Genomic DNA, 144,179 nt, shown 5'->3' with positions numbered 1-144,179 from the left:
ATAGTAAGATGAGAAAATTCCAAAGATGACCATGAAAGGAAGCACATAACGCATCTCCGGGTGGGTAGGGAACTTGCAGCTGGTCAGGTCTGAGTTTGCACAAGAAAAGAACTTCTCCAACATAAGGAAGATACAGAATGCGGACATCTCAAAGGAAATTTCTTTCTTTTTTTTTTTTTGAGATAGAGTCTCACTCTGTCACCCAGGCTGGAGTGCAGTGGCGCAATCTCTGCTCACCACAACCTCCACCTCCTGGGTTCAAGTGATTCTCCCTCCTCAGCCTCCCTAGTAGCTGGGATTACAGGTGCCCGCCACCACACCCAGCTAATTTTTGTATTTTTAGTAGAGATGAGGTTTCACCATGTTGGCCAGGCTGGTCTCAAACTCCTGACCTCAGGTGATCTACCCGCCTCGGCCTCCCAAAGTGCTGGGATTACAGGTGTGAGCCACTATGCCCAGCCTCATCTTATTATTACTTTTTTTAACTTACATCTATTTTCCTTCTATTTGCAAAGATCAGTATGAAGCTGTAACATGTTTTTGTTTTGCAGTAGGGTCCTTTGTGTCCTACTTATCTGAAATATTGGTGCCATTTCCTGATACCTTTCTCCCTCTGAGCACCTACATCGGTCCCATTGACAGCATATCAACCTTAAGCCTATGACCTCTCAGGCTTTCCTCTGCACCTGGTCAAGTTTGTCAATGGTCCTCTTAACATACACAAGTCAAAGAAGAGCGCGTAACAACCTGGAAAGGCCAGGTACTTTCCTCTAGCTTTGTGTGTCTTTCTCTGCCCAACATCTGCCTGTCCCAAAACTCAGACTTGCTTCTTCCTTCTTCTACCCCAGCTCAAGCAGAAAAACACTTAAAGAGCCCTAGTTCATCACTTTCCAAATTCTAGGACCTCCAGGAAACATGTTTCATTTATAAAATAGGTAGATCCCTGGTCTCATAAGACCCCTTAATCCTTGGTCATTCATAGTATTCACTGGGCTCTGAAAAGCCTACAGTTAAAAAACAAAAACTATTTAGCATTGTCTCTACCAGTATTCACAAAACTTATTTGTGCACATAATATTCTTTTCACATATAGTAAGAATTTTTGTTGCATCCCAATTCCATGACTCTGCAAAAAGTCATGGTTTGTGGTTGATGCAACTCTGCCTGCAGCCTTCTGCTCCCACAGCTGCGCAAACCGAGCTCTCTCCGGGGGACCTTCGAAGAATATTTTCCAATGACTAGAAGCAGTTCCTCCTCTCGAAGGGTTGTCTTTTTCTTATCTGTTTTATCCCAAATGCACCACCTCTTAGAGAGGCCTTCCCTGTTCCATTTTAATCACTCCCTTTCTCAGATGTATCCTTCAAAGCTTCTATCACAAAGAAATTATGTTGTCTTCCTGTGTCCAAGTGTTCTCATTGTTTAATTCCCACCTATGAGTGAGAACATGAGGTGTTTGTGTTTTTGTCCTTGCGATAGTTTGCTGAGAATGATGGTTTACATGGCACATGTATACATATGTAACAAACCTGCACATTGTGCACATGTACCCTGGAACTTAAAGTATAATTATATATATATATATATATATATATATATAATATAGAAGATCACTTCGCTATATATGTTGCATTAAATAAAAACCTTAGTTAAAGAAAAAGAAATTATGTTATCAACTGACTGACATTTTCCATGTAAATGTAGCTCCACGAGGATGGGACCCCACTGAACTCATTTTCTGCTGTGGACTGGGTTGGTGGGGGCTGCACTTGGCTGAGTATTCCCCTGGGTGCCGCTGGGTTCTCATCCATATCACACACTCACAGGTGAGCTGACTGTGTGTGGGTGATAGGGTGGCCGGGCCACCTACCCTCCAGCAGGCCAGGCCAGTCATGCTCAGGTGAGAGCAGAGGCACAAGGAGGGCAAGGCAGAGACCTCCAGGACCCCCTGAAGCCTGAGCAAGGGGATCCCACCAGCTTTCCAGGTTTACAGACAGACCCTGAAGCACAGACACACAGATGATATTATTTTCGCATGAATTGCATTTTGTATCTTGTTATTTTGTTCTGTAGGAGCTAGAGTTTTTATAAAAATGGACCCAGTGGGATGTGAGAGAGAGACTTTTAAGCAACTGGCTCACATGATCACAGGGTTGGCAAGTAGGAAATTTACAAGGCAGACTGGCAGGCTGGACATTCTGGAAAGGTTTGATGCTGCAGGCTTGAGTCCAAAGGCTGTGGGAAGCAGAATTCCCTCCTCTCCGGGCAGGTCGGTTTCTTTCTTGACGCCTTCAACTGACTGAACGAGGCCCACCCACATTATGGAGCATGATCCATTTTACTCGAAGTCCACTGATTTTAAATGTTAATCACATCTAACAAATACCTTAACAGCAACATCTAGAAAGGTGTTTGAACAAAGGTGGAGCACTAGGATCTAGCCAAGTTGACACAAAATTCACCATGACAGTATCTGAAGATTTGATACTGCGTATTCTCATGTGTTTCTAGATTTAGCCAAATAACCTTCAAGGCCAGCCCAGATTTCACAGAGTGGAAGTAGACTTGGACTTTTTCATGAAATAAAACACAAAATCATATCACATAAGGTGTAAATAAAGAGAGGAATAAAGTTTGAGGCCACTAATAAATCAACACAGACTTCCATGCCATCAAAGCCCCACTATCCATATATACACTAATGTCTGTGTGCAATGCCTGCCGTAGCCCAGGGAGTGAACACCCCTCCAAGACCTCTCCCCTCCTGCCCACTGGGAGCACCTTCATTCCTGAGAGCATTACAGGGTATCAGAGGCAAAAAGTACAACAGGGATACCTTGGTAGAACTAATGTTCCAAATTGGTTGTTGAAAACCTGTTGGCAATAAAGAATTTTGCAAGCAGGTTTATAAATCTAAGTGAGAATGTGTTTGTTTCTACCTAAATATACATTTTGCATACATATTTATTATGATATATCAAATACATAGTGACAATTTTGTGATTAATAAAATATATATTTGTAAAAATATTAACAGTTTTGCTGTAGTTCTTCATAATTTTCACGTTTTTTCAACCAGTAGACATAAATACAACTACTACTTGTGAAATATTTTGTTTTTTAGTAATCCTTACATAAAAACAACTGAGTAAGACTGTACTGGGAAGTAGAAAGTGTAATTCCATTTCTTGAAATAATATTAAATCATTTACAAAGGGAAGAAGAAAATAAAAGCGGTGTAAATTTCAGCTCTGCTATGTGTTAATTTAATAGTTTGCAGCAGGATTTTTTTTCTGATCCTCATTTTCCTCATAGGTAAAACCAAAATTAAAATATATAGTGTAAATATTTTGAGCAACAACTAATTGATCAGAGATGCCAGTAAACATTTCCCATTTTTAGTATTTTATGTACAGTGTAACATTGCTCTTCTACACAAAATCGAGACACAATCCTGTCAGTCACTGATGCACTTACTGGAACAAAAGAAGTTGCCAGGATCTTAGGGGAGCTTTTTTCTTCTAACTCAAAAGCTTTAGAAGAATTTGTGCATTGGAGATTCTTCACCTGCCGCATCTCAGGTGTCAAGACCCCAGAGTTGTCCTTTGAGGAGGGAGCTAAAAAGGCTGCACGCTCCCTCCCTCTGCAGTCCCTTTGCTGTGCCTGCGGGAAGGTCCTGGCCCCCGTGTTCAGAATCGTCCTCTGCCCTTGCCGGAGCTGCCATTCTCCTTCAATATCTCTTGCTTGCTCAGAATGTCTGAGTGGGAATGGACTACTCTGAGCCTAACATTTCCACCTGCCAAGACATTCAAACGTATTACCAGTCAATTCATTCCTCAATCTTATCCTGCAGCTGTCAGTGACTCAGCCCATGCAAGAACCACCTGCTACCACATATCCAGACACCTTGTGTCCTGCTTGTACTTTATGCTGACTTAGAAATGGTCCTGCCACATCCTCAGAGAGGGCATCACCGCCTGCAACAGGTGCTCCATGGAATTGCCCAGCTCCACAACCCACCTCGGAGGTCTGCTGGCCAGGTTCACACATCGCTTTAGCCTGCGATTTGCAGAAACCAGAGGCAGACCAAAATCTCCGCAGCTGCTTCTTGTTTCAGGGGTGCAATCCTGGGACACATGAGTGAGAAGAAAGAGTTGTGAGGCAAGGGAGGAGGAACTCAATATGGGTGTGCATCCCCCATGCTGGCCTCTGCTGGGTCTGGTTACTGAGTGTTCAGTCTCGCTGGACCTGGTCCTGGTGAGGCTGATGAAAGTGCCTCCTCAGGGCAGTCTGTCTGCAGTAAGAAGAGAAAGGAATTTAACCACCAGCTCCCATTAAAGGTCTTTTGCCTGTACCATTGACTCTCTCACACTTCTGGCTGTGTGTGCATTGGAGTCTCAGGTGTCATGTCATGCCTGTGTCACTGTGAACCCCCACAGCAGGAGGTAAGAGGCTGATCCTGCTGTCTGTGTGCATGGGAAGGGGTCAGAGGCTGCTCCACCTCTCAGGCCGGCACAGGTGAGGCCGTGGGGCCAGGGCAGGTAGCGAGGACCTGAAGTTGCCCAGGTGAGGTGCTGGTGGAGCCTTTGGCAGGTGTGGGTCTCTCATCTCCCACAGCATAAAGCAGGGCTGGCCCTCGGCAGGTGCAGACCTTGTCTTCCTTAGTCAACTGATAAATGGGGGATTACATGAATGATGGAATGAATTGATGAACTCTTGGTTTTAGGATAATTCATCCCTCTTTTATTTTACTCTTATAGACAATCACTGAATGCAGTCACAAAACTTCATTAGGGTTGTCAGAAATGGTGAATGATGCTGGGAGGGCCAGGGAAATTCTTCCTGCCAATCCACTTTTCTCATCAATAGAGTGTATGTGTTGTTTGTTTGTTGGGCACAGGGGAGAAAGGCCACCCTTTGTATTGCAGTGGCTGCTAATCTAATTTTCCAGGCCAAAGGATAGTCCCTGTGATCTAATTCTCAATCTACTACAGGATTGAGATGAAGACCAAATCATCTTAGAGGATCTAATAATCTTATTTCAATCGATCAGTTTCTTAGGCAGTATCCTTCGGTTGAGACTTTTCAGATAAGTAAAGAAAATTAGGTTAAAAGCAAAATGCTTCTTTCTAAAATGTGTCTTGCGCGTTGCCCATTCAGCCCAGGGGCAGCTGTGTGGCCTCTCCTCCGGGCGTTTGGGGCCCACGGAGAGACATTTACTGTACTCGGGCAAAGCCACTGCTCCGTGGCTCAGTGAATAAAACGCTGCGGTTTCTCCCATTGACTGCCTGAAATAAAATAATCTATGATGCATGAACAAGTCTAAATGAAATAATAATATCCTTAGCAGTGAAAAACGGATTGGTAATACAGTAATTGAGCAGATTTATTGCCATCTCCTTGAGCTAGCCTGCTGAAACAGCCGGCTATTTTATTTAATCTCATATCAGAGGAATTACTGGCTGGTAATCCATTGTTAAACATCATTTAGAATGATGGATGAAAATGTCAGCTTTTCCAACATAATCAATTCATATCTCATTAGCACATATTATTTATGATTCTCATAATGGGACCTGCAGGGGTCTCCAGGGGGAGATGGAGACCTCAGCTGTTGTCGAAATGAGATGAGATATACTGTAGCTTATGAGTTAATCACTGCATATAAAAAATACTTCTCCTCGTATTGATTGTTCTCACCATTTTACGAATGAATTGAAGGACTGGGCCTCCCCATCTTGCTGTGTATTGGCTGTGTCTGGCAGCACTTTCTCGTGTGATTTTTAAGGTTAATCATTAGGATGAAAATATTTTAAAAACCAATAATAAGGATTCTGTTTCAGAAGAACGTTCCCATCCTAGGAAAGCGAGCCGTTGGATGCTAGGTGCCCGGGAACACTTGGCCGCCATGTGGCTGCCGGATGAGGACTGGGGAGACTCCTTTGCCTCTCGCTACCTATGAAGATAAATCGACATATTTCTTTAGCTCCAGCCCAGTTGCTTTCTAAGGATACTCTCTCCCGCGTGCTGCCTCCAAGACCAATGAAAAGCAAACCTTGATTCATGGGCTCCACGCTGCTGATGGCGCATCGGTAATCATGGTTACAGTGTCAACCGATGCCTCAATTAAACTACATTTGAGAATCATTTTATGCCTCAGCTCATAAACATCAATAAAGGAAAATGAGTAATAAATGACTGTCTAGAGTACAAAGGACCAGCTCATATTTCAGATGAAAATGAAGACAAAATGTAGCTTTTATTTGCCTGTGGAATTCCCATTAACTGCATCACTGACAAGAGAGAGCTGGATCAATAGCTGGCCGGCCGCAGAAAACCGTTTCTGGCTGTTCAGCAGCCAAGGCAAAAGGAAAACTGTCATATTGCGATCTTTATCAGGCAATCTTCATTACACCAGACCGATGATATACGCACATGCTGGTCAGCTAGGGGTACTTCTAATTCTTGGTTCTGTTTGTGGTTTGAGTGTACAGCGATCACAAATTATTTGTTTACGGTGACGAAAAATCTTCAATGTTCATCCCTTTTATTCTTTTTATAGGTAATCTATATCTGGAAACTTTCTCTCAAGACTACTTTATTCACTCAGGATTTTAAAGAAAGTATTATATCAAACCTTACCTTCCTCCCCACTCTGAGTAAAGAAGAACCTGTCAAGGCTGCTGCGGGGCTTGATGGAGCAATTTGTGAGCTCCTTCTCCAAGTTCTGGAAGGAAGTGCTGCCTTCTTTGTGAGTTGCTGTTCTCCCTTTAATTGAACAGAAAATGCTGCTAGCTGTGAGGAATAGAAATGAATGCTTCATGCGACACGGAAATACAGCAAAACTCGTTTCTTTTGCATTCCGTGTGCCTGCCAAAAACAGAGAAGAAAAAAAGAACATGCATTCTATCAAGTAGGAGATTGGGTCAGCCATTTCAGGAAGACCCTTTTTACATGAATTCCACGTTAAGGAAGGAGTTCCATGACGTTTATCAAAATCTCTGTTCAGTTAAATCGTATCACATGAAATCCTTCACAGAAAGATGAATAGAAGAGGCAGAAAGGTAGTGGGGAAAAGGCACGACATTCCATAGGAAAGACAAACTGGAAGGTGGGAATAGCATTAGTAATAGTTACAAGCATAGCAATTCTAACATTTCCTGTTATTCATTGAAAACTGTGACCCTGATGGATCTCAATGTACTTCAACAGTGTTATTGTGTCTTTCAGAATTTTTGCAAGGGAAATTGCGCTGGATGGTCAGCCATTTAGATTCTCGCTGGCTTAGATTTCAGGAATTGAACCAGGTGGAGGGTAAGTCCTGTAGACTCACCTGAAGAATGTTTGGATGTCTGATTCATGACTCCTTCTTGAGTTTTCAGTGTTAAAATGTGCTTTTTGTACACATATCTTCTTTCTTCTTTTTACTGTCCATGGCCAAATTTCTTCTTACTGAACTAATATGAATTCGACGCTGCTATGAAATTTCTCCTGTAATGTGAAACGTATCCACTTCTGTTGAAAGTGAAACTCTGACTCTTAGGAATATACAGAAGTTATTAGCTAAAAATATAATTTACATACAAAATACAGTAGAGGGTCTTACAACTCTCATATTTACTAGAATATTTGCCAACAAAGAATCTATCAAGGGACCCTAACGATGTTTTACCCTTTTTGTGCCCGGTAGTTATGGCTACCAGCTCTTCTTATTTTTTAGTCAGTGATATAAGAATAGTGGTAGATGTCGTACCTGAAAAAGTGTCACCTCCTGTGCATTCTCAGGGAAGCGTAATTCAAAAGGACCATTTAGTCAAGTTTTACATGTAATATCTGGAACCTCAAAAGACCCACGAAATGGACTTTGATGGCCTTTCTTGGGGTTTTTTTTTCCAGGAACAGTGACCACTAAATAAACGGAAAGCTGTTTCCTGTAATCAGACTCCCATGACCCACCTACAGTATTAAATATTTCAGAAGCTCAAGAACATTATGTGCAGAACCTCAAATAGTAGGCAGGTGCTGGATTTTAAAGGTTCTCTTGCTGTTTGCCATCCATGCATCCTGTAGTCCTAGGTGTGTAAATCTAACCATCACCATGAGGTTCAAATGGGATCTTGGAGAATTACATGGTCTATTTTCACCAGCATTGTTTTAGACAAGCGACTGCTAAATTAGTTAAATATTCAACCCACAGAACATTTGATTGTCAAAAGAAGTCAATGAAACAAAAGAAAAAAGTAACTTAGAACTTTTCATGCATTGCTGGTGGAAATGTAAAATGGTGCAGCTACTTTGAAAACGGTTTGGCATCTCTCTAAATATGAAACACTGTGTTCCCATGTCCCCAGCAATTCTACTTCTAGGCATGCACCTGAGAGAAATGAAAGCACACGTCCACACAAAAGCTTGTGCATGAAGGTTTACAACAGCATTACTGACAACAGTCCAAAGTGCAAACCTTCCAAGTGTCCATGACCTGATGGATGTAAACACAGGCTGGTGTATCCCACTGTGTAATCCCATCCATGGTGAAAGGGGATGAATGACCGATGTGTGCTGCAGTATGGATGATCCTTGAAAATGTGGAGTGAAAGAAACTAGACTCAAAAGCCACATGTTGTATGATTCCATTTACATGAAATGTCCAGAATACAGAAGCCATAACAAGAAAAAAGTAGATGAGCGATGACAAAGGGCAATGGGGAGGAGGAGACAGAGAGTGATGGCTAAAAAAATGGCTAACGTCGGCCAGGTATGGTGCCTCACGCCCGTAATCCCACTTTGGGAGGCCGAGGCTGGCAGATTACCCGATGTCAGGAGTTCAAGACCAGCCTCGCCAACATGATGAAACCCCATCTCTACTACAAAAAAAATACAAACAATTAGCTAGGCATGGTGGTGGGCACCTGTAATCCCAGCTACTCGGGAGGCTGACACAGGAGAATTGCTTGAACCCGGGAGGCAGAGGTTGCAGTGAGCCAAGATCATGACATTGCACTCCAGCCTAGGCAACAAGAATGAAACTCCATCTCAAAAAAAAAAAAAAAAGAAAGAAAGAAAAGAAAAGAAAAAAAGAAAGAAAGAAATGACTAATGTCATATCCTTAAGATGTGGTGATACATTCTGAAATCAGCAGCAATAGTTGCAAATTACTATAGGTGTGAACATACTAAAAACCACTAAACAGCACACTTCAAAAAGGTGAGAGTTACAGTATATTAACTACATCTCAATAAAGCTGGAAACAAAAGCAACCAAGGACAAATACATCATTTTAATGACACAAATAGGTAAAATATCAATGAGTACAGACATCATTCAGTGCTAACAGTGGTGTTTATCAGTTATTTTTCTATCATAGCCCAAATATTACAGGAAAAATGTCTCTGTAGCTCCCCAAATTCAGGTTTCACAGATATATAATCAGTCAGCTGGTCCATCTGTCAGCCAACAGGTAATATCTATTGAGCTCCCACTGGGTATGGACAATTCAGATGGAAAATTAATGACAACACATAATAGTGACTAGTTACAATTAATCTAAGTAGTTATTATAATATGGAAAGCAGGTAGACAAAACCCACCTACCCTTCAACCTCTTGCATTGTGGGTAATAATACCATTTCATGGAAATCCAGAGCAACTCTTCTTCAGGGAAAGTTGGGCATGCTCTGTCCGGAGGAAGAAAGCAGAGGTTCAGCCGGCAGGAGCATGAATGGAGGAGCCCACATTCAGCAGGGATGGTGAAAACATGCTGCTGAGTTGAGTTAATGTTCATTCATGTTATTTCAGCAAATGAGCACCTAATCAACATCTGCTCTGTGCAAAGCCCTATGCTGAATATTATGAGAAATAAATGTATTTAGACTGTGCCTTGTAGGAGTTTGTGATTCGCCTGGAGACAGTCCATAGTGTGTTGTGAGTACTCAGAACTTGGAATCTGAGTTCTGGATTCAGACTCTATCCATGTCCTTTACTGCTTGTCACAGTAAGATTTAGTCACTAAACTTCTCTGAGCACCAATTTTCACGTAATTTACCAAGTGCATCTAATGTTATCTATCCTGCTTATCCCATAGAATCAGTCTAATGGCCAAATAAGATAACGCATAAGCATAAATTTTATGGGAGAAACAAAATATGCAGTCAAATGCATTTTCTTTGGATTTTAGTGCTAAAATGGCTTTCAGGACAGTGATAAAGAGGTGATCTGTAACATGAAGAATGGGTAAGATTTTTCGAGCCAAAGAGGAATAAAGAAAATATCTCCTGTATGAGAGAAAGAAGCGGACATCATGAGCTGAAGTAGAAAGGAAAGAGGGCGATAAGGTATTCTCACTATTAGACAGCTTCTGCTTCAAAACAAACAAATTTTGGTAGCATGCATTTATTTTACACTCATGCATCAGATGGTTCAGTGGGGTGGTCGGGCTTCACAAGCCCCATCCTGGGGCCAGTGGTTGGGGGGTCAATGGCTACCCAAGTGTTTTCTGTTCATGGCAAAGGCAGAATTTCTAGAACTCAAGCCCCACCATGGAAACACATTTTAAGCTTCTGCTTGCACCGTATCTCCTAATATCGCAATAAACAAATCAAATCACACGACCAAGCATAAAATCCATTCTGTGTCTGTGATACCCACACCATCATGTAGACTCATAACGCTCTTATGGAGGAGTGAAGAATTAGAGGCAGGCATTCTACCTACACAACCAGCCGGGCTGGAGGTGAGCATGGAGAGCAGCAAGCACACTGCTGGTCTGAAAGCAAATATGGAGGAAGTGTGAGTGTCTAAATCAGGAATACAAACATGATTTGGTGAACCTTAAGAGTCAAGGACTATTTTAAAATAGGAATTGGCTTTAGGGAAATGGGCTATTGAAAGGAGGTGTTTAGATTTATGCTCTCGAGCTCACTGGAGCATGTCTTCAGCTCACTGAGATCTCTAGCTCTTGTTCTCCCCAGGCTATCATATCTCTTTTCCCTGCGTAACCTGGGCCACAGGTTGGTTGTCCTCATCACACTCAACTGCACCCCAAACCCACCTGCATCTATCAATTCCTCATCTCCACATAGAGAAACTCCAATACTAGATTAATGTAATAGTCACTCATCTTCACAAAAGGTATTGTGTTCATTCTCTGTTTCTGTTGTAAAAAATCACTGCAAATTTATCAACTCAACACAACACAGATGTCTTACCTTGCAGTGCTGTGGGTCAGAGTTCAGAAGGTCAGAGGTCCCGCATGGAGTGGCTGGATTCTTTCCTCAGGGTTTCAAAGTTAAAGTGGAAGTGTTGGCTGGCCTGAACTCTAATCTGGAGTTTGGTGGAGAATCCACTGCTGGGTTTATTCCAAACTCATTGGACTTGTTTATTCCAAATTCATGGAATTTTCTTCCATGCATTTGTGGGACTGTGGTCAGCTTGGTTCCTCTTGAGCTTCCAGATCCCACCTTCATTCCCTGGCTCATGGCCAGGTGCTTTTCACCTTTCAGCCAGTGTCACATGTACTGCACGCCTCAAATCTGACTTCTGCTGCTGCATCTCTCTTTGTTTTCTGTCCACCTTTTTGAGGGTGTGTGTGGTTACATTGGGCCCACCCAGATAACCAAGGATAATCCTTATTTTAAGGTCAACTGATAAGTAACCTTAATTACATCTGCAAAGTCTTCTTTTCCATGGAAGGCAACATATTCCAAGGTGCAGCATGGCAGCACAACACAGGTGGTGGGGCATCTTCCTGGAGCATGAGTTTCCTCCCATCACCGCAATCTGCTCTGGTGACAAATGGTACTGGAGAATGCCCTGAACCACGTAAAGTCTCCGCCCTGGACAAAGTCCACTGTGAATGAACTCACCCATGCCAGTGAGCTCTCCATTCCATCCTTAATTCTTTCCATGTCCTTGCTTGGTTAGCTCACCCATCACTCTCAAGCTAAATCCAAAGTCCCAAAGTCCCAAGATCCTCCATCAGCCCTGCACAGGAGCCCATCACTCTTTTTTTTTTTTTTTTTTTCTTGAGAAGGAGTCTAGCTCTGTGTTGCCCAGGCTGGAGTGCAGTGGCATAATCTCGGCTCACTGCAACCTCTGCCTCCCAGATTTACGCAATTCTCCTGCCTCAGCCTCCTGAGTAGTTGGGATTATAGGCATGCTCCACCATGCCCGGCTAATTTTTGTATTTTTAGTAGAGACAGTGTTTCACCATGTTGGTCAGGCTGGTCTCAAACTCCTGACCTCGTGATCCGCCCGCCTCGGCCTCCCAAAGTGCTGGGATTACAGACGTGAGCCACCACGCCTGGCCCCATCACTCATTTTTAAAATCAGTCTGTCTTTTATGTAATTGAGGGAAGTGAAGCCAGCAGGCAACTGTGCACTGACACTCCTGCCCACCTCACAGTCACAGCTGCCCCTGTGTCCAGGGTGCCCACCCCTTCCTGCAACTCCATCTGGGAAGTGTACTGCCTGCATTGCAGGGGCCCTTCTAAGTCCAGCTCCTTAGCTCTGAAGGTGACTTAGTGATAACCAGCACTGCATTCCCTGCTGACTCTCTGATTTTAGCCTGTTTGTTGAGTTCTCTCCCACCTATCTCCAAAGAAACCCCCCCCCCCGCCTGAACTGCACATGCCACCCTAGCTATCCATCTGTCTCTCCTCCCTTTCCCAGTGGAACTTCTCCAAGGCTGAGCTTCCACTGACTTTGTGGACTGCTCATTTTCTTCTCAAGCTTCATTGGTCATCTTTCATGGCACCTCCACTGCCTGCACTTCAGGCAAGAACGGGCCACTGGCCTTCCTCCCCTCTTCTTCTTTGTCCCTTGACCTCCTCCTGTGGAATCATCTCCTGAGAGGGTCTAGTCACTTACCCACTTTGCTGGGGTCTGTCTTCCTCCATTTGGCGATTGCTCACAAATGGGGCCTAGACCCCTCCTCCAAGCTTCAGGGTCCTCCACCATTCACTGTCTGTCACTGTCACCTCCATCTTCACAACTTCAAACTTGACACCTTCAGACCGGGTCACACGTCCTCTTGTTGATGAGCTCTTGACACCTTCAGACCTGGATGTGTGTCCTCCCATTAATGAGCTCTTGATACCTTAAGACGTGGATGTACATCCTCCCATTGATGAGCTCTTGACACCTTCAGACCTGTATCTATGTCCTCCCTTTGATGAGCTCTTGACATCCTCTGACCTGGATGTGCATCCTCCCATTGATGAGCACTTCCTCTCTGGGCATCCGCCTTGGCCCTTACACCTGCCCTGGCTTCTCGGCTTGCCTTTGGCTGCATATACTCAATGCCCTTCCATTTTTCCTCTTGAAATTTTTATCCAGTCTGTCTTTCTTTTTCTCTCTGGAAGACACCATCCCCGTTGAAGCTATTGCCAATTTGGCGATTCCTAAAACAAGCCTCCAAATGGCCAGGAGGACTTCAGCCTCTGCTGCTCAGATATGTTTTCTTCACAGCCACGGGAAAGCCCACCAGAGTGAAAATCCATCATCACATTCTCCAGCTCCGTGTGTCATTTCTTGACACCTCATGCTTTTAGTCAGGTCTATGCATTTGATTTGTATCATAGGTACAGTAGTTACTTCTCTGTCTCTATGATCCTTCCCCATTTTCCATGGGGTGCAGTCTACCTCCGTTTTTCATGAGGTGCATTCGTCATTTCTCTTTTGGATATAGTCCAATGGGCACTGCCTTCCTGCGGCCGTCTGGCTAGGAGAGCTGCCATCCCTTGGATTCTTACAGAGTGCAATGTATCCTTGCATTTGGCATGTTTTATCTTGTCATCTGCTCACTCCTCTAATAGAAGGTGAGTTATTTGAAAGTAGGGCTTGTATCACTCAGTGAGGTCATTAGTGAGGTAAGCGAAATGAACTAAGATGCAGAGCAAAGGAACAAGGATCTGAGACGGTGGTGAAATGATGTTGGTGGCGTGCAGCGTCCAGCACGTGATGAAAACTGTAGCCACGCCAGGAGGAAGACAGCCGGCACTCCACATGAAGCCCTGCGTGAGCCCAGACAGGTGACAACATGCTGGGCCCCTGGCGCAGGGCTGGTCGTAGCCAGCACATAGCCAACGCTGGCCTCTTTCTTCCCTTCCTTTTGCTATTGTTCACAAATTACCAACAACTGTGTTTCCTTGGGGAGGAGAACCATGTATCTCTTTCTGAAACAGGAGTCACAAAGGTACAAATGTTGGCCTTTTCTCCTGCTAGTCTTGGAGATAAAATTGTGGCTACCTGATATTGAGAAAAACAGATCCAAGTTGACCAAGTTTTAAACTCAAAGCAAGCAAAAATTCTAACTCCAAAATGAAGATTGAAATACTTTTATAAAAATATGTAGTAAAATGATATTGGCTCTTATATACTAATAAAGCAATATATTTTCATATGTCTGCATTTAGTAATAGTTTCAGAAAAACCTATTAAGTATGCTGCCACAAATTTACCCCGTTTACTAAAACCAGAATATATATGTTACATATGTATATAATTAAACGGCATGTTAAATGAAATCTGAATGAGAATAGATATTTTATCTAATTTGAGATTGTTAAAATACTAGGAAATGACAAGATATAGCGAGGAGATATAAGGGACCAGAACAATTATTTAACAAAGATACCATCAAGAAGAATTTTAAATGAATACAAATTCAAATTTTAGTTAAGGACAAAATGAATTTAGTTTCTGGGTCTTGCATCATTATTTAGTACATTGGTTATTATCTATGCCGATCACCGTTAAGTTTTTCTACCCTGAACGACCCAGTGAAGAGTTGAGGTCATCATGTTCTTCAATTCACATCTCTTCACAGAAGTAAGAAAGTCTTCATTCTCTAAGGGGGCGTTTTGTGTAGGTCCAGCTCTGAGGAAAAGCCTGGCGGGCTGACTGATGCGCCGTCTGGCGGCCTCCCTGCAGAGCTCGGGGACAGTGTCTTCCTGGTGGTGCAGAAGAGGAAGACGGCTTCACCTTGCTGATCTGGGTGCCGTAAACCCAACGACTCCCCACGCACAAGGGAAGTAAATGGGTATGTGTTATTTTAATTCTGGAGAGTACTTAGAATAGGTAGTGATATTCTTACTTTTTGCTTAAGGAGACCCCAGGTTCCTAATTCTTAGTCTCATTTCCTGAACAGATTTCCAACAGGGAACACCAAAATGGATGACATGGGGGCTGTTCCCCGATGGTGACCGCAGACAGTCATCAACACAGTGGAAACAGTTTCATGAAGTCTCCAGGGCTCATTCAAAGGGAAGAATACCCTGTTTAAGAAGCTAATTACAAGAATTGCACGCAAAGCTTGTCCTGGTTTTTCCACTATTTCAAATATGGAAGAAGAATACATCTTACAGGAACGTTTGGATTCAAATGTCCAGTGCAGACACACAAATGACCAATGCCAGTGTGCAGGCCCCAGTGTTTCCAAGGGTAGGGAGACCCAAGTCCAATCAAAGAGGTCCAGGCTAGCCCTAAAGACTGCAACAGCCCAACCACACCATTTCCACAGGGCTGAAAGATTAAGACAATATTCTTATCTCTTCCCAGTTAGAGAGTAATTGTCTATTTCTTTGTCTTTTAAGAACACAGCATAGTTTTCATAGCCATAACTAAAAAGTAACCTTATTAACTATCTGTAGATATACATGTTTCTGTCTTTCAAAATCACAAATACATTTATAAAGATCTTCTTTACATAAAAAGTTAAGGCATATCCTAATTTAGGAAACAAAATACGTACTCAATATGCATAGTTATTGAATGAATGATTGTTAAGAATAAGGATATGGCTACTTCTGAAGAAAATACACTAAAATTTTTTATATTCTCAGATTCAAATAATATGAGGCCCCAACATGATAGCAGTGGCATTTCATTCTGTGTGTGGTTACTCTGTGCTGGTTACATCAATGGAGCCACCCCAAGCATTTTGGGGGATTATGCCCTCTTGGAGAATACACTGAACTAAATAGATCTAAGTCACGTACAGAGTGTTAATTTGGGAGGTGGTGTTGGACACCAGGTAGTCCTGAACAGTGCTCATGTAGAACATTTCTGTCCTTGCAGAAAATTCCTGAGCGTGCTGATTTAGAGCTCCACTGTGGTGAACACAAGACAGACACAATGCACTTTAATGCTGATTCCCAAGGAAAGGTCAACAATGACAAGATGCAGGGTTTTTTCCTTTTATTTCTTTTGAGGCCGGGTCTCGCACTGTTGCCCATGCTGGGGTGCAATGGCAGATCTAGGCTCATGACAGCCTTGACTTTCCTGGGCTCAGGTGATCCTCTTGCCTCAGCCTGTCAAGTAACTGGAACTACAGACATGCACCACCACGCCTGGCTAATTTTTGCATTTTTTGTAGATGCAGGGTTAAGCTATGTTGCCCGGGCTGGTCTCAAATTCCTGGGTTCAACTGATCTGCCTGCTTCGGCCTCCCAAAGTGCTGGGATTACAAACATGAGCCATCACACCTGGCTGGATGATGAACATTTTTGCCGTGAAAATCCAAAAGTTACCTTTATCTAACAAGTGGGACTGGTTGATACTGTTATATGTGTGTGTGTGTGTGTGTGTGTATATACATATATATATGTGTATATACGTATATACACATATATATGTGTATATAGGTGTGTGTATATACATATATGTATATATACGTGTGTGTATATACATATATGTATATATACGTGTGTATATATATACACACACACAGACACACACACACACACAGGCTATCTGTGATGGGATTGTGTAGCCAGACCAGGCCAGGACGGGCAGGGGCAGTAGGTCCTGTGTCTATATACATATATATATACACACACATATACATATATATACACACATACATACACGTATACATGCACATATATATACATGTATATATGTGTACATATATAGGTATATAGATATGTACATATCTATATATATACATATGTATACATATGTATATATGTATATATAGATACATATATATGCATATATACATATAGATACATATAGATACATATATACATATGTATCTATATGTATATATGTATGTGTATATACGTATATACATATATACATAAACATATATACATATACGTATATACATAAACGTATATACATATACGTATATACATATACGTATATACATATACGTATACGTATATACATATATACATATACGTATATACATATATACATATACGTATATACATATATGTATATACATATACGTATATACATATATACATATACGTATATACATATATGTATATACGTATATACATATATGTACATATATACATGTACATATATACATATACATATGTACATATATGTATATACATACATATACATATGTACGTATATACATATGTACACATATATGTATATATGTATATATACATATATACACATATATGTATATATGTATATATACATATATACACATATATGTATATATGTATATATACATATATACACATATATGTATATATGTATATTAACATATATGTGTATATATGTATATGTATGTATATATGTGTATATATGTATATACGTATATGTATATATGTATATATACATATCTATATATTGATCTATATATCTATATGTACATATCTATATACCTATAGATGTATGTACATATCTATATACCTATATATGTATATAGATATGTAATATTCTATAACCCCCTAGCAATCACCACCAACCATAATCCAGCCTTAATCTCAAACACAGTGACCCAAAGTGCTGAAGATAGATCCTCTGTTCTCTTCTACATAGAAGAAGAGCTGACCCAATCAGGATGATGTCACAGGCAAATAATAAATACACGAAGGCCACTGGTAATAGAAGAACACACCAAACAGATAGAAGAAGACAAAATTAAATGTGGTATTTGTGGTGTTCAATGCAGTATTTCACTCTTGCCTCCTTTCTAGATCTTCAGCATAGCAGCCTAAGGATACTTGGGGTGAGCCAGGAGTGAAGAGTTGGAAACACCACCTACTGTGACGAGTGCTGTGGGCTTCTACCTGCAGGCGCCATGCTGGACAACAGGGACACAGGACCTACTGCCTCTGCCGGTCCTGGCCTGGTCTGGCTACACAATCCCATCACAGAAAGCCTGCCTGACCTGCCCAACTTTCAGTTCTCAGAAACCACCAACCCGTCCTTGACTCTGGCAGCTGTTCACGCTATTTCTGTGGCTTTTTCTCCCTCTCCATGCGTGCTTATATCCTATTGATTCTTCCAGTCCCAGCTTAAATGTCACTCTCATAGAAACCTTTCCTGTATCTCTGTGCTAATACCCCTCATTTCCCATAATCGACACTTCTCTACGAGGGTGGGGGGTTGCATGCTCGGCGTCTGTTGCCCTGTGCAGACCGTGAGCTGCAGCGGGCGTGAGCCTGGCTGCACATCTTTGTCCTGGGTGCAGGGCACGTAGTAAGGGCATGCTCCGTGTTTGTTACCAGAACACATAAATGCCGTTATGAGTAAAAGATTGCAGATGAAAAATGATAAGCATTTGCATTTAGTTTAGCACTGATGATGGGTTGATTGCGTCTCTGCTCCAAATCCACTTTCATTGGCCACTCGGTGTGAATGGAACTGGGCATCTTAACCGATCTTTCTTTGCCAGCCATGCAGTGTCAAGCTTTGTCAGAAGAGGGTGTGGAAAAGATACCTCAGGAAGGTTTTCCTTCCTGCTTTCCTGCCCTCCCCTCCATGGCTCCTCTCTCACAGGCAGTGTCGCCAGCATGCGGCCATGTGCAGCCCCTTGAGGTGGCTTTGCAGCAGGGGACCCCTCCAGAGACACCTTTGCCTCAGCTGTCCTCTGCCACAGAGCATCACGTGGTAGATTTCCAGCTAGTTGTAGAGGTTATAGCTTTCCAGCACGTCCCTCAGGGCAGGTGTCCCTCAGTGTCTGCAGGGTGAGTTTCTGGCAAGCTCCTCCAGCACAGGGACTTCCCTGCCATTCAGCAAGACTCACTACCCCTCTCCACAGTGCCCAATCTTGCTCTAGGGAGCCACTCTCCAATGTCCACCTCAGTCCTAGGGGCCATGGCTGCTCCCCACATCTGCTACGGCCATAACCCTTCCAGCTATCTTTCTTTCCATTCGCTTGCTCCTCCCTTTCTTTATGGTAAATTTCTCCATGCAAATTACTGCATGACTCATCTCCTTATTGGACTCAGACACTGCTTCTGTGTAAGATGCTTATGTATGACTGTAGCTGAGATAAAAAGTTGTGTGCAAAACCCTAAGAAATGCAGTGTGCATGCATGCTGCCACCGTAAGGTTGTGGTTAACATGCACAAAGTCATGAGGTATGTCCTTGCTGGGACTTCAGTTCTGGTGATGCTAGCTTTGGAAACGAATGTGCAGCAGCCTGCTGAGAGACCCCACAAAGGTAACGCTACTTTCACGTCCACGCAGACACACCTATGGAAGGCGGGGTTAGTCAGCTGCAAACCTTACTTGAGGTATTTGAGACTGGACACCAGGTATGCGGGAATTCTTTTTCTCTTGAAAGTATCTTGAATTCTAAATTTCTAAGTATGAAAATATATACACTTATTTTCATTTTCAATCTACATTAGTCAATCACTGCTGGCTTTCAAACTCAATACACTTTAGTGAACATGAAGTTTGTTTTATGTGTATTCAATTTTTTACAGAAGGAGTGGTGAGAAGCTTTTCAAAGAGTTATGAAGGAAATAAACTTAAGCATATTTGCGTGGACCATTAAGAAGCTCTGGCTACAGGGACTCAGTTGTTTCCATCTTTCTAGATAGGCGGCTGACACATGCAGCTAAAGAGACAATAATGCATTCGATCAAGATGCACAGAATATTGACATGTGCCTTCAGCGAGGCTCAAATTTTCCTATTATTCATTGAATATTTGCAATTGGAAGCCCTAGGCTGCATAGAAAACCTGGTGTGTTTGTAAAGTTGTTAGAGTCTCCGACAGTTTTAGACATATTCCATTAAAAAAAAGAAAACTGAGCTGTGCAGAATGGACACTTAAGGACCAGAATGGATCTGAGCTTGTGGAGTGAACCACACAGATCATCAGAGAAAAGACCCCAATACACCTAGTCTCCTTAGAGGGGTTGGACAGGTGCCTGTGGTTGTATCAGGGTACCAAATTGCCTTTCCTGAAACATGGGAATTGAGGGTAAACATGAAAAGCAAAGCTACAATAATTCTAATGTTCATTATATTATTGAACCATGTGACTGGGAAATGAGTGAAATTCTGAGAAAACTGGAATTTGAGGCTAGCAAATGGCCAGGTGAGGTATTATTTTTCTAGAAGTCTTAGCTTGCAATGCAAATGCGTGCACTTACACACACACTCTGAGGAAATACTGTTGCATATTGGAGTTCCTTGCCCATCATAAAAAGCTTGTGACATCCCATCAATATCTAATTGTATTAGTTATTCTACAGGGGTTCCAGGAAAACTGATGGAGAGGACTCTCAGTATTGATCAACGTCCTGAAATCCCGTCCCATTGTTTACTGAACTGGTCAATTATCATTGAATTTTTCATTTTAAGTTGAAATGGAAAATTAACAAAAATTAAGCAATTTTGTAAAACATGTTATAATGAATGGAAAAGAACTGAGGTTTTAGTGTCACACTACATACTCATAGCTTTTTGTCTAGACATATTATAAAATAAATACATGTCATTATTAACATTTCAACTAGCCAAAATCATCTCCCACTACCTTTTTCTATCAAATGAAATAGAACAGAAACAATATTAACTTACCTGTTATCTTAGACTTATAATCTTCTCTCTCGAAGTCAGAATATTGAAAGTTATCATTAACTGTTAAGATCGCAACTATTATCTCATTGGTTTAATCATAAGCCAGATTTTAAAACATCTATTGACAAAAATTACATGTTAACTGTTTGAATTTTTTAAAGAACTAGCCATTTTTAATTAAATTAATTTTCTGGTCTTAAAGTAGAAAAATAGAGAATCCAGCAGGTGGATTATTTTTTAGATAGGTAACAACATAAAGTAAAATCTCCTGTATGATATAAGCTAACAGTGGAAATGTCCAGATTTTAAAATATACATAACCCAGAAATGCCAAGATGTCATGGAGAAGAATTATGGGAAATCCAGAAAAAGCAGTTTCTACCTATGTCTCATGACTGAGCTTGACACACATTTTAGGTCTGGGAAGCAACAAATGTGTGTTTGTCAGGCCTACAGAATGCCTGTTGTGGTCTCCATGCCAGCTGAGAACACTGTGACAAATACAGATTAGAGCGATAGTAAATACATTTCACACACAATGGAGGGGTTACCTTAGTTGTTCACATCTAGACAATTGTCAGTTCTAGATACTGAATATGCATTCTGATTGGTCCATTTATGGATTTATGGAACAGAAAGTAACATTGAGGGGAGCAAAAATAAGTATGCCTAGGGTTTTTCAGGGGCAGTAAAATGTGCATTTGAGAAAAATCAGGCCTGTATTATTAGCAATTAACAAGGCAGGTTAAAGAGGCGAGTAGCAGATGGAGATCAGGCTGTAAAATGACCCCACCATCATGACCACATCACCAGACAATGCCACCATGACCACGCCATCAGGATTATGCCACCAAAACCATTCCACCATGGCCATTCCATCACAGCCATGCCACCACAGCTATGCCACCAGGACCATGACCATCACAGGGATCAACCACAGTGATGCCACCAGGACCAAGCCATCACAGCCATGCCACCACAGCGATGCCACCAGGACCATGCCACCACAGCCATGCCACCACAGTGATGCCACCGGGACCAAGCCATCACAGCCATGCAACCACACCAATGCCACCAGGACCATGACACCACAGCCATGCCACCACAGCTATGCCACCAGGACCATGACATAACAGGGATGCCACCACAGCGATGCCACCAGGACCAAGCCATCTCAGCCATGCCATCACACCGATGCCACCAGGACCAAGCCATCATAGCCATGCCACCACAGCAATGCCACCAAGACCTTGACATCATAGCCATGCCACCACAGCGATGCCAACAGGACCAAGCCATCACAGCCATGCCACCACAGCGATGCCACCAGGACCAAGCCATCACAGCCATGCCACCACACCAATGCCACGAGGACCATGACACCACAGCCATGCCACCACACCGATGCCACCAGGACCATGACACCACAGCCAGCCACCACACCGATGCCACCAGGACCATGACACCACAGCCATGCCACCACAGCAATGCCACCAGGACCATGACACCACAGCCATGCCACCACAGCGATGCCACTAGGACCATGACACCACAGCCATGCCCCCACACCGATGCCACCAGGACCATGACACCACGGCCATGCCACCACAGCAATGCCACCAGGACCAAGCCATCACAGCCATGCCACCACACCGATGCCACCAGGACGATGACACCACAGCCAGCCACCACACCGATGCCACCAGGACGATGACACCACAGCCAGCCACCACACCGATGCCACCAGGACGATGACACCACAGCCACGCCACCACAGCAATGCCACCAGGACCATGACACCACAGCCATGCCCCCACACCAATGCCACCAGGACCATGACACCACAGCCATGCCACCACAGCCATGCCACCAGGACCATGACACCACAGCACCATTACCACATCCTCATGACCACATCATCATAACTAGAGATAGAGAGATTGCTCAACCCATTAGGGAGCACAAATATCAAGGAGAGTCAGTTCTTTGATTTTGCTCCACATTATTTATAGAATGCAAGATGTCAAGAGCACGATTTACAGATAAAATCTCCTTTAGAACCTTTTTATTTCCTATGTAAATTTACCAAAATCACAGGAAAATGTGTTTGTCTTAATCTTAGAAACCTTTTATTTTGTCATTGCATCTTACCTTTTATCAGAAGTAACCTTTAAAAAAAAACATTGCCTACTGTGACCAAAAACAGTCAACAAAAAGAACAATCTTAATCGCTTTAAAGGAGTCCGATAGAGTTGTAATTTGCCTTATAAACCACGTCACTGTGCCAGAGATTTACAGCAACATGTGATCTTTAAATAGACTGTATATCACCTTCCTGATGGTCATGCAATTAAGGATCTGGACATGAGGAACAAGACACTGCCAAAAAATACTTCTCAAAAGGGAATTTGTAATGTCAGGGAAGATAAAAATAATTTAGAATTCAGGGCGACATGATTTTAATGCTAAATACTTTGTGAAGATTAAGCCCCCAAATGTCCTATCTAATGCATAGAGTCTTTACTCTGGGCAACATGGGTAGAATGAAAGGAGATTAAAAAGGAAAACATAAGAAAGAATTTAATTAGGCAAAGAGCAAGCATATCGTAGATTTAATGAAATAAGATTGTTCAAATTATTTTATAAATAAGTAGTTTTAACAGCAAAATATGAAATGCCTATATAAAACAAAACAATGCAGTCAAGGTACTCCTTGCAATCTCTACTCAACCAAATGTTTTGGTAATTTGAGGCATTAGATTCATTGACTGAAATTTTAAAATTTTATCCAGATACTGTGTCATATACATAGAAAAGCTAAGATTGCACTTGTTAGTGTCATGACAGGCCTCACCTTCTCCCACTGAGCTTATTCGGGGCCTCTTCATGAAAATTGAGCTCAGAGTATTTAACAAAGAAAACCAATTGCCCAGACCTACTTCTATTCCCAATATACTACTGATATGAAAGGATTCTTACATCTATTAAATATAATACTTATAAAAACAGAATATAAACATTATTTGTGAAATTATTGGATTATTATTTGTTTTTGTTCAGCTTCATGAGTTCAGGGTCAGTGTTTGTTTATTGCTTTATCCCTAGCTTCTAACACCAAGACCAGAAAATTGTAGACATGGAAAGGAGGCTTGTGGAATAAATGAATAAATAATCTCCACACTATTTCTTCAAATATTTCAAATCTCACGTTGCCATGTTCCTCTTCCTTAATATATTATTATGATATATTATATGATACACTCTGAGTTGTATATATAAAACATGTGTTACGTATTGTTCATATGTAAATGCGTGTGTGTGTGTGTGTATGGGTTTGTATGGATATACTTCTGTGCCTGTAAACATGTATAAATACTATATGTACAATCATCTGTTATATATAGTTAAGTACATGTTGATAGGCTGACATGTATCTATGCATGTATATGTGTATATATAGTGTATTATACATATAATTTATTATTCTCAAGACATGAACACAATTTTTATTTTTAGTTTTTATTTTGCACACGGGCTAAAGAATATGCCTTTGCAAACCACAGGTATAGGAGTAGTTATGAGGCCAAGAGTCTGAAGAAGAGCCTGATGGCATGTGTGCCCCTTGCTCTCACTTTTCTATCCATATCTGTTGCTCCTTTTCTGTACACCAGGCACTGTGTTAGGCTCCAAGGATTAAAGCAACAGTAACAAAACCCATACTCACTTCTGCATTGGCTGCGATTCTTCCGCACGTTTAACCATTAACTTCTCTTTTGGTTAAAAAAGCTGCATTTTTATACAGATCAACCACATAAGAATTCACTTTGTTACTATTGAAATTATTTTGTTTAGTTAGAGCCTTTTTTTTTTTCATTAAGCTCCAGTAAGTAAATCTAGGACGTATAATTTTTAGGAGCCAAAACATATTCCATCTTGACTGTAATTGCATCTGGTAAAACTATGGTGCCTGGTATGTATCTTTGAAAGAAGTACTGAATCCAGGAATAAATGTCCTTTTCAGATGCGATCACTGGGACAGAATGAAAAATACGATATTCCAGAGGTCAGAACACTGGAAGGTTTTGGGGCTCTCCTGACTTCCTTTATAATGTTCTTTACTGTCATTCAGTCTGTTCCAAGGAAGGTTTGAGATATTTTGCTTTAGAATTGTTTGCTTCTCCATTTCCCGTGTATCAAGGAACTGATGGCACCGATAGATACGTAGGAGTTAGAAGGAAGGAGGCCAGGGGAGCAAGAGGGCTGCTGCCGGGAGCACCATGGCGACCACCTTTCCCAGTGTGAGGCCTGCGAGGAAACGGACGTGTGCTGGGAGGCTCTGCCTTTTATGAGACACGCCACCTGGGCAACTGACCTATCTTACATCAATATCATCTGACTGGTCAGTTTGCTTTAGGTGAAAAATAATTTCTACTTGGATTTAATTAATAATAGTGCAAAACTTTGAAATTTAAATGTTTGAATAAATAAAAATTTAAAACACAATTAAAATTCAAAAGTAATGTGCACAGTTAAAATATATCACAGTAATATATTTAGGTGACTATTTTAATAGTAGCTATCTTGCCCTCAATTAGGTCTAAGAAACACATACTCTGCATTAAAGAACAATTTTAGATCTATATTTTTCCACTTACTTTATTTAGGTATAGAGCATATTTTAACCAAAAACATGTCTCTTTTTCAAGGAACTTTTATTTGTAGCACATACATCTTTGAATTTTTATGAACATAATTTTTGAAAAATTCTTTCACATAGAACTACTTCCCAAAGAATATATATTATTTTTGTCGAACACTAAAAATTAGGTTGAGGATTTCAAGAACGCAATTCTGATATGATTGAAAACAAATGTGGGTTATGTTAGCTTAGTTACTCAGCGATAATGATATAACAAATGCTGGATTTTTATCCTGGCTGAACACTCACTGGATATTTGAAATATGAAAATTAAGATATGAGTATAAATAGAATTTCATAAAATTGTGATTTTTATTGAATAGTATAACTTACCTGCTGCCTACTTAGGCTAACAGAAATTAGACTCCTACATTAAGTCCTGTTTTGATGATTAAATAAGTGTTATGGAATATGTCATAGACGTAACTGTGCAATTTTCTGGGAGCCATCGTGTATGTACAATGATGCTTCCTGAGAAAACCACACGGACTTTAATTTCTGCCGTCTCCAAAGGAAGGTGCCGTTCCAGCCGTCTACACCGGTGCAATGCTGCCACCAGATGGTAGAGATCACTACACAGGCCTGGCTGATGTGTTTTCAGAAAGACTCAGTGAATTTCTGACATAAAAGGGAAATTTTAAATCCAAAGATCCTACCATGTACACCCACTCCCATCTGCGTGTTCACACTCCTTGCCTGCAACAAAGAAAATACTCGAGACATTAAAAGCTTTCCCTGTATGTAACAGAACAGGAGAAGGGCAGCATGTTAGTGCTTTCAGGTGTTTACTCTGTGTGTGTGGATAATGTTAACAATTTATTGAATGAAAACAGTAGAAGCTTAAAATTGTGAACACGTCAGCTGCTCCTAAACCGGCACTAAAATGGGTTTCTAGGAAAATTCAACGTTCAGAGATCGACTGGACCGCTGCCGGCAGGAACTTAGTGTAGACGCTGTGAGTGAAGACAGCAACAGCAAAGATGCCCTTAATTAGGACCGAAATAAATTCTGATTTGTAACATAGAATATACCTAGGAAATCACTGTAGAAATTTCCTTCTTTATCCACTGTCAAGTTAGTTAAAAAGTGCTTTCAGCTTGAAGAATGTTGACGCATAGGTGCTGGAATTCCTTCGGTAGGACTGAAACCTTTTGTGTTTCAAAGCAGAGTACATTGTTCAAGCCAGTAGATGAAATGACTCCAGTTACTCTGTCCTCATTCACTGAAGGTTTTAAAATAATATTTAATAAAGATGTCCAATAATTTGTTAGTGCAACGATAACCTAACCCTCTTTAAAAAAAAAAAAAAAACAGTAATAAAACAAATCTTGAGAGACTGTTTTCCTTCGAGTTCGCAAAATTTATTTCAGTGTAGAACTATCAACTTTTCACAGTTAAGAACCTAATTCATTAACTCTTTAATATGAACGATTTGCCTTTTATTACTTAGTGACAAAGTTCAAAAACATATCAATCACTGTGAACTCAGACTTGGGAGATCTTTTAGAAAATTGAACAAATACAAATAGTGTTAGGATAGAAAGTATATCTTTCAATGGTCAGAGCCTTACAAGGAGGTTAAATATTACTAGAAAAATAAGAATGTGGGTATATATATATATTTTTTATTGATATATGATTATTTAAATACATCATTTTACATTTAGCCTTTCTTCTCATAAATATTTTGAATGTTCTAGTCAAAAATATAATATTCAAGACATTAAAATTGGTGACAAAGTATTTACAAATATTTTATTATAATTATGTGTTTCTATAGATATGTAGTAGCTTCAATACTACCTTAAAATTTATTTAAATAAATATATTTGGCTGTATATTTGCACAATCGTATGTGTTATATTTATTCTTATGTAAGAATTATTAAATCATTTTAATGAATGGTATGTCTTTAAACCTTTCTGCTTAGATATCAGAGATTATCATTGTCGTATTGAAGTGCAGCATTACTGAATAAGAAAGTGTACTCTCTCAAAGGAAGGTTACGTTGTCAGTTAGGATGGACAACAGAATAAGTATTTTTCTGCAACAAAAAGGGACTATAAATCAAGTTATTCTTAGCCTGTGATTAGTTCTGTCCTTCATTCTGAATTTCTTTTCTTGTGTGGATTTGAGTCAACCCATAATGTTATTTTAATTTAGTTTTTTGTATGTAATACATGCTCCCGTCAGGTAAATGAACTTGTCATGATTGAATTCAATAGATTATAATGACCTTTTATCTGCATTGCTGAGCGTTAGCTCATAGTAGGCAGGACTGGCTTAAGCGGCTCCAGATCAGGAATGAGTTCTAATTGAAAGTCCTCATCAATCTTTAATGACAGCATTATTATCATTGTTGAATGTGCTCTTCCATTTGCTTTCCCCCTTTTAGAGCAATTTTTAGCAGCTTCACTGATGCTTGTGAGGGTTCAAGAAATGGCAATGTCTGAGTTTCCTATTGTCAAACAGCCGTGACAGAACCCAGGCGGCCGCTCTTGACCCATTCCTTCTGGCGGTGCTCACCTCGGACCTTGTTCTGTAGGGACAGATCCAGCGCCAGTGCTTAAGAAAAGCCTCTGAGGAGAGCTGCTTGGGGGAAGTGGTGTGATACTGTGGTAGAGCTCACAATAGAGCAAAATGGGCCAGTGAAGTGACTATTTACAAAATGTTGATCAAAAACAGCACAGATTTGAAAATGCATCCACAGGTGACAGTGTTCAACTCAGAACGAGCATTTGCTCAGTTTGATCTTTAATTCTAATTTTTAATAAAACATTCAGACGTTAGAAAGTAATTAATGTTAATAAATGTGCAGGTGTTTATAGAGTCATACATGTGTGTATTTGAGTCATATATACACACATACACACACATACGTATTTGCATATTTATGGCTGACTGGACTGATATTTTTAGCTATGTAATGTTTCTTTGATTTTAAGTGAAGACTAAAGAAAATTCTCTTATTAAATTTTGCTAGAAGTGTGTCACAGGTCCCAAACACTTTTCTAGTACACACCTATCATTCATTGCTTACATTAAGATATATTCCAGTACTGCTGTTGAAGTGGCCATTTCCTTTGTATTTGCAAATTGAAGCACTTTTAAAAATCTTTAGTTTGCACTTCACTGTTTCCAACATTTGGCCACAATAAATATTTCCAAAAGCCCTACTATTGTGTGCTCCATTGTGAATAATTTATGCAACAAGGAGGCAGGGATTTTAATTGATAGCGATTAGTGAACTTTCTAAATCTGTAAAACTTCAACAGGCTTAAGCTTCCAATAAATGCCAGCGTCTATTTTTATGCCCCAGCCCCTATTTAACGGAAAGCCTAGTGCATCAGCCTGCAGCTGCTGGTGCTGCAAATGCCAAAAAGGGGCTTTTGTTCCACCCACCGTGCCGGGGGAGGGCCATTCTACACAAGCATTGGGAAGCTGCTGTTTGCATTTTCTTTTTGATCTTCTTACGATAGGGTGGAGAAGTTGTTGCTGGGCTTTCGTTTTTGTTTACAGAATGATATTCTGGTGACTCTCGGTTTCCTATCACCAGGGTTGATACCTAGATGGAGTGGAGGGAAGTCAGGCTGTCATGGAGGGCACAATATTATGTCGATGGAGTGCACTCGCTTAAACAGCAAGCTTGAAATGTAATAAGGAACAGCAGATTATCAAAGACCGTCTCCGTGTAGTGCACTAGACTCTGGGAGGACTGAGCACTGCAGAGAGGGAATGTGGTGAGCTGAACTGGTTCCCAAAGAGCTTTCTTTGACAATGGTCTATTCCTTCTCTACTTTTACATTTTATTTTGTATTTAAAAGTGTGCATACTCTTGAGTTTCAAATTCTTTTAGTGGAAATTAGCAATACATTTTCACAGACATGCCTTGATATGATAAAGTTATTAATCATGTAAAAATTATTAAGAAAGTCTCAAAATTTGACTTGGGTTAAAGAATAAACGTACATTTATAGGAAGTCAAGTTTTGAGGAAGTCATTTCTTATACTTTAACCCATGGTCAAATTTTGAGACTTTTTAATACTTTTTGAAAGTATAAAAAAGGAACAGAGCCCTGTTCTCAAAATTTGAGGAAGTCATTTTTTATACTTTACCCCATGTTTTCAAACTTTATAAATATGAAAAATAAATAATCCATAGTTAGATTGCTAATGAGAAGAGGAAGTTTCCCCATTTTGATTTTAAACATGTTCAGAGAATAACGCAATCAGGGATCATGGATTTCCTATTATTATTATTATTAATTTGAATAAAAATATTCATACATTTGAAAAATCACAATGCAAGTTAGTCAAGTAGAAGGCCGTCCTGAAGACCTTCCATTGGGGTATAAGTTTTCTGTGCATTTGGTGCTATTTTTCTTTTCAAAAGATAAACAGAGTTGCTTCTCTGGTTCTCAAAGCACTCAACATTTTTGTTTCTGCTCTTCCAACATGATTACTGTTTGAGACAATTTAAAGATGTAAACTATACCGTCTCTGTTCAGACTGCAAATGTGAGAAAGAGTAAAGTAAAAGAGGGAGGCACACATTTTGAGGAATTTTAAACTGTGACTCTTCTTAGGTTGAATATCATTATGCAAATAAGTTAGTTGTTTGTGAAAATTCAGTGCTATTATGCAAATGAGCTAGATGCTTGTGCAAATTCAGTGTTGTTATGTAAATGAGTTGGGTGTTTGTGTAAATTCAGTGTTGTTATGTAAATGAGTTAAGTGTGTAAATTCAGTGTCATTATGTAAATGACTTAGGCATTTGTGTAAATTTGATATCATTATGTAAATGAGTTAGCTGTGTAAATTCAGCATCATTATGTAAATGAGTTAGCTGTGTAAATTCAGTGTCATGTAAATGAGTTAGGTGCTTGTGTAAATTCAGTGTTATGTAAATGAGTTAGGTGTTTGTGTAAATTCAGTGTTGTATGTAAATAAGTTAAGTGTGTAAATTCAGCTTCATTATGTAAATGAGTTAGGTGTTTGTGTAAATTCAGTGCTGATTATTTCCACTGCCCTCTTCCAGTCCCTTGGGATCAGTCAGAGCTTCCCCAGGAGTCCAGGTTCTTTCTCCAGTCTCTCCCCACACATCTGTCCCTGCCAGTGTAGGAGACCTGATGGACATCCTGTCCCCTGCACTCCATTGCATGGGGCTAAGGAGAAGCAGGCTGCAGCAGGTGCAAGATAAAAGCTTGGCCACTGAGGGCTCACAGTCTAGGACAGCTCCCTGCCATCACTCCACCAGCTGCCACAACGTGGGCAGCACCCAGGGATGGGAGCTAAGACCTCCTCCTCACTGCTCTCTCTTCCCAGTCACTGTTTGGAAGGCGTGGCTCCTAGCATCCTGCCTTAATTCTCACTTCACACTCACATCCACATTTAAGATCTGATGACAGTCTGTTCATTCCAGCACTGGCTCTCAGCTTGCCCCAGTTCATACTTCAGAAGGCGTTTATCTGTGGCTGGCTGCGTTCACCCTTCCTCAGCTTCAGGCAGGCAGACTTCCCACAGAAAGACCCTTAAAACCCACAGCCTGGCCGGTCCACCTGCTTGGTCCTAAATTGGGCTCATAAGTCCATCCACAATCTTAAACTCAAGCGTTCCTGTCTTTGATCACAGCCTCCTTAATTAACTCATCTTATGAATTGACTGTTTTCACTGTGATCTCAAATCACTTAATCCAGCTCACTTCACCCAGCCTATTAGCCTGTTTGTAGTTACATTTGACTTTCAGAGATAAAGGATATATAAGTGCTTTATACACTTTAAAACATTCAGTAAAACTAGCTGATTCTTCATCAATCAGATATTGTAATGAAGTCCTTAAATAATATCCCAGATAAGGCCCTGGACTCTTGGGCCCACTTGATTATTGTCCTGGTGTTGAATCAATGCGCCAACAACTAACATCCTAACGACTTGGCTACACTCAGCGTCACTTCTCCGTTCTTGATCTGGACCACACTGCACAAAACAACCTGCTGATGAGATCACCATGCACAGTGGTTTTTTGATTCACCTCTTTAAAAATTCTCTTATTCCAAGGAGCATTCCCAGCTTCCAGCACTAAGCTCTGGCACATAGTCGGTCTTCATGGAACATCTGTTAGTCAGAATGCTTTTCCTCCAAGCCCTCATGTCAGCCCACGTGCACTCACTCTTGGTGTAGGTTCCTGTCTACCCTGCAGAGATGAACGAGGGTGTCCACACTAACCAGCCATGATCATCCCACTATCCATGTTAAGGCAAGTCTATGCATCACTTAGACTATTTCATTCTTTACTCAGCCTGGGTGAAATAATATTTATTTCAAAGGACAACATAAAGGACCTCCTCAGCATGCTTTCTCTCTCAAGCAATCCATGTGATGTTGAGCAGCTCTGCCTCCCGTTCTCTCTCTTCATCTTTCCCCACTTTGTGTTTGTGTCCAAAGTTCTATGTCTTGCAGACTAAGGGGAAAAGCATGGGAAACATATTTTTTGGTTCCTATTGATCCTTGCTGCTGGTGGCCAATGTCCTCTCCTCTTTTGACAAACAGTTGTGTTTAACAAAAGGGTCTTGTCCGTTGTTTCCATTTCTATACAACAGCCAACAACTGTCCTTCATTTCCTTCCATCTGGCTCTTGGTCTTCCTATTAAAATTTCCTCCGGGAGGCCATTAGAAAACACAACTCCAGGTTGTTAACATCATCCTCAATCCCTGTGAGGACTCCGTAGCCCTTGGCTTTTCAGGGCTCTTTCCTGTTGCAGGCGTCTCCACGCAGAGCAAGCTCATTCCTGGATTCTAGGGCATCTCCACGCAGAACAAGCTCATTCTTGGATTCTAGGGCATCTCCACGCAGAGCAAGCTCATTCCTGGAGTCTAGGGCCCTAACTGCTCCCTTGCATCCTCTTCCTCCAAAGAATGTTCCTCAAAGTTCGTTTACTTGCACACTTTTCTCTCTTCAGGAGATAAATTATTTATCCTGAAGATTTAAGGTATCACCTCAATGCAAATGAGTAGCAAGTCAAGGTTCTCACTCTAACGACTTTTCAAATCTCAAGATGAGAAGCTTCAGTCCACAGTAGGACATTGCCTCTTAAACACAGCCTCAGTGATCAGAAGTGAATTATCTCTTGCCAGAACTTCCAGCTCCTTTTTCCAATGTCATTTCAGAAAAGCTTTCAACTTCCCACCAGTCAAACAGGCTGAAAGGCTTCATCGGCTCTCACTCATTTCTTTCCTATGGTCTTCCTTCTCCACTGATCACTGAGACGACTGTTTCTTCGTGTTTTCTGCGTGCCTTTTCCTTTCTACGGGGTCTATGATCAACCATGTTTCTTCTTTTATAAATCCCTAACTGTGCTATTAGAATAGCATCTTAACTATTATCCTAGTGCATCCTAAAGATCACTGGAAATTAATCTCTTTTACATTCATGACCATGCAAGAAACCTGGCTCGAAAACTTGTGAAGTTCTAAGTTTTTATGGGAAAAAATGTATAAGTCTCTGAGCTCAGGACAGAAGGTCCTCCACAAAGCATTCACCATTATCTCTCGTTATTACTTCCTCTCAAATCAGTTTACTTTTCTCCCAGAATAGACATAGCTCAGGGGTGTCTCTTTCTTTTGCTCCAGATGCCCTTCTACCTGCTCAGAAGTCCTGAATGTCCTATTTTTTTTTTTCCTCAGATGGAGTCTTGCTCTGTCACCAGGTTGGAGTGCAGTGGCACAATCTCAGCTCACTGCAACCTCCACCTCCTGGGTTCACACCATTCTCCTGCCTCAACCTCCCAAGTAGCTGGCACTACAGGTGCGTGTCACTATGCCCAGCTAATTTTTGTATTTTTAGTAGAGACGGGGTTTCACAATGTTGGCCAGGATGGTCTCGATCTCCTAACATCGTGATCCGCCCGCCTCGGCCTCTCAAAGTGCTAGGATTACAGGCGTGAGCCACCACGCCCAGCCCTGAATGTCTTTTTACCAAAACAGTACCCTCCACTGGCATGGGTCTTCTCCGTGAAACGTGCCCTGGTCATTTAACTAACAGCAATTTCTGTCGATAATCTGTGAATTACCTAAATCACTCTTTCGCCATCCAGTTGTTTATTGTTAGCTTTTTGGCTACTTAGCTGTTCTATTTTTAGTTTAAAAATATAGTATGATTCAATCCAGGTGGATCTGGGTTTGAATTATGACTCTGACTTTTTTTTATGTTTATGAAGCTGAATAACTGATTTGACCCCATGTGGTCCCCTTTCCAAATCTACAGTGACGGAGATCATTACTTCACAGCACTGTGGAAGGATGAGCCAAGGCTGTATCAATATCACATGCAAAGACTTTGATTACATAGTATGTGCTTATTAAAGTTGAGTTTCTTTCCCTTCTTTAAGGACTGATACCTAGGGCTGGCTTCCTTTTCTCTGTATCCATATCACCTAGACCTAGCATCATGCCTGCTTGTTAATAAATGTGTAGCATAGATAATTATGAGTAGAATCCAAAGGAGTTACGTTTTTGCAGGTGTGTCGGTCTAGATGCCTTTTTCCAAATGAGGCACTTAAGAACTCTACTGGAGGAAACAACACACACACACACACACACACACACACAAGTTTAATGCATTTATGATGAACAGAATATTATCTAATATCATCAAATTTCTTTTATTCAAGCGGGTCTTTAGAATATCATGAGATTTATAGAGCGATGCTAATATTTATAATTTAAAAGTTACAAAATGTTTTTTGAAAAGGCAGAAACAAAATACCTTTTAAAAAATGGAGAATTTAGTCTTAAGGTAAATTTCTATTCATGATTTTAAAAAATTTTGCCTTATTTGGTAATGGCATAACTTGAATCCATTTTCTTAAAGATGTTTAATACATGTATTCTTCCAAATTAATATATTTCTGTAAACAGCTATTAATTATATGCACAAATTTGATGACTTTAATTTGGTTACTATTTTTCATCTTTCATTATTGAAGCATCAAAGTCCATTTAAGTTTCTCATAACCCCATCCAATTATCTTAAATAGCAGTTCTTAGATCATGTTGTTGCCACTGAAGAGAAAAGTAATCTAGTCTACATTTTATTGAGATGATAATTTTACATATACATTACATTTTAATATAACCACCTCCCAAACTACACGTATGACTCGTTTCACTGTAACGTAATTGAGTCTTGACACAATAGTGCCCAGGCTTCCAGCAGGAACTCATGTCCGCAGTAGCACCTGCCCCAGAGGGCATGGACCATTTCCTCACCGACAGTCTGATTAACCTTTGTACATTCGTTGAGACATTATTATGACGACCTGCTTTTGTAGATTCATATAATTTTATCAGATCGATAGAGTCATGAAAAACTAGAGTTGGAACAGACCTTTTCAACAACTTTGTCCAGTTCCCTCACTCTACTGATGAGAAGCCTGAAGTCTAGGGAAGGTGAAACATCTTGCCTACGAGAACTCTATTTTCATGAATACATTCTATCTTTCTCCTCTAGTTACTTGAGAGCAGGAGCTGTGGAAGATTATCCCCACAGGGCCTCATGAAAGTCTCAGCAGTTCGACGGAAACATTTTCAAGTCAGCATTCAAGGGTTTAAAAGAACACATCAGATAGGTTACCGTACAAATCTTGGCCACAATGCGCCAATTTGAGGAAAGAATATTTATCCAGCTTGTGTTATTAGTAAAACTATCTGTATATAATGAACATACAGTGGATTTTAACCAAAGATCTAAATTCTGTTTCTTTTACCCCTAAGAAGTCCATAGATCAATTTCATGATTTGTATGGATCCCTGAAATTATATTTGAATTTCCTGTGTGTGTGTGTGTGCATTTTGCAGAAAGGGTCTGTTGTTGACAGAGTGTGTGAGCCAGTAATAATCCAGGATGGTCTGATGATGAACGCCCTTCTAGGGAGGAGAGGGCGCTTTCACACCAGCAGAACTGCTCCTTCTCTAGGCCCCGCTGCAGCAGAGCTTGCCGATCCCACCCACTATGGCCACGGCAAAGCCACGAGCGCTGTTTGGGGTTGTCGAGGCAGGGATGGTGCTAAAAACAATCTCAATCAAAAGATAAGGGAAGTGTGGCGAATTCCAGAGGAAGAAATCTGATAAAATTAAAGTGTAATAGACACTTCAAACTGTGTGATCTGACCTAATAAGTTATTAATAGGGAACCATTACTCCTCATACATTTTTTATTAGGAAGGCATTGCCTTTTTGTCAAGATTAGTGGATTATAAAATATTTGTGCTACACAATATAAATGACCCTACCTATTAATAAGTCTCTAGAAAGATATGCTTAAATTGAATTACATTAGGAAGACAAGTGACAACAGAAAATTAGGCATAATTAATGGGAACACATAAATAAACCAGATATGGAGGGAAAAGGACATTCTTCCCATTGATCATTTTGAGAATTAATTGCCGATATATTCTAATGACATAGCTACTATTACTGTTTGCATAAGGGCAGTTTTATAGAAGATGAAATTCATGTGACTATGAATATGTATTATAATTTATAGCTGGGAGATAACTAGGTTGATCACATGTCTCTAATTAGTGGACATAACTTTGAAGAGCTAAAAGCTACCACTTAAAACACAATATTGCAATGAGGGCTCATTAAAATTTGTTTCACTGGAGCAGAATTGGTCGTTTCCCTGTGAATCGAATGGTAGCTGTTACCAGTAAGCTTGAAGGAAAACGACACAGAGTCCCTGCTGAATGTGGTGGTGCAGTCTATGTCACTTTATTATTTTCCATGGGCCAGAGCCAGCAATCCACTTAGTGCTGGGATACCTCAGAGATACAGGAAATTATTTTTCACATCTCATTCACATAATGCGCGATGTGAATTGAGTTACACAGTGGACAAGCTTCCTGCATCATCTCCATTTGCAAACACGTATAAGGTTTCCACTGATATCGCAGCCCCCTCCAAGTAAACACTGCCCCGACCCTGTTTCAGGAAGCTTTGGACATGAAGGATTCACTATGTGTCACCATTTTAGATTTGAATCTTTGCTGCTGTAACATGCTGATTTTATAATTACGTATGTTATTTTTTGTCTGCTTCAAGTAGTCAGCACCATACATTCTATTTTTCCTTTTGCTCACAGTAAGCAAGTCTAATTAAAAAATGCTCAACATTCAATTTAAAATAATTGCCAATGCAAAAAAAATAACGCTAATCAACCTCTTACTTGCTAATCCATATTATTAATCCAGAATAAATGCATTAAAGCAATGTTCAGGGCCAGGCAGAGCACAACATGGGCAATAGAGTGGTGGAGCCCTGACTTCCACCTGGGCTGCCTCCCGGGAGGTGCTGTCTTGCAGGGGCCAGGCCTGTGGCTTGCAAATGTGTCACACGCTGAGAGGTTTTCACACGGATACCCTTAATTGTGTGTTTGTGTGGAGCTTCCTGCCTCTTTTTCTTTGTGGTTTAGGAGAAGGCGTGTTTTAATAATAGTTTGAGAATGGTTGACTCAATAGAAGAGAATTCCTTCTGCATGCTAGCACCATTATCACTAAACTAAGAGAGCAGGTACTTGATGCCGGGAAATGCATTCTCTTCACTTGCTTGCTTGCTCCCTCCCTCGGAACGCTGCCCTGTGACACTATGGATGGGCAAGGTCACTCTGAAATAAAGAAGCTGGGAGTCTTTTCTGAAGTTGGGGGACAGAATAGCACACTTGGGATGAAGGTTTGTGAAAAAGATGGTTATCGATGCTTCAGAGACAGCCAACACTTTGTATTCTAGTGTGATTTGCTTGCTTTTCTTGACCATAGTAGCATTACCTTTTTAATTTATATATGTATATGTATGTATTATTTTTTATCTTAACCTTTAGATTATTATATTTTTATTCAATGATCCTGGAAAATGTACCAACATTGAATTTACCAATAGGAAAGCCAAAATGCAAATACATTCATGCACAGGCATGAGATCTCCTGGAAGACGCTTGGAAATGTGGAAAAAGGAGTTGTTTCCTGACCAGAATTACAGCCCTGACTTTGTTATCAGGGAGGTGGCCCCAGAAAATGTTCTCCTGTCTCTGACCTCATTCCGATTACATGTGAAGTGAGGAGGTTGGTGCAACAATCATAGTCTGTTCTAGAACTGGGCTTATTTAACTTTGATTACTGCTGTAAGTGTTCTTGGAGGAGTGAACAAGGGAAACACAGACATGCATTGCCACTAGTAGCCCACGCGAGGAGGTCAGAATATACACATGTGTACGGATGTGCGCTGGGAAGGGGGAGCAAATGTTCCAGTCAGCTGTGAACAATCAGGTGTGCCTGGGAGCCTGTGCCTCCCACACTATGAGGGGCATCCTGGTGTGGCAAGACCAGTCTACAGGGAGCTCTCTGTCCCAACACAGGCCATGCCTACTGCTCTTTCCTTTTCCCGTAACTAACTCTGCACCCATCCTCCTGCAGCTGGCCGCCCGCTCTGCACATGTGCTCATCCATGTGCCGGCTCCTGTGCGGGCCAGGAAGGCATCCCACACCCCTCCAGGTGGCCTGCCGAGCTGGGCTTTGTAACTTCAGTAAACACAGGGTAGAGGCTCCTCTTCCTCTGTGAGGGCAATGTCTTGAGAGCAAAGGAGATGCATTCACACACGTAGACTAGAACATCACAAGCTGCACTGACCCATTGGAATCCACTCTTGGGCATAGCTGTGACCGATGTTTCCATGATTCTGTGCCAGTGTTAGCTTTATGCTTGAGGGAGTTTAATTACAATTTGGAAAAATCATGAAAATTTGGAGTCGTCAACATTGTAGATCATCATCATCATCATCAATAAGTACATTTCTGAGTCTATCTCAGGCTTGCTGTGAGTCCAGTTTTGTGCTTCCTTGGGGCGGCAGGAGAAGGGAGGTTGTTGCTGCTGGGTGGAACCAGCTGGCACCTGCAGCTCCAGGAAGGCCAGGAAAGACATGGAATGCCATCCACAGGATCAGGTACAGATGGGTGGCCATGAGGTTAGGGTTAGGGTTAGGGTGGCCACAAGGCCAACTTATTTGCGGAACTGGAAAACCTTGAAAGGCCCTGGAAGTTCACTCTGTGAAAGGTAGCTACTATTCCTTTAATATCCTAAACACATGATCTACTTATTAACAGAAAACTGGATTCTAAGCCATTTAGAAGCCATGCTCAAATCATGATTGAACAACCCCCCCAACATTTTCTAAATTGCATCCATATTGTTCTTCTTATGTATTTCTTTCTACTTTCTTAGGCATTTTAGGAGGTGAATTCATTGATATCAAGCATCAATGCTGTTTATCATGTGGTTGTTTTATCGGCTTCTATCTGCCATGTTTATCACTCTGTTGCAGCAGCTGCTCATTTCTCCATTTATTCTTGTACTTCCATCTTTTAAATAAACTGTCCAGTTTTTCCCCTCAAAAATATAGAATTTTATTAATGCAACCTCACTGATTTTACAGAGAAACCCATCTCTACAAGCTGCAAGATGTGCATCCGTCTTTTAGTGGCTGCAAAACCAAAGACCTCACTGTCTCATTTTTCTCTTCTGTAGAATGAGGGGATTAGATCAGCCGCTTCTCCACAATTCCATATGGCATGAGTTTTAATACATACTAGTTATTAGTTGCATAGGTGTTTATTCTATCCTCCCTGAACCCTTGTATGTCAGAGGCTGTGAGTGATTCCCTACTCGTGGGTAAGAACACTCTCAGCTGATAGTAATTAAGCAACTGAGCATGTGCTGGAGAAAATACCGCAACAATGAATAACAGAACATTCCTCAGCACTGGGAATTTTTCAGCAGAATATTTTCTCCATTGCACTCAACATTTTAGTCTGAATACAAAGGGGAAAAGAGACTTTCTTAATATAGCAGGAGCATAATGCCATTTTCAAAGTAACTTTGCTCAAAATAATAACAGAGCAAAATAAACTAATTATAGAAAAATTAGTATCTAAACATTATTATCTCTCAATCAAAGTCAAGATGACCCCACACCATAGGTACCCATCAAACAGGGCAGCATTTTCCAAGACACAGAGTCTAGTTATTCAAAGATGACTGTATTTTGCTCACAAAGAAATCCTAAAACTTGCTGGCTTCCTTTCTCCCAGATTCTTGGTTGCTTCCCCTCCTTCAGACAACATTCCTGCTCCCTGGCAATTTACATATTTGTCCACATTGACCTCTCCAAAGATTCATATCTAGTTTGTTGAGCATTTTTAAGCATTCATTGCATAGATATTATGGAGGATCTGCACCAAACATTTAATTGCAGATTTTTGTGCAAGATGCTGAATTCACATTCTCTGGTTCCTGAGGCCTCTTTAAGCCCATGGTGCACTTGTGTGTAGGGATGAGCATCTCACGGCCCAGTTCTTCCTGTTCTATTGCTGGCTTCTGGACCAGCAGTGGGTCTGTGAGAATGCCCTGGGGTGGCTGCTGCAAAAGACCACAGATTAGTGACTTAAGACCACAGAAATATATTCACTCACAGCTCGGGAGGCCAGACATCTGAAACCAAGGCCTCAGAAGGGCTGGCTCCTTCTGGAGACTTCTTTAGCTCTGGTGGCTCCAAGCATTCCCCGGCTGGCAGACACATCACTCCAATCTCTGCCCCCACCATCACACGGTCTTCTCCATGCATCTCTGTCTCTTCTCCTGTAAGGACACCAGTCATCAGATTTAGGGCCTACTCTAAACCAATATGTCCTAATCTTGACTTAAAAGATACTGTTTCCAAATAAGGTCATCCTTGGGGGTTCTGGGTGGACATGGACTTAGTGGGGGAGCACTCTTCACCCATGCCAGGGCCTGGAAGCCTTCCTGAGTTCTCCCAGCCTCAGCTTTCCTTTCCTTGTCCTGTGTGCACTCTGAGACCTCAGTGTTCAGCTTGCGGGTGTTGATGAAGGGCCCTCTACCTGTGTGCGAAGGTCCAGTTACAATGGCTTCCAGACAGGAGGGTGTCTTTCCCTCTCGGAGCCGAAGTCCCACATAGTTGACAACACTTTTGAAGAGCGACCTGATTTGAAATTCTCTAATAGGACACAAGTGAATTGCTACATATTGCAGATAAAATATCCCAAAGGAGTCCATTAAAATCACTGATAATGTAATGCATAACTGTAAACCATCTCTGTCTCCTCTACTGGGCGCTGCTGGCAGGTTCATAACCTCATCAGGAAACTTCCTTGCCCAGGTCCCAATCTTGAGAAAGGTATTTATGACACAGATTTCACTTACTACAAAGACATTTGAGGTTTTATTTTTTGCTTTTTCTTTTTCGGTTTAGAAAAGTTCTGAATCTTACCCTGTATTTTCAAAAGGAAAAAGTTGAGCATTTGAATGTAGTCAATATTTTGTGTACCACATTGCTTCTGCACTGTACATATCCTATGTGTAAATCCATTTTAAAACACTGATAGGAAAAGAATTCATCTCCTGTCTGGAAACACTGTAAAGGTTCTAGGCCTTGAGCTGAGACAGAGCTGGCAGGTAGTGAAGTCGAGTTTCAAGTTATTTTTCCCCAGCTTCCACAAGGAGCTCTTCTGGGACACCAGGGCTCATGATAGGAGATGCACCTCCCCGCCAAGTCATGTTCCTCTCTCTGCCCCGCAGTATGGAGAGGGGGGAAATTTTATGGGTGCCTTCCTGCTGTAAGAAATACCATCCATATTGTCAGGCAACTAAGGTCAACTTCAAATGGAAAAATCCAGAAGAATAGAAGAACATGGTCCATATTTTCACAGCATTATTATCTCTGAGCGTACAGACCATGCATCATTTTTGTTTTCTTCTGTTGCCTTTATTCCATGGCCCAAATCCTTTATAATAGGTTAGTATACTTTTGAATAATATTTTTAATGTTGACTTAAAAATGCAGTTTTCCTCTCTGGTTTTGCACACACCCAGCACACAGCTTTTGCTTGTCAGCTCTCACTTCCTTTCCACATCTGTGCAGAAGCTTGGTCCACTTCTCACCCTTTTTCCAGCTGTAACCACTGAAGAGGCTTTGGAAACAGACTCCTCCTGCACACAATTCAGCCCTGTCTGCTGAGCGTGGAGCAGCAGACGCCAGCACCAGCCTGTTTGCGTCATGGACTGGGGTTCCAGCCCAGGCCGCTCACAGCTGGAGTCTTGGGGGTCATCGTACAATGTGCTTCTTCCGCGGGGCTCGGCAATTGTGGAAATACCAGTGATAAATATTAAATAATAACTTCGTGCCAAACCACCGGGAAAATGAAGCAAGCATTCAGCAGCTCTCCTAATTCCTCCTTTTATTCCTGCTGTGGAGTGGTCTAGCAACGACACACTGAGCAGCAGAATAGAGCCGCGGGGACGAAGGTTCGGGGCCTCTTACCGAGTTGTTTGTGCACTGATTGCCAGGTACACCTGGCCGCTGTATTTAGATTTGTGCATTTCTTTGTTTCTTTCCACGTACATATTTAGGTGATTCAAATGGGAGAACAACATTTGTAAAGCCTGCATCAACACACACATATGACTCTTCCTTGGAAAATGGCAGTTTGTGATTTTTTCTTTTTTATACGAACCAGTACTTAGAGATGACTTTATATCAAATAATGTAACTTTTTTCTGTAAATTTAGCATCATCTAAAAAAAATCAAGCCAGTGTTTTTGGCCCTTATTCAACTATTTTTTTAAAGAATAAAAAATTGCTTGTGGTGATTCCTAGCTTTTAAAATACACACGTATCCTCTTGGTAATGAGTAAGTGTAAATTTATCCTCAATATTTAAGCAGGTCCAGTTTGGAATCCTCCCCTCACTTGTCTTGGGCCCAGTGCCCTCTGGTGGCTTTCCCTGAAAGTGCGGCTCCAGGTGGCGGTCCCCCAGGGGCCCGTGGGGCTGGGAAGCGCTGGCCCCTCTCTGCACATCTAGAGATGTTTTTCTGATATGTACTGAATGCTTTGGAGACATATGTAAAGAATATTATCTTTCAGCTAAAAACTCTCAAGAATGTCTCCATTGTGTATTGACATGTTATTTTTAGCAAAAGGAAAATTCTTGTATGCTACATGAACTAAATTCATTCCATTACACCATGCTGGGAAAAATATCAAAACTACACCCTAGTTGGCCTCTGAAAAACTTAATAAAAAATGTAAAAATAAGAGAAAAAGAACTACTGGCTAAGAGTGTGGAAAAAACCAAAGTGTTCCAAAGTAACTCCCCTACAGGTTACAACCTTTCCGCAGAAGCACTGCTCCTTTCTCTAAGAGTCATACAAGGTGTCCTGCAAACACAGTCACGTCAGCATGACAGCCGAGGCTCTCCCGGACCACCAGGCTTCTGACCACTTTCTTGCCAGGCAGAGGGAGAAGGAGGCCAGGCGGACGACTTCTAGAATTCGGCTCGAGTGACGAGAAGAAAGTGCTGGAAGACATCAGGCCAAAGGGAATCATGCCTCTGATATGCACACGGGGAGTTGGAATTTCTTGCACAAAATGCAAATCAGTAAATATTAGTTAACTAAGCAAAACATTCAATCTTTTGAAATTTTGTTAAAGAAAACAAAATTTGATAACTCATGTTTTTAATTTGGCCCCCAAAATCTATATGCTTGTCCAGTCACAGCTGGTAAGGGAACCCCTGCTGGGGGTGCTGCTTCCATTAATGATGTGCTTGATTTCGCTGTGACCACCGAGCAATGCTCAGTAGCACCGCACATCTCTGGGCCATAGCTAAAGCACTTGTTCATCGTGGGCTAACTGGACTTGATGCTCTCAGTCCCTTGTGTGGTAGTTACTAATATTACCATTATCTGGAAGAAGGTTCAGTTTCTACACCTGGTCTGTATAGGAGACACCTGAGTCTTTTGAATTATAAAAGCAATGTTGAGGTGCAGCAACAATAGGCTTTAAAGTCAGAGTAAGTTTCCTCAACAATTAAATTATATATTGCAAGCAGACCTAACCAAGGCAAGGAAACACGGCACATGCTTAATATACCGCTGATTTGCATGTCTTCACATCTGGTCCCAGATTCCAAGTTCTTTCCTCTCTAACTCACTGACTGTGTCGCTGTGGTCTTCCTCTGGTATTCATCCTTTGTCTTCCTGAGCTGGTGGAAGCTCCCTGTTACCTGCTTATTTGTCTCTGTGCCTTCCACTCATGCGCACCCATCCCAGCACTATCCTCCCTCCGCCTTGGACATGACGTTACTCATAGCTCACTCATCGTCCTGCCCCTTGGTGGCCTTCCACACCGCTGGAGCCCTCCCACTTGACCTCCCCTGACGTGGCACGTCCCACCCCTTGGTGACCTTTCACACCACTGGAGCCCTCCCACCTGGCCTCCCCTGACATGGCACGTCCCGCCCCTTGGTGGCCTTTCACACCACTGGAGCCCTCCCACCTGACCTCCCCTGATGTGGCATATGGGGCTTCCCCACAGCTCCTTCACACTCTACCGGACTTTCTTATCTCTCACTGTGTGTGAGCCTTTAAGGGCATTATTTGTGTTTGTTCTTATGTAGCTGCCAACTAGACCAATGCCTTCCCTTGGTAGGGAGCACACTTAAAGCACGTTAAGTGTACAGACAAACAGACAAAGCAGTGTCCCGCTCCTGACAGTTAAATAAAACATCGATGTAAAGCAAAATAGCCACCCTCAGGATGTGTGGCTGCTCAGTGAGATGTGTGCCCGGAAGCAAAAGCACAGAGCTCTATGGGCTGGGGGCAGGAAGTGACCCTGGAGAAGCGCACCTGGAGGAGTCTGCTGAGATCTGAAGGATGAGGCTGCGGGAAAGAAGGAAAGAGGGAGAGCAGCGTGGTCCAGGAAGACGTGGCACGCAGAAGAAATGTGTGGAAGGCTGGGTTGGGGGAGGCAAGAAGCACAGAGGTGCCCTTGGGACCATGGACAGGACCTGGGCATTCACCCTGAGGGCAGCCAGCACTTTTCAGTGGGGACAGCAGAAAGTAGGCAGCATGGTGAGCAGAGGTGCTTTTGAAGAATGTCGCTTTGGCTCCTGGATGAACAACCAATGGTGGTGAGCTCTGGGTGGGTGAGGACATTCAGCCAGCTGGCTGGGGTCTGGTAGGTGCACAGCTGGGAAGAGGTAATGAAGAACTGCTAGGGTTCTGGCTCAAACAACAGGTTTGAGGTCAGTGACAGAGAAAACACCTGAATCGACCCAGATTTGAGGGGTCCTGTGTCCATACATGCCTGCTTTGGATTTTCTTTGAGATATCCACATGACGAATAGATTTAGAGACTCAAAGCTCACAGGAAAGCTTTGGTCTGAAAACAAGGGTTTAGGAAAGCAAGTCAAGCAGGTCAGTGTGAAGAGTCGCTGGGCAGCGCTGGGGGCCCAGCTCACGTGTGCGGTCAGGAAATGTGCCACAGTTCAGATGGGCTGAAAGAATGGCTACAGTGGGATGGACGTGGCCGTGAAGCACAAATACTCTGAAAACAACTTGGCGTTATTGGGTAAAAATGAAGATCTACCACCTCGCAATTTCTCCCCTAAGTGTGTCTTGGAGAAATGGTTGTGTGTGTGAACCGATAAGCATGTGTGTATAGTTCCATCCATACATATGGATGTTTTAGTCTTTGTGTTTGGATAGGGACTTCAGGTTCTTTTAATTTTTGGCTTTTACACATAATTCTGTTATGAATATATATGTATGTGTATATATATATAATTGTGTATATATAATTATAAGAGGCAAACATTCAAACAATTTAATTGCATGTTTATCATAGAACAGATATGTAATTTCTGGCATAATTCAATTGAATACTCTAGAAACATAGAGTAAATAATATCAACCTATTCATAACAAAATACGTTAACCTTAAAAACATTATATTTGCAAAGTAAGGAAGGCACACAATAATACATAGAGTATAATTTCTATTCATGTCAAGAAACAGGCAAAATGAAATGATCGGTATTTTGGATATGGAATGGCACTTTAATTAAAAGCTAGGAAATGATGATCAGGAGGGGCAGAAGAGTGGTTTCCATGAGAGGAATGATGGGTTGTGATCAGGAACTAGAAGCCAAGGGGATTTGGTTCTTCCTTTTTTATACAAGCTGAGGACCTCAGTCTTTTAATTGGTAAAATTAGACTTCTCAAATGTGATGAGATTAATGATACAGTTTGATTAAAATCTAACATCTTTCTTTCAGTTTTCTGTTTATTTCATCTTTTATTTACTTATTTTTTCCTCTTCCTTCTTTTGGTTTAACTGATCATTTGCTATGGTTCCATTTTATCTCCACTATTGATGTATTCATGCCTTTAAAAAACAATTAAAGATGGCCTAGCATTTACAATATACATCTTTAATTACTCAGAGCTAGCCTTCAAGTAATGTTGCACTGCTCACAACAGTAGCATGGCCTGATCTCCAAATTTGGTCCTTCGTACTTGGAGGGACTCTGCATTTCAAAACTCTCTCCTTTCATTACAAGTGCGTTCCCACAGTAGCTTTACTTGACATGAGTGATCATTGTTTTCCATGGTCTCTGGACACTTTCTTCTTCTCTCCATCATCTTCAAAACATTGAGGAGAAGCATTTCTTCTCTGAACGCCCCCTTGTGTTCCTGTTGCTCTCTTTCCCAATATGGCCACTACAACTGTTTTGCAAAGTCATACAGAGCTTCAGGCCACAGACTTCTCCTGCCACTCAGACCTCCTTTGCCTCCCATGCTTTCCCAGCCGCAAGCCCTTCCTTGGCCTTCCAGCCACTGAACAGAAGAGCTCCTCCTCTTCCTCCTCCCCTTTCTCCTCCCCATCCTATTCCCCTTCCTCCTCCGCCTACTCCGCTCATCTTCCCCTTGCTCCAACTTCCCTTCCACACTCAACAGCAACCTGTGATCCTCCAGAAGATAGGGACTTAGGTTACTTTGTGTTCTATCTTCTGCCACACGTGAATATTACTCAGGAAGAAGATATTGAACAAATATTTCATGAGTACAAGGATGACATTCGCTATGTTTAAGGTAACACAACACAAGAACAGTCCGCTTTGTGTGATGTACTCTGTGTGTGTTTGTGTATACCCCGCATATGACTTTGTCTTGTCTTACAGGTAAAAGTACAACTTCAAGTACCACTAAGTAACACAGTTTTAAGGTTCTATGGACCCTAGATGTAGTACTTCAAATTGAAATTTTTATTTCTTGCTCATTAGAGACTCTATCTGTATGTGAGCCTTGGGATAAAATATCTCAATTTCTATTCATATCTAATTTCTACTTCTATGATATTAATATTATATAGTTCACTTCATTTAAAAAATACTTACTATCCTTGTTATTGTAGCAAAGCATTTGCTCATGCCTTTAAGAGAAAAATACAATTTCTTAGATATAAGATGTTTGTCTTGCCAAAATACTCCAAACTTTTAACTTCACCTTTCACCTTAAATCCAGAAGCAACAATACAATTAACTAATTCTCTCCTTCCATAGAAAAAGCATATGTGCTCCTTTAGACCTAAATGACATTTCATTGAAAATTCCTTTGCTCTTCAGAATTGTTTAATCTTGTGTGGGATAATTTTTGTAATATGGTTATTGAAGGATTCTGTTTTCTTGCAAAGCCAAGTCAGAGGACAATATTTCCAACCACTCATCCTCTGAGAGGTGGCTCCTAAATGCTTCTCCCATCACTTCCTGTTCCATGTGGTCCATAGGGCCTTGATGGTAACTGCCCAGGCCGTAGAATGATGCCCCACTGAAGAAACGCTTTGTTGTGCCTCCCAACAATGGATCTTTCCCAATAAAGTTGGAGAGACCAAGTATCCAAGTTGCCTGAGAATGTGAGCATGTTTAAAAACAGGTCCCTGGAAGGTTCAGACTTGTAACTATTGGACGGCTCTGAGGAAATATGTTTACTCTTGAGAAATCATTGTTTCTCACCTATAATATCTCAGGGTTAGAGTCAAGAAAGAATATTTGTTATAACTTCTATGACCTTAATCATCTTTTTCCTGAGATGTATATATCAGTGGAACTCTTGCACTTGAATATTTCAGTCTGATGAGCAGGTGCAACCCGATAGCAGTGAGCCTCTATGTTGGCATCAATATCATCTTTCCTCCAGGACACAGGATCATTTCTTGCGTTACAAGCAAAGGAAAAAAATAGCTCTCCAAATAGAATAGCTCATCTTGATGTGTGCAATTTAAAGTGACTTAACTCTTTGACAGTTAAGCATCAGCATTGAAATGTTTCTCTCTCAGGACTCGCCCTCCTGCCAAATGCTTCATTTATGGTCAATTTGGTAATTGGGGGCGAGTTCATCTGTTCCTTTAATAGCACTTGCTGAAATTCCGGAGCCACTCGTGGAATAAAACTGTTGTGCACGACCTCGTGATTTTCAACATTTATTACACCCATTGTGTAATGTCTCTTCAATCGTCACCATTTTTATAAGTTTCTACTGATTCTTTCTCCTATCAGCTCTTTGGAAGTGATTCTGTATTTTTACCGTCATCATAATTGTGTTGCTTTATCAGTCAACATAATCACGGCTCTCAAGTCTTTACAATGAGTCAATTTGACTAATTTTATTTTAGAACGACACTGTGAGGTAGCAGTGTGCCCTCATTCATGCATTTAATACTTTGCAAAATTATTCCAGAGTTGATGTGACTCATCACACTAGGAAGTAAGTAGACTGCAGATCCCCAAATTAGAACTCACCGCACTAATTTCCATATAATTGTTACATTGTTTACTCAATGAAATGCCTCCTCTATCACACACACACACCCACGAGAGAGAGAGAGACAGACAGCATCATCCGTGTCAGTGCCAGTATCATGTCTGATATCAGGGTCTTGATGGGTGGATGAGAGGGAAGGCAACACCTGATTTTCTACCACGTGGCAAACTCAAAGACCTTTATATATGCAAAATATTTACATCACAGCAAAACAAGAAAATATATTTTGATTCCAGCCCTTTGCTTTGATAGGACCATAGCTAAACCATCACAGCTCAATATAGTGAAGTTGTTTTAAACACTAAAGAAGATTCCAGAATATATTTTAATAAACCACTTGGATATCTAAACCTCAATGTCTTATACATATTCCAACCTAAGACTTTTGCATTGTTATTTAAGTGTATTCATTGTGTTCTCTTCCTAAGTAAGAATTTAAAGTTTTTTTTTTAATTAAACACTTTAAGCCACCCAATCCTCCTTGCACTGCCTGTGAAACGACTTACTCGGTGCGTTTTACTCTGCCCTGTTTATTTACACACGTGTTTCACAGGTGCTTGGAGGAAAGACATGGCTTGTGGCCCGTGCTCAGTATGCTTCTGTGAACTGTTCTAGAATTTGTTGGGGAGCTCTCGTGAAAGTCACATGGAGAGCCTTCCGGATTTCCAAGGAAAGGGCTTCACTGTGCTTGCAGGCGGAGTGGCACTTCGGTCTAATATCAGTACTAACCGGGAGACTCTGTATTTAATTGAGGTAGATAATCTGGATTTTAAAAGTTGAGACAGGCGTCATATGTATCTTTACACAGCTAATGAGGTGAACAAGGGGATTTGGAAAGAAGCTTTTCAAGTTTTTCAGATTTTCATTGGTATAAATGATGATTTCAACTAAATATAAGTTATTGTCATTACTTGAGTTTTCATTTGTTTGGTTTAGGTTCATGTTACTCAGTGTTTTCCCCAAACAACACTGAGATCAGCTTCAGAATTTGGGTCACTTTAAAGATTCTGCAACTCTGTTCTCTAGTTTTCTCTAAAACTACTCTTGTCTACTTTTCAAAGATGAAATCATATTATTTTCCACTTAAAATTTACTTGAGTCATATTTCCTTGGAGATAAAGCATTCTCACCCTCACACTATCCTTTTAATAATTTTGATGAAAACAATCCAGGCCATGTTTACAGAAGATATAATCAAGGGTGTAGCACACAACAAAAGACTCCCATGATATCCTAAACATTCCTGTCTAAGGTTTGAGGGTTTGTCTAATACCTTGATGAATTGGAAGACATGCCAAGTCCTATGATAGCTTCACCAGTCATTTCTCAAATGATTTGAAGAAGGTCCAATGTCAGCTATATAATGATAATGAAATTTTAGTACCATAAAAGAACACCCTTCATTCAAGGATACAGGATACTACCACAAACTATTTTCTTTGACATTTTCCATCAGTAAAACCATTATATTAATACTTTTACTGCTCGAAATGGAAGCCATTTGTGATGGGCTTTTTTAGTTGTCTTAAGAATAGGCAGAATTCTTTTTTTGTTATCTTTTTTACAGCTTATGGATGGAAAACAATTTCCCTTTTATAACAATCCAATATTCATAAGTCCAAATCAAAAATACTATTTTGAATAAAACATTACCTAAATATGAACAAATAGATTCTTTTACCAGCTAAGTAAAAATTATTTTAAATAACATATCTTCTAGGTCTGAGAAAACAGAAACTTTAATGTGATCTGAATGGCTTCTTGTCTGATTAGTTTGGCAGGATCTGATGAGTGCCTGATCTCATCAATCAGGTTAAATCTATGTCAAGATCTACAGGTCAGATTCAGGAACTACTGTAAGAACACAGTGGCCAGACACCTGTCATATAAAGGATTTCATTTATATGATTCATGTCCTAAATTTGTTATACTGAAATTGTGACGTTACGAAAATTTGTTGATAATATCGTCCTTATAACAAAGAGCTGCTTTCATCTTTCATCATGAGGGATTTCTAGTATTACAAGTACTTTTCCATGTAACTCTATAAGCAAGTGCATGAAATAACATTTTTCTATATTTAAATGCACATTATTTAAATATAGAATAATGTTAGATAATACTAACATTAAAGGTTTGGTATTTTGATTTGGTTTTTGTTCATTGATTGGGGAGTGATTTGACAATTTCCATTTAATAAAATGCAAATTTTAATCTTTTCACCAGTCTCCATGGGTTGTTTTCAAGTTAAATGAAACTTCTCCTTGGAAATTTCTATAACTGTCTCCACTGACCTTCTCTGGGGTTTTCAATCTTAGCTGTGTTTCGGAGACATGGTCCTATTAATTGGTACTTTATACAAGTGTTAGATTATTCTGCCCTTAATTATACTCTGTCAGTTTCCTGGCTCCGTGATCTGTAATTATGGAGGTCTTTCCTTATGGCTGGGTACCATGTTGGTATCTTTCCATTCTTCAGAAATCGTTTCTATTCTTGGAAATGCAGATCTTCTTCCTTCAATTTCTGTTCCTTTAGGACACTTGGATGACTCCTTCCTAAACTAAAGGGTAATTTGATACTCTTAACTTACACCGAAATACGTGCTTAAAACTTTTCAGTTTTTAGGTTAACCCACAATATCATAATTAACAGGAAAGAAATCACCTTGTAAGTTACTTGTTCATGTGTTTTATACAATTATCAAGTAATCAACAACACAATGAAAGTAATTGCCTTTTAAAAAATGTTCTTCTGATTGTATTTTATCTTATCTCATTTTATTAAGAATTAGGAGCTTATTATGTTTCCCAGAAAATGAAATAAAATGAGGAAGTTCTTTATCCAAATAAGATACTGTGTTTTTTCTCTTTCAGTTTAAACTATATATTTAAAAATTGGTTTATATGTGGAAACAGAAAAAAATTAATTATAATTTGCTTCTTAACCCTTCCCAAGATGCTGTTATCTACAAATAATTTTTCTTCATTCAGTGGTAAGCGATATTCAAACAAACTAATTTGCAAAATTTGCTGCTCAAAATGGAAGCCATTTGTGATTGGCTGTTTTAGTTGTTTTGAGGATAGGTGTAAATTTTTTTGTTGTTAATTTTTTTTCAGCTTATGGATTGAAAACAATGTCCTTTTATAACAATATAATATTAATAAGTCCAAATCAAACATCCTCTTTTGAATAAAACATTACCTAAATATGGAAAAAAGATTCTTTCACCAGCTAAATAATACTTTATTTTCATTTTTATGGGGTTGAGGATGGTTTCACAAGTATTCTCATTTCCGTCTAGCTTCAAGCAACAAAAGACTTCAAAATTCCTTAAATTTTCACAACATATGCCATAGTTAATTAATTTTATAAATACTTTAAGAAGATATATTTAACTACTTCATATAATGTAGATTTATATTATTATTATTGAGATAGAGTCTTGCTCTGTTGCTGAGGCTAGAGTGGTATGGTCACTGCTTAGTGCAGCCTCAATTCCCCAACTCAAGCGATCCTCCTGCCGCAGCCTCCTAAGTAGCTGGCACCACAGGTGCATAACCTCGCCCAGCTATTTTTTAAGTTTTTTGTAGAGAATGGGTCCCACTATGTTGCCTAGACTGGTCTTGAACTCCTGGGCACAAGTAATCCTCCCACCTCACCCTCCGCTTTTATATTATTACATGTTGAAATTCTAAACACATTTCCTCACATAAGGAGGAATGTGTGATGATTTCACATAATGAATGATTCAGGACACAGTTTTTTTCCCACTTTTTATTTTTTATTTTCCCTCTTTACAGTAATATTTCCTTAGGAAACAGTGTCATTGCTTAAGTAAATTATGAAAATGTACAATAGTTATATGAAGGGTTCATACTCTTTTTTTCTGGTATTGAAAAAGTTTGAGACTGATCTTAATGTCTGCCCACTTTTCAAAGATGAAATCATATTATTTTCCACTTAAAAATCAATATTTATATTTAAAATCCACTTTGATTTTAATCAGTTAATTAAATGGAGAATAGTCAAAGGAAGAAATAATGAATTTACTAAATATGCTGCAATGCAATAAATATACATTTTCTCCATCATTGCAAATTCATTCCTTTTTTCCAAATTTTATTAATTTCGAAGTGTTTCATTGGCTCTATTGTGACGACTATATGTCCACAAAGCAGAGAAAATTTTCAAGTATTCTGAACCCAGTTGTACACATTCTTAGTGATTCCAGTGGCTAGAAATCTTTGACAATATTCTAATTTTTGTCCTACACATCAATTGTCATGACACTGATGAAATGACATTAATCTTCTTTTATAAAAGATTGTTTTCTAGACTATTTAGATGCTTCCTAAGCATGAATGTTACCTCAATTCTACTTTATTCATTGTATATGCTCTTCAAGGAATATGCAAGTATATGTCTTCTTTTTTGTTTTAAAAGCAATTCTCCAGGGGGTCAGAAATGGGTGTTATGCTTCACACTAAACAAAATATCTTGAATTAATGCTTATCTTCCAGGGAACGCCCTCTGTGAATCACAACTTCTCATTTATACTCTCAGCAGGACCAGGGGAAGCTTTACAAGTGAGAACCTAGAGGTTAAGTAGCTTGGCCACTTTTCCAAATCAGCCATAGACTAAGCCTTCCCATTGGCATATGTTGGCTGAAGTTGTTTTGTGTGAGAATTCAGGGAAAGAAAGCATTTGTACACACAGACACACACAGAGGAGGGCCTGCCCCGTTTCCATGTATATTACACAGGGCACACACCTGTACTAGGATGTGATGAATTGTAGAACACATTTCCATATCAAAACCTAACACAATTCATTTGGAATCTCATTTTGAAGTTGTCCTCAGTTTTGCAAATCTGATACTCATATATAATCCTGTTAGTATTTAAAACTGCATATGTTATGACATTTTAACACAGAAGAAAATACCTTGTTTTCAGAAACTCAAGTGTTTAGAGGCAGAATGAATAAAAATGCTTAAATTAGTTAATTGTCATGTATTTATTAATGTTGAAAAGACACCAAATAACTGTTAGTGTTGCTTCACAGTCAGCTATTTTTAAAACTATCTTATAAATTAGACCTCCTAAATCAGATGGTATTTTTCCTCACACATTTTATTATTAAAGACAATTGGTTTAATTCACCATTTGTCTTCATCCCCAGGTAAATCTTCCTCATCACCAGGAGACACCGGCAGAAGCTCTGTGCATCGCTCCGGAACACACCGTCATCTGGGAGGTCCTGGGTTATTGTTTTGCTGTGAAGGATGCCATCTAGATTATTCACAAAGTTTCTGTAAATTCCAAAATTGTATGCAGTCATATATGACTGAATTCTAAAATTCTAAATTTCATATATGACCGCATAAAATTTTAGAATTTACAGAAACTTTGTAACTCATCTAGATAGCATCCTTCATAGCGGAAAAGAGAGAGAGTTTAGAACAATGACACAGGACCTTCCAGATGACTCAAGACTGGGGAGACCCAGGGTGAGAGAAGAGAGAAGCAACTCATGTTGCCTTTGAGAAGACAAAAGAGGAAGCAGAAGGAAAGGAAAGAAAAGAGAAAGGGACACAGAAAGGGCTCAGGAAGGTGGAGAGAAGGCCCATCAAAGGAGGAATGGCAGCCTGCCTTCCAGGCCAAGGGGTCCAGCGGTCCTTCCTCATTAGGAAACCAAGTTAATTTCCTGTACCTGCGAATGTTTTTCAACAAAACAAATGACTTTGTTTTCTCCTGTGTAAAAACATCAACTAGATTGAGTGGATACCCAACAAACTCTTACAGGAGCAGATGGAAAATAAGTGAGGGACCATCACAGTGATGCAAACAAACTGCTTATAATGCTTCTCACAACTATGGTATTCACTTAACCAATAAAAACAGAGAGAGATCAACTGTGATCTCAGCACTGGAGATCAAGGGGTCACAGAGACAGGCATGAGAGCGGCCCTGATGGAGCCCACGTTCTGGGAATGGACAAAAGTTACACAATCAATTATTTCAGTAGAAGCCTGACGACTGAGACAGAGTGCGTAGGAGTGGCAATGTCACTGGCCCACATGTCAACAATGCTGTCTGCAATTCTTGCGTTTCCTGGAACTTAAGTAACAGTTGAGTGTAAGGGAGCACATCACGTTACTAACAGGTGTCCCTGGATTATAAGACAAGCCCCAACTCCACCGTAACTGTATTTTAGAATTGAAAGAGCTTCATTTTGTTGCCCACTCTAGTAGAATAGATGACAGTTTTAAAGACATTGACAGCACTTCTTTCAAGTCTTTATTCTTTGAGGTTGACTTTTAGAATGGAAGTAAATGTTTTAAAATTGATTCATACAATCGGTAAAACTGTTTTGTCACGTGTGACTCTAAGCCTTCTGGTCTTGTGTTTTTCATATCGTTTTCTCATTTCCTCAAAACAACACTAAATTGAATGTGTTGAGTTTTATGGCTGCTATTAAACCCACCAAGAACCACTCCCAATAAACCCTTCTCCTTAAAGAAGAATTTTTCTCCCTCCTAAATGATTGTCTGGCATCCTGACCTTGACCTCGACACAGACCTCAGCCTTTAAGGACACCTGCGGTCTGTGGGTGTGCTAACCACAGAACCCAATCTCTTTCACGGTTTTGAGCCAGTGTGTTTCTCCAGAGCTAATGGCATGCTTACAATCATAAAAGATACGCATTACACAAGCTCTCTATTTTGCATTTTTGTTATTGTGACTAAGAAACAGTAAGTAGACCAAAGTGAACTCCATTAAAAGGGGATTCATCATGGAATGTAGAGGGCTTGCTATTGCTTATTTGTGATATATGGGAAGTTTCATCTTAAAACGTGGTGAAAACTTCATTAAGAAATAACTCAACAAAAAGGCTGTTGCTTTGAGATGATTTGATCCCTTGATTGTTTTCTAATCATTTGAAGTTGACTGCTTGAAATAAAGACTCTTTATATTTTTAAACAGAGGAGTGTAGAAACGCCAGTGACTTTTGAAACGATGTTAGGAGATGACGTTGGAGCACTTCTTACAGAAATGCTGGCAGGGTGATGCACACGGGGGCAGTGAGGGCACTTGCACAGAGAAAGCCCTCCTGACTCTGAGCACAAGGGCTCCTCTCAGTCAGCAGGTGAAGAATCTTTACGGACATGTTAACTCATTTCACTTATATTTTCCTATATATGGAGGCCTGAGCAAAGCACATTATTTTAAAATCTACCTAAATAAGTCTAAGTGAGCTCTTCCAATAAATAAATAAACAATTACATGATTTCCATCCATAGGAATTCTAATTAGAAAAGGCTGTCTCTTATTTTCCTTTCCAGCACACTCTCATCATTATGATCTCCTCATCCCTTTGTGATGTATTCTCCCTTTGGAATAGGAAACAGCATCATCTGACCTGGCTGCTGTCATTTCCTGTGTCTTGGTTGCCAGGTGTCTTCTTAAAAATAAAACCAGATATAAGGCAGGTGCTCAGTAAATGTGTGAATAAGTAAATTAATAAATGAACCTATTAGGGTAAATTGCCATAAATAGGTCATGTAAATTTTAAACCATGTGAGCAAAACCAAATCAAACAGATATCCCCTTCATATATCTATACATGAGACTACTTTTCAGTTAGTTAAGTTTATTCTCAAGAAAGAAAAATCTCTAAGGAAAGATATTCTTCAGCATCGAGTTATGAGTTAATTGTACTAACTGCTATTTCCTTAATGCAGTCGTATTTTGAAGGGTAAGGCTTTGCTGACAATTCTTTAATTTGAAACCGTGTACTCTGTTTTCATCAGAAAAAAATGATATTTTAAACTAGGAGCTTTTAGAATTAAAAAAAAATCTATTTCAAAACACAGTATCTTCCATATAAACAGTGAATTCTATCCCTCCCCTAACAAAAAAACTTACGGTTTGATATTAATCATGAGAACAAAACACTTTAATCTAATAGCTATGGAAAACAATAAAAGATAATTTTACCAGGTGAAAAGAAATTAATGTAAAGAAGTGTAGGAATGAGATCCACACCAAATATAGAAAACAAGCTTGGAAATGGCTCTCCTTTAAAGGCCTATTCCTAAATAATTCATGATGAACTAATTAATAGTGAATTTTGTGTCTCTTATAATTACTAACATTGGTTAAACTGAGCCCTAACAAATATCACATTAGGTATTGAAAAGTTCATTTTAGTCAGTATCACTAATCCTGCCTTCACACATCCCTGGATAAATTATTTCTTTAAGGCTGAAAAATTCTGCTCTCTTTTCTCTTTTTAAAAGAGGGAATTGATTGACTCTTAGGGACAATAATTTTTACATGTTTATATAAATAACATTGAAAATTCTTCTCAATATTTGAGGTTACACAGTTTAGTCAAAATGAATCAAATTATACTGATAATAAACTTTTAATGACACTTTAAATTTGAAAGAAAATTTGTACTTTATCATAATATCATCGTTAAAAAAAAAAGCAAACGACTAGGAAACATCTTTCCTTTAAGCTGAAGTTCATATTATCTTAGAGGTAACATTATCATTTCCATGATCTATTTGCTGCCTACTTTTGGCAGGAGATTTATTTTTTATTCCAGAAACAGAATTTTCTAAGTTGCACATAGAAAAGCAAATTCTGATAGCATGTGGTTAAGAGCTTCAGGTATGTGGCATGCTTCTGCCTGTTCCAAACTCTAATCACAGACTGAGATTCAGTATCTTTGCAGGAAGAAGTTCATAAACACTGGGTATGGTTACAATAAATCCTGAACTAAATTATTCTTTAAAAATAAATGTTAGACTTGCATAAAGTACTAAAAATATATTACTGTTTTTTGATGATTTCTATACAAGTCACTTTCTAAAAATATTTCAGAACCATGATAGATGTAATGTGGTTAACAGTTTGTCTGATGGGTAATAATAGCAGTAACTTTACCTTTATCATACTTTAAATCAATGTTTTAGGTTAGTGTGTTTAAAAAATCATCTGTATAATCCCAAGAGAAGGATATTGATAAAATATTTGAAAACTCTCCAAATGCTTCCAAACTTGTTCGTGGGCATTTTCTTTATCCATTATGCAAATATTTCAACTTATCAATAATTAAAATAGCAACACATTAATAATTAGGATCTCCATTACAAACCTGACCTTTAATTGAATTCTATAGGAATAGACTGAAAAATGAGCCTCTTGATTTATGCTAAGAATAAAGGTTAAAAACCATTTTCCTAGTCAACCTAATTTTCTTGTTCTGTCTAAATAATAAACATTGAAGGAAGATTCTTCTCTAGGCATATTCTACCCCTCTCCCGTACACGCCCCATTATGCTCTGCTTCGACAAACGGGCGAACAACAGTTCAAAATTGGGGGCACATTCCCGGTGTGCTCTCCAGTCTCCCTTCTCCAGAGGCAGTCTGGGAAGTTAAACGTTTCCAAAGGTTTGAAAAACAAAACTGGAGGCAGATTATGTCCATGCGGAACTATCAGTGCGGCCATTTTAACTGAATTCAGTCAATTCAGACACATGCCTGGGGAATCCAATCAATCAGTTTGACTGCGTTTTTTTCTCATTTAATTAGTCATTGAAGTACAGTGATTGACTCAACGCTTTGCACAGACATCACCGTTATTACATACACAAATTCATGCTGGCAGCCCCTGCTCCATGGGGTAGAAACAGGGTCCAGCAGTGCTGGTGCTTTTGGAGGCAGCCTGTGGGCCTCACAGGTAGGAAGATGTGGATGGGGGGCTGTGTCCTGAGGGCCAGCATGGCGCACGGAGGCCGGGAGTTTCTTCGTCCTCCACATTGAGAAGGCTCTTGGACGTGATCGAGCCTTGAGTTCCCGCCCTCTCCAGCCCTTGTCTCCAAACTACACACAGGAAGTTCTCCTGCAGGGACTTGCTGACAGAGCCGCAGGTGAGAATAAAGAGTTTCTAAAAATGAGGGAAAGGCGATGTCCTTATCAATGACACAAAAACAAAGGGCATTTCTCCAACAGCAGCTACATACACCCGAGGACGGACAGAGGAGTGAAAAGAGCAGATGTGCGCAAGCAGAAGAGTTACAGGCAGGCTTCCTGCGATCACTCCTGACGAATCTGCATTTCCCACCCGCAGGTTTATTTGGTGGACGCATCCACAGCGCCGCCAATGGCTTCTAGTGCTTCCTGTTCTTTCCCTGTGAATCGCCAGAAAATCACTGATGACATAGGAGTTTGTGCTCAGCATCTGGGTTTTCATAACACACAAAATATTATGAAATTTCTTTCAGAAGTAATATTCAGAAATATTACTTCTGAAAGAAATCTGAAAATGACTGGGGTTAACAAGCTCTGATTTATGAAGTTAAGGAGTTGAGAAAGAGGTTAAAAACATACAATCGGATTAAAAACAACCAGATTCAAAAATGGGCAAAAGACCTGAAGAGATATTTCTCCAAAAAAATACATAGAAATGGCCAACAGGTACATGAAAAAATGCTCAATGTTATTAATCATGAGGGAAATGCAAATTAAAGCCACAAGGAGAAATCACCTCACACCTGTTAGAATGGCTATTATCAAAAAGACACAAGTTAACAAGTGCTGACAAAGATGGGGAAAAAAGGGAACCCTTGAACACTGTTGGTGGGAATGTAAATTAGTACAGCCGTTTTGGAAAACAGTATGAAGGTTCCTCAAAAAACTAAAAATAGGACTACCATACAATCCAGCAGTCCCATTGCTGGGTATATATTCAGAGGAATTGGAATTGGTATGTTTAAGAGATGTTGGCACTCCCATGTTTATTTCAGCACTATTCACCATAGCCAAGGTAAAAAATCAGCCTAAGTGTCCGTGAACAAATGAATGGATTAAAAAAACTTGGTATATATACAAAATGGAACACTATTCAGCCTTAATAAAGGAAATACTGCATTTGTGACAACATGGGTGAACACAGAAGGCGTTATGATAATTGAAATAAGCCAGGCACAGAGAAACAAGTATATGTGGAATCTAAGCAAATCAAATTCATAGAAGTAAAGAGCAGAATGACAGCTTCTTGGGGGTATGTGGTGGAGTGGGAAAAGGGGAGACACCAGCTAAAGAATAACAAGTTTCAGATAGACAGGAAGAATACGTTTTAGTAACCTATTGCACAGCATGGTGACCATAGTTAATAATAATAACGTAATTGTACATTTTAATGATGCTAAGACAGTAGATTTTAAACATTCTCACTACGAAAAATTAGTAGATGAGATGATGGACGTATTCCTTAGCTTGATTTCCACATGCATATGTACATCATTCCACTACGCCTACATACGTCAAAGCTTCGCAATGTATCCCATAAATATGTACAATTATCTGTCAATTAAAAATAAATAAATAACATATTATTATCAAACAGGATGCCCACTATGGTTTTCTGCTACCAATTCTTATTCGTTTAATATAGTCCATATCCATTTTCCTTGGATTTCCAGTTTATACGTTTAAAAATCAAGGATGTGTCTTCAATTTTGTGAATTTTTTCAGACTTTACTATTTTTTTCTCCAAAATTCTCTCGCTTGAGTGAATTCCACGACTAGACATGTTTACATGAAACTACTTTTGGAATGAAACCTTACTTAAGTATGAGGTACTATACTCTAACATTGGTTTAACTTCCTCATGTTTGATCTAGGATTTTGGCTGCAGGGTTAGTGTCACTGGCTAACGTATTGAGTAGAAAGTTGAGTTTGGGGGCTTGTTAAAATGCAGATCTCAGTTCAGTAGTTCGGGGATGGCATGTAAGGTTCTGCGTTTCCGCCATCTGCCTCGTGCTGCAGCTGCGGGTCCGCCCCAGGCACAGCTCTGGTCCCTGCTCTGTTGGGTCATGGACGTAGGCGCTGAGCTGGGCTTGCCCTGTCGGGTTTTCAGGGTTGTGCTAAGATGCAGAGAATAAGTATTTTTTCTGTATTCTCTGATAACATATTAAATATAGAAATATTGCTGATATGTAAAGATAGAACTTAATTTTGAAGCTTTGTAGAAAGTGATGTCCTTTTTATGGGTAGAATTATTGTTTTCTTTTCAATGTTTTTCCTGGGTGCTGGTTCACTCCAGTGTTTTACTTATTTGAGAAAAAATTAATAATATACATTTTTCCAATAGTTTATTAATCTACATTTTCAAATTTATTTGTATTACTTTTAAACAAAATTCGACTACAATATTCTATTCTATTAGATTATCTGTGTCTGCCCCAATATTTCTAACGTTATGTCATGCATTCTCTGTGTTCTTACATCAGCCTTCACAAAAGCTTATCTGCTTTATTCACACATGCAAGGAATACATTTTTCATCTGTTCATTTATTCAATTCTGCATGTTTGTTTTAATTTTATTGATTTGTGCTACATTCTTCTTTTCTCTCTTTTCTTCTTTAGATATGCATTTTTTTCCTAGCTTTTCGATGTCAATTCTCAGTTGTCAAATTCTGTTGATTGCTAGGTTATATATTTTCCTCTAACCAACCTTCTAAGTTGTATTTTAAATATTCAACATAGGTGCACCTTTGCAATACATTTATAGATACTTTTTAATTTTCTGTCCCAGAGTCTGTATTTTCATGTAGATAGAATTTTAGCAATCCATTTTAATTCTTTCTTTCTCACCTCGTTGCAATGTGGTTACAGATCATGTACGCTTTTGGACTTCGTTGATTTTATCTTTCATATCTATTACATGACCATTTTCTCATTAATGGTGTTTGAAAAAATATTAATTAATTTGAGGAACATAATGTCCTGTTTAGAGCTATTATATCTGTTAGTCATTGCAGAATTCAAATACTGTGCTTTTACAAATTATTTTTCAAGAAGACTTACTAATGTTTTAAAAAGTACTCTAAAATATCCCATTTTGTTGTAGATGCCACTGTTCCCATAGTATGCTGAAGCTGTGTTGAGCAGCATGTGAAGGTTCATCTTGCTGCCATATTATCTTAGTGGTTTTTAACATTTAACATGCCTTGTCTTGAATTGCATCTCTGTATTATTTCTATAGCTCTTTACTTTATGTTGTAATTTTAATTTCCTTCCTCAACACTTTGTTTTTAATTGCATTGTCATTTGTATCTGGGTGTACCTCTTGGCCTGCTGAATTTAATCCTGTGTTTATGTATGTGTGTGTGTGTATCTGCACCTAGAATCAGTCACTATCTTCTTTCTGAACAATGCAAATATTTTACAGATTTTGGGAGTGGCTATCTAGAAAATAAATGCCTTTCTAACTCCTAGAATCGTGCCTGTGATCCATGTTCAGCTCTCTGGAGCTTTTAGCATTTTAGCGTTATTGCCAGTGTTTAAATTGTCATAGAGAAGAGCTCTGGGTGAGTTTCTCTCATTCGCTGCACTGAGGCCATGGTGAAGTCTTGGTTTTGGAGACCCATCTTTTTTGTTTTGGGATGTCTTCTCCCACGTTGTATTTGATGGAACCCTCTGTGTGTTTTCTCCATGCTCTTTTGCTCTAACTCCTACTGAAAGGACAATGGACCTCAAAGACTGAAGATTGCTTATTTCCCTTGGTCAATCTCTTTGTGTTGTTCTTCTTTTAGGGAAATTTCTTGGATTTTATCCTCCAACTCTTCCAATAAGTATTTCAAGAATCATCTATCATATATTTATTATTAAGTTTTTTTCTTGCTTTCAAGTTGTTTCTTGGTTTATAACATCCTATTATTTTATTGATGACAATTTTATCTTATCCTTTGAGAATGAATATTAGTGACTGGATTTTAATTTGAAGTCTTCTGCTCCTACATTCTCTATTCCAAATACTGATTCCTTTACTTTTCATGCTTCAGGATGTCCAACGATTGTTTCTTATAGGAATACTATACACATTATTGAGGAAATATCTATGTGGATATGTGGGCTTCACTATACAGTGAAAATGTGGCCTGATGAAGCTGTGTGATGGGAACTCAGAAATGTTCCTATGTATCCAGCAGAGGAATTTGTCTTTCCCACAAAAAAGGGCCTCTGGGTGTCCTGCCAGCCTGAGCTTGGAAGTGGGTCTGTGCGGGGCAGTGGGAGTCATGGGCCTCACAGGGCTGTTTCTTAAACCTGCAGTGTGTCGGCTGGTGCCTGCTGTACACTATGCAGTATTTAGTGTTTACAATATCAGAGTCCCTTAGCAGATATCAGCAGGGTACGCTCCCCTCCATCGTCATTTCTGCCTTTGAGGAACACATCCACATTGCTCCTTTCCGATGGCACTTTTTATTGAGCTTCACAACTCTTACGAATTTATCTAACTTTATGGATTTTTGGCAGAAGGAACATCAGATGGATGACTTTATTCCACTTGACTGGCACAAGCTTGGATGTTTTTCTACCTTAATATGTCTGATAGAGACAGAGAGTGAGAAGGAGAGGGATATACAGATAGAGAGATAGAAAGAGATAAAGATAAATAGAGATAGATATATAGAGAGATATAGATAGAAAGATAAAGATAAATAGAGATATAGAGAGGTATAGATAGACATAGAGATAGGTCAAGATAGAGACAGAGATAGAGATATAGATAAGTATAGATAAATATTTATATAGAGAGAAAGATAAATAGTGACAAAGATAAATATAGACAGATACATAGATATAGATAGATAGATGGATAGATAGATAGATAGATGATAGATAGATAGATAGATAGATAGATAGATAGATAGATAGATAGACAGATAATGTTGTGCTTTGGATGTTTGTCCCTCCAAATCTCATGTTGAAATGTGATCTAACCATTGGAAGTGGGACCTAATGGGAGGTGTTTGGGTTCTGAAGGTAGATTTCTCATTAATAGGTTAATATCCTGGGGGAGTGGTAAGTGAATTCTCACCCTGTTAATTCCCACAAGACAGCTGTTATTAACAAAAGCCCGACACCTCCCCACTTGCTCCCTCTCTCACATCTCCGTATGATCACATGGATAGAGATACACGTGCCTGTGATGTGTAGATACAGATCAGAGAGAGAGATCCATGTGATCCATAGATCTATACCTACGTATCATATGGATCTGCACAGCTGGCTTCCCTTTGCCTCCCACCAGGGGTGGGAGCAGCCTGAGACCTCCCTGGAAGCTGAGCAGATGCTGGCACCATGCTTCTTGTACAGCCTGCAGAACCATAAGCCAAATAAACTTCTTTCCTTTATAAATTACTCAACCTCAGGTATTCCTTTATAGCAACACTACATGGACTAAGACAGAAAGACAGCTAGACAGACAGATGATAGATAGATGATAGATAGATAGATAGATAGATAGATAGATAGATAGATAGATGATAGACAGATGATAGATATATAGATGATAGACAGATAGATGATAGATATATAGATGATAGACAGATGATAGATATATAGATAGATGATAGATAGATAGTTAGATGATAGATGATAGATATATAGATGATAGACAGATAGATGATAGATAGATAGATAGATAATATGAATTATGTGAACCTGACCCAATTGTAAAAGGAAAATCCATTCCAGACTGATAAAAGAAATATCCCCACTCCTCTAAAAAACCTGGAACAGTGAGTTATACTGAATTTTCTGAGTTCCAGCTGTCTAGGCTTTGAAACAGATATTTCAGCACTGGGGAGTATTGAGATGTATTCAATATTTTGATTGTAGTTTTAATAAATGGCCTCAATAGTCAGAATATAAAGAAGAAAGCTAAAACTATAGAGAGAAAAATCAATTGAGTTCCTGAAGTAGAGTGAGGGTGATTATTCTTAGACAAAGGAATTGGAGGACAGATTGTCAACTGTAATTGATGAACATACTGGTAAATTTAAAGAACAAGAGATTAAAAATAAACAGATTCTGGATTGCATTAAGTGCTTTATTTTAACCTGTGCTTATTGAATTCTATAACACTTTTCAATTGAGCCCAGATAGTTCACCAGTGTAACATTCACCTGGGACATAATTACAGCAAGGCTATTTCTCCATTACAGGGGCCCCCATAGCACCTCACCTTCTGCGCTGAACCTTTACTTCTCCTCACTTAGCCCCAGGTGGGACCCACATTGCTTTCTAGAACATGTCAAGTACAATGTCACACTGAAGACCACTCTGAAGGGTTTCCCCTTGTCTCTGAGCCTGGGCAGTTTCTTCAGCATCCCAGGAAAGGAGAGTGAAAAGGGAGGCTTCCTTTTCCTTGGGGTGTGAAAATGACAAGAAAGCAAACACATGTTGGCTATGGCTTTGGATCCCTTGAGAGTCTGTGTGTGTGCATGCGCATGTGTGTGCTCATGCTTATGTGTATGCATGTGTAGAGTTGTTCAATAGTTGAAGGACAATAAACATGGTAAAGAAATCCCAGCATTTTGTGATCTTAGCAAGTGAATCTAATTATCTTTCTTTGTCTCAAACACCTTATCTCTAAAACAGGAATATAGCAACACCTAATTCACAGGTTTGGGGAGTACTAAATGAATTAATACTTGAAAAGCATGTGGAAAAGTGCCTGGACATGGGAAATGCTCAACATGTGTTATAATAGCTTTTGTTATAATTGAGTGTTGAGAGAAACTTGAACGTAAATATCTTTAGGTCAAATAAACTACCATGGTACAATAGGCTTATATAAAATATTTATATATGAAATATGTGTGTGTGTGTTTGCATGCATTTGGGCATACACAACCCAGTGAGCTGAGTACCATTACTGTCCCCATTTTAATCATAGAGTTACTGACAGCTCATAAATGGAAGCCAGAACAAAAGTCCATACAGTAGAACTTGAGAGTCTGTGTTCTCTAATATCTTCTTTAAGAAAACATAGTAACGATAACAGGGCATTTGTTAATCAATAAGTTAAAGACAATGTTTCTAACTGTTTTTAACATGGCTTAATAATTATTATTTTATTTGATAAGGCTAAGAAAATTATACAGGCGATTTCAAGTCATTTGGGATGAAGATCAACTAAGATTATAAGACCCAAAATTCAGTTATCTGAATTATGGGTTGTTGTAGCCCCTTTCTTTTTCCTACTACTAGAGGACTACAAAAAGTTTATCTCAAAATAAAATTATCAAATAAAAATAAAAAACATGAATTTCATTTCCCAACATAAGCACCAACAAGATCAGAGGCGATAATACCAGCAATTCAGTTCATTGCTAAAGAACTAAGTGTCCTGGGAATTTAACCATGTCAATGTTGTCTTTTCTATATTATTAACTGAAGAAAAATGGGTGCCATTTAATGCATTTTTAAGATTAGAAAACAAAAAGAAGCCCTAAGGAGCCAAAGCAGGACGGTCAGGTAGATGCCTATTGATTTCCCATCAAAACTCTCACAAAATTGCCGTTTTTGATGAGAGAAATGAGCAGGAGCATTGTTGTGGTGGAAAAGGACTCACTGGTGAAGCTTACCTCAGTGTTTTTCTCCTAACACTTTGGCCAACTTTCTCAAAACACTCTCATAATATGCAGATGCTATTGTTATTTTACTCTCCAGAAAGACAACAAACAAAATGCCTTGAGCATCCAAAAAAGCTGTTGCCATGAACTTCGCTCTTGACTAGTTCAATGTGCCTTGACTGAACCACGTCCCCCTCTTGGTAGCCATTGCTTTGCTTTTGTTGTGTATTCAGGATTGTACTGGTAAAGCTATGCTTCATCTCTGGTTAGAGTTCTTCAAATAAATGCTTTAGGAACTTAATCCCACTTATTTAAAATTTCCATTGAAAGCTCTGCTCTTGTCTGCAGCTTGTTTGGGCACAATGGTTTTGCACCCATCCCATGATCAGTTTGCTCAACTTGAATTTTTCAGTCAGAATTGTGTAAGCTGAATGAATTGAGATGTCTATGGTGTTGGCTCATGTTTCTGCTCTTAGTCGTCAGTCCCCTTCAATTAGGACATAAACAGCAAGTTTTTTCTTGCAAATTAATGTGAATTGTCTGTTGCTGTGGGCATCATCTTCAACATTGTCTTGTCCCTCTATATAATATATTATCCATTTGTAAACTGCTGATTTATCTGGGGCATTGTCATGGTAAACTTCTTGTAAAGCAATCAGTGATGTTACCATTGCTTCACTATAAATCTGATGTGCATTCATGCTTCAATTTTAGCAGAATTCATTTTGCTCTGTTAGGTGCTCTTTTCAAAATGATGTCTTATCCTTTTGAGTGATTCAAACTAGATTTTGTTCAGACATCTTGCAGTAGCTTAGTACAAGTTGACTTTGATGCAAAAAACTTTTGAAATCTATGCACGGTTTTTAAAGGATACATTTTTTATGAACTTTTTTGAAAACCCCTTATATTTACCATTAAGCCATTTGTATTAGTCTGTTTTCCCACTGCTGATAAAGACATATCCGAGACTGGACAATTTACAAAAGAAAGAGCTTTAATGGACTTAAAGTTCCAACTGGCTGGGAGGCCTCACAATCATGGCGGAAGGCAAGGAGGAGCAAGTCACATCTTATGTGGATGGTGGCAGGCAAAGAGAGAGCTTGTGCAGGGAACCTCCCATTTTTAAAACCATCAGATCTTGTACGACTTACTCACTATCATGAGAACAGCATGGGAAAGACCCACCCCCAAGAGTCAGTTTCCTCCCACACAGTCTCTCCCACAGCACATGGGAATTCAAGATGAGATTTGGGTGGGGACACAGCCAACTATATCAACATTTCATTTGACAGAGGAAAGATAATGTGAAAGAATATAGGGAAAATTTCAGATTTTATGCTGTGTTGGTGATAGTTCGTCCCATAAGGACACTTTGCTTCTTTATCCAATGACCATTCTTTGAATACTTACTGTGTCTCTGACATTTTTACTAAATATCCAGGCTGAAAAAAAGTCGTCAGTTCTGATGTTTCTCCTTATCACATGTATGCTTATTTCTTTGTAAACTTTATTTTTAATTTATTTTAAATTTACTTTTGAAAAATATATTACTTTCTTATTGGTTTAAGAACATTTGAGAAAACATTTCCAAAAATTATGTATGTATAGTAGTAGGCTTCTTGCAAGAGAACTGAAGCTTTCATTTGAAATCTGCAGCTCTCTGTTTCTTCACTGATTAAAACAGAAGTTTGGTTTTGAGAATAGCAGCCACATTTAAGATAGAGACTATGGTTTCTTCTCATTGTATTGTTAGTACTTGGCCAATGAGTGGCGGGTGGTCGGCGGTGGCTCTGTGTGTATTTATTGAGTCGATCCACAGATTCTTCGTGGAGCATTGACTAAGTGTGTACTGGGCACGTTCTTTGCTTGGTGCCAATTCATCTGCTCCCAGCTCACCCTGTGATTTCACATTTGCCTCCTCTGTGCATGTACATCCGAAAGTCATTACCTGACTTCCCTCTCCAAGTAAAGACAGCTAGCAGGCTACCTCAAGGTGTGCCCTCACCTGACATAGAAACTGGGACCTCCACCCAAGACTTGCCAAGCCAGACCTGTCCGTTTCTGCTCCTCATTACATTTCGTTCATGTTTCACTCCTCTGAGCCACTGTTTCTGACAGATTCTACTTTTGTGTTTTGATAGCTTTCTAGTCTCATTTAAAAGACAGAATGTATTCTCATATTAGAGTAGTTATTATGAGCTATTGTTGGAAATAAGAATAAGAAAATAACAAATTCATTTTAATCTACATTTACATTCCACTAGCCTGTAACATAGGAAAAATGTGATATTAAAGTGTCATAGTTTTTTTTTTATTTGTATACATTTAGGGGTATAAGTGCAGTTATGTTATATGGATATATTGCAGAGAGGTGAAGTCTGGGCTTTTTGTGTAACCATCACTGGAATAGTGAACATTGTACCCAATAGGTAGTATTTCATCCCTTCCCCTACTTCCACCCTCCCACTTATCAGAGATGCCGATGTCTGTTATTCCACTCCCTGTGTCAGTGTATACCTGTGGTTAAGCTCTCACTTAGAAGTGAGAACATGTGGTTTTTAAATTTTTTTTTCTGAAGCATTTCATTTAGGATAGTACCCCCTAGTTCCATCCATATTGCTGCAAAAGACATGATTTCATTCTTTTTAATGGCTGAATAGTAGTTATAATTTCTTTTTAAATGTAAAAATTGTAAAACTTTCAAGTGTTAAAAAATATATTATAAAAATTGTAATATGTAAACACTTCCATATTTTATCCTTTGATAGAAATAAATATTGAGAAATAAAGTCAGATATAAACCAACATGAGAACACCACAGATGTTAGGACCATGTCCCCATCTCTTGAGGTTAATGAGGAACAGAACATGTTTTGAGGATGCCTTTAGCACCAGGCCAACCAATGGGGACTTTTACGTATATTAACATCTCATGTAACCTCCCCTCAGACCAAAAATATAATGTAATATTCAATCTCAAAATAAACTGAAGCAGCCATTAATGAAGTTTGAAATTTTTTTCTTTTAATTCCTCTTTGCCACAATTATGATAGCTGTTCTTTCTTTGTTTTCTGTTTTAGAATTAAAATTACATATTGTGGGCCAGGCATGGTGGCTCACACCTGCAACCCCAGCATTTTGGGAGGCAAAGGCAGGTGAATCATTTGAGGCCAGGGTTTTGAGACCAGCCTGACCAACATGGTGAAACCCCGTCTCTACTAAAAATTCAAAAAAATTAGCCAGGTATGGTGGCAGGCGCCTGACATCCCAGCTACTTGGAGGCTGAGGCAGGAGAATTTCTTGAACCCGAGAGGCAGAAGTTGCAGTGAGCCGAGCACTCTGCACTCCACTGCACTCCAGCCTGTGAGACTCCACCTAAAAAATCAAAAAAAATTAAAGCAATTAAAATAAAATAAAAATTACATATCGTCTAACTGGGGACCTTGGCATCTGGAAATTGGCAAATGCCTGGTCTTTTCCTTTCCATAAGATGATTTTTTCAGAAAGTGAAAAAATGCTGAAAGTATTCTAGGGAATATATCCTGTTTAAGTAGTTACCAATCTTCAATAACTTTGAGTAATGGTATTTGTCATGGAAAAGTATTCCATGTACAAAGAGAGGACCCTATGATCCTATAGTAGTAAGACCAAATTGAGCATCTCAGAAACAAGGCGCTAATCAGCAAAAGGTGATTAAGAATGGAGGACAAGCTGCACCTTGGGAGGCCGAGGCGGGCGGATCACGAGGTCATGAGATCGAGTCCATCCTGGCTAAAATGGTGAAACCCCGTCTCTACTAAAAATACAAAAAATTAGCCGGGTGTGGTGGCGGGCGACTGTAGTCCCAGCTACTCGGGAGGCTGAGGCAGGAGAATCGCTTGAACCCAGGAGGCGGAGGTTGCAGTGAGCCAGGATGCTGCCATTGCACTCCAGCCTGGGTGACAGCCTGGCACTCCATCAAAGGAAGGAAGGAAGGAAGGAAGGAAGGAAGGAAGGAAGGAAGGAAGGAAGGAAGGAAGGAGAAAGAAGAGAAGAGAGAAGAGAAGAGAAAGAAGAGAAGAGAAAGAAGAGAAGAGAAAAGAAAAGAAGAAAAGAGAAGAGAAGAGGAGAAGGGAAAGAAAAGAAAGACAAGCCTTAGACGCACTCGCAGATTGACGGCAGGCTCCCTACCGACTACCGCGTGCGGCAAGTGTGCCTTGGGTTAATCGATGTGATCAGTAAGAATTGCTATGGAGACAGTGATAAATATTTTCTGGGTGGAGCTGAGCAAATATGAAGCCGTGATTTAGTTGTTTTATACATTCTTCTTCCATTGTTTTTCAATCCTAAATGCAGCTAGTTCTAGCTATAGCCAGAGATCATTCTAGAAAGAAATAAGAATTTAAATTGCTCATTTAAATGCCTGAACATTCTTTCTATCTTCTCTGAGGAAATGCATACTAAAAAAAGAAAAAAAAAGACTTAAATGCCATATAGCACTGCTATTTATTATTGATGAAAACAGCAGTGACTGAGCCCAAGGGTGTGTGTGTGTGACGGGAGGTGGGTGTGGGCAGTGGAAGATTTGCTACTTTTCTGGATCCGGTCAAACAAAACTAGCTTTTCTTCCATTTTTCATATTAACATTATGAGGATTATTTAATTTCAAGAAATATTATTCTCTGGGTATAACCCTTTGCAAAATGCAAAACGCTGCCCTTTTGCCAGTGCTGTGTGCGGTGTACAGTGTCTGTTAAACTGTAACTTAGAGAAACAAATTTAGTCATTCTTCACTTTGATCCATCAGTTTCACTAAGCCTTGTAGCAGAGAGAATACATAATATTTTAAGGAAATTTGATTCTTGAGGCTGTTGTGCTTCCTTATACATAAATTACCCTTAAACCAAAGTGGTTATTGAAATAAAAATTCCATTTCTCTTACTTTGACAATTCCTTTGGGGGGGGCAGGGAAGTTTCCTTCCCCAATCCGAATGAGCAAAATTGGCTGTGACATCGATGTGATTATTACAGTCACACTTTTTATTTTTAATATTTTCCTCTTGACAGATTTATTTCTTTTCAAATCAGAAATATTTCTTCTGAGGAAAAAATATATAGCCCCCTTATGTTTTCTGATACTGAAAATTACCAGATGCCAAGCTGTGAACATAAGGAAATTGAAGACCCTTGTGAGCGACCTCACAGACCACAAAGGTGGAGGAGTGTGATGTAGCGGTTTAGGCAATTTCATCGAGGCTGCTTGGCTCGTGAAAAATGAGAAATAGGTTTTCTATTACTAAATATAATGAATTTCCTTTCTGTCTTGTCACAAATTGTCAAACTTCATTCAGTGGAAGAAAGATCTGGACCAAACATTTATGGAGGGGTCTCACGAATATCCATGTTGTACAGTGAATAAAAGCTGCATGATTTTAGATCACTATTTTATTTTGGCCTAAAATTTTAAACTAATGCAGTTAGTGGGTGAGGTCATGCTGGGCAAACTTTGACCTAGGAAGAAAATACCGTTAAATGGCATGTGCTGAAGTTGTATGCATATGTATTTTGTTGCATATATTAAATATCACATCCAACAGCTGCAGGAAGAGGTTAATCATTTTCTAGACAACTAAAGAGGCCTTATTGAGGATTTGTCATGCCTGTCATGAAGCAACACCAGCAATTTTGTGGGTAATTACATAAGACTCGGTGATCTATAATACAGCAAGAAAGAAAGAAATGACAACGTGGGGTACCTGGTCACTAGATGATATGCAGCATTTTGCTTGAAGTTCAGTAACGTCCAGGGAGTGAAAAATCCTTTTATCATCTTTGTTTTCCATGTGTTCTAATAAAAAGGATTGCTCATGCACCTAATAAAGTATGCCTTTGTATTTACTTTTGCTCACTCCCCACTGCCAGAAGTAATATATTTTCCTGTACATGTTCCACTTCCCATGTGCTCACTTCTTAAAAGGGAAAGAGTGGGATTGAAACTAGATGACCCGGTTCCTGTCCCTGGTACGTCTGTGTGACACCCAGCAAGTCACCTGGATTCCGAGCTCCAGCTTCACCTTCTGAAACATGGGGAAGGAGAGTAACTTCTTCTTACTTAAAACAAGATGAAATGTTTGTGGAAGCTCCCACAAGTCTCCTGGCACATAAGATACACCCAGAGATGTGTGGGATATGCAAGCATTTAAACTGAAATCAGAAGGAACAGGCGAAAGAGGCTTCACAGGAACCAGCAACCCTCACAAAACAAGAACCCAGAAGACTATTGCTATTCTTGAACAAATAATAATGAACAAAATATGTCTGTTGTTCTGGCAGCCCCTAGAGACTTAGAGGAACTTGATCATGTCTCTCCCCACTGCTCGCTGTGCAATGGATACAGCAGGTGGCTTGAGTAGGTGAGCGATAGCCTTCCATAAAGGCACAGGGCAAAGGTTTAGAGACAACATCACATTTGCTCCACATGCAAAGGCTCTGAAAGAGAAGAAAATGAGGGACAGAGAGAGAGAGAGAGATTAGTCATGAAAACCGAAGTGTTTGCATACCACCATAAAAACAAATGAATGAAAAGAGAGGGAGAGATGCTATAAGAAACCAACATGGCAGTGGAAGAACATTTCTATTTCTGTGTTTGTTTATATATACAATGGAAAACTTGCATTTCCTTGTTTAATATTTTCAGCATTTTACTGGCTGGATCACGGAAATTCAGAGGAGCTCAAGTGAAAGGCACACAGGTGACCTGCGTGAAAAACAGAATGGGATGCATTTGTCTAATGCCATTACCAGTAGTGTACAATGGTATCTCTAATTTTTTAAAAGATAAATATATATATATATATATATGTGTGCACAAAATGAGAAATATGTTCCAAATTTCATACTAACATGTAAAGTAAACCTATCATCCCTCTTGGTAAGCCTCCAGTTAATTCTAGAGGCTGGGACTGTCCACTCATCAGTTCCAGGAACTACATCTATATCTGGATATTCTAGAATCTAGAGTCTTCTAGAATCCCTACAATAGGGGTAGACTATTTAGGTTTTTTAAAAAATATTAATTTATTTTACTTTATTACAGCTCTCTTCCATTGGAAATTGTAACATTTTCCTCTTTAAATCACAGCCTCGTCTCCAGCCCTGAAACTCGTGCCTCATCATGCTAATTCCCATCCCTGGCCTGCTTACCCCACCTCTACAATTGTCCACTTTTAAACTCCCAATATTCTTCTCTCCTGATCCTTGAGAACTTCTTGCATGAGCCACCTTCTCATTTGTCTGAGCAGGGCTCTACACAGTCTTTATTTTATCCTTTCATTCAATAAGCTTTTATTAAGCAACTATTATATGACAGCTGCTGTCATCATAGTTTAGATAGTGGTAAATCTTAAGAAGAAAAAATAAATCATGGAAGAGGAATAAAGTTAAATCACTGGCCTATAATGTATTTTAGATAGTGATAACTGTTAGAAAGAAAAAAATTAATCAGGAAAAGGAGGTAGAAAAAGCTGGAGGTGGCAGTGACAGAATCAAAATTGTTGTGGGTTTCTCAGCGACCCTGTAAGCAGGAGGAACACGACTTAAAAGCTCGAGGGCATAAGTCACAAGTTTATCAGAGGACAAGCAATCCAGGAGGAGGGGCCAGGACCCACAGAGACCCTGAGGAAAAACCAGGAGGCCTTGGTGCCTGGAAAGGAAGGGGTCAGGGGACCCCAGGAGTGAGGCCAGGGAGAAAACAACCATGCCATTTCACAGCAGTTTAGAACATTCTTGCATGAGTTTACTTACCTCACATTTTTCTTTTCTCCTCAAAAAGGATGTCTTTCTAGTTGCAAAGTGGAGAAGAAAAATAGTTAAGAGAAAGGTGGAGTCCTGGATAAGTGAGGAAACAGCAAGAGAAGATTTATTGGAATGCGCTGGATTTTCTCGGGATATTCAGTACCATTGTGAGCTGTGAAACCGGAGAGATTGCTGATGGGTTCTCGAAATGCATGTTAGAAAATTGTTAGCAACTGTGGAACTTGGGGGAGACATTAGAAAACCAAATTATGCCACACCCATAAATGTTCAAGACGGGAAGAGAAGTGGACTCTGTCCTGATGTTGTTACTCACTTACCCTCAGGGGATCACTGGGAGGGCGCTTGGCCTTGGTATCCAGTGGAGAATTGGTCAACACCCACCGAGATGTGTTGACCGTGAGCCAGACCCTGTCACCAGCAAATTGAACACCCCGAGGCTCTTCCCCATCTCTCCTGTGTCTTCTCTCTGTGACACTGGAAGGAAGCTGCCTACCCCTAGACTCCAAGCCCTGGGTCCCGGCCCCTTTCATCTTCTTAATGACCTAATTCCTGCCACACAATTCATAATGTCCGCTCTGTGAGACCTTCTCCAGGAGCAGATGACACACTTTACTATTTCCCTTCTTTGAAAGTCAACACATGCTTAGCCTTTCCCTGCAGTCCCTCAAGCCACTGGCTTCCCCTTTTTCAGATTTGACGCATAATGCTTTCAACTGTGACTTCACCTTCACCCCGACCCATTCAGGGATCTTTCCTCCTAATGCCACTTGGAAGCAAGAAAGATCGAGGTTGTCTGGAATCAAAACTCAGGTCCCCACCCTGCCCACCCCGGGCATTCCATACCCTTCCAATGGCGCACCTGCGACTCCTCACGGCGAGGCCAGCACACCTCTTGAGGGTGTCTGCCTCAGCATCCACGGCAGGTGCCACCTCAGGGCCTCTGACAATTCACTGGCACTGGTAACCTCAATTACCTACGTCCCAGCCACAGAGTCCAGGGAGGTAGCATGGTGCCAGTGGGTCCATGTGAGTTTGTCTGGGTTGCTGCAACAAATTACCACACTCTGGATGACAAAAAAAAAAATGACAGAAATGTATTCTTTCAGTTTTGGAGGCTGGAAATCTAAAATCAAGGTGTTAGCAGAGTCAGTTCTTGCTGAGAGTCCTACCCCACAGACTCGTTCCCCAGGCAGAACACAACCAGGGGAGACCTCTCAGCGGGCAGCCTATTCAGGGATGCCTCTTCCACCCTGTGGGCCCGAGACTCCCCTCCACCACCTGAGACACTGGAATGGCAGGGGGTCTGTTACAGGGGTGGTCTCAGCCCATGCCCCCCACTTGGAGAGACACTCAGGGGCCCTGCCTGGGGAAAAACCTTTTACTCCTTCAGGGAGCACCAGCAGATTGATAGTAGAACTGAACAGGAGAGTGAAAATTAGAAAATTTTAGAAGAATATACAGGGAATATCTTTGCCACTCTGGATTTCTCAGACATAAGAGGTCAAAAATATTTTTTTAAATTATGTTTCATCAGCCTGGCGTGGTGCCTCACGCCTGTAATCCCAGAACTTTGGGAGGCTGAGGCGGGTGGATGACCTGACATCAGGAGATGGAGACCAGCCTGGCCAACATGGTGAAACCCCGTCACTACTAAAAATACTAGCTGGGAGTGGTGGCAGCTGGCTGTAATCCCAGCTACTCAGGAGGCTGAGGCAGGAGAATCGCTTGAAACCCGGAGGCAGAGGTTGCAGTGAACTGAGATCGTGGCATTGCACTCCAGCCTGGGTGACAAGAATGAAATTCCATGTCAAAAAAAGTTATATTTCATCAAAAGTGAAACATTTTGCTCAGCAAAATCTTGGCTAGGAAATAAGAAGGTAAGCTACAGATCGGGAGAAAAGATTCACAATATGTATGTTTGACAGAGAAAGTGGTAACAGAATACGTAGGAATGCCTACAACATCGCAAAGTGAAGGCAACCCAGCAGGTTTGATGAGCAGAGGCCTCGTGAGACATGTCCCAAAAGCAGACACAATGATAGTAAAGCAGGGAAAAGTGCTCAACATTATTAGTCATTGGGAAAATTAAAGCTGCAATATGCTCCAGAATTGCTAATATTGAAATTACCATCAATCTCAATGTTAGCTCAGGATTTAGAGCAGCCAAACTCTCACACGTGATTGGCAGGAATGAAGGTGGCATGGCCATTTTGAAAAACAGCTTGACACTTTCTTTTGATGTTAACATTCCTCCACTCTTTGATCCAGCTATTTGATTCCAAGGTATTAACATCCCAAAATCTATATATCCATAAATAGACATAAAATAGTGCTGCTGACAGCTTTCATCATAAGAAAAACAAGCACCAGAATAATAAGAGTATTAAATTATAAAGACACAAGGAAGACTGAAAAGTGATTCTAGATTAAAGGACAGTGGAGAGACAGAAGGAGCGAATTTGTGTATGCATTGACTACTCAATGATGGCATTGAAGCAGTGCTAAATGTTCTGATTTAGTTAACTGCTTTGTGGTTATGTAAGAGAAAAATCTCCCTCCTTAGGAAATACACTTTGAAGGGTAAAGGGACACGATGTCTCCAACTTGTTCAATAGCTAGTTATGTAAATTTAGACTAGTAGGGGGATGCTGTGTAAAGAGTATATAGGAGTAGCTGGCCCTATTGTAATTTTATTATATGCTTGACATTATTTTTAAAAAATTACAAATGGAAACAAGACCATTGTCATTGGGATCCATTTCAGTCTGACTGACAGCCTGTCTAGCCTGTGCCCAGCTCCCGCCCTCTAATTCTATAATTCTATCATTAATTTTTAAATAAAGCCATCCCTTTTCAAAGAATAAAAACAGACCAATATTTTTTAGACTCTTATACTTGGATGTTTAGGATGAACTTAGACACTTTCAAAGTTTGTTAAAATACCTCCTAGCACCTGTTGAAACATTTTGAAAACCCACCTCATCTTTAGGAAGCTTTAAGACATAGAAAGTTCTTCTCATATGGAGATGAAGTATTCATTTGTCTGTAAAATCCAACTACACTAAATCTTACCTTTTTCAGCAATGGCAGCAGGGATCATTTTGTCTGATGTTCTGGTTGTGTAGAAGCAGATAAGTTCATCCTTTCTGTATTCTTGCAACAAATATTTACTGGACATATTTCCTTAAATTCTTTAATTATACTGACAAAAGTGAAAGATTCTTACTCTCATATACCTTGGTATTTATTGGGAAAATACTAAAATATGCAATTAGACAAGTGATTAAAAAGATAATTATAGATTTTAATAAATATGAAGAAAATGAATTAAGGGTATGAAAGAGTAAGTGAGATTGCTGCTTTAGACCCAGAGGTCAGGAAACATTCTCTGAAGGAAGAGGTGGTGTTTGAGCTGAGGTCTAGAAGCTGCAAAGAGCCAGGAGCACCTTGTTCCAACAAGAAAGACAGCAAGCGCAGATGCTTTGAAGTGGGGAATTAGAGAATGACAGGGGAACTTCTTTCGCTGAAACTTGCTGCAGGCACAGGCAAACTGCGTTGCCGGGCGTCACCATGCAATGCACCTATCGCATTTGAGGAACACGTTTGCCAGAGGAGAAACACTCTGAGCATGCTGGAGCACAAATGCACAGCACAGAAGCATCCCGGGAGTGGGCCAGTTCCCCAGCCCAGAGACACCCATCTTGAAGTCTCCTGGAACTACCCTTGGAGAACTTAAGGACGAGTAAAATTCCTAGTACAATATATATAAATGAAAACCAGACTGTTCTTGCTGTCTTTGTCCTGTTGCTTATAGTTTGCATTTTACTGTCATGTCCCTTAGGCTAATAATGTAAGAATATTCCCAAACTATGGCCTCAAGTACCTTATTATCCCTTTCTGGGCTTCTAATGCATAAAGGGAAGGCATATTATCTATTAAATTAGAAATTACTAATTAAGTTCACACAAAAAGCTTGAAATTAGGAAATGTCGTTAGGAAGAGAATCTGGTAAAACAATTAATTATATCTACTTATTAATCCTTTGACTAAAGGCATTTTAATACATGGAGCCTACAGAATGCTAGCTAGCGATTTATTTATTCTTTTTTATTAATAACACTTTTTTGAGATATAATTCAAATACCATAAAATTCACTCTTTTAAAGTGGACAATTGAATGGTTTTCAATATATTCACAAGGTTCTGTAGCCATCATCATAATCGATTACAGAACATTTACATCACCCTGCACCCTATAACAGTCATCACTGATTTAATCCAATCCCATCCCCAGCCCTGAGGAAGCAATAATCCACTCTGTCTCCATAGATTTGTCTATTCTGGATGCTTCATGTAAATGAAATCATACAGTATGTGGTCTTCTTTCACCTGGCATGACTGGCTTCTTTCGCCTAGCATGTTCACCGGGTTCATCGTGTTGTAGCATGGATTAGTAATGCATTCTTTCTTACAGCGGAATAATAGTCCATTGTATAAATATAGGACACTTTATTTGCACATTAATTAGTAATGTACACGTGAGTTATTTTCACTTTGGGGCTGTTATGAATAATAAATATTCATATACAAATGTTTGTGTAGACATATGCTGTCATTTCTGCTTAGTGTATATATATAATGGAGCGTAGAGTTGCTGGGTCACATGGTAACCTTTTGAGGAATTATCAGCCTGTTTCTCAAAGAAGCTCCAATGTTTTATGTTTCCACCAGGAGGGTATGATGGTTCCAATTTCTCCACGTCCTCACCAACATTTACTATTCCATCTTTCTGATGATAGCCATCCAAGAGGCTGTAAAAAGGTACATCACTGCTGTTTAGATTTGCATTCCCTAAATGCTAATGATGTTGAGCATCTTTTCATGTACTCATTGACCATTTGTGTATCTTTTGCAGATAAATAGCTATTCAGACCTTTCACACATTTTTCAATTAGCTTATTTGCCTTCTGATTACTGAATTCTCGGGCATATTCTGAACATAAGCTCCTTATCACATACATGGTTTGCAAATATTTTCTCCCATTGGTGGATTATCTTTTTACTTTTTAGATGGTATCCTTTAAAGCACATTTTTAAAACCTTGATGAAGTCTAATTTATTTACTTTTGTTATCAGTTGCTTGTGCTTTTAGTGTCATATCTAAGAAACCATTGCCAAGGTCATGAAGATTTATGCCTACATTCTGTTCTGATACTTTTGGAATTTTAGTCCTGACATGTAGACCTTTGATTGATTTGGAGTTATTTTATTTTATGTTTTTTGAGACAGGGTCCCACTGTGTTGCCCAGGCTGGAGTGCGGTGGCACAATCTCAGCTCACTGGAACCTCAACCCCCAAGGTTCAGGTGATCTTCCTACCTTAGCCTCCTGAGTAGCTGGGACCACAGGTCTGTTCCACCAGACCCAGATAATTTTTTGTAGAGTTGGGGTTTCACCATGTTGTCCAGGGTGATCTCAAATGTTTGGGCTCAAGCAATCCACCTGCCTCAGCCTCCCAAAGTGTTGGGATTACAGACATGAGCCACTGCACTCAGCCTGGGTTAACTTTTGTACATGATGTGGGTTAGGAATGTAACTATAATTTGCATGGGATATCCAGTTTTCTGAACACAATGTGTTAAAAACATTTCTTTCTTTCTTTCTTTCTTTCGTTTCATTCAGCACTGAGATTGTTGTTCTATTGCTTTCTGGCCTTCACTGTTTCTGACAGGAAGTCATATCTTAATTTTATTGGGGTTCCTTTGTACATCATGACGTGTTATGTTACTTCCTTCAAGATTTTCCATTTGTGTTTGGCTTTCAGCGTTTTCCTTGTGTGGTTCACTGAGCTTCTTAAATATGCAGATTACTGTTTTTCATCCAATGTGAGAAGTTTTCTGCTGTTAACTCTTTGAATATCCTTTCTGCTCCTTTCTCTCTCTCCTCTCCTGGCACTCCCATCACGTTTGTTGGCATGCTTCGTGGTGTCCGATATTCCTCTGAGGCTCTGCTCATTTTTCTTCATCTTTTTTTCCATTCTGTTCTTTGGACGTATGATTCTTGTCTTCACGTTTGCTGAATCTGTCTGTCTGGATTTTTGTTTGGTTTTGTTTGCTATCTCAAATCTACCATTGAGCCACTTAGTGAATTTTTCATTTCAGCTATTGTGCTTTTGAAATCCAGGACTTCATTTCTTTTGCTTTTTATGTAAGTTGAATCTCTTTATACTGCTCTTCTCTATTTGACTATCAGCATTCTTACTGCATCTTTTCAACTTATCTAAGCGTGGTTTTCTGGAATTCTTTTAGCGTATTTGTAAGTTCTGCTTTGGAGTCTTTGTTGCTTAAATCTGCATCAGTTCTTTTTCACAGACACTGTATGTCAACTTCTTTTTTCCTGTGTGTGTTCTCCTGGTTTTTTTTTCTCTATTTTTTTGCATGCCTTATAATTTTGTGTGGAAAACTTGGTCTATTAGATAATACATTGTTTGAACATTGGATACTGAATCCTCCCTTCTCCCTCTATGTGGGGCCTGTAACATCCACAGGTAAAAATTTTAAAAATCCTGATTGCTTCAAATGCAGGGATGGATACCAGAATATTCTGCTATTTATGTAAAAGCCTTGCCTCTGTCATTTAAAATTAGATGAGACATAAATATTCTCACAAATATGGAAATATGTCTGAGTGAATATAAATCCCATCTAAGAACCCATACCTTTTGTGTTATAATACTGTTATTAAAGTTTTCAAAGTAATCTTGAAGTAGTATTAGATTATGAGAGAGCAGACATCTGAATTATCAAGTAGGCCATTGGCTCATCAAAGTATTTTGTATTCAGAAATAAGTACCGCCTATATATGTTGGTGATTCTAACTCCTAATGAAGAAAAAAAGGACAAGATTTATTAGAGTATAAATCTTTCTCAGAAGAACTATCAGCAATTAATTAGAAAAAAGAAAATCTAAAGATATTAATTATACTACGCAGTTTCAGATGCAATAAGTTACATCTGAATATGAAACAAGAATTACCAAGAAATTAATTGGTAAAATGGCGTACATTTAAGATGGCTTTAAATGCTATGAGTTTAAGTATTTTCTCTTATCCACAGAGCCCTCTAGTGGAGTAAAGGTCATCAAATACACATCTCTAGAAAAAAATAACCAAGCTTTAGAAATTGTCATTTTAATTCCAATGAATACAAAATCCGAGCTTGGGAGGCATTTCTGGGAGAAGTAAATACTCCATGTTTAATCTCTTTACTGGTGAAAAATATATTTTCTTAGCAAAAACATGCTACTTTGGGTAAAAGACATGTAAATAGATTTTTTTTAATAAGAAGTACTGTTATAATACACTAACTTATAATGACTTTTTTAAACTATTTTATGTCGTCAGGGTTTTTTCTATCAATCTCAAAGTTGTTTTGCTGATGAGTTTTGTTGTTTTGTTTTGTTTTATTTAAAAGCAAAGATATTAATAATATTGAGGACATGTCAAAACACTGCCTATATTACTGGCTAATGAATATTTTTAACCTTTAAAATTATTTGACAAATATATAAATTTTCTGCTAGAGTTATTTCTCCTAAATGTTTCCTGTATTCATTTATTTTAAGCCTATTATTGTGGAAAATTTCTAACACAGACAAAAGTAGACTCAACTTTCACATACCTACTACCAGGCTAAAACAATTATCCACTCATAGCCTAACTGTTTAATCTATGCCTTCACTCATTCCACCCATTCATGTTAATTTGTCCTGCTAGAATTTCTCATAAACTAATTAATAAGAAAAATTTCCTCTCCTCTTCCTATTCTTTACTGTCAAAAAGACATGAAAATACTGACATTAAACTCAAACATGATCTCTGCAGTAGCATCCTTTAGCCAGTTACTCACTATACTTCGCAAACTGCTTTCTCTATCCCTCGTAGTAATATCTCATTAAAAAATAAGAACAAGTGACTTTTATTGAGTACTCCCTATTGTTAAACCTCACCGTGTTCCAGCTGGTGAGCCCCAAGTGTGGAGCACCAAGAAGCCTTGTTTTTTAATTGTAACATTAGCAAGGACATGACACTTATTTAAAACAATACTGATATAATTTGGCTGTATCCCCACCCAAATCTCACCATGAATTGTAATAATCTTCACATGTGAAGGGCAGGGCCAGGTAGAGATAATTGAGTCCTGGGGGCAGTTTCCCCCGTGTTGTTCTCGTAAGTCTCCCAAGATCTGATGGTTTTACAAAAGAGAGTTCCTCTGCACAAGCTCTTTTTTGCCTGCCACCATGTAAGATGTGACTTTGCTCCTCCTTCGCCTTCCACCACGATTGTGAGGCCTCCCAGCCATGTGGAACTGTGAGTCAATTAAACCTCTTTTTCTTTATAAATTACCCAGTCTCAGGTATGTCTTTATTAGCAGCGTGAAAACAGATTAACACAAATACACTTAGAGAAACTTGGCTGTTTGAAATCCTATGAAAACTACAAGATCAAACAAACCAGCTTTAACCTGGAAAGTATAAAATGCTGGGAATATTACAGCAGTCCTGCTTGAATCTAATCAAGATTGTTACCCATTTTTGATGGAGTTATTCAAAATCTTCTGTGCTTGCCCAGAATGGTATATAATACCATTTCAGGTTTTGTTTTGAGAGATTTTTGTTCCTGAACACAGATCTCCATTACCTGACAAGTTTAATGAAATTAGGTTTGTGTTTTAGAATTATAATATAACCTGAACCAAGCACTGTTCAGAGCATTTTATTAATACTTTTTTTAGTTGGTTGTGTTTCAGCATTATTGGGTATAACTGACAAAATTATACATATTTGAGGTATATATTGTGATGCTTTGATATAAGTATTCATTGGGAGATGATCACTATTATCAAGCTAGTTAACACAACCAACACTTCACATGTTTGCCTTGTACATGTGTGTGTGGGGGGTGGAGAGAATAGTTAAGATCCATTTTTAGCAGTTTGAATACACAATGGAGTACTGTTAACTATAATCACCCTGCCGTACATTAGATCTCCAGAACTTATTCATCTTAAAACTGAAACCTGGTATCCTTTGACCAATGCCACTCCCGGGACTCCCCAGCCCTGGTAACCACCACTCTACCCTGCTTCTGAGCTCAACGTTTTTAGATTTCACATATGAGTGAGATCATGTCGTATGTGTCTTTCTGTGCCTGGCTTATTTCACTTAGCATAACAACATTCAGATTGGTCCATGCTGCAAATAGCAGGATTTCCCTCCACATTTTTTTTAATTTACTTGTGATAGTTAATTTTATGTATCAGCTTGGCTGAGCTAAGGAATGTCATTGTTTCTGGATGTGCTTGTGAGAATGTTTCTGGAAGCAATGAGCATTTGAATCAGTGGACTGAGTAATGAAGCTTCCCTCTCAGTAATGCAGGCAGGCATCCTCCAAACCACTGAGGGCCCAGGAGAACAAAATGGGGGGTGAATGTGCTCTCTTCCTTGAGCTGAGACATTCTTCTTCTTCTGCCCTCAGACACTGGAGCTCCTGGTTCCTGGGTTTCTGGATTATGGGGCTTCCCCCAGCAGTACCCCACGTCTCAGACCTGCTGCCTCAGAGTGAGAATAACCCCATCAGCTTCCCCAGTTCTTCAGACTGTGTATTCAGACTGAATACCAGCACCAGCTTTCCTGTTTCTCCAGTTCATGGACAGCAGGTTGTGGGGCTCCTTGGCCTCCACACTTGCAGGAGCCAATTCTCGTAGTATATCTCCTCATGTACATACGTGTGCGTGCACACACACACATGCACACACAAGCATAAAATCTCCTATTTGTTCTGTCTCTGGAGACACCATTCATCTGTTGGTAGATGCTTGGGTTATTTTTATATCTTGGCTATTGTGACTAACGCTGCAATTCTATCAGTGCAGATATCTCTTCAACACACTCATCTCATTTCCTTTGGATCTATACCCAGAGTGGGATTGCTGAATCATACAGTCGTTCTATTTTTAATTTTTTGAAGAACTCCTATATTGTTTTTCATAATGAGAGTACTAATTTACATTCCCAACAAAAGTCTGAAAGTGTTTCCTTGTCTTCACATCCTCACCAATACTTGTTATCTTTTGTCTTTTTAGTAATAGCTCTTTAACAAACAAGATAAGATCTCATTGTGGTTTTGATTTGCATTTCCCCGATAATTAGCCATGTTAAGCATTTTTTCATGTATCTATTGTTCATTTGTGTGTCTTCTTTGAGAAACATCTATTGAAATTTTTTTGCCCATTTTTAAAAATAGGATTATTTGTTAAGTTGAGTTTTGTGTACATTTTAAATATTAATATTTTGTCAGATGTATGATATGCAAATATTTTCTTCCATTCTACAGGTGTCTCTTCACTCTGTTGATTGTTTCCTTGGCTATACAGAAGCATTTTAGTTTCATGCAATCCCATTTGCCATTTTTTGCTTCTGTTGTGTATTTTTGATGGCATATTCAATAAATCATTGCCTCCACCAAAGTCAGTAAGTGTTTTCCCCATGTTTTTAATCTACTAGTTTATCATTTCAGGTCTTACATTTAAGTCTTTAATCCATTTTGAGTTAATTTATGTATATAGAGTAAGATAAGGTTCAATTGCTCTATTATTATTTGTTGTTGTTTCTTCAATTACTGAAGAGACTATTGTTTCCTCATTGTATGTTCTTGGCATCTTTGTAAAAGATCTATTAATTGTAAATATGTGGATTTATTTCTGGGTTATTTATTTTTTTCCATTGATCTATATATTTGTTTGCATGCCAGTGCTATGCTATTTTGATCACTATGGCTTTGTAGTATATTCTGAAATTGAGAAGTGTGATGTCACCAAGTTGGTTTTTTTGTTTTTTGTTTTGTTTTGTTTTGTTTTGTTTTGCTTTTTGCACAAAATTGATTTGGTTCTTCTGGGTCTTTTGTGGTTCCATATGAATTCTAGGAAGGTTTTTTCCTATTTCTGTAAAAAAAAAGTCATTGGAAACTTGATAGAAATTTAATTGATCCTGTAGAGAGCTTTGGGTAATAGGAACATTTTAACAATTTTAATTCTTCCAATCCATGAATGCAAATTATCTTTCTATTTATTTGTGTCTTTTTCAGTTTCTTTCATCTGTGTTTTATAGTTTTCAGTGTGCAGCTCTTTTACCTCCTTGGTTGAATTTATTACTAATTCTTTATGTTATTGTACACGTGATAGCTTTCTTAATTTAGTTTTCAAAGAGTTTGTTATTAATGTATAAAAAATAACTGATTTTGTATGTTGGTTTCATGTTATCTCATTTTTATTGAGATTGTTTCTGTAAATGCCTTTCTTCCTTACTATGCTGAAGGATGAAGGTGGTGCCCTGCACCATACCCTGTGGTGCCCTCCACATACCCTGACTGACATCCAGTGAGTCCTGGGCATACAGGGAATTACAGGCACAACTCGACCTTTGCTTCAGGTGAGCTGTGGAAGGTGATTCTCCACCAGCATCTATGGCTCTACTCAAACAGAGCTCTTTCTTGTCCTGAACTCAACTAGGGAGAGACACTTCCTGAAAACCAAGCTCTGAAATGCTCCTTCCCTGATTCAGTGATGAGCACTGACTCCAGCAAAGGTACAGATGTCAGCCAGAGCACAGGTGCAGGCCAGTGGGCGCAGGTTCCTGGGCAGCACTGAGGCACAAGGTATCCCAACCCCACCCACTGTCTATGGAGCAGCTTAGACAGAAGTGATGCTCTGAATGATTCCATGGGGATAAAATGCATATTCAAAAAATACAAATTTACCATAATTGCCCTGAAATACAGCAAGACTCCTAGCACAGGTGGAAGGGGTGAAGAGGAGCATGAAGTATGTAGCAGATTCTGGAATGTCCCCAAAGCCACTGTCATTACATTCTTACCTGCCCATCATGGAGAAGGCCCTGCGGACCAGTGCAAGACCCTCTATATGAGCTTTATAGTGTCCTCTGAAGTGTTGAATATTTTCAGTGTAGTGTGTGGATTCAGTCATTCTGCGCAAACTCTTCCTTTGTCTCCAACAGGCTCCAAGTTAAAGAGCCTTTCTAGGAGATACTATTACAGCAAAATAGATACCTTGATGGGTAGACGTTAATACTAGAGTTAAGGTTTTAGTGCTCAGAGTAGGGAAGCATGATATGTTTAGGAACCCCACTTCATAATTTTGCATTAATGAGGCTAACTTTTCTCTGAATGTGCTACCTTTGCCTGAACACAGGTATGCACCTGATTAGCTTGTCCAAATATTACACACAGGATGGAAAGAGCTAGTTGTCCAACCAAACACATCTTGTGCTATGGCTGCCCTGTATCTCCCAGCCTCTTTTAGGGGTAGGTTTGTTCACATGGCTGATATCTCACCAGAGAGCTGCAGGTGGAAGTTCTGGGAGCTACTCTTAGCCCTGGGCTGTGTAGCACTACTGTGACTCCTCAAAATTCTCTTCCTTCTTAGCATCTTCTGGGACCACATCTGTGTCTATCGCGCTTCAACTATGCCAATAACAATAATGTTCCCAAGCTTTAGTGGACATCAGAATCACCTGGAGTTAAAGGGTTCTCCAGAGAAACAGAACCAGTAGGATCCGTAGGGAAGGAGATGATGGGAATCGACTCATGTGATCATGGAGGCTGAGACATGCCACCATCTGCCATCAGTAAGCATAAGACCCAGGAAAGCCAATGTATCATTCACATGAGTCCAAAGGACTCCAGACAGGCGGTGTTGTGGGTTTGCATGTTACTGAGTCTGAAGGCCTGAGAACCAGGAATTCAGTGTTTAAGGGCAGGAGAAGATGGTGGTCCCAGTTCAAGAAAGGAAAGGAAATTTGCCCTTCCTCTGCTTTTTGTTCTATCTGGGTGCTCAGCAAATTGCATGCTGCCTCCCACATGGGTGAGGGTGAAACTTCTCCACTCAGTCTAGCAATTCAAATGCTAACTTAGTAGGAAACACCCTCACAGACACACCTAGAAATAATGTTTTACCATCTACTCAAGTCAAATTGACACATACAATTAACTGTCACAACTTGCTATTAATTTTTTTTAAAGGCAATTGCAGGATCCCAGGTCCCAACTTTCTCATTCAGTGTGGTCTGGTGTCAGGTGATAATCTGCAACTCCTACAAATTTCCAGGTGATGCCGACATTGCCGATGCAGAAACCACCCCTCAAGAACCACCACCCTAGCCCCACCTGGAACTTTGTGAAACACAGGATCTCAGCTCCACTGGATCAACTTCTGCATTTTTTAAAATATCTTTGGGTGACCTTGATGCACATGTAGGTGCTTCCAGAAGAGGGTCTCTAAAGTGACCATGCCACCTCCCTAGATAAGACGCTGCAATACCTCCTCACTCTCCAAACCTCTCATACAATCAAAATATCATGGCATTAAATAAGATACCTTTCATGATCTGGTCCCCGCCTGCTCCAAATTCATCTTATATTTCCCTAAACAAATATAATTTCAACACTGAAGATTACCTGTAGTCTGAGAAGCTCTGTCCTAGGGGAAAGAACCCACACTGCTGAATTCTTTCCACCTGTGGCAACTTCTCCGTCCTCCTCCCCGTGGCCCTGTCTTAGGTCAAGGTGAGTTACTGGTTCACTGCAACAACAAGAGCACAGCCAGAGGGGCACAGGGTGTCTTGGTAAGAGGAAGAAATAGGGATTATTAGAGGACTTGGGGTCATATTAGGGTATTTGGGGTAGGGTTCAAGGAAGAATGGGTTTGCTCCAGACTGGGCACTGTCAATAGCTGGGAAAACTATGATTGTTCTCTCCATGATTTCATTTACAGAGTAGAGAGCGTGAACAGGCCAAGGTGTTAAAGAAGCCACAGTGTGTAGACGAGCCCGGGAAGGAGGGCGTGGGGCCATCTGCATGGCCTGGCCAGTGTTCTCAAGCTCATCTTTCCTATGCTCATCACAGAGTGGCCTTGCCTGATGCGGTGTCTGTGAAACTCTCTATGGTAACAAGAGAGTGCCTCGGCCCTCAATGCCTGACCCACTCCCAGTAAATGGCAGTCAGGGCTGCTTTCTCTGCAATGCATTTTTTACACATGCAATTTCACCTCTTGGATGGCTTCATTGCCATCTGTGTGCTGAAGAGTTCTAAATTAAACCCAGGTTGTCTCTCCAGCAGCATTTGTAAACTGTACCTCCCTAACTCATACGCAGTTTTAAGTGTCAAAGTGGTGGACCATCTCTGTGTTACTCCCAAGACTTTTTGACACACATTGAGTGTATTTAATGGCAGTCTCTCAGGCGTCCACTCCACTGGACTTGTTCCTGGGCTTGAGCCACACACCTAGGACTCCGTGACATTACAAAATCTGGAGCCACAAGGGTGTCTTTCCCTGGCCTCTATGCTTGCAACACTTCTGCTTACGTTTCCCACCTATACTGATGCACCTGTCATATGGAGTTTGGTCAACATCTCCAGCCAGAGGCAGGTGCTTCTTTCTCATGTTCCTGCAGTAGTTTCCAGAGTCCACATTTCTGCTCTGCCACAGTGTATGCATCAGAGCCATTGACCGAGAAGCCTCTGCTCTGAGAATAGAGGCCTTGGAGGGCAGGAGATGTTTCTTATTTCTCTGTGTTCTTACAGTTAGAATATGGCCTGGGTCATGGAAACTGCTGAATAAGTAGCACAAATGTTCTCTACAAACATTTTTTTTTCACCCAGGATGTTCAGTTTGTCAAGTCAGTTGCCTTTTGTCTAAGTGAATCCCAGCTTCACCTCGGAAGCTTCCAGCAGCCTGAACTCTTGGTGGTGGTTTACAAGCCCCTCCATGCACCTGCCCCAACCTACCTCTCCCATTTTATTCCCAACAACCTCCCTGTTCACACTCAGTGTTTCAGCTAACCTGACCCTCTACTTATTTCCTAACTCCTCAGTCTCCACGATTTTTCTTATGATGTGTACCACTGGAATCCACCCATTACACTTGGGGTCTCCAGCCACACATCCACGTGTGTCAAGGCTGAAGACCATTGTCCTCACGAACCCCGGCCCACACACTCCCTAGAGATGACATCTGTGCTGTTGACTTAAGGCACCTTCTCAGTGGCACTGTCTTGGGGTTTACCTGGATTTACCTTGACTCCCTCAGAGTCCTCTTTTCTATGCAACAAAGAAATGGATTGTTGTGTCTGATGAGTATTTTTATGCTTTACAATATTTAACAATGGCTTTTAAAATATATTATGCACTCAAAACATACAATACTTTTGTATTAAAGATTTTTATATTAAAAGTCCTTATATAAATCATTTCATATGTCATTTTCTTGTGATATGTTCCACCCCGATTTATAACAGGATTTTGTAATGATCTTGAATGCATTGGAAGATAGTGAAGTGCCTTCTCAATCAATAAATTGCAATTGTAATTAAGTTCAATCTTTAATATATGTAAATGTTGACATTCTCAGAAAAATTAATTAAGACCATATTGTTTGAGACTGGGATTTGATTTTCCTGGACGCTAAATAAAACCTAGAATTCACCTTTATGTGTCCAGGTCCAGCAGATGGCAGCCAATTCACACCATTTTGGAGTCAAGGCCCTTGATGTTTGAGATGAGATCTGAGCTGAAGCTGCTTTTCAAGAAAAGCAGGTTTGGGAGAGGGGGATGGTTTGATGTTAGGTATATTTAAATATTTATTTATTTAAAATAGACTAGGAGCTAAAATGACAACATGATTAACCTTTGTTATTTCTGGATTTTGTTTTTGTTACTCTCTATACACTCATTTAAAGATTAAAGTTCTTAATCTTCACTTTAGAGATGAGGACTCTCGAGATTGGGTGAATTTATCTACTCTGCAGTGGACCCTTAATTCAAGACAAGGTGTGACAGAACCTTTAGAGCGCCGGCAGGCCGCCCACAGTCAGACAGACAGACAGACAGAACCTTTAGAGCGCCGGCAGGCCACCCACAGTCAGACAGACAGACAGACAGAGCCTTTAGAGCGCCGGCAGGCCACCCACAGTCAGACAGACAGACAGACAGAACCTTTAGAGTGCCGGCAGGCCACCCACAGTCAGACAGACAGACAGACAGAGCCTTTAGAGCGCCGGCAGGCTGTCCCACAATCAGACAGACAGACAGACAGACAGACAGAACCTTTAGAGTGCCGGCAGGCCGCCCACAGTCAGACAGACAGACAGAGCCTTTAGAGCGCCGGCAGGCTGTCCCACAATCAGACAGACAGACAGACAGACAGAACCTTTAGAGTGCCGGCAGGCCGCCCACAGTCAGACAGACAGACAGACAGACAGAGCCTTTAGAGCGCCGGCAGGCCCCACAGTCAGACAGACAGACAGACAGAGCCTTTAGAGCGCCGGCAGGCTGTCCCACAATCAGACAGACAGACAGACTGAGCCTTTAGAGCGCCGGCAGGCCGCCCACAATCAGACAGATAGAGGACGGAGGGCCACTAAGCCCCAACAAGACCTCTGCCTTGGCCAGAATCAAGTTGACCAAGAAAAAGAAAGCAATCAATAAATGGTGTCTGAATAAGGAGAACGGAATCCCCAATGGGCCCCCAAAAGGCAGATTCTCTGTAACAACAGTAAGAGACATTTTTTTTTTTAAATCAAACTCCTTCTATAGCTACTGCTGAAGGAAAAGGAGTTTTCCAAAGAGTATTTTGAGAGCTATGTGAACCTATCAGCAGCAGGGAAAATTTGCAGATGTAGATGGAGTCACAACTCTGCTCAAAATATGCTGCAGCAGATGAGAACAAAACTCAGAACCAGAGGAGCAGAGATTTACTTTGAAATCTGAACACTGACCAGTCCTAGCTCTGCTGCTGATACAACCCCCATCTTCTGTTAAGTGGTTCGTCCTCAGAATTCATGCAATGCCTAAAACTTGTCTAAGAGCTTTAAATATTCGAGTTAAAAAAGATATCATCTATCTTCTACAAAAAAATAGCATCCATCATAGAAAAGGCAGGTGCAGGACATGACACTGCAGTGCCTAGGGGAAAGTGTGGAAACAGAGACCAGCACGTTCCCCATTAAAATATGTCTAACAGCAAGGAATGAGAAAAGCAGCAATGATTACACTACCCAACCCAGGAGTACAAGGCTGGCCGTCTCAGCCACTGGACAGGGAGTCTGCAACACAAAGCCAAGGCCACCAGGATGAGGTGCAACCTGGGCTGAGAGAGGCAATGCCCCCATAAATGGAACAAAGCAGTTGCATTGAAGAAAAGTCAAAAGTTCTGTCTTCCTCCATGATTCCCTTCCTCCCTGGTTAAAAAAAAAAAAAAAGAAAAGAAATCCTGAGGAAAATGAGATACACAAGACAGAAAGACAGGGCAGACATTTATCTACTCTACCAGGGCCAAGTATCCAAGCTGGTGGCACGCTTGCTGTTGGTTCCCAATGGTGGCACCACATGGCATGTGTTTCTCTGTGTGTGTGAGTTCTCTAGAGTGAGAGATTTTACTATATTAGTAAAATCTGAGACTTCAAGTGTGTGTATCTGCAATTTCACCCATTTTTTGCAAAGTTGTTTTTAATCATTTCTATCCTCTCTGTCAGTGTATAAGCACACTTATTGATCCATAATTTTGTCAATGATTGTTATCATTAGGTGTCGTTAAGCTTTTGTATAATCCAGATTTTAGATTAGTATATAATTTCTCTTATCTTGATTGTTAGTTATTTGATTTATTTATGCTCTATACTTTACTTTTTTAAAATTTTATTTATTCATTTATTCACAGAGGCTGTGAGGCTTTCAGTTCATGTGTCTGATGATTGATCTGTAATCTTTACCCAGGTTAAAATAATAAAATATAGAAAAAAAGGGAAGATTGAGCCTAGATCTCTCCAAATAGTCAAGATGTGGCATTGGTTAATAGAGTAGAGTTGACAAAAGACTCAACAGAATTTTGGGTGACTTTGAGGCTTCAGTCTTCTCTCAGCACATCCGTAGATGATGCGTGTATTAGTCTATTCTCACACTGCTATAAGAAGCTACCTGAGACTGGGTAATTTATGAAGAAAAGAGATTGAATTGACTCCCAGTTCCACTGGCTGTACAGAAAGCATGACTGGGAGGCCTCAGGAAACATACAATCATGGCAGAAGGTGAAGAGGAAGCAGGCACATCTTACCATGGCAGAGCAGGAGAGAGAGAGCAAAGGGCAGGTGCTATACACTTTCAAACAACCAGATCTCATGAGAACTCAATCACGAGACAGCACTAGGGGGATGGTGCTAAACCATTAGACATCATCCCCATGGTCCAGTCACCTCCCACCAGGCTCCACCTCCAACATTGGTCATTACAATTCAACATGAGATTTGGGTGAGGACACAAAGCCAAACCATTTCAATGTGCATTGCTTCCCCAGTGCCATCGACCTGGTACACATAGAAAATGATGATATTTGCATATTTGATATTATGACACACATAAAAAATGGCAATATTTTCACAAGGCACTGGGAAAACTAGATGAGATTGCTCAAGATGGGAGATCAGCCTAGGGTTCCTGGTAGACACAGGCACCACTCAGCTACCCTAAGAGCTGAAAACATATTTAACCATACATGCAAGACCATGGACGATTGGCCAGGAAGTTCTGATTTGATTCTAAATCCTACAAGTGCCAGAATTCTAAGTCTTTCCTACCCAGTATTTGGGGAATATGTTTTTCTTGGTCTGATGTTAATGACGATAATTATAATTTAGAATTAAGTGTTTATTATGTCTTAGGTCTAAGGGCTTTATTTGTATTCCTTCATTTAACATTTACAAAAATCCTCTCAAGTAGGTATGCCTCTATCCTTATTTTACAGATGAGGAGATTGAAGGACAAAGAGTTTAAGTAACTTGCCCAAAATCATCAGGTGGTTAATGGTAAGGATGGGATAAAGTCCAGGTCATTGGGAGCTGAGGACATAATCTGAATTGCTAGGCTGGCTACCTCTGATGGTGCACGCTTCCTGAATCAAAAAGTCCACTCTGGAGACGTGCTCCTGTCCACACCAGAGTGTCAATGTGCTCTGCTAGAGGAGGGGTTTTCTTCACCAAACAATTGCCAGGACACACTTAACGGGAGTGGGAGCAACCAGCAGATTTCCCAGACATGGATCCCTGGGCAACCTCCCAATCCTCCTTGTGGTGGGATGGGGAAGGCGTTGATCTGGGGACACGTAGCTCATGATTGAGCCGTGCTTCCTTAGGAGGCTTTTGCTTTTATTGGAGGACTGTGATCTTGCCCACAGTGGCTTGATATGTTCTGACCCTGAAAGGACAGAGGGTTTTTGTGAGGTTATGTAGAACAGGATGTCAAAGAAGACTGAAACCCAAAGGAGACCGGAATGCTTCCTGTGCCGTCCCACTGACAACCAGAGACAGGGTTTGGGGATCGTTGGCTTTGGGTGAGGGTGCTTGCTGTCCTGCAGACTGTTCTGGATTTGGCCTTGGAATGGGCATTTTTATAAAATCTCCAGGAGACTCTGATATACATGATTTGCAAAACTGCACACTTTGTGAAGCAACACTGCCCTAAGGTATGGATCCTCATTGGGTGCTAAATCAGCTGTGAGCTTTAAAAGATACAAGTACCTGGGATCCTCCCCATGGGCTGATGCAGTGGGTTTGGTTGGGGCCAGGTAGCCTTTTTCAGAAAGTTCCAAAAATCTTTCTCAAGAGGAACCCAATTTGGAAATGAAACCCTAAGACCTGAAATAAATTATATTGCATTAAAAACTAATAGAAAAAAAGAAATAGGCAATTACAGAAATTCAGATTATCAATACAGTAGATCAGTTTCTATATTTCAGATGTCATCATGGAATGAAGAGATAGAGGAGGCAGAGAAAAAAACACAGCCCAGCTTCAGATCTGAACTTCCATGGGTCTATGGGTGTGGGGCTGAGGTGTCTGTGAAATGGGCGATAGAAACAAGCTAAGATCTTCTGATCAGCAATGAATTATGAAAAATTTTGAGGCCATGGAAATGGACATCAGCCAATGAGTGGAGAATGAGGCTGGGGACAGGTGGGAATTTTCCTGCCAGCTACGTTAAATAACCCAACATTTCTGTGTATCTATCAAGTGATTTTGCCTCTCTAAAACCGCAATGGAGAAGAAACAAGAGCCAATATATTGATAGTGGCACAATGTTTGCGTGTTCTCCACCGTTGTGTAATTATGCGTAGGAACAAAGGTAAACTTTTTGTCTACCTTCATAAAGACACACTTTATCCAAATATGCAGGATTTTCGGGAGAGGAAACTTAGCTTGTTGATATGCTAGGCACAGAGATGAGAGCCTAGAGGTCAGAGAGGCCCAGTGTCTCTGAGAATGGCAGGTGAACATGGTACCGGTTGGTATCCATGCATGTCTGAAAGGCAGAAGGGAAGCAAAATGTTACATGGATGTGTTTCATCTTAGTCCATCTTTTCACAAACATATTCAGCTGGGTGATTTTAGGAAGGAAGTGACAGAAGTCAGCAATCCTACCAAAGCATAACGGTGGATGAGACTTTAGTTTTGTTTTATTTTTGTTTTGAATGGTTGCCTGTTTCTCTTTAGTATTTTATGCTGTTTAGTGTAATGGTGCCTTACAGCTATTAAACAGTCATTTGTGTCTTGATGTGAGGGAACATGGCATTATCATTTTACAGATGAGAAATCTATGATAGAAAAAAATGTGATTTGCCTAAGGTCACAAATCGAACCAGAACTAGAGTCTCAAAGAGCACATACAGGCTTGTCAGAGAAGCGACGTCTGCATTATGGAAAATAGAAGAATGCACATTAGAGTTCTCCGAATTGGTTCAAGAATATATTCAAATTCTTACGCTTAGTCAAATCTGTAGCTTGGAGAAATGAGCGGGTGATTTGCAGGGTTGTGTGCTAAGAAAGTGATGAGCTGGAGTCTCATTTTCCTCACGGTCTCTCGTTCTTCTCACGTCAAGTTGACTACCCATTTTCGTGCTTTCATCTAATCATCTCAAAATGTTCTTCATTTAGGAAAGAATTTAAAGTTTTGATGAGAAAAAAATTACAATGTTTAATGGTTTAGAAATTTTCAGAGTTTCCCTTCAAAATGCAGCAAAACTCTGCAGCACCAATACTTTATAAATAGAGGAGGGGTTGAAAATCTTTGTCTTCATATCAATCAAGGTTCAGTGTTCAGGGTTAAATGGAGAACAGATTTGTATCAACACAATAAAATCACCGCACAATTGAAACTCAATTATTTAGTCTTCTAGCCCTCCAAGTTCATTCTACCCTGACATGTATGCATTCCACAAAAATAATATGTTATATAAATGTTAGCTTTACGTGGTCAGCATGCCAGTGTACAACAAAGCTCCAATTTCTATTCTCTTTCCTATCTTGCCTCTAGCAGAGAGAGTAATTAATAGTGTAGGTGCCAAAAGGATGTCATGGGTAGAAGGCATAAGCAATTCTCCAGTAAAAAAACTGATTTTATTAAGTGTATTTTGGATGTTCCAAGTATGAGAACCCACTTATACTTGGATAATAACATCAAAACTCTGTCACCTCATATATTTTAGGGTTAAAGACCTTAAAATTATTTAAAAATAATTTTAATGAAATAAAAAAATGTGTATCACATCCTTTTTTTCCAAAATATGATCCAAAACTGATGAAATGAACAAAAGTAACCTATTTCTCTGCAGTGTTCATGACTGTGAATTCAAGTGTCTCAAAGATTTCAAAGGATTTAGGGGTATGTTTGTTAGAAAAAAAACTGTATGCAAACACAAATCAAAAATTACTCTTTTCCAATTTGTTATAGACTAAGATTATTTCTCCTCTATTGCATCAAACAGTATATTTAAAAAACATGTAAATGACTCATATATTCATTCATCTAAAATCTCAAAATCTGAAGAAATAAATATTTGAATTTATCAGGAAGTGTGTGAACACTGCTAAACCCACAGATGTCCAACCTATCATTGTCATTTATCTGTACAAGAGAGTCTATCTCCACAAAAATTTGGGATTTTTTTCTTGCACTTTATATCCAAGCCATCAGGAAATCTTGTTGCCTCACCTTCAAGCAATACTCAGAATATGACCACTTTCTAAAATGTCCACTGCTACAAAGTGCACATAGTTATGGTCCCACCTGTCCAATATTCTTTCCTTGCTCCCTCTGTCTAGTCTGCTCCCAATAGAATGGATTCCTTTCCATTTCTCAAGCATATGAGGCACAGTCCATCTTAGCACCTTCTCCTAATGAGTCCTCTTGCTGAAGCACTCATTGCTCAAATATTTGTTTGGCTAATTCCTCCTCTTAAGTTTTAATTCAAGTTTCATGTTCTGGGTAAAGATCTTGTCTTGTTGTATTCACCGATGTATCATAGACCCTAGAACAATACCTGGCATATATAGGTATTCGAGAAATATTTGCTTAATAGAAGAGCGGATTGTGAAAGAGACTGGCACCTCCTGTCCACCCTTGCTTCCTCTCTGCCATGTGATCTCTGCACACGCCAGCTCCTCTCCACCTTCCGCCATGAGTGAAGCAGCCTAAGGCCCTCATCAGAAGCAGATGCCAGCGCTGTGCTTCCTGTGCGGCCTGAGGAACCGTGAGTCAAACAAACCTCTTTTCTCTATAAATTAACCAGCCTCAGGTATTCCTTTAAAGCAACACAAACAGACTAAGGCAAAAGGACGTGAACTGGAAAACAAAAAACAAATATCAATACGCAGACTACATCAGTAAATATTTAGGAAAAGACATCAATATAAAATGATTACAACTAATTAGAAATGTGGCAAAGTAGAAACATAGTAAATTAATAGAAAAGCAGACTTCTATTTGGAACATTGATGAAAAGAAAGAGTGTCTTTCCAATACTGACTCAAATGATTAATAGCTAAATAGAAGCTTAATGAATTTTGTGAACCTTATATGAAGAAAACTTTAACATATACTTAAAAAAAAAGAAATGTAAATAAATAGAAAGACAAACCGTGTTTTTGGAAAGGAAGTCTCGATATTAACAGGTTTCATTAAAGTCAATTTAAAATTTCTCCTGATCCCAATGATCATATCTGTTTTCCTTGATTTTAAAATTATTCTAAAATTCATTTGTAAAACTGAAGTAAGTATAGTCAGAATAAACTTGACGGTTCTCCTAAATATTGATAATTTTAGAAAACTAACAACCTGTTAGTAAAATGTACCAAAGATATGAATAGGCAGTTCACAGAAAATAAATGAAAATATCCCTTAAACCAATTAAAAGCTAACTTGTAAAATGCACACAAATTAAAATTTTCATTTATATACCATTATTAGTTTACTGTCAAAACCTCAAAACATTAGCAGAACATTCTGTTGGCCCAAGAGACCCTTTCATCTATGACTTCAGTGAATGCTCAATAGCATTCTCTGTGGAGTTCCATTTGCCTATATATAGCAAAAGTACAAGTATATTTAACCTTTCTCCTAACAAACTCACTTTCATGAATCTATGCAAAAGTTGCAATAGAAAATATAGAAACTGACTTATGCAGAAAGCTGCTAATTGCCAAGTTGTTTTATTGTAACAAAATTTTGGAAACCCAAATGTTCAAAAACAGCAGTCAATGAAGTGCTACGCAGTTGCCAAAAGGAAGGGGGAATCCTCCTAATTGGAAATGACCTCCAGGGTATGTTGCTAAGTAAAAAAGGTGAGCAGCTGAAAGGTAACGTCTATCTCTATGCATCTATATTTAAACACATAAAAGTATTTACCTAGATAAATTGGTAAATCAAGAGACAAAGAAAAAATAAAAGGGAGACAGAGCAAATCCTAATTATCTGTCGAGTTACACATATTTATTTTAATCTGAAAAAAATAGCACTTAGAAGAATAACCAAAACTATACAAATGTTTACGTATAAAGAAAAAGAGGAAACAGTAGACAAGAATAAAAACATTTATATATTTTATATAACAAAAAATCGTTCACATTTTTAAAAACTATAATAAAATCCAAATGAAACTGAGCAAGTTCTAAAGTTAAAATGAAACCTAGAAAACATGAGCCAGACTATCAAGTCGGTCACATCATCAACGACAACAGCCACAGCAGAGGAGGGATTTCCAGGGACTTTACGACACAGTATTTTGAGTGCACCCCCATAGTGGGATATATTCTAAAGTCAAATAGAGTTTCACATACGCTTAAAATTCATGTAGCAGTTCTCCTTGTTTATAGTAATGTTAGTAATATACTTTAAAGCTATTTTATATATTTTGAGGAATAAAATTAATATTAAATTACAATACACATTGTTGGGAATGAAGCCATGTTTTAGAAGGTGCAGATATCAGCAAGGTAAGTGGAGAGCTCTCATGTTAAAGCAGGAGCTCATCGTGAATGGCAAGCATGACTTTGTGGACATTCGCGAAACTCTGGGCTTTGCTAATCTGCTTCATTTCATTTCACAAGGATCCAGGGATAATCACAATTGCTTTCTCTGTCTCTTAAATGCCAGAATTTGGGCCTAAATGTTTTAAAAAGGATTTTTTTCATTATTCTATCAGCACTCTTTTTTAAAGGCTAAAAACATTGAATGATTATATATATTGTGTTTTTGCTCTGGTAATGACTGATTATTCACCACACTGAATACCACACAATGAAAAAGAGCTGCCATTGTCACTTCATTTTTACTGCAGCTTCCTCCCTACCCATTAGCAAGCTCTCCTCTACACCTGGGAAATAATTCCAGGGTTTCTTCGAATAGACTACTTCTTTGTCTGTCTCATTTTTATTTATTTTATTTTATTTTTGAGATGAAGTCTTGCTCTGTCACTCAGGCTGGAGTGCAGTGGCATGATCTTGGCTCACTGCAGTCTCCACCTCCCGGGTTCAAGTGATTCTCCTGCCTCAGCCTCCAGAGTAGCTGGGACTACAGGCGCCCACCAGCATACCCGGCTAATTATCATATTAATAGAGACGGGGTATCTATTGGCCAGGCTGGTCTCAAACTCCTGACCTTCAGTAATCCACCTGCCTCGGCCTCCCAAAGTGCTGGGGTTACAAGTGTGAGCCACCATGCCTGGCCTGTTTGTCTCATTTTTAAAAGTCCATTTTATATGTTTATGGGTTTAAAAGGCTGTCCTCCTAACAAGATTGCTTCAAAAATACTGTATTCTATAAAGCTCAGCAAGTTATATGAATACAAGTTCCCTAAAGTGCAATATTGTGCTATTGCATAATTACTCAGAGTGCGAGTTAATGAAACCCAGCCACAAGGTCATTATCCCAAATAGATACCGGTGTTATGATCAATAGTTATAGTTAAAACAAGATTTTATAGGTTAGAGTCTGTCTGAAACACTAAGGAAGGTCTTAAGTACATAATAAATGTTAAGTAGATTAAGTTAATATCACAGGACATTAAGAAACCAAATTATAAAATTTATAGATAAATTATCTTCATAAGACTTTCTTTGTAATCTGAATAAAAACCACCAAAGAAATGATTATGGTTTTCAGAAATAATCATTTTCCATAATGCTGTAAATTAAAATATTTGAAAGGCATGTTGGATAATTTAAACTTTACAGTCCTGTTAACTTTTATGCAGACTTGTAAGCCATTCTGTGACTGTATTACATTTTTAGTAGAAGTTAAAAAATTATTTTCTCTGGCCCGTAAGCCAAAAATTAAATAGGAACAAATGTTCTCAAGAAAATTGAAGTGATTTTTTTTCAAAATTAAATATGGATTTTCAGTAGCAATGGGAAAATTACCAAGCCAGAAGCAAAGTCAGGTGTAGCCGTCTTCAGATTAAACAAAATCAGCTACAAATCTAAATTGATCGGAAGCTTGTTCAGGAAGTCTCCCAAATCAACCACTTGGACACTTTATGCCTGTAGGTAACAACACCTGAAGGCTAACGTTGACTGAGGAGACCTCAGCGTGAGCTCTGGAAGGCTTGGACATGCATCTCTGGTAAACATTTCAGTTCCCTCGGGCAAAGTGAAGTTTATGAGTAAGTGTTAAATTGGTACAGAAAGTTGCTCTTCCTCTAGCTAGTTCATTATTTTGATTATTTCCAAAGCCACGTCCAGTAAATCTGCTCTACAGAGAGCTCCAAATTAACATCCATTCTCTTCTTTTTTTTTAAATTTAAGTTCTAGGGTACATGTGCACAACGTGCAGGTTTGTTACGTATGCATACGTGTGCCATGTGTTGGTCAAACCAGCATCTCTGGGACACATTTAAAGCAGTGTGTAGAGGGAAATTTATAGCACTAAATTCCCATAAGAGAAAGCGGGAAAGATCTAAAATTGACACCGTAACATCACAATTAAAAGAACTAGAGAAGCAAGAGCAAACACATTCAAAAGCTAGCAGAAGGCAAGAAATAACTAAGATCAGAGCAGAACTGAAGGAGATAGAGACACAAAAACCCTTCAAAAAAATCAATGACTCCAGGAGCTGGTTTTTTGAAAAGATCAACAAAATTGACAGACCGCTAGCAAGACTAATAAGGAAGAAAAGACAAAAGAATCAAATAGTCTCAATGAAAAAATCCATTCTCTTCTAAGCAATCATAGAACAGCTACAAGCCTCCTCATATTTTCTCTTTACTTACCTTTTAGATGACATTGAGTTGGTTGCTTTGGTAGACCTGTCACTCACTAAACAAAGGCTAAATTAATGTAATTTGATACACGTGAAACTTTTATATCTCTAATGCACCAATGTCAAATACAATAGGTTGCAGATTTAGTCACAAATCAAAACAAAGCCTTTAATGGAGCAAAAGTGTTTGAGAAATATCGTACAAATTATGGATGCTGTAAGGCTATTCATGTTGATGTTTCATCAAATATTTTTAAATATGTTTCTGTGCTAAGAGAAATGTTCTGTAACTTCTATTTATAAATAATACTTTAGACATAAATAAGTACATGCTTATTTCGGAAAATTCAGAAAAATAAGAAAAATCATAAGGAAGAAAAATACAAAAATCCCACTACCAATTAACCATTATTAACATTTTTCTGCATTTCTGTCTTGTTTTTCAGTGCAAATAGGTACCTATAGTAACAATACTATAATTCTCAGAGGAAGTGAATCATGTTTTTCATTTAGTGTATCATGAATTTTTATAGTTTCACTAGAAAGTATTTTTAAATGACTAATAGCTCAGTATAAGATAAAAGACTTAATTGTGTTAGATATAATGACATGGTGATTCAACTTTAAAAGTTCTTATTCATTAGAGATGTTTATTGGAGAACTATTTAGGGCTGGTCGAGACAGTCCCTTAGATTTGCTTGGCAAAGCACAATAAACAAGTGTAAAGTAGATGGACACTATTGCCAAAATATTTGTAATTGTTAAAGCTGGAAGATTAGTCCATATTCCTTGCAGATCTACATTTTTTACAGTATTTATCCATAAGTAAAAATCCAACCTTATCCGTAAGTATAATCAAATATACTTATGCTTCAAAAATAATATTCTATGTTTTCATTTTTATGCCTCCTTAATGAGGCACTAAGCCCTTATATATTCCCTTTTTTTTTTTTTTTTTTTTTTTGAGATGGAGTTTTGCTCTTGTCGCCCTGGCTGGAGTGCAGTGGCACAGTCTCGGCTCACTGCACTGCAACTTCCACCTCCCGGGTTCAAGCAGTTCTCCTGCCTCAGCATCCCAAGTAGCTGGGATTACAGGTGCCCGCCACCACGCCCAGCTAATTTTGTATTTTTTATTGGAGATGGGGTTTCACCATGTTGGCCAGGGTGGTCCTGAACTCCTGACCTCAAGTGATCCACCCACCTCGGCCTCCCGAAGTGCTGGGATTACAGGTGTGAGCCACCTCACCCAGCCAACCCTTATATATCCTAAAGTTAATTCCTGATTATCTAATTGGATCCATTGAACTTGCATCAGTAGTGTACACTTGTAATGATTATAGAATTTAGCCAAGGTTAATCTGTAAACTCTACATCATCCATTGCTGTTTGCTCAGCTATTTAGTCCTATGAAACATTTTCTCATCTTGCCTACTCAATTTCCATCTCAGCCTCTTCCCAGCATGAACTTCTGCTCTTATTTCTTATAGGTCATGTCTACAATTAAATCCAATTAGAGAATCAGAAATTGCACGCCCAGCTCTCCTTCTGCAACCAACCAGTCAGAGAAAACTTATCTTTTAAAGGGATCGTGGGAATAGGTCCAGCCAACACAGATACTCTCTGCATTGTATGCTCAATGGTGCCTTAAGATATAACCTGATCATAGGAGTAAAATCTGTTTGAATCTCCAGCCCCTGGAACTGATGGCACGTGTGTGTGTCACGGCACAGAAAACCTTGGAGGACATGTAAAGATCTAGCCCACAGCACGCATGGAGAAAAAGAAGTTCTGATAGATAGCAGCTGAGCCAAAAGCTGGTATTCAGGGTTTTGCTATTATTATTATTATTATTATTTATTTATTTATTTATTTTTGAGACGGAGTCTTGCTCTGTAGCCCAGGCTGGAGTGCAGTGGCGTGATCTCGGCTCACTGCAAGCTCCGCCTCCCGGGTTCACGCCATTCTCCTGCCTCAGTCTCCTGAGTAGCTGGTACTACAGGCACCCGCCACCACGCCTGGCTAACTTTTTTTGTATTTTTAGTAGAGACGGGGTTTCACCGTGGTCTCGATCTCCTGACCTCGTGATCCGCCTGCCTCGGCCTCCCAAAGTGCTGGGATTACAGGCGTGAGCCACCGCACCCGGCCTGCTTATTTTTTCTTACATCTTCATAAAGTTAATGAAAAGCTGTGTAGTGAGTATAAATGTAAACAGTGCAATAAATAAATGTTTTAATTTTATTTTGAGATCATTGAAGATTCACATGAAGTTGTAAGAAATCTTGCAGGGAGATCCCCTCCCACCGCAGGAGTAGTGTCTTGACAAAGCCATAATGCAGTCTCCTGGCCAGGATGTTGGCATCGACCCGGTCCAGACAGGGAACATCTGCCACCAGAAGGGTCCCACCTGCTGCCTTTCACAGCCAAATCCACTTCGCTCCCACCCCAGTGGCTCCTTAGCCCTTGGCAGCCACTGATCTATTCCCCACATCTATAATCTTGTCATCTCAAGAATGTCATGAAAATGAATCATACAGAATGTTAACTTTTGCGATTGGTTTTCTTGGCTCAGCATGATTCTCTGTACATTCACTCAGATTCTTGAGTGTGTCAATATTTTGCTCCTGTTTATTACTGAGTAGTATACAATAGATATTTATATTTATAACCCAAAAATGTTTCATCTTAATGCCACATAAGACGATGGAGACAGCAACATTACACTATTTACCCGAAGTTGGCAGCAAAACCTACATCTCCTGCACGCTTCTGACCAAGGTAATTTCTTTGTGCTCTCTAATCTCCTTTATCTAAGAGCCAGGTTATTGGAGAATGAATGCCAACAGCCCTGCTATTTCTGTTTTGCAACCTGCCACCTCTTTGCCAGGGTCTATGAGCACAATGCCAGCATGAATGGTGAGGAATGTGAGGTGGGTGAGGAAAGGCAAATGTCAAGAGGAAAATGCACATCTTGAAAGAGGATCTTGCGAGGGCTCCCCAGGTAGCTCGCCGAATGCCTGTTACAAAGGCCAGACAGGAAGCTGTGCGGGTTCTCAGATCACGGGCGTCCTGGTGCAGTCAGGGCTGATTGTCAGGAGGTGGATTTGAGTGCAAGCTCCACGGCATGCTCTGAGACATCATGTACCTATTGTAACCATTCTCAAGGCACTTCGGAAAAACACCTGACTTGCAACTCCCAATCGTCCTATGAGAAAGAGTACGAAGTAGCTTTTCTTATTTTAAAGGTGATAAAAATTAGTCAGTACATTTCCTTGTTTGCGTGAGGAAGGAAGACGTGGGATTACACAGACAATGATGCAGATAAATCTTCTGATATTTAGCTCAATATTTATTTTTCCATTACAACTACTTGCTTGCCAAAATGTCATCGTCTAGAGTATCCTGACACTAAATAATTGTCTTTTCTATGGAAAATCAGAGAGCAATGACCAGATGTGAAATTTTAAATGGAAAAGAAGCAAAGAAACATAGAGTTATTTGAAGCTGAAAAGGAGAGAGCTATAAGAAAAAATAACCAATTAAATGTAAACACTCAAATTTGTCTCCATGAGTTTAGGTACCCTCCCCTTTTTTTGTGAGTTTTCTCACTGCAATATTCCAGTGCCTATCACAGTACGTAGTCAGGTATGTGGGAGCATATTAATAAATGTGTACAGGGTGAATTGTGAAAGAAGTTGAAAGTGTGATGATAATTTTTTTTTTTTTTTTTGAGACGGAGTCTCGCTCTTTTGCCCAGGCTGGAGTGCAGTGGCATGATCTCTGCTCACTGCAAGCTCCTCCTCCCGGGTTCACGCCATTCTCCTGCCTCAGCCTCCTGAGTAGCTGGGACTACAGGCACCCGCCACCACGCCTGGCTAATTTTTTTTTTTTTTTTTTTGTATTTTTAATAGAGACGGGGTTTCACCGTGTTAGCCAGGATGGTGTCGATCTCCTGACCTTGTGATCCGCCTGCCTCGGCCTCCCAAAGTGCTGGGATTACAGGCGTGAGCCACCGCGCCCAGCCTCCAAATTCTTACAGCTACATATTAAAGATCTAATTCAAATATCAGGCAAGTGCATAGAAGTCTCTCAATAAGACATGAGTGTTTAACAATATTATGTTCCACAGTTATTATGATGAATTTTATCCTGCTTTTTTTTTCAAAATTAAAAGGAATAAACTCTGAAATAGAAAGCCCATTAAAAATGCTGTCATCTTCAAATCTAACCAGCTAAGGGAAGAGCTTAGTCTTTAATATTTTTGTTGATCTTTGGCACACAAAATTCAATATGTATTTAATTATTAATCATTTGAACATGTGGACTTTCAGCCATAAAATTCTGAGCTCCGGTTCAGCGTGTGCCTTGTCCTGAAGGCGTATTGACCAACGGCCTCCCCGGGCCGCTCCTGTGGGCACCTGCACAATGGATATTGATCTCCATTGACACAGCTCACATGAGGAGCTGGGATCTGTTACAGGCCATTCATTCGGGGTTTATAGAAATGACCTTCAACTAAACTTGGGAGATTGACAGTTGACTACTTGTTTTCCCGTTCTTCAGAAGAATTCAAGGATTCACTTGTCAGTTTCCATGGAAACAACCATGTAATTATTTTTAGCAGAACGTCCTATGTCCATTTCCTGTCCCTTAACACAACCACAGGGGAAATCTCAATAAGATTCACTGTTTCCATAACTGTGGGACATGTCCTTTAAAAAAAAAAAAAGTCTTTCCCTGAATTCAGGAAATGTAGTGATCTTTTTACCCTTATCTAAGTCATGATTTGCTAATGCTTAAATAATTTGTCATGCATGCCAAATGGCAAATTTAAGAGAAGTATCAAGATAGAGAAAATACTGACACAAATACAATTAAAACTCAGGTTACTTAAGATTGATTTTCTTCTCAAGAATTTGCCATTGACAGAAAATGTCTCCTTTTGTCATTAGCTACTAGCTACTAATTTAGTTTAATGGTTACAACTAGAGCCTGTGCAAAATAATATCATATGCTTATTTATTTTATTTATTTGGTGGATAATACCTATTCTGGAAATAGTAATGATTATAACATATCCTTAGAAATACACAAATTTGTCTTCAAAAAGTCATTTTCTTAAGTAAGCAGGTTGGGGTGATTATGTGTTTATTACATGTGTATTACATTGTGTTATATGTTTAATACAGCACTAGACACTCAGGAAAAAGCTTTAAACTAGATAGGGAAGTCCCTGTGGGAAGGAGTTGGAAAATGAGGATGACAATAAACACAAAAACAAGTAAGCAATAAAATAAGTACATAAATGAACACCATAACTTCGCATACTGTTAGATACCATGAAGAATATAAAATAGGGTGATAGGACAGGGGTGGGTGTTATATTTTACATTGTATTGTTAAAGCCTCCCCTTCCAAGAAAAGATTGAGCTGGAACATGAACGTAGCTGGAGGAAGGAGGCAAAGTTCTCCTGTTGAGTCCGGGGGCAGAGGAGGAAGGTGTCACAGCCCTGTGCAGGAAGGAGCCCGGTGTGTCTGGGGACAGTGAATGCCAGGCTGGCTGTGCTGCAAGCCAGCAAGAGCGTGGTCCCCATGAACCAGAAAGGCAGGCAGGCTGCATCATGGGGACTTACACATATTAAATAGCTCAGATTGTATCCTAAGAGTGATGGGAAGTTTTTGGTCTCTGGAAACTTCTAAGTGGGTAAATGACAGGATTTTGCTATAAAAGGTATCTGGATGCTGAGTGAAGATGAGACATGAACAGAGGCAGAGGCCAGCATGAGCTTGGACCTTTGGAGATGATGACTAGAACCAGGGTAGGAGAGGAAAGGGAGGACCTGAGGTGACCCCCGTGACCTCCACCAATGATGAGGAAATAGCAATGGCGTGTGCAGCGATCATGGTGTCTCTCATTGAAGGGTACATCTATCCAACCATAGCCATGGATGTCCCACCTGACCATGGTGCCCTGGCCTCCACCTGAGGGGAGATACGCCATGAAAAAGATATGCTGTATTTCTGGCCAGTGCTCGGGTACCAACCTGAGCCTTTGTGTAAGGTGGTGTTTGCAGGAAAGCCTCATAAAGAATTGTCAGTGTAGGAGGCAGAGCAAATGCTCTCCAAGCTCCCTATAGTCTGGGACTGTGCACAGCTGATGAACATCAGAGAGACACACACAGAGAAGCCACTGGAAAAACCACCCCAAACCAATCCGTCTTATAAAGAACACACCCATGAAGACAGTACACTAAATGGTTCGGGAAAGAAAGTTAATGGAAACTTTTTTTATTTTTATTTTTTTTTTGAGACGGAGTCTCATTCTGTCGCCCAGGCTGGAGTGCAGTGGCAAGATCTTGGCTCACTGCAAGCTCCGCCTCCTGGGTTCACGCCATTCTCCTGCCTCAGCCTCCTGAGTAGCTGGGACTACAGGTGCCCACCACCAGGCCCGGCTAATTTTTTGTATTTTTTTAGTAGAGACGGGGTTTCACGGTGTTAGCCAGGATGGTCTCGATCTCCTGACCTCGTGATCTGCCCGCATTGGCCTCTCAAAGTGCTGGGATTACAGGTGTGAGCCACCGTGCCTGGCCTAATGGAAACATTTCTAAGTATATTTCCAAGACACTTGCAAGCTCTGAGCCACAGACATTGACCCAGTGACAAAAGCAGAAACTATTAATAAGAATATCTCAGATTGTTCCCTAATCATGTCTTTGAGGAAGGTACTTCAGACTTAAGAGTTGAATATCAATCATTTTCAGAAGTTTAATTATATTTCATAACTAAAATGGGAAGCATGTCAGATCAATGACTGCTGATATAATGAGACCAGCACCTGCTGGATTTGAGCATCTGCTGTGGCAGGCGCTTGCCTGGATGCTGACTATGTTCATGAACAGCGTAATGGCCCTCGGAATTAGATGCTGCGATCCCCATTATCCAGGCAGGAAAGCGAGGCTTACACAGGTTGTTATTGCTCTAACATCTTTTTAATTTCGTTGGCTCAGCTGTTTCAGAACAAACCCCTTATCTCTTGTTTTCACATCCTTTCTAATTTCTAGGTTGTGGGAAGAGTATTTCTTTCCATGGGGAAACTACTCAAGGAAACACAGTTAAGGTTTTAAGGAATTGTAATTTTTACTACTGAATATCATTCTTTCAATAAACTATGAAATTGAGGCTCTGAGAGCTCTCTAGAGACATTTTCCTTTTTACTTTCATGAGTGTTGGGAGCACATGGGAAACTTTTCTAAGTCCTTAGACAGCCAGTGCCTTAAACATGTGTGAAATGGCCGGGCACAGTGGCTCACGCCTGTAATCCCAGCACTTTGGGAGGCCCAGGTGGGAGGACTGATTAAGGACAGGAGTTCAAGACTGGCCTGGGCAATATAGCAAGACCTCACCTTTACAAAATAAAAACAAAAATTAGCCAGGCATGGTGGCACACATCTGTGGTCTCAGCTACTTGGGAAGCTGAGGTCGAGGCGGGAGAATTGGGTCTGGAGGAAGGAAACTGAAGGCCAATTCATGCTGAATCAAGGAAAAACACCAAGGTTTGGGGGCAGGGAATCTGAGACCAATTCGTGCTGACTTCCAAACCTAGATCGAAAGGAAAACACCTGGGTCTGGGGGCAGGGAACCTAAGGCCAAGTACCACAAACTTCCTGAAGCTAAACCAAAAAGGACCCCGCTCCTCCGTCTCCCCAGGCCCAGTAGCAAAGGATCAAAGGCTGCTCTCCCTACAGCCCTCCCCTTCCACCTTGCTTCAGAGAGAAAGGGAGAGTGCCTTGGAGTGGCCGAGAGCCAAGCATCGCCATCCGTTCATTGGCACAGAGTGCCAGTTCACCTCAGCCTTTAATTAGCCACAGACCAAATCCTTCATCCAGATCAGGAGTGACCGATAGGAAACTCAAAAGAAGTACTTAAAACCCAGAAAGCTTTGTAACTGGGCCCTCGAGCTGCTTGCTCAGACCCACTCCCACCCTGAGGAGTGCCTTTTCACTGTAATCAACCCCTGCATTTGCTGCTTCCTTCCTGTGTTCCACTTCTTTGTTACTTTGTTTGTGCATTTTGTCCAATTCTTTGTTCAAAACACTTAGAACCTGCACAACTTACACTCATGGCCCTCCCTCCGGTAGCAGCGCGCGAGGATGGCTAGAGCCCAGTAGTTGAAGGCTGCAGTGAGCTACGATCACACCACTGTACTCCAGCCTTGGCGACAGAGCGAGACCCTACCTCTAAAAACAATTTAAACATAAAAACATTTTTTTAAATGTAGGGGAAAGCACAGTAGTTGAAAACAATCTTCCTTTCCACTGCTGACGAAGGGATCCATGACCACATCTTCCACAAGTGAGGAAAGAGCACGACGCTTTCTGCAAAACCTCGCAGTGAAGAATAACAGGACTTAGGGGAGGAGGGTGGGGCGTAGGCTTCAGTGCTAACACAGACACGCCTGCGAGAAAGACGCCCGCTGTGAGGCCTCAGCATCGGCTCAGCGCGGCCAGGTTGGCCCCCTTCTCCTGGACGGCATCTGCTTCTGAGACAGACGGTTGTCACCAGAATTAAAATTCTGATCCTGGCTGCGCTTTCTCCTTTAGTCCATCGCCTTAGTCAGTGGAAGATGTGTTTGCTGCTTGTGTTCATTTTCTAATTTGTCTTTGTGCCATAAAAAATTACAAATCGCGGGTGGCTGCAAAACACAGAAAATTATTCTCTCACAGTTCTGAAGGCCAGAAGTTCAAAATCAAGATGTCGGCAGGACCGTGATCCCCGTGATGTCTCTACAGGAGGTCCTGTGATTGTCTTCCAGCTCCTGGTGGCTCCCAGCAAGCCTCAGTTTCCCTGGCTTGGGGCTGCCCCATGCCAGTCTCTGCCCCACGCCAGTCTCTGCTCCATGCCAGTCTCTGCCCCATGCCAGTCTCTGCCCCATGCCAGTCTCTGCCCCAAACCAGTCTCTGCCCCATGCCAGTCTCTGCCCCATGCCAGTCTATGCCCCACACCAGTCTCTGCCCCTGTCACCACACAGCCTTCTCCCTGTGTGTTGGTGTCTCTGTGTCCAAAGTTCCCTTTTATAAGGACACCAGTCCCTGGATTATGGCCCATCCTACTCAAGTCTAGCCTCATCTTGATCACAGCTGCAAAGACCCTATTCCCAAGCAGGTCCCATTCACAAGCATGTGAACGTGCCTTTCGGAGGAACATGGCTCTACCCAACACACTGCATCTCCTTCTGCACTGGGATCGTCACCAGCTGGCCTAGCATAGCGCCAAGCACAGTGCCAAGTGGTGGTTTCCTGAAACCACAGGAGCCGCCAATACGTGCATGAAATAGGCAGAGCATGCACTTTTTTATACAAACTTTTGGGGGTGCAAAAGGGCATCAAATATACAGAGGATGTAAACCAGGATATCCTAGGGGAAACAGGATGTATGGTCCCCCTCATCAGGAAGAAGTCTGTGGAGTTACGGCTGTTGTCTAAACGTCTTTTTGCATGGTCTGTTTGTGGGAAAGTTTGTCCTGGTCATGCTGGCAAAAAGTTGCATGAAAACCATTCGGGTCATCTGTTTCTGTATAACAAACTTCTCCAAAATTAATGAAGCAAAATAACATCAATGTTGATTATTATCTCTTCGGGCTCTAGGGTGTGCCTGGGCTCAGCTAACACCTTCACTCTGAGGGTCTCCGGCAGGTGCAGCAGACAAGGCTGAGCACAGAGTCCTTGTGGAGGCCTCTCCACTCTGGTGTCCAGCGCCTGGCCTGAGGAGACCCCGGCAGCTGGGGCTGGAGCAGCAGTGGTACCGTGGACCTCCCTCTCTGTCTCTGGCACCTCTCTCTCTGCCTCACCCTTCCCTTCCCCTTTCTTCCCTCTGTCCCCCTCTCTCTCTCCTCTTCCGTGTAGTTTCCCTACAATAGGCTCAAGGAAGCCAGAGTTCTCAGATGGCCCCAAAGGCTCCAGAGAGAGTTTTCCAAGAGAAACCTGCAGACTCATACACCTGGTTCCAATCCAGCCCTTCCCTTTCCCCGCCTAATGCTTATTCAATCACTGCCCAAGTTCAAGGGCGGGCACTTAGTCTCTGCAGCTTAATGGAGCCGCGTCGGAATTGTCAGACATGTTTTAAAACCACGTGAACCACATGACTTCCATGTGAGGCCAGCATAATTTCCCCGTGTGAAGCGATTTCTGTAAACAAAACTGCGGCAGCGGAGCAGGTCCCACCACGTGAGTGGCACGCTCCCGCCAGAGGCGCTGGGGCATCGCACTGACCTGGGCGGGAGGCCAGGGCGTCCTCCTGGGAGCTCATCTGCTCTGCGGCGGGTGGGAAACCCGGGCCTCAGCCTCAGGTGGAATCAGCTCCATGCGGCAGGATCCGCCCGCAGCCCTGAGGAGCAAAGCTGACCCCCCACTCCGGAGTGCTCAGCACCGAGTGAGTGAGATGGGCCAGGCCAGGCCGCTCCCGGGGTGCCCAGCGCTGGCCTGCGGTGCCGTCGGTCGGCCGGCCCGGGGACCCCACAGAAGGAGCATCTGTTCCCCAGGACTCACAGGCCAGCCAGTGCTCCCTGCTGAGACCCAGGGAGAAGGAGGCCGGGTCCTGCCCGCTGACTCCTCACAGGCAGGCACACAGGAAATGTTGAAATTTTCGGAAACAAGGGTTTTCTGGGTATGATGCTTCACCAAAAAAGTCGGTAATACATTGACAGAAACGTGAAAATATCTGCACTAAAAACATTCAAAAGATAAATGACAAATGTGAAATTATATTCAATATACAGGGCAGACAAAGGGGATCATTAGTGAAAGTATATGAAGTTTATATCTTCATATTTGTGCAATGTTTTAATAGATCACATATAGAGATGATATATTTACATACTACATTTATATGTGCATGAAATGAATACATATGTGCTCGATAATCAGTAAGAAGAGATGAACAATACGATTGAAAAAATAACAAAAAACCCAGCCAAGTTGGGAAGAAAACACCCCCCCGATGGACTTGCCCAAAGTCCCTGACTGTAGGGAGGATGCAGAACCCATGCTGACAGCTGTTGCAGGGATGGGGACAGGCAGGACGCTGTGTGGCTGCCTCTTGCTCAGCCTGAGGTGCTCTATCTGGAAAAGCTGCCAATGGTAGTGGTCACCCAAGGAGGGTCCTGCCAGGATAGAGCAAGTCCCCATCTCTGTATTCTTAGGATTTCATGACAACTCTGGGAGAGCCAATACTGGCCATCGCTTAACTTCTGCTTAAAAAGCAGTTTTCCTGGTTCTTGATCCAAGCCCAGCCTCTGCAAGAACAAGTTATTGACAGAAATCAGAATCAGGGTGCAGGAAACCCCAAACAGTGGCTCCCTCCCAGCTCAGCAGGTCCCAAGCAGCCTACACCTTGAAAATGCACACAGGGCCGGGCGCAGTGGCTCACGCCTGTAATCCCAGCATTTTGGGAGGCCAAGGCAGGTAGATCACTTGAGGCTAGGAGTTCAAGCCCAGCCTGGTCAACACGGCAAAACCCCTTCTCTACTAAAAATACACACACACACAAACACACACATACACATACAAATAGCCGGATGTGTTGGGACACACCTATAGTCCCTAGCTACTCAGGAGGCTGAGGCAGGAGAACTGCTTGAACCTAGGAGGCAGAGGCTGCAGTGAGCCGAGATCACCCCACTGCACTCCAGCCTGGGCAGCAGAGTGAGACTCTGTCTCACAAAAAAGGAGAAGAGAAGAGGAGAGGGGAGGGAGGGGAGGGGAGGGGGACAATTCACAGAAGAAAAGCTGATAAACACATGAAATGGCATACAATATGATTCTTAACTAGGTCCACATTAAATAATTGAGATTCATTGTTTGACAATGGTGGCAAACTTTTTAAAAAGATGACTAAGGGACAGCAACGGCAACAGTAGGAGGCAATGAATCATTTTGGCCTATTGGGAGGACCATGTATCATGATGAAAATATTTGGAGAGTAGTTAGAATTGTTTCTATATTCATTAGCATAGGCACTCTACTATAAAAAATAATTTCCCAAATCTCAGTGGCTAAATCCAACACAGTTTCCATTTCTAACTCTTATCCAGTCCAACAGAGCTGATGGCGAGGGGCAAAAGAGGACTCCACCCAGTTATTCAGGGCCCCAGGCTCCTTTCCTCAGTGACTCCATCGTGCACGAGGTAGCCCCAGCATTCTCCTCTGGATCCTCTGCACCCAGCAAGAAAGAGAGATGTGCATTGGACCTGATGCTGGTGACGGCATGGAACAGCTTCCTCACAGCCAGGCTGCAGGGCTAATAGCGAGATTCTGCTGAACTCTGTAAAAACCAGGAATCGTGGATCACACTGGAAAATGCTGGATGGAGAACTTTGGTCTTCATTGTTGTTGTTTCTAAAATTTATTTGTATGACTTTTTCATTGATAAACTCCCCTCTGATACCAAGGCTCCTACAGCAGGTATAGCAGGGAAATGAGGCTATCTGGAGGACCCACCCTTATATGAGCAGCTCGGAGGGTGACCTCTGAACCATCTCCTCATCACGGCAGCCGTTCTGGGTCCTGCTCACAGCACAGAGGTGCAAACTTCAGACCTGGGAGTCTTGCTCTGCTGGCACTGCCCTTCTTCGTGTTTTTATACTTTCACTATTTTCTTTTTTTTTTTTTTTTTTTTTTGGTCCACGCACTTAATTGCTTCCTCACTAACATACTTTGGGCCTGGTTATAATCCTTCTCCATGTAGATAGGTTTGCTATCTGATGCTTTCTCAGGACAGAGCTGCAATTTTAGCTAAATTACCAAGCTCTTCAAAGTGATGCATTTGGGAACATTCAGAGAGTTGAAAAATGGCCCAGAAAGCACGAAAGATTCATTAAAGCACCTGGTCTGCCTGGAGCTGTGTTACATGGAGAAAACACCAAATCCGATAGAGCAGCTTCTTTCCCCAAGGAGCTCCAAGCCTAGAAAATAAGATAGACGAAACAATGATGGTGCAATTTCTGTCTCATCTACGCAGCCAAAACTCAGCAACACCGCAATTTAAGTTTCCCTCCACTTCATTTGCTCTGAGATGCTTGTTAGTTGCTGGTTGCACTTCCACAGGAGGCTTCAGCCCCATTCAAATGCACAGCATATTTCCTACAGAAATTCTGCCCTCGTAAGCTGGATCTCTCGTAGCGCACCCCCTTCCACTGTCCTGACTCCCCCTCCGTGGCACCTCCATGACAATTGCAGAACACCCGGTGAACAACGGTGCACCTGCAGGTTCATTTTACTACCTGTGTTCTGCAGACATAGAGAAAGGCCACATCTTTAGTTTGTCTTGTAACTGAGCCATCTTTTTCTTGTGTGAAATGCAGCATTGTGCTCGCAATTTTTTTTTCAAGTGCTAACCTTAGTTCTTGTTTAATATTAACTGGTTTTCTTCTCTTGCTTAGGAAAGTTAAGCTTTTGAGTTTTTATTCTTTCCTCATCTATGGGCATTTTCTCTATCATGCAAATGACAGTAGATAATAACCTCATGACTACAAGGTTACCACTTTGTGACCGCATATTATGGTTCTGAAATTCAAACTATGCTCTTTGGTATCATCTGTTTTCTCCATTTTGTCATTGGTTCAGTAGCAGCTTTGATAGTTCTGTCTCCAAAAATTCTGGTACTCCTTGTATCTTTATGTGTCCCTTTCTCTACTCAATGGGATGTGTTGTAGACGTTTCCTCCAGCCCCTTTCCCAGGAGCAAGCAAGCTTGCCCTTCACAAGGCTGGTGCATGCTCTAGCAAGCCCTGTGTTGAACACCACGAAAACCAACGCTCAGATGCCAAGGGTTTGGTGCTTAAGAAGAATGACAGTTCTGTTGGCTCCTACAGCTCATTCCTCCTTTCACTTTGTTGAGATAAATTTCCTATTTATGACCGTTCCCCTTCAGAAAGTAGACAGCCTGAGGTTACGTGTGTTTTTTAAGTTGCTCTGTTAGGTGTAACTGGCCCGCAGTGTCTCTCTTCCTGAGACTGGTCTCAGCTGGAAGAGGAGAAGTTGCCATCACATCGCAGCACCTGTTAGCTGTTCAAAACTTCCGCTCATTACAAGCACTTCATCAAATGCTATAAAATCATACACATTTCCCTCAACTGTATAATTTGTTATAAAGACAAACCATCATTTTGTTCCCAGGTTCATACTGATGTCTCTAATTCTCATTAAACTTCAGTCCAATTAGAATGTCTGATTTTTACTACAAATAAAATCTACAATGATCATCATTTCATGATTGTTTTAAAAATTTCATAAGCAAAACATAAATTACTTTTGGGTGAATCTCAGGTTAAAAAGAATTATGTGTCACTAGACGAAGCAAAGGAGAGGTAGTATTTGAATGAGGTCTTATAGATGCAAATAAGTTATTCCCTCAGAATAATCTTAGTGCCCCAGATACGCAGTGCCAGACCCAAAACCTGTTATGCAGTTTCTTTTCCAAGAAGTGGCTCATAGTCATCACAAATTAAAAAAAGAAAACATAAAAAGAAGATGATTGTTTGCCTCAGGATTTGGCAGTGCCAACTCTACATTGTAATCGAGCAGACTAATAATCTTTACCCACAAAATTACTCCTGTTATCTTTTTAATGATAGACGGATAAGGAGTGTTCTGGAGTCCGGTTTCTCTGTGAATTTCCCTTTGCACTATAATGTGTGTGCCTAAATGTTCCGTAGCTCGAAGTTCTTATAAACATTTACATGTATAAGTAAAGGAGTTTCCACATCATTCTGAAACACAGAGGCTATAATGTAGCACATTATGCTCAATTTACAAGATAGTCGTTAAGAGATAACAAAAATGGTTGTTTCTTCATGTTCATGTGAGTCCAGGCTTGATTCACACCACTACAGGACAAGGACTCTGTCCTTGGGGTCAACAGCTATTTCTTAACTCTCTTAATAGACCTCTCAGGACCAACTGTCAACTCAAGTGCAGAATATCCATTAAAAATGTTTGGTGAATTAATTAATCATTATAGCTCAATTAGTGGTTATGAAAAAGCATCTAAGAGCAAGATCCGGTCTGCAATCCCAGAACCAAAAATAGTTTCTTGTGGATAAGCATGAGGCTTGCTGCACAACTCATGGAAGAAATGTGCACAGGCCGGGCACTGGAAGGTCGTGCTGGGCTGATGTGACCGCGTCTTCCCTACGAGCCTCAGAGGAACTCTTCGGGCAAGTGGCCCTCATCCGTTCCCACTTGGCAGACATACGAACTATGTTCAGAACATTCAACCCACCCAGGGCCACAGATCAAAGTCAGAATGTCTGATGCAAAGGAGCCCAGCCAGAAAAGGAAGGAAAATATTTCAAATAAGTTCATAAAGTGAACTTAATATACCACTTAATATACTATGTTCAAGGTTATTATTCCAAGAATTGGCCTTGACATCAAAACATCTCATACAAGTAAGTATTTCTGAATAAGTCTTTCTGAATTTCTTGTTAATTCTGGGATCTTGTAAGGTCCTTACAATGGACCTTACAATGGACCTTACAAGATCCCAGAATTAATAAGAAATGGTCTCTCTGTTTTGATTCTTAATCATTTCTTTCTTTTTTTTTCTCATGAAATTCCTTCAGTTATTTCCTGGGTATCAATATCTTCTCAGTGATGTTTTGTTTATTTGTGGTTTTGTTAGAAAAAATTTATGTAAGTCAATTGGCACATGGAATCAAATAAATGGCAACTTATTGTAGTTGAACTGCAATTGTAGTCAAAGCTCCAATATCAGGGAACAAAGTGCATGCGTCTAGGTTTTACATAATATTTCTCACACTGTTACAAGACCAACAGGTTTATATGCCCACTGCCCAGTTACAGACCAATACGCTGAGACAGCAGAGTGTGCAGCAGAGAAAGAGTTCACTGATCGTAGGACACTGTGCAAAGAGATGGAAGGAGACCCTCACATCCATCTTCTAGAGGAGTTCTGGTCTGGGTTTTTTTAAGGAACCATGGAGGACAAGAGGCTGGAAAATTGGGGTCATTTGTCAGGGTAAGAGGGATGAAATCATCAGGATGTAGAAACTGCATGCTTTGGTAAGTCAGTTTCTCATGGAGCCATTCAGACCAGCTGGTGTCAGTAGTTTCATTTGCATGCAGGACCCGAAAGAATATCTCAAAGGAAAAACTTAGCATTTTAGAATGTTTGTTATCTATAGTGCAGTCAAGAGAAACGATAATGTAGAGTCTACATAATTCAGGAATAAAAGACACCAAACAATTAAGAAGCAGCAGGTCAGAGAGAAGCTGACCTAATGATTAAAGCTGAATGTGCTGCAAGCTTGGTTCTGCAAGCTTCCTTCTTCCCTGATTGATCTTATAAAGTTTATAGGGATGTTTTCAACACCAGCTGAAAGAATTTCCAACTTGTTGATACTCCAAAATAGTTTATCATGAGATTTCTAGCAATATATATCAATCTTTTAAAAATTTCCTTGGGGTTCAATTAGACCAAAGTGGATGCATCATTTTCATTTGCTTTATTTGCTGTAGTTTCTGTAGCTTCCTGCTCTTATTTCTTTATAGTCTTTATCATTCTTTATTATGTGGGTCACAACTTATACTTAAAGATTCCCCTTCTGTTACTGCCATTAATTCTTCACTAATTATTTATTTCATTCTTTCAAGACACTGAACATATTTCACTTTTAGTAATCCCACTGAAATGATTTAGGAAATAAACTTTGAATTAATTTTTGAGAATCTCTGTGAGCAAGAATGGTGACTTTTTCTGCTTTTTGCCATTTTTCTGTTTATTACCACATGAGTCAATTCTCTTCATATAATCATTGCATTTTCTTATTAAAATTGGAATTATTTTATGAAGAATAATTTTGTGAATAAAAATAACACATCCATTTTTACATGATAAAGGAAATCATTCCTAGGAATTAACCCTAGAAGACAATGATTAGACTTTAGGTAAAACCTGGTCAGTTCATTTCCACACATTTGCAGGTCTTCTCTTACAAAAGTTGGCTTCTTTGTGCAAGCGGAAGGGCAGTGGCAGCATCAAGAGCGAAGTGCTCAGGACCACAGGTAGAAGCGAAGGGTGGGGGAGTGGAGAGACATGGGCGTCTAAGCCCCACTGTCCTGGGCCCAGTAGCCACCCCTAAGAGTCCAGGTCTGGGAACCCGGTGTCTTCAACAAGCCCTTTTTTGCTCGTTCAAAACCACATGAAATGAGAACCTTTGGTGAGTGGTAAGCTGTGAGATATGTGTTTCCTGATTATGGGGAGCTGGCAGTCTTTCTTGGGGAATTTGCTAAATTTCTGAAGGCGTACTCTTGCTTCCGTATCAGGAAGCCACTGCACTGCAGCCTGGGTGACAGAGCGAGACTCCGTCTCAAAAAAAGAAAATATTCTGAAACAAACAGTGAAGACTTGTAGACACAGGAGATCTCTGTGCCTATATTAGGTGATGTAAACACAGGACGTTTCTGTTCTCACCTGGGCTCCAAGGCTGCTGCAGTCCTGAATAAGAAGGTCACTAACACAGTAATGTTACCACTGCTGTCTCCGTGGCCACTGTGCTAGGCCTGTGGAATGTTACAGAAAACCTTGAGCATTCGTCAGGTAGGAAAGAAAGCAGGCAGCATTCAGGGTATGCTGTTTATCAAGAGCACAACAAGCCCAAAATGACAATAAGATACAGGAAAATTATTCATCCAACATTTCTTTTTGATTTTATTTAAGTAAACAGGATCTTGATCTGTCACTAAGCCTGGAGTGCAGTGGGGTCATCATAGCTTACTGCAGCTTTGACCTCTCAGGCTCAAGCAATCCTCTGCCTCAGCCTCCTGAGTACCTGGGACTACAGGTGCATTTCATCATGTCTGGCTAATTCTTTAATTTTTTGGAAAGTTGGGGTCTCACTTGTTGCCCAGGCAGGTCTTGAACTCCTGGCCTCAATCCATCCTCCCACCTTGATATCCCAGAGTACTACTATTACTGGTATGAGCCACTGCACCCCTGGCCTTTAAAACAGGATTTCTGAACACCAAAGTCCCATAAAGCATCAACGGAGGGATTTTTGGTGACATGTGAATACCTTAAAATTGTACACAACACCATTGAAGTTGGTTGCATTTATTTCTCTGCAGCAGGATTCAGTAAACCTTTTCTATCATGGGCCAGGTAGCAAATATTTTTGGCTTTGCAGGTGTCTTTGTCTGCTCAGCCACTGCTGGAGGATGGGGAAGGAGCAGTGTTGGTGATTCAACACCATTTCTCCGACCCTCTTCAGTGCCTCCTTCAGTGATATGAAGTTAAAACCAGGTACTATTATTATTAACCTGATTTTTTGGTTCTCATCAAGTTGCTTTTTTGTGTAGATAGTTGTTCGATTTGGTGTTCTTGCTGTAGTGATGATTGGTGAAGGCTTCTATCTTGCTATCTTGCTCTCCCCTCTCCTCAGGCACCTCTTGTTGGAAGTGCATAGCACCCCCACAGGCTGACTTACCAAAAATGTGATAGGAAAGATGACTTCATTCCTGGAGTTGGAGAGCAAGGCCTTGACTGATAGACTCAATCAAGGATTCACCCTGGGCGATGGTGAAGAGTAGACATCAACACTTCCAGGTACAACTGGGAGATTATTTCCACCACCGAGGAAGACTGTTCCTATTAGATAAGGCAGTTTGAGGGACTGGCTGCTGTGCTGTGGACAGCATATGAATGCTGTCGGGGGTTATACCAAAACACTCCCGGAATGGCCAAGACGAGAAGCAGAGAGACAGAAAACGTAAAAGAAACAACTAAGAGGCCAGCCTTTACAATTAAAATATTTATGTCAGAGGCTTGGGTCCATCCCACCAGTGTTTACAGATGTCTAGGAGCATAGAAACAAGCAGATTTCAGGCCATTTCCTAGAAGGCAAGTTTTAAAAATGTATATATGTATATAACAGAACTAGAAACCCAGAAAGAGGAGGCTTTAGATGAGAAATGTGAGCTAAGCTGAGACTTAAATCAGGAGGGGGCAGAGGTGACTGTCAGTGAAATGCTTTATTCTAAGCACAGCCTGCCGGACCTGAGCACCATCCCCATTCCTTTCAGCCATAGAAGCTGGCTAGGAAGAGGAATTACTGAAGTGGATGTTGTGGTCACCACTCAGATTCTCCCTTAGGAGTGAGGCACTAACCCTCAGCTTCCTGGGCAATGGCTGTCAAAGTTGCCAGCTGAGGGGTCATCCTGTCCACACACGCATCCCACCAGGCCTCCCTGCATCCATGGGTAGTGCCTTTGCTTCATGCTGGGCATCCTGAAGGGCCATTCCAGCCTCAGAGCTCCTCAGGGGCCTCGGTCACCTCACAACTCAATTCCTTCTTCTGCTCAAAACTGCTTCCCCCAGTCCCTGAAAGGTGCTCTCTCAGCAGCATCCTCAGTAAACCTCCAGCATGCAAGTCTCCCTCTGAGAGTGTTTCCCAGGAAGCCCAAATGACCATGCAAGATGGTAACAGTCAACACCCCTGGCTGCAGCACTGTGGGAATTTTCAGGACATTAGGCTGCTGGGACCTGGCCGCTGCCTTTGTATAGCACATGTGTTGAATCCCTCTTAATCTGCTGTAATGCTTGTCCCCAGGACTTGCACAGAAAGATGATTGTAAGGAAGACATCTCCACCCCATGACTTAGAAATCAAGGGGCACTGAAGAAACTAGGCAATGCAGGACAGCAGCCATCTGCAGGAGGGAGGTCCCTCTGCATGAGCCCACAGCACTTGAGCCATCTGGAGGAGGGAGGTCCCTCTGCATGAGCTCACAGCACTTGGGTCTTTGGTCTTCAGAAACTGCTATCAGTTGCTCTCTGTTGGTGAGGTGGTGACCGTGAGGCACTGCCCAGATGCCCCTTCAGGAAGTCCCCCAACTCCTTCTGTGCTGCTTCCCTCCTCACACTGGGCCTTCCTGGGGCAGCCCCCGCCAGCATGGGGCTACATAGATTGGACCCTTTCCGGAACTTGGGACACCCCGGGGCTCCCCATTGGCTTGGCTGAGCCTCCTTTGAGATTGCATCACAGTTCAACCTGTCCCTTTCCCCAGCCGTATATGCTTCCCTTCCCTCCCTTCCCCCGGGGTGGACTGCAGGAACTTCCCTAATTAATGTCCTGTGTGCTGACCCCTGCCTGCAAGGCAGTTCCAGGGATCTCAAACTGGAGGGGTAGTGACGTCACTTCTTGATAAACAATTGGCACCGTTCCACGGAAAGCTCCAGGAGGATTAGGCTCCCCTAGCTCCAGCGTTGACGTGAGTCAACCTCATGCCATCTTCTGTGGACACCACGGTGTTCCCAGGAGTGACAGCAGTGACGGATCCAGCCCTTCCCCTGCAGGGACTCACCCAGGCCTACAGGCCTCCACGGACAGGGAAAGATGCTTTCAACACGGGCAGAGAACTGTTGATGCTTCAAGTCTCTGCCATCTGAGCGGAACGTGTTGGGGGCGGAGATTAACCTGTCATCAGTTGCGTTCTGGCATCTTCCCCTAAACAGAGCTCGGGGTGTGCTGAGTCTCCATCCTTCCCCCAGCGCCGCCTCCTCCGTGTGTCCTGTCAGGGAGATGAGGTGACCTTGTGTTTCTTCGCAGCTATGGGGAGATGAGGAGGGAATCGCCGGGTGTTGCGTCTTCCCGGTGCACCTGGGCCCTTAATCGTTGGTGCTGCAGAGTGACAGGGCACCAGAGCCCACCACAAGCCCCCGTGGAATTTACTGATCTGAGGCCCCTCCAGCTCAGGTGTGCAGTGTGTGGTCTGAAGCCAGCCCTTCAGTCCCTGGCCCTGCTGCCCGATCCCAGGCTTCAGACATGTGGGGGATCCTCCCTCTGCCGGCCCCAGAGCCCCCGGTGATGCCAGCGGCCCGCGGACTCTGTCTCCTGTGCTCCACTCTGGCTCCTGCCTCCAGGCGACCACGGCACAAACCAGAAACGGTGGCTGAGGGCGGTCTGCAGCCTCCTGAGTGGTTTCCTGGGGGCACTGATCTGCGCTGGCCGCTCCGGGCTTCTCCACCTGGGCTTTTCCCAGAGCATCCCTGAGTGGCGCTGAGGCCCGGGCACCTGAGTCATCCCTTCCTCCTTTAAACCTCTTTCCCGCGTTCCTGGCCAGAGGGGTAGCCTGGGCTTCGCTTACTCTCTTTCGTGTCATTAGGACTGCATTCCTTACCTAACATGATCTTGTCCTTATAAAATGCCAGATCCTTTTCCCTCCAGAAACGGTACCATGACCTACTTTCAAGGTGCAAGAGGGAAAGAAGAAATGTACAAATAAAGGAGCAAAAACCTATAGTTACTGCAAAATTAAGACACATTCTATTCATGTTTAATGTGGAGGAATTTCAAAAACCTATCGTTACTGCAAAATTAAGACACATTCTATTCATGTTTAATGTGGAGGAATTTCAAAAACCTATAGTTACTGCAAAATTAAGACACATTCTATTCATGTTTAATGTGGAGGAATTTCAAAAATCTACAGTTACTGCAAAATTAAGACACATCTATTCATGTTAATATAGAGGAATTTTAAGGAGAAAAAATAAAATAGATCATAATACCACCTTCTCTGGCTCCTAGTCTGAATTAATTCTTCTTGGATGCTCCAAATTAAATATCAAAATTTTCTATTTCAGACACTCCTCAATATGGCTTATGGAAATACTGTGGGATATGGAAAACAAGGAAACTCCTCACCAAGAGAATTACTTTCTCTCTTCATAAATGAACCATGCGCTGTGCTCAACACAAGTGGTGTGAATAGAGCCACCTGGCCCTGACTCTTTAGAGAAGATCTGTTAACAGAAAAGCACATTTTCTGAAATGATCCATGTGCAGGAACGCGCCAGGAGCCTGGGACTAAGAGCACAATCTCTGAGTCCCACAGCCCCTACCGGGGGCTCCATCCCCAGCACTGCAAGAATGGGAACGTAGATCCATGTAGACAACTGTGTCCTGAAGAAGTGCACACAAACAGACCAGCACCCCAAATTCAGGATGCCTTGGGCTGCATTTAGGGGTTCAGTGGTCACTCGTGCTGCATTTGGGGAGTGTGTATTCCTTCATGTATGGCTGATGGAGATGAGGAAAAGTTGCCATCCTATGATCTGCAGGATGGATTCATTTCAAAAGGTGCTCAGAGCTATCTCGGCAGGCCTTGCCATCTCTCAGAGGTGATGAGAAGGTGCTGGGGAATGTGTAATCCCAACACGTGTGTCTCCTGAGACGACATGTTAGGTGTTAGGAAGCTTAAGACGGCCCTCAAGGGGAGGCAATTCTGCAGGAATGCCCTGGTAAGCACCAGTTCCTCCGAACCTCCGTGAAAAGTGTCCTACATGGTGTCTCCACATCATATGACCAGGGCACCCCCAAAGCAGAATGACCCTCAACAGCAATGGGAACCCACACCCCCAGAGCCCTTGCACCTGCAGAGGTCAAAGGTTACCTGGCATTCAAGGCCCCAGTTGACTGATCAGGATGGTCCTGGTAAGAGTGTCTTTTCTGACCCTCCCCAGAACTAGGTTTTACACACAAATTCAAGTTTTGAAGATTTATACACGAGAGATGATATAATATCTGGGCCACAACAGAAAAAAGCATAAGCAGCCAGGCATGGTGGCTCATGCCTGTAATCCCAACACTTTGGGAGGCCAAGGCGGGAGAATTGCTTGAGCCCAGGAGTTTGAGACCAGCCTGGGCAACATAGTAAGGCCCCGTCTCTACAAAAAATACACAAAAAGCTTAGCCAGGCATGGTGGCACATGCTTTTGTCCCAGTTAGTCAAGGGGCTGAAGTGGGAGAATCCTTTGAACCCAGGACTTTGAGTCTGCAGTGAGCCATGTTCATGCCACTGTCCTCCAGCCTGGACAACAAAGCAAAACCCTGTTCCCCCACCAAAAAAAAAGCATGAGCTCTCTAGAAGGAAACCACCTGATGCTGAGGATGGTATAAATTGCTCATCAAACAGAACTCCTGGTTGTGGAATTGTTCATCATGGAAAGGCCCTGAGGATGTTGCACAGAGAGCCCCTTCCCTTCTGCCCATTCACCACAAACTATTTTATGTGTCTACTCTAGCTCCAGTCTCAATGTCACAGGGCCAGTGCCCACAGCAGCACTCAGGGCGTCATCATGAACTAGAGTCAACAAGGGACACAGAGGCCTCATCCACTGACTGAGCCAGGGCTGCAGGGGCTTCCCAGGCATGCGCCATGCTGTGGACTGAATTATCTCCCCAGGATTTGCATATGGAAGCCTAACTTTCAGTATGATGGTGTTTGGAGATGAATCCTTTGGGAGGTGATGAGAGTGAGATGAGGTCATGAAGGAAGTGTGAGGTTAGTGTCTTTCTGATAGGAGACTCCAGGGCATGCCCTCTCTCTCTCTCTCCACCAAGGGAGGGCACAGTGAGACAGTAGCATCTGCAAGCTGGGAAGCCATGGTGGATTTAACTGGCTGTGGAGGTGGAAGTGGCTTTAACTGGCTGTGGAGGCGGAGGATTTTTTTGACTCTGGGTTTAATGGTTCTAGCACAAAGTGGAAGAGGTCATGAGGCCAGAATTTTGGTGTTTTGTCTGCTAAGCTCAATGGCAGACCCTGGTCTTCCAAGTGGCCCATTGGAAGAGCCTTCAGCCCACATCCTTCGCTGACTGAACGCAGGTGCATTTGCTGCCTTCTGCGGCTGGAACACCTGCTGCAAACCCCTGCTGGCCTGAAACAACACAAATGCATGATCTCCCGTGATGGAGGCCAGAAGTCTGAAATGGAACTCATGGGCTGGTACTCAGATGTCAGCAGGCTGCTCCTTCTGGGGGCTCAGGAGAGCCCCCAGCCCCTCCCCTTCTCCAGCTCCTGGAGGCCACCTGGACTCCTCAGCCAGAAGCGCAGTCAATGCAACGGATTGGCATCTTCAATCTCTCTTTGGCTGCAGCCCTCAGCCTCTCTTTCCATGTTTAAAGGGTCCCATGGGTATATTGGGTCCATGTGGATAATCCCCCTAAATTAACATCAGCCTATTAGCATCATTAATTCTACCCCCTTTGCAAGCTGACATCATCATATTCATTGTTTCTGGGGATGACGTTGTGAGCATCTTTGGTGGGAGAAGGAGAAGCATTATTCTTCCAGCCACTGTAAGATGGTCAGGAAATGGGGCCGAACTGGTGGCAACCAGGGAGTATCCACAGTTTCCCCTGTGTGATGAGAGGGAGAGCGGCTCACTGTGGAAAAAAAGGAAAGCCAGGGAAGCCTCTTCATCAACCCACAGATCCAGCCAAACTCACGAAGCAGTGGGGCCACTCCAGAAGGCACCAGGGCATCCGGAGCCAGGAGGTAGCATCATGTGTCAGTGCCAGTGGCACAACTGGACAGGAAGCCCCTCTTCTTGCCTTTGCCTCTTGCCACCTGCTGGGAGAATTTAGTGCTTATTCATCTTAGGGTTGGAGGAGAAAGAAGGGACTCTAGGGAGGTTTACTCAGAATACAATCAAGTTTGGGGGCCAGTGACGGAAGCACAAATTCCCAATGCAGCATTGGGATAGGGCAGTTTACTTAGGGCTTTTTAATTGATGTATTGGGATTCAGCTGACCCTTCTCTGCAGCGCGTCCCACACCGTGGCCTTGTGACAGGCAGCCCACCATGTAAGACCCAGAGATTTTGATAGGGCCCATGTTTAGGAGGGTGATGCTTCTCCATCCACGCCTCGCTGTGCAGGGCACCTGTCCCTGCCTGGGTAGCAGTGGGGTTTGTGCACCTCAGCTTCGGGCACCAAGAATAACCTCTCAGGGCTCCCTGTGAACCTGGGCACGTCACCAGCTTCGGAAGGTCATGGGTCCTGGGGTGACCCCGACACATGATCCCTTTCAGATGCCAGGGTCAAATCATGGTAGCCCCACACCCCGGCCAAGCGTGTCAAAGCGGGCGTGGGGCCAGCGAGGTGGGAGCAGGAATCTGATCAGGAGCTTTGGGGAAGTGTTTCCCATGTCCAAGAAAAAAACTGAGACTCTTCTTTGCGTCTGGATATTTTCTCATCTGGGTGTGGCCTTTAGAAAGGCGGCATCTAACAGGCTACAATTCTTCAGGTTTAGCCAGCACACATGGGGGTGTGGGACCGGGAGACACAGGGAACAGAGACGGCAGCCACGTCACTGTCCCTGGAACCCACGGCTTGTTGCTCAGTTAAAACTACAACAACAAGACGTGTGTGTGAGTGAAGTCGTTATATGACTGATGTGATGGACTTCCTGTTCCTATTGATCAGGCGTCCTGACTGACATGATACCCAAGCTTGTTGAGAATTATTCCAGAAATCTGAATATATGTTATAGGTATAATGTATTCTTAGCTAATGCATTATTACAAACTAATCTCCTCATTGCTATGTTAGATCATGAAAAATGGCAGGATGTTAAAACATACAGGATTTGAGTCTCTTTATCTTAAATATTCATAAATAAACTATTTTCTATGAAACTGTAAATTGCATCAAAAAGAAATATAAAGCCAGTATGTGTATATCTTGTTGGGGGTGGGGGTGAAGAAGTAATCACAGTTTATTTCCACTAAAGTTTTAGGTTACTGTACCTAAAGTTGGTTTACCTGAGTTCTATCAAGGAACAAATTTTACTTGTTAAAAAAAAAGTTATAAAATGTTACATTTTAAAATAAAATTATAATAATTATTTCAAAACACATAATGATGAAAATCCAAAAATCAATCCTATTTATAAAACTATTGAAGTCTTGATATTTAAGATCTGACAAGACCAACATTAATTACGAGTAGGCATGTAACAATTATAAATAAAATATTGAATGAGCCTCATAGGATATTAAAATAATAACATAAAACATCTTAATTTTGGGAATGTAAGACTGATTTAATAGCCTAATAGAATATATCTGTTGATCAAAAATAATATCCGTAAGAGTAGATAATCTAAAGATATTCAATAAAATTCTGTATTATTTCTAAAATAAGCCTATTGTTTAGAGATAAAGGATTATTCTTTCTGTAATCAAAGATGCTCATTTTAAACAAACGGTAATGTTACATTTATAATAAATTAATATGTTTTACATCAGAAACATTGCAAATACACTTTATAAAATATAGAGGAAAAGATTATTATTGATAATCCCATGGCTGAATTCCCTACTGCTTCATTTTCCTTCTTTATTTTACTTTACATTGCTGTAATCATATTTATAAATCTTTACTTTTGTTTCACTTAAAGTATGTCATCAGCATTTCCAAGGGATAAAATAATCCTTACACACGTCAGTGCGTTGGTTGCATAAGGTTCTCCTAGTGGTCTACCAGATGTAAGTAAACATTACTACCTCCAATTGACTGATGTGGGATCTCAGAGAGTTCAACTGGCTGGTCAGTGGTCCCCTTTGCATACCACAGCTGCACAGGACCAGTCCACGAAAAGCTGATGCACTCCCAGCACAGCCTCACAAGGTTACGGCAACTACTTAAAGACATTCTTGAGGCCTCTCTTAACTTGTGTTATATAGCTTATCCTTGTGCTATGATTTTATCCTTGTGCTATAATGTTATCCTTGTGCTGTGATATTTTAGGAGTAAATCTGTTTGGACTTGGCATTCTGCATGTATGTTCCTATTACCTTTTCAGAGGATAAAATTTATGAGTTATACCTAGACTGTGGATTACAGAACTTCTAATATCCATTCAACGCCCAGAGGTTACAGACAGGATGATGATGAGCAAGTAGGTTTATTAATTAAATATATATATGTAACATGTCAGATCTCTGAGTATACTACTTATTTGTTTATCTCTTTTATGTATGAAGTGCTTCAGTTGACACATTCTTGTGACCTTCTTGTGGGTGGAGAAATTCCAGTAAGAACCGGGTCTATTTCATGGTGTCTATAAACAGAACTTGAAGCTTCTGCAGCATTAACTGTTTTTTGTTGTTGTTGTTGTTGTTGTTGTTGTTGTTGTTGTTGTTTTTTGCTGGTGTAGACCCACTTGTGGATTTTTCCAGACTACATCAAGGGTTCTCTCTGAAGAATAGCCTCATGTGTTCACCCTTCCTGCGTGTCCTCACCCAAGGGGGCAACACCTGGTCTCAGCAGGCTCAGGATAAGCCTGTCCGTCGGCCTCCCGGCGTCTGCGTTTGCGTCTGCGTCTGCCTCTGCCTGGTCGGGGAGCAGCAGGAGCCGGGTAAGTGGGGCAGGCAGGCCTGGGGGTCTCCTCGGGTGGGCAGCGTGCCGGGCACACCAAGGGGTTTCTCCCTCCTTCCCCACCTAGGTCACCTGGCTTGGCGGGATGATGACTTACACTAACAACTAAAGGCATGAATAATAAGTCGTAGCTAATATTTATTGATTATGGATGATGTCTAGGCTGTTTAGGTTTCTGATCACATTTGATCCCCACAAAACCCTGTAAGACAAGCATTATTATTATCTGTATTTCACAAATGAGAGCAACAAGGCTGGGAGGGGGTTAGAAACTCGTCTTAGCTTTCAATGATGCAACAATGAATTAAACCAGGTGCACCTGGCGCCAAACCCATGCTCATCACCACGCTCCTCACTACGGTTGCCCCTTGCAACCAATTTCTGTATATATTTTTTAATAATAAGAAGAACAAACAACAAATCAAATGCAAGCCATGGAATTTTCAATGTTTCTTAATAAAAACTAAAGCGAAGGCTTCAAATCCCCCGTAGTCTGTAACTGTGACTAAAATGTGTGGCTGAGCCCCAGGGAGAAAGCGTCCAGCTGCTCGCGGTCCCGGCTTCTTCCCGGGTCTCCTCCCGCCGCGGCAGCGGGCAGTGCTCCCGGGAGGCCAGCAGGGGGCAGTGCTGGCGCGTGTCGGGAGAGGAGCCGAGGGCATGGCCGGCAGCTGGGAGCCTCGGCCCGCGTCTTGCAGGGTCCTGACGCAGGAACCGTGTGCTCTCCACACAAACGTTGGAAAGGAAAGTACGGCGGTTAATTTGCAAAGAAAGGTTTCTCTCTTTCTCTGTATAGAGATATTGATATGTACATGTGTCTCTATCTATGTAGACATGAGGATGGATGGATGGATGAATGGACGAATAAATGCATGGATGGACGGATAAATGGATGAATGGGTGGGTGGATAGATGGATGGATGGATCGGTGGGGGGAATGGATGGGTGGGTGGGTAGATGGATGGATGGATTGGTGGGGGGAATGGATGGGTGGGTGGATGGATGGATGGGTAGGTGGGTTCATGGATGGATGGATGGATGGGTGGATGGTGGATGAATGGGTGGGTAGATGAATGGATGGGTGGATGGATGAACACATGGGTGGGTGGGTGAATGGATGGGTGGAGGGATGGATGGATGGATGGATGGGTAGGTGGGTTCGTGGATGGATGGATGGATGGTGGATGAATGGGTGGGTGGATGAATGGATGGGTAGGTGGGTTCATGGATGGATGGATGGAGGGAGGGATGGATGGATGGATGGTGGATGAATGGGTGGGTAGATGAATGAATGGGTGGATGGATGAACACATGTGTGGGTGGTTGAATGGATGGGTGGAGGGATGGATGGATGGATGGATGGATGGATGGATGAATAGATGGGTGGAGGGTGGGAGGAAGGGAAAGATGGATAGGTGGGTGGATAGCTAGGTGGGTGAGCGGATGAATGGATTGATAGATGGGTGGGTGGGTGGATGGGTGAGGGGGATGGAGGATGGGTGGGTGGATGGGTAGGGGGGATGAGTCGGTGGGTGGATAGATGGATGGATGGATGGATGGATGAATAGATGGATGGATGAATGGGTGGGTGGGTGGATGGATTGTGTCTTTCTATGCATGTCTATAAAGGAAGATATACAGAGACTTAGGTAGGTAGGTAGAGTAGTGAGAGATTGGATCGTGGCTAAATTTAGGGGACTTTTTAAAGACTTATTTTAGACATGGTAATTTAAACATTTTAAGTCAACATAGATTTTAGATTTGTATTGTGCAGTTATTTTTTATTGACTCACCTTTTCCTACCCTCTCAATGAAATATGAATGACAATAGAATAAGGCATGTAAAGTTATAACACTGCTGGAAATCAGCAGTATTGATGCATGATTACCCAGGTACAATGACACAATTCCACTAGTCAAACCTAAGTAACACTGGGTCGGGATGTCAGGCTGAAAGGTGAAGGGGTGACTCCCACTTCCTCTGTATTGACCTAGCCTAGAGATGCTGGCTTTTCTCTGACAGGAAGGGAAGACCCCAGCACCTCACAGAGCAGGTGCTTCTCCTCAGCTGACTGCCTCAGTCTCTCTCTTTAAGATGGCCCATCACAAGCCTGCAGCAGTCCATTCCAGCTAACAGCAGAGTGGACAAAAGAGTCATACCTGCATTTTGCCGGGTGCCCTGTCTCACGCCTGTAATCCCAGCACTTTGGGAGGCCGAGGTGGGCGGATCACGAGGTCAGGAGATTGAGACCATCCTGGCTAACATGGTGAAACCCCGTCTCTACTAAAAAATACAAAAAATTAGCCGGGTGTGGTGGCAGGCACCTGTAGTCCCAGCTCCTCGGGAGTCTGAGGCAGGAGAATGAATGGCGTGAACCCGGGAGCCGGAGCTTGCAGTGAGCCGAGATCGAGCCACTGCACTCCAGCCTAGGCGACAGAACGAGACTCCATCTCAAAAAAAGAAAAAAAAAAAAAAAGAGTCATACCTGCATTTTAGGATGGCCTCGGGGAAAGGCAGGCATCCAGACTACCATGGCTGTGGGCCCTGTGCCTCCACAGATCCCCGCCTTAAGCTCGATGAGTTCCAACAACCACCAAACCGATGGTAAGAAGGGAGAACCGGACTCACTCACCCAGCCAGTGGGCAACAGTGGCCAACTTCTCCTCCCTCAAAACTCAGTTAACAGAAAACCAAGTAACAATGCATAAAGAGAGTAGTAGGAGAAATAAAGAAAATCAGAGTAAAGATGAAAACATACATTTGAAAATGGACTCTGTGGAAAACAAAATCCAATTTAATTCGATAAAATGTAATGTTGCAAGTACTTCTTAAGGAGCTAGCATGAGCCTGGCAGCATTCAGCACACTGGGCATAAAGAGGCACCAAAAACACAGCCGAGCTCTTGCGGACCTGATATTCTCACAGAGGGAGCCAAAACATCATTAAAAAAGTGAATGTGTCAAATAGTGTCAAATGCTAAGAACAAAAGAAGAACAGAATGTGTGTGGCCCTGAGCTAGAGGAGTAGTCAGCAGGCAAATGGTAAAACATGCTTGGGTTGTGTTTTAATTAACAGGCAGAAACCTGAGCTCTGTGAAGGCCGAGGAAGAATGAGGTGCAGCAGTCGCAGGCATGTGGGGCCCAGCCAGGTGCAGGCAGAGGTGGGAAGAGCGCTGCCCAGAACCGAGGCTCGGAAACTCACCATGTGCATTCTGATTGCAGCAACCAGTCCTGTAGAAGGAAAATCAGCAATGAAGGCACACTTGAGAATCTCTAAATGCAATAAATGCAAGAAGAAAATGAGATAAAAATTATGAGAAATGAAATACCTAAGTAAAAGGCAAAATATTGAAGAAAAAAAGATTTTGATGAATGTCTTTAACTTCAGAGATTTAAAAAATACCTATACTCAAGCCAAGAAAATGAGTTTACTTATAAAGAAATAAAAATGAGAATGGCTTTTTGGCCTTCTCCTGTCAATATGAAACTAGGTGTATCAGTAATCGATGCCTCTGCTGGCTGCCTTACAAACAACCCCAACACAGCACCTCAATCACCATCATTCACTTTACTTACAATGTGGGAGTTGAAGAAGCGCTGCCAGCTGCTTTTTATTTAAGGTCACTCAATGAAACCGCGCCAGACTTTACAGAGGTCTGCTGGTCATCTGGAAGGCTGAAGCGTCCTTCATGCACCTACCTGTGACCCAGGCAGGTAAACTCAGAGCTGAGGGTCCCTGGGCCTGCCCCCCACTTCTTAATCTTTATCTGTCTATCTGTCTCTTTATCTTCTCTGTCTGTATCTCCCTCTCTCAAACTGCGTCTGTCTCTGTATCTCTGTCTCTCTGTCTCTCTTCTCCATTTATCTGAATCTCTATGTCTCTCTCTCTCTCTCTCTCTCTCTCTCTCTCTCTCTCTTTCTCTCTTTCTCTCTCACGTTGCCACATGACAGCTTCGTGGAAGCCAGCAGGAGGCACCCCCTGCCAGTATTGCAAAGGCACCCGTGTCCGTGTCCATGTCCAGCAGGGAGCCTTCAGGAGCTCCACGGGGTTTTCTACCCAAGCTCAGAAGTGATGCTGCATTCACCTGCGCACCTGTCGCAGGGGTCAGTCCAGGCAGGACCACCTCTCCATAGGGGGAGAGTCACAGCACTCTGGACATGTTGTAGACACACAATAGGTAGAGTTACGGCCTCTTTGAGGGAGCAGAGGCTTGAGTCAAGAAAGCCATATTCACCATTTTGTGGTTGCACAAAGAAGGGGGGGCAGCCCTCTCCTACCCAAAATTGACATCCAGACTAATGATGCCCCTGGCTCAGGTGGTCTGAGAGGCTGAGTGCTTGGTACCTCAGCAGTTGGAGCACCAGTATTCTTTTTTTCAAAATTGTAGTTAATTGAAAGTGTTGAAAATGTTGAATGTTTGTAACCATAACTTTTGCAACTTTGAAAAGAAATATACATATTTTTAAAGAAGAATACTATAAAAGGTAATTTGAAAAATAAGTTATTAAAATACTGATATTATCAATGTTGAAATCATCAAGAACTTTTTAGATTAAGTGAATATGCAACAGTAATAATAACTGCTTGTGTTTAATATTCAGATACTATTATAAAGAAACAGTTTTATTTTGCTCAAATTTACATGAATATATATATTTTTAAGTACATAAAATTTTAATGTTTTAGCACTTTCTTTTATTCTCAGCTGGATATTCTAGTTTGGATAATAAATTACACAGTTACTGCTGTGACAGGGCATTAGCCCAGCGTCAAACACGTGCTGCTCTTTGATTGATGTTTGGTGTGTCGGACTTCCATGAGAAACTCACAGGCTGACACGGTGACTGGACTGAGGCTCACCTGGGACACTCCTGGTCCTTCAGCCATAATACTCTTAGTAACCCTGATTCTCAAAGTAAAGTAGAAATATACAATGTACAAAGGAATTATTTTTAATGAGTGGGATTTCCCTTCTGGGGAGATGGGATATGCATCCTTTTCCCTCTTCCTCCCACTGAGCATAATGAATAATCTTGAACATTATGAGTAGAACAAGCATTAGACAGCTCAGAAGGCAGACTAGCTGGGGCCTCAGGATGCAAGAATGGCACAGAGGTGAGTTCTTGGACTCACCTCAGGGCAGAGGACTCCAGCAATATAGAAATGCCAACAGGCACAAAGAAAGCCCTGGCAGAAGAACGGAGCAGCCTACCCAGACAGAAAACTTAGACAGTACCCACTCGACTCCAGCCACAACACATGCAAAACACTGCTGCCCTTCCCCATCCACACAAGCCAGATGGGGCCCCAGACTCTCACCCCCACCTGGCAGTAACAAGCCATCCGTCACTTCTAAGCCAGAGCAGTATCAAAGGAACCAGCTGCAACAGAAGGTTCCAGTGAGATAAGTAAGACCCAGAGTCTTCTGACATAGTACGAAATGTGCACCTCTTTCAATAGAAAATCCCTGTCATGCCAAGAAGCAGCAAGATCACAAAGTGGATGAAACAAGACAAGCCATAGATGCCAACATCCAGCATAGAGGTGCTATCATAGAGTGACCTCACAGGGACTTAAAGCAGCCACAGTAAAGATGCTTCAAGGGCAATGGCAAACATAATTGAAACAAATGAAAAAACACAAAGCCTCAGCAAAGAAATTGAAATCCTCAAGAAAGAAATAGAAAATATAAGGAAGTAAACAAATTTTGGAACTGAAAAATCAAATAATAAAACAAGTTTGGATCTTTGCGTGGACAATGATGACAGTCATGAATTAAGGATTGAGGAGTATGATGAATTCTGTGCTACTGAAGCCCCCCAAAAGAAATAAATATATATGCCCACCCATCTTTGAATTCCATAAAAGGAAATTTCTAGAAAAGTATTTTTGAAATCTCTACATTTGGAAAGTTATTTCAAATTCTCCTCCCAATAAAGGATGTGTTATTTAGTGGAATAGGAGCAAGTTTTCAGGATGATGTTAATGTTCCCTTTCATTTTGTACACGTGCCAAAATGCATCAGCACGTAATCATCAGCCTTCCAAAATGTGTTCACACATTTCCCGTGCTAATATTTCACCCACATAACTTCATTTCCCTGCCTTTGATTCTTGCAATAACACATCTAGCACTTGTGAGCATGCACTGTCAGGCTGAAAAAGAGGCTTGTATCCTGTTACGCATTACTGAATATTGGAATAGCCTCCTAATGCCTTTCCGCCCTTCTGAAAAAATCCACTCCTATTTACCGCCCTTCTGAAAAAATCCACTCCTATTTATCCAGCACTGATTTGGACATGAAATGTCCTCAGTTAAATATTATTAATGTCTCAGTTCCTAAATAATGAATTTACATTTTCTGGTACTCTTTTGCCTTTAAAGCCCCTTTGACAGGCATTGTCTCGTGTTTTGGCCACAGACACTATGGGGTGGGGAAGATGAGTGTTATCACACATGCTAGCAGGTGAAAAGATTGAGGCTAAGATTTCATATCTGCCTTTGTTTAGCTACATCACTAACCAATGTCAGATCCAGCCCAGAAAGTTATTGTTTTGAGTTTGGGGCAATGCTTTTTTCCAAATTTTTATACTTCCTTCTTATTCTTTATCTAAGCAAGCAAGAGCCCACCTTCTGCCCCTGACTAGACCCAGATGTGTGGCACGATTCCAATGGGATTCACTTTCTGCCCCATCCATGGGTCTTGGCCTTTCTCACCTCCACCCACGTACTCAGGCCTTGTCATCTGCCTGGGATGCTTCCTGCCTTCTCTATGTCTCTTTAAATCCTGCTCTGCAAAACATACTTCAAATGCTGTTTCCTTCATAAAGCCTTTCAGAGCCTTATGAGCTGCTAAGGCAATTAATTTTAAAGGAATTCACTCACCAATAAGCTTAAAAACAGTTGTTGAGGTGTTTTGATATTTCTCTCATCAGGTATTTATAGCTTGCTTCCCAGAATCAATTATAAGCTTTTTTTCAGTGGAGATATTCTTGAATTTTCCTTGAATTCTCACAGTGACCATAATATATAATAAAATAACATAGATGTGAACATAATATATAATAAAAGAACAAAATACCAGTGAGAATTTTATTTCCATGTCAAATAAAATCAACAAAGATTCTATTTGACATGGAAATAAAATTCTCACTGATAGTACAATGTTCTAATAAAATGCTATAGAGCTTTATTTTAAGAATTCTCTTCTAAAACTTTCTGAGAATAGATGATGACTTGATGCATTTATCTAGAAGAGAAAACAAAGGTATTTCTTTTGAACAATGTAATAATTTAAAATGTAGGTTTAAGCTGACGTTTGTACCCAAAATGCCACTGTTAGAAATTGAGCCGTGGGTAATCTTACACAAGGTTGTTGCAGGAAGTTTCCAGCAGATGACTGTGAACAAATTGAGAGATGAGACAAAATGAAGTTCCATGAGTCCAAAATATTACCTGAATGACAGGTCAAGGCTATGGCAGTAGGATGAGCCTAGCATGAGAGTAAAGCAGAATCCCAAGTAAAGCCCTGACCCAGGTCCAACCTTCCGGCCATCACAGGGAATGTCTGGGAACCCATCCATTGAAGTGGAGGACAGAAATGGGTCCTGCTCATTAAGCTTTCTCCCTGAATCATGCCCAGTTATATATCCTCCTATGTAAATGAAAAAAAAAAAACAGTAGACTTCTCAAAAATAGTGTAGCCTTACTAGATTGACCTTCTAAAATCAATCACTTTAGCTGTTGTATGCCAAATGGCTCCTAAGGAGGGAAAGAAGCAAAGAGATGACTTCGGAGGGGTGGTCAGAGTCCAAACAGAAATGATGGTGGCTTGGGCTAGATTGCACAGGGAATCTATGCAGAAAAGCTTAGATTCAGACATGTGAACTCAAGATATGAGATGAAGAGAAATATTTATTTGAGATGCATATTTTTCAAGATAATTTCTAGGTTTTTGACTGAAATAGCTAGGTGGACGCCATGTTAACTGAGTTGTTGTCAGTTTGGGAAAACGTGTAAAAATCACAAGATATGTCCTTGCAGACCTTGTGTCAATTCCCTCTTTTTATAAATGCAGCGCCTGGGACACACTGGTAACAAATAACTTACCCACAGCAACACAACAGCAGAAATAAAACTGAGTCATCCATGGCTCCCTTTGCAATCTTTCCAGTACTAGACTTTCTTAAAAGTAGCATTGAAAAGGCTGGGGGTGGTGGCTCATGCCTGTAATCCCAGCATTTTGGGACGCCAAGGCAGGAGGATCACGAGGTCAAGAGATCGAGCTGCTCCTGGCCAACATGGTGAAACCGCATCTCTACTAAAAATACACAAATTAGCTGAGCATGGTAGCATGTGCCTGTAGTCCCAGCTACTTGGGAGGCTGAGGCAGGAGAATCTCTTGAAACCAGGAGGTGGAGGTTGCAGAGATAGTGCCACTGCACCCCAGCCTGGCGACAGAGCAAGACTCCATCTCAAAAAAAAAAAAAGAAAGAAAGAAAAAGAAAAAAAAGTAGCTTTTTCGCTTTTATTTTTGTTTTTCTTTTTAATTATACTTTAAGTTCTAGGGTACATGTGCACAACGTGCAGATTGTTACATATGTACACATGTGCCATGTTGGTTTGCTGCACCCATTAACTCGACATTTACATTAGGTATTTCTCCTAATGCTATCCCTCCCCCATCCCTCCACCCCACGACAAGCCCCGATGTGTGATGTTCCCTGCCCTGTGTCCAAGTGTTCTCATTGTTCAATTCCCACCTATCAGTGAGAAGATGTGGTGTTTGGTTTTCTGTCCTTGTCACAGTTTGCTCAGAATGATGGTTTCCAGCTTCATCCATGTCCCTACAAAGGACATAAACTCATCCTTTTTATGGCTGCATAGTATTCCATGGTGTATATGTGCCACATTTTCTTAATGCAGTCTCTCATTGATTCAGGTTGGTTCCAAGTTTTTGCTATTGTGAATAGTGCTGCAATAAACATATGTGTGCATGTGTCTTTATAGCAGCATGATTTGTAATCCTTTGGGTATATACCCAGTAATGGGATGGCTGGATCAAATGGTATTTCTAGTTCTAGATCCTTGAGGAATCACCACACTGTCTTCCACAATGGTTGAACTAGTTTACAGTCCCACCAACAGTGTAAAAGTGTTCCTATTTCTCCACATCCTCTCCAACACCTGTTGTTTCCTGACTTTAAAATGATCACCATTCTAACTGGTGTGAGATGGTATCTCATTATGGTTTTGATTTGCATTTCTCTGATGACCAGTGATGATGAGCATTTTTTCATGTGTCTGTTGGCTGCATAAATGTCTTCTTTTGAGAAGTGTCTGTTCATATCGTTTGCCCACTTTTTCATGGGGTTGTCTGATTTTTTCTTGTAAATTTGTTAAGTTCTTTGTAGATTCTGGATATCAGCCCTTTGTCAGATGGATAGATTGCAAAAGTTTTCTCCCATTCTGTAGGTTGCCTGTTCACTCTGATGGTAGTTCTTTTGCTGTGCAGAAGCTCTTCAGTTTAATTAGATCCCATTTGTCTATTTTGGCTTTTTTTTTTTTTTGCCATTTCTTTTGGTGTTTTAGTCATGAAGTCCTTGCCCATGCCTATGTCCTGAATGGTACTGCCTAGGTTTTCTTCTAGGGTTTTTATGGTTTTAAGTCTAACATTTAAGTCTTTAATCAATCTTGAATGAATTTTTGAATAAGTTATAAGGAAAGGATGCAGTTTCAGCTTCCTACATATGGCTAGCCAGTTTTCCCAGAACCATTTATTAAATAGGGAGTCTTTTCCCTATTTCTTGTTTTTGTCAGGTTTGTCAAAGATCAGATGGTTGTAGATGTGTGGCGTTATATCTGAGGCCTCTGTTCTGTTCCATTGGTCTAGATCTCTGTTTTGGTACCAGTACCATGCTGTTTTGGCTACTGTAGCCTTGTAGTACAGTTTGAAGTCAGGTAACGTGATGCCTCCAGCTTTGTTCTTTTTGCTTAGGATTGTCTTGGCAATGCAGGCTCTGTTTTGGTTCCATATGAACTTTAAAGTAGTTTTTTCCAATTCTGTGAAGAAAGTCATTGGTAGCTTGATGGGGATGGCATTGAATCTATAAATTACCTGGGGCACTATGGCCATTTTCATGATACTGATTCTTCCTATCCATGAGCATGGAATGTTCTTCTATTTGTTTTTGTCCTCTTTTATTTCGTTGAGCAGTGGTTTGTAGTTCTCCTTGAAGAGGTCATTCACATCCCTTGTAAGTTGGATTCCTAGGTATTTTATTCTCTTTGCAGCAATTGTGAATTGGAGTTCACTCATGATTTGCCTCTCTGTTTGTCTGTTATTGGTGTATAGGAATGCTTGTGATTTTTACACATTGATTTTGTATCCTGAGACTTTGCTGAAGTTGCTTATCAACTTAAGGAGATTTTGGGCTGAGATGATAGGATTTTCTAAGTATACAATCATGTCGTCTGCAGACAGGGACAATTTGACTTCCTCTTTTCCTAACTGAATACGTTTTATCTCTTTCTCTTGCCTGATTGCCCTGGCCAGAACTTCCAACTCTATGTTGAATAGGAGTGGTGAGAGAGGGCATCCCTGTCTCGTGCTAGTTTTCAAAAGGAATGCTTCCAGCTTTTGCCCTTTCAGTATGATATTGGCTGTGGGTTTGTCATAAATAGCTCTTATTATTTTGAGATACATTCCATCAATACCTAGTTTATTGAGAGTTTTTCGAATGAAGGGCTATTGATTTGTGTCAAAGGAGTTTTCTGCATCTATTGAGATAATCAAGTGGTTTTTGTCTTTGGTTCTGTTTATGCGATGGATTACGTTCATTGATTTGCATACGTTGAAACAGCCTTACATCCCAGGGATGAAGCCCACTTGATCTTGGGGGATAAGCTTTTTGATGTGCTGCTAGATTCAGTTTGCCAGTATTTTAGTGAGGATTTTCACATTGATGTTCATCAGGGATATTGGTCTAAAATTCTCCTTTTTTGTTGTGTCTCTGCACGGCTTTGGTATCAGGATGATGCTGGCTTCATAAAATGAGTGAGGGAGGATTCCCTCTTTTTCTATTGATTGGAATAGTTTCAGAAGCAATGGTTCCAGCTCCTCTTTATATCCCTGGTAGAATTACCATACCAGAATCCATCTGGTGAATCCATCTGGTCTTGGACTTTTTTTGGTCAATATGCCATTAATTATTGCCTCAATTTCAGAACCTGTTATTGGTCTATTCAGGGATTCAAATTCTTCCTGGTTTTGTCTTGGGAGGGTTTGTGTGTCCAGAAATGTATCCATTTCTTCCAGATTTGCTAGTTTATATGCATAGAGGTGTTGATAGTATTCTTTGATGGTAGTTTGTATTTCTGTTGGATCTGTACTGATATCCCCTTTATCATTTTTTATTGCATCTAGTTGACTCTTCTCTCTTTTCTTCTTTATTAGTCTTGCCAGTGGTCTATCAGTTTTGTTGATCTTTTCAAAAAACCAGCTCCTGGATTCCCTGATTTTTGAAGGGGTTTTTGTGTCTCTCACTCCTTCAGTTCTGCTCTGATCTTAGCTATTTCTTGCCTTCTGCTAGCTTTTGAATGTGTTGGCTCTTGCTTCTCTAGTTCTTTTAATTGTCATGTTAGGGTGTCGATTTTAGATCTTTCCTGCTTTCTCTTGTGGCCATTTAGTGCTATAAATTTCCCTCTACACACTGCTTTAAATGTGTCCCAGAGATTCTGGTATGTTGTGTCTTTGTTCTCACTGGTTTCAAAGAACATGTTTATTTCTGCCTTCATTTCGTTATTTACCCAGTAGTCATTCAGGAGTAAGTTGTTCAGTTTCCATGGAGTTGTGTGGTTTTGAGTGAGTTTCTTAATCCTGAGTTCTAATTTGATTGCACTGTGATCTGAGAGACAGTTTGTTGTGATTTCTGTTCTTTTACATTTGCTGAGGAGTGCTTTACTTCCAACTATGTGATCAATTTTGGAATAAGTGTGATGTGGTGCTGAGAATAATGTATATTCTGTTGATTTGGGGTGGAGAGTTCTGTAGATGTCTATTAGCTCCACTTGGTGCAGAGCTGAGTTCAAGCCCTGGATATCCTTGTTAACCTTCTGTCTTGTTGATCTTTCTAATATTGACAGTGGGGTGTTATAGTCTCCCATTATTATTGTGTGACAGTCTAAGTATCTTTGTAGGTCTGTAAGGACTTGCTTTATGAATCTGGGTCCTCCTGTATTGGGTGCATATATATTTAGGATAGTTAGTTCTTCTTGTTGAATTGATCCCTTTACCATTCTGTAATGGCCTTCTTTGTCTCTTTTGATCTTTGTTGGTTTAAAGTCTGTTTTGTTAGAGACTAGGATTGCAACCCTGCTTTTTTTTGCTTTCGATTTGCTTGGTAGATCTTCCACCATCCCTTTATTTTGAGCCTATGTGTGTCTCTGAACATGAGATGGGTCTCCTGAATACAGCACCCTGATGGGTCTTGACTCTTTATCCAATTTGCCAGTCTGTGTGTTTTAATTGGGCCATTTAGCCCATTTACATTTAAGGTTAATATTGTTATGTGTGAATTTGATCCTGTCATTATGATGTTAGCTGGTTATTTTGCCCGTTAGTTGATGCAGTTTTTTCCTAGCATTGCCAGTCTTTACAATTTGGCCTGTTTTTGCAGTGGCTGGTACTGGTTGTTCCTTTCCATGTTTAGTTCTTCCTTCAGGAGCTCTTGTAAGGCAGGCCTGGTGGTGACAAAATCTCTCAGCATTTGCTTGTCTGTAAAGGATTTTGTTTCCTCTTCATTTATGAAGCTTAGTTTGGCTGGATATGAAATTCTGGGTTGAAAAATCTTTTCTTTATGAATGTTGAGTATTGACCCCCACTCTTTTCTGGCTTGTAGAGTTTCTGCTGAGAAATCTGCTGTTAGTCTGATGGGCATCCCTTTGTGGGTAACCCGACCTTTCTCTCTGGCTGCATTTAACATTTTTCCCTTCCTTTCAACCTTGCTGAATCTGATAATTATGTGTTTTGGGGTTGCTCTTCTCGAGGAGTATCTTTATGGTGTTCTCTGTATTTCCTGAATTTGAATGTTGGCCTGCCTTGCTAGGTTGGGGAAGTTCTCCTGGATAATATCCTGAGGAGTGTTTTCTAACTTGGTTCCATTCTCCCTGTCACTTTCAAGTATACCAATCAGACATAGATTTGGTCTTTTCTCATAGTCCCATATTTCTTGGAGGCTTTGTTTGTTTCTTTTTTACTCTTTTTTCTCTAAACTTCTCTTCTCATTTTATTTCATTAATTTGATCTTCAATCACTGATACCTTTTCTTCCACTTGATCGGATTGGCTATTGAAGCTTGTGCATGCATAACGTAGTTCTCGTGCCATGTTTTTCAGCTCCATTTGGTCATTTAAGGTCTTCTCTACACTGTTTATTCTAGTTAGCCATTTGTCTAATCTTTTTCAAGGTTTTTAGCTTCCTTGCCATGGGTTCAAACTTCCTCCTTTAGCTAGGAGAAGTCTGTCATTACAGACCTTCTGAAGCCTACTTCTGTCAACTTGTCAAAGTCATTCTCTCTCCAGCTTTGTTCCGCTGCTGGTGAGGAGCTGCAATCCTTTGGAGGAGAAGAGGTGCTCTGGTTTTTGGAATTTTCAGCTTTTCTCCTCTGGTTTCTCTCCATCTTTGTGGTTTTATCTACCTTTGGTCTTTGATGTTGGTGACTTACAGATGGGATTTTGGTGTGGATGTCCTTTTTGTTGATGTTGGTGCTATTCCTTTCTGTTTGTTAGTTTTCCTCTAACAGTCAGGTCCCTCATCTTCAGGTCTATTGTCTATTGGAGTTTGATGGAGGTCCACTCCAGACCCTGTTTGCCTGAGTATCACCAGCAGAGACTGCAGATCAGCAAATATTGCTGCCTGATCCTTCCACTGGAAGCATTGTCCCAGAGGGGCACTCAGCTGTATGAGGTGTCAAGTCGGCCCCTACTGGGAGATGTCTCCCAGTTAGGCTACACGGGGGTCAGGGACCCACTTGAGGAGGTGGTCTGTCTGTTCTCAGAGCTCAAACACCATGCTTGGAGAACCACTGCTTTCTTCAGAGCTGTCAGAAAGGGACATTTAAGTCTGTAAAGGTTTCTGCTGCCTTTTGTTCAGCTATGACCTGCCCCCAGTGGTGGAGTCTGCAGAGGCAGGCAGGCCTTGTTGAGCTGTGGTGGGCTCCACCTGGTTCCACCCTCTTTGTTTACCTACTTAAGCCTCAGCAATGGCAGATGTCCCTCCCCAAGCCAGGCAGCCACCTCGCAGTTCGATCTCAGAGTGCTGCGCTAGCAGTGAGCAAGGCTCCATGGGTGTGAGACCTGTGGAGCCAGGCATGGGATATAATCTCCTGGTGTGCCATTTGCTAAGACCATTGGAAAAGCACAGTATTTGGGCGGGAGTGTACTGTTCCTCCAGGTACAGTCTGTCACAGCTTCCCTTGGCTAGGAAAGGGAAATCCCCTGACCCCTTGTGCTTCCCAGGTGAAGCAATGCCCTGCCCTGCTTCAGCTTACCCTTTGTGGGCTGCACCCACTGTCCAACAAGTCCCAGTGAGATGAACCAGGTACCTCAGTTGGAAATGCAGAAATCACTCGTCTTCTGCATCAATCAGGCTGGAAGCTGCAGACCGGAGCTATTCCTATTCGGCCATTTTGGAATGGATTCCCAAAAAGTTGCTTTGAAAAAAAGTAACCCACATGACACACGAGTGTGAGCCTTCAGTATTCACACACTTACAGGGGGAGGGTGCATGCTGTGTCATTTTGCCTTATCAGCCTGTTTTCCTTTTTCCCCAGGTGACTTGTAATAGGCAGATGGATTGTTTCTTGGACTGAGTCTGTGTCATGGTTTTACAGCCCTTCAACTTTGCTCATGACATACCTGCCACCACAGCGAGTTTCTCAATGATCCAACTCTGCCCTACAAAACCTTTCCATTCTTTAAGAAATATCCTTAATGCAATTTTTCTATGGAGACTTTCCTGACCACTCCCCACACAGCATTCCTTTCCACCTTGTGTATAATTTTCCTATTCTTTGAGCTCTGTATGCAGTACCTTACTTCGATTGTTTTGTGACTATCTATAAACTCCTCTCCTCATTAAACTACAGATCTCTTGAGGGCAGAAACTCCAATGGATTCATCTTCTTAATGCCTTTATTCCTTAACACAAATCCTGGGACATGGGACACAACAATACACATGTGGTGAATTGATTGTAATATTTAGTGCAAAAACACCAATGTGCCAACCCACTTATCAGATCCATAGGTTGCCAGCTCCTGTAGGTGATGAAAGTCCTCTGCATACACAAAACTCAAAGTCCTGCTAGATTTACACTGACATAAAATTGATAAGACAAATATAATAATAACAATAAAAGTGTCCAGTTTTAGATAATGGTCTAAATTTCATCAACCCCACATGATTTGTTTTCAGTGCTAACTAACCAAATGAGTAAATATTCTTTGTAAACAACATCGATATTCTATTTATTGTGTCCACAAAAGACAGGAAAAAAGAGCATGAGGATTAGGAAATTGTTTTGGCTTTCATCGTGTCATTTGTTTTTGTGAAATCAACCTCTGCATAAGAAAATTACTTACCAGCTTTGAGGCAGCTTGCATTTGCAAACACAGTACAGGCTTTCAATGGGCAATCGACATGGCAGCAGTGACCAGAAAATCAGAGACCCTGGCAGGACTGAAATGGACCCACGTGGCCATGCCACACCGCCAGGACCAACACTGCTGGGGCACAGTGCTGTGATAATGGGGACATGGCCGGAATTCACCCTGAGTGAGGCCCCTCCACACTATTTACTACCAACCAACATAAGAAAACTCCGTGCTTTCCATCCAGAAGCTACACCCACTGGGAAACATTTTTTTAGATATAATTGATATTCAACTTTGAAACTGCTCTGAAAAATACAAAAAGGTAAAATTGTCCAAATGTACATCATGCTGTGTGATTCACACTGAGTGTTTCTTTTAAAGAGAACTGAAAACTGTTCCCGGAGTTTCTGCCAACTTTCTCTGAGCTCTTCACAGCGGCAGCTCCGTCAAGCTGGCTTGATTCAAACCAAGTGTTTGCCAGGGAAGCTCTTTCACATGTGGGAGTAGCTGAGGCCCTGATATGATTACATCCCTGAACATTGCTGGTTAGCAACTCGCAGAGGAAAAGAGCGTGGTGTGTTTGAGACGCAGGCTGTGCGAGCTCCTGCCCTCGGGAGCTCATCCAAGCCCCTGTGTGAAGTCAGGGTGGGGCTTGGTCTCCTGCTCTCCTTCCTGGTGTCTTTGTGGGATTAACTTCCCCCTTCTGCAGATTTCTCGGGGTTATCTCCCGCCCTCCTACCTCCTCTTTCAATATGCTAGCAACTTTTAAAATATGCATATATTCCCTGTGCAGGTACATCAGACTTGCTCATATGTGTCAAGTTTTGTAAAAAGAGGAACTGAGAACAAAATAATACCAGTTCTGAGAGGTTGTCTCTTGACAACACAGTAGAATGTTCTCAAATTTAAAAAAATCTTATCACAGGATTGGACGATTGCATGTTTTATCAGTGAAGGAAGATTAAACCATGAATGCTAATTGTACTTGCATATCCCATGCATACCACGTATTCATCATAGGAATCTGGAATCGAAAATGAATGGTTCATTGCAGAATTTTTACATAGGCGTTCTGCATCTCATGGTCTCTGAGGATGCTATGAAGTAATATAGGATACGGATTTAAAATGGGAATCCATGGATTTACTATATATATTACCTGTATTGACTGTTAGTGTTAGAAAGGGTTTCAAGAGTTTT

This window comes from Pan troglodytes, chromosome 17 (genome assembly GCF_028858775.2).
Source record: "Pan troglodytes isolate AG18354 chromosome 17, NHGRI_mPanTro3-v2.0_pri, whole genome shotgun sequence".
Lineage (NCBI taxonomy): Eukaryota > Metazoa > Chordata > Mammalia > Primates > Hominidae > Pan > Pan troglodytes.
This window is presented reverse-complemented; position numbering follows the sequence as displayed.